This window comes from Salvelinus alpinus, chromosome 3 (genome assembly GCF_045679555.1).
Source record: "Salvelinus alpinus chromosome 3, SLU_Salpinus.1, whole genome shotgun sequence".
NCBI classification, from domain to species: domain Eukaryota; kingdom Metazoa; phylum Chordata; class Actinopteri; order Salmoniformes; family Salmonidae; genus Salvelinus; species Salvelinus alpinus.
The window spans coordinates 69,762,951-69,907,129 of NC_092088.1; the positions used below are offsets into that span (position 1 = coordinate 69,762,951).

The window sequence follows — 144,179 nt, forward strand, 5'->3', positions numbered from 1 at the left end:
ATTATCATTCTTTAGTGGGATCATAAGATCTGTGTTTTGTCTGTGTATAGGTCACATTCCAAAAGATGTTTGCTCGACACAAACAGATGGAACGATTGACCATTGATTGTCTCATTTATTGTCTCTCTAATTAATTAAACGTGATCTGGCCTGAAGCTTTAGATACATGATTGGCTTGGGTCGCTGTGTCACGCATAGGGATTGAGCTCGCTGGTAACACTGACACACAAACACATATACAATGAAATGTGCAGACTAACACTACCAAACCTAGTCAATACGTTCTATGGCCTCAATTGTCCCATTTGTATAGTAACCTGATGATGCCAGCATACTAGCTATGATTAAATAATTGAATGAGATATACTGTACATTATTTAGAAAATGTGGATATTTTGGTTGTCTCAGAGCAGGCCACACGCACACATGCACACACGCACGCACACATGCACTAACACACACGTACTAACAAACACGCACTATCAAACACGCACTAACACACTCAGGCACATAGATTTGTTTCGTACACCACAGCATGACATGTTACCATCAATTGATGCAGTAGTTTCTTTGCCAGTGAAGAATCTCTATCCTAGCACCTTCCTAATACTCTATCTCCTTCACATCGCAGCTATGACCGCCCAAGGCCTGCTATACAGATCCAGATCAATGACATGCACTGAGCAGCAATACACCCAAAGAAGAGAAAGTACTACAAAAATCAAAGCGGTCGTCATGACAATGGCCTACCCGGGCGGGCTGGAGACAGATTCAATCCACCAATCGATGGATGGTTCTATTGTATCTGTGCATGTGCAGAATCCTGCGGTCTGGAACTAGCGGATGTGTGCCAAAGTCTATAGACCTAGAAGAGCCAGTGTCCCACATACAGACCCCTCTTCCTCTTTCAGCATCAGGCCAGACCGACCGACGGAGCAGGACAGCTATAGGATACCACATGCCCAGCTAAGAAGGGGAGAAGAGAGAGACAGAGAAGGGGATATAGAGGAGAAAGAGAAGAAGAGGAGAATAGACAAAGAGAGGGAGGTAGAGAGAGATTGAGAGGAGAAAGGGAGACGAGTGAGACAGAAGAAAAGTACTTTCTGTTAGAGAAGAGGAAAAGAAGGAGAGATGCCTGCTGCCCTTCTCAGACCCAGAGTGCCCCTGGTCCAGACCAACCTGATCAGCACGCTGCTGTTGTCTCTCTGTCTCCACACCGGCTCCGTCACTGGAGGTAAGGCCACCCAACACCACCACTGTCTGTCTGACCCCAGTGACAACTCACCTTGCTGGGTAGGATGACAGCAACAGGGGGTTGAATTGAGATAACAAAACATTTCAGAGCAATGTATTGTAGATGGTCATTGTAGGTGCATATAAACCTTGGGGGCATAGTAAATGTAACCGTGGGAGTGTTTGATCCCTACCTAGCTAGCACATTTGGTTCCTTGGAAGTTTTGGGAACGTATTTTTAGGTTGCCGGTTCAAAGAAAGTTTTACTCTGATTTTGAGAACGTTTTCCAGTGCGGTATTAAACATTTTCTTAAAACTTTCACTGAATGTTTCAATAAGACTTTTAATACCACTGTTGGCTTATTTTGGATTAACTTTTTTGAACTCTTTCCTTGGGCATTAATTCCTTGGGCATTTTTTATTGTGACACAGCATCAGTGAGATGCAAACCTATAGGTTGTTATCAATAAAATGTCACTATAAGGTGCAGAGCGTTCGATTTGCCTGCTGGGGGGCAGGGAAACCCTAAACTCCGCTAAAACCATTGATAACTAGGTGCCGTTTTCAAGGGATTGTTAAATACATGTTAACTATTTACTGTAGTATCGTCACATCTTAAAGAGCGTAGTCAGAACTACAAATGTCTGACTATTCCATGTAAAACAATTGTGCACATTTAGCTCCATCGTCCGAGTTATACAGAAAGTAACTGCATGTGTTTAATGATCAGTAAACATCAATTGATCATGTAATTTCAGATACGTAAGGGTAGCCACACGATATCTCTCAATATTGGCCACCAGTAATTGGATATTTGAGTGATATAAAATAAAGTTTAACTATACCTGACAAGTATGAGTGGTTTAGGTAACTTTCCATCCTTTGTGGGCTCTGCCTGTCAAGCATCAGAAGGGCACATTTGCTAATAATGTTTACTTTGCAAGCTACCAGTAGAAACTTTGTACAGTTGGCTAATCATATATCAAGTAGACCTAATGTCATTTTTTCACTGACCAATTTAGGCCTACCTAGTGGCGTTAGCTAACATCCCTTTTTCAACATTGTTTTTAAGAGTTTTTCAAGATTGCTGCTGACAGACATGATTGGCTACATTGATTGATTGACCACGTCAAACTGGCTGGCTAACAAATATTGTTTGATTTGCTTGCCGTCTATAGTGATGATTACAGTAGCCCGACAGACAACTTTACCAGGACTTGCCAATGTCAAGCTCTTTCCAAAAGCCAAATTTCTGATGAAGCAAGCTAAATAACATGCCAAATGAATAGGCTACCCTCACGTATCTGACAATACATGATCAATTGATGATTACTGATCATTAAAAGCATGCAGTTACTTGCTGTATAACTCTGATGATAGAGATAAACAGTTACTTGCTGTATAACTCTGATGATGGAGCTAAATGTGGAATAATTGGTAATGTGTAGACTATGCTCTTCATGAGGTGATGATATTAAAACCAAATAGGTATAGCTAACATTTATTTAACAATCCCTTGAAAACTGTATGTAGCTAATGTTTTAGCGAAGCTGCCCCCCAGCAACCAAATCGAACACTCCGTACCGTATTGTGACGTTTTATTGATAAAGACCAATAATCTTCTGTTCCCTATCCATGGATTTAGTCCACTGTGCCACCAGAATAATATTCTTAAAACGTTCTTTGAACGTTACTAATGTTTTCTTGTGGTTTTTATGTAACGTCTTCTTGAAGTTCTGAGAACATGACTTTAAATAAAACCATGAGGATATCTGCAGAAAACGTTATGCCGAAGTACTGAAATACCCACGGAAGAACGTTGTTTCTTAATCGCTAGCTGGGTATCCTGCACAATTCCCAGAAAGTTATGGGAAAGTTGTATGCAAAATAACCATAGGACCACCACGCTCTCACCAAGCTCTAAGAAACATATGCTATGCTATGCACACTTGACCTACTCCAATTTGCCTACCGCTCCAACAGATCCACAGAAGATGCCATTTCCATCGCTATTCACACAGCCGTAACACATCTATGTGAGAATGCTGTTAATTGAATACAGTTCAGCATTCAACCCTATTGTTACCTCCAAGCTCAACACCAAGCTCAGAGCCCTGGTTCTGGAGACCACCCTCTGCAACCGGATTTTGGACTTCCTGATGGGCAGACCACAGGCTGTGAGGATTGGCAACAACCCGTCCTCCACACTGACTCTTAACACAGTGTGCAGTACAGCCCTCTGCTGTACTCCCTGTTCACCCACGACTGCGTTGTTTGCATGACACCAACTCCATCATCACGTTTGCTGCTGACACCATGCTTGTTGGCCTGATAACCTATAGTCAGCCTATAGGGAGGAGGTAAGTGAACTGGCATTGTGGTGCCAGTATTGTTTCCATCCCTCTCCTCGCCCCTACCTGGGCTTGAACCAGGAGCCCTCTGCACACATCAACAACTGACAACCACGAAGCATTGTTACCCATCGCTCCACAAAAGCTGCAGCCCTTGCAGAGCAAGGGAAACAACTACTTCAAGGTCTCAGAGCGAGTGACGTCACCGATTGAAACGCTATTAGCGCACACCCCGCTAACTAGCTAGCCATTTCACACCGGTTACACTCACCCCCCTTTTGACCTCCTCCTTTTCCGCAGCAACCAGTGATCCACGTCAACAGCATCAATGTAACAGTTTTGCTTCCATCCCTCTCTTCGCCCCTACCTGGGCTCGAACCAGGGACCCTCTGCACACATCAACAACTGCCTTCCACGAAGCATCGTTACCTATCGCTCCACAAAAGCCACGGCCCTTGCAGAGCAAGGGAAACAACTACTTCATGAGGTCTGATAGAAACTGTCTGAGCCTGTTGGTATCTACAAGCCATCAGCATTCTTAACACTTGAATTGGACTGACCACCTGCACTGACTCTCTGCACCTTAGCACACATGCACTAACTCACGCACACACAGATATACACTCATCCACACACACACATACATTCATGCTACACACACATCACAACTGCTGCTACAAGACTCTTATTATGATTGCTAAATAATGCACAATTTCAACACTTGCCCCCAATTCCCCCTTCCCCAAAACAAGTGTAAATATTGTACTATAAAATGTTTTATCTATTCTACTGAGCCATTTACTTTATGTTCGTATTCTTATCTTTTATTATTTCTTATTGTTGTTGCATTGTCAAGAAGGAACCTGCAAGTAAGCATTTCGGTGGGCGGTGTATACCATGTGTATCCTGTACATACGACTAATAAAACTTGAGACTTGAATGTCAGTGACTGAAATAACAAGACAAAAACTGTTGATGCACAACCAAATTTCAAAATTGCACCTTGTGGATTTGTACCATTCTAACTATCAACAATAAGTTGAGACCCCGACTGAGTTTTGGGAAATTGAACCGCGGGCCTACAAAAGGACGGCTGCCAATTGCCCATTCCTGTTTTCAACAATTAGTGCAGTCTTATAGTAATTTACACTGTCATCCTCATGCCTGTGTGAATCAGTACTGGTTGAGATTTCTGGAAACATTAAGTTAAAGTGTAAATTTACACAAAAGTAACTGATGTTTCTTATTCCCCTTTCTTCCGGAAAAGGAAGTTTGACCAACAGAAAAAGAGGAACTGCCTCTGACAAATTAATAAAAACTAAAATAGATCTTCAATTCAAATAATATAGTCTCTAAATCCCATTTGAATCTGGTCAGGGCATGTATCACAGCCTACATTAGCAGCACATTAATCAAAGTTGAATTAAAACTGACCTACGATCACCCAGACAGTGTGCACAGCTGTGATGATTGATCCCATGGATTGAGACTCTACCCCCTACTCCCAATAGTCATAGTGAAGGTTGAGGGGGCATAGATTGGGCTTTGTCCCGTTTCTTTATTTAACGACCATCCCTTCCCCCTCCTTCTCTTTTCCCTATCCATGGTGAGGGCGCCCAGGTCATCTCCTGCGTCTATGCCCTTGCTAAATATACCACTTTTCAACCTCATATTAATTATCTCCAGCATCATACCAGTGTCTGCATGTGAATACGGTAAATGTTTTGGTTTTGTAGCAACAAAAAGTTAAACCATAGTCATTGCCCTTTAAAACCTAAAACTTCCTATTCTAGGCATAATGAAGGCTGATGAGATCCAGAATGGTGGCGTGGACACCATCAGCCACTCCCTTGCCCTGGTGCAGCGTCTGGAGGCCCTGCTGGCTCAGGGGAACGGCAGCGATGTGGCCCTCAGGGTGCAGGTAGGAAACTAGCCTAGAGAGTTAAAGAGGCGGGCCAGAGACCGGAGGGTTACCGGTTTAAAACCTGGGTCTTACTGGGAAAAATCTGGTGGCTGACACTATCCTTGAACCTTTCTGTGTATTTATGTATGTGTCTTGGGAGGATAAAGGAAAGTGACAAATCGCAGTGTCTGTGACTTTAAAAAAAAGTAATCTTCTTCTCTTCCTCCTCCTCCTCTTCTTCCAGACAGTGGGAGCAGAGCAAGTAAAGGTGATCCAGGCCCACTCCCTGATGCTGTCCCTGCAGAGCCCTGTGTTCGAGGAACTGCTGCTCAGCCATAATGGCACCACCCTGGTCCTCCTGGAGACCGCTGAGTGTGCTGCCGTCTTTGACAAGTTCATCAGGTAATAATAATAACTAGATGGTAATTGTACATGAAGTACAATTGATGGGACTTGCTTTAACGCTTTAAACATATTTTTGTAGTAGTGGTAGAAGTTTAAAAAGTTATACTTTACTATTTAAAGCAAAGCAGTTCTAAAGTATGTATGGTTTTGAAAAACGTTATCGTAGGGATAGTGTCTGCAGTAGTAATTGTAGTGACTGGTTATAGTTAAAAAGGTAGGTAGATGAAAAGTTAGAATAGCTTGGACATATGAAAGTTGGTTTGCTGTACCTAGATTGAACGGTTTAAGAGTTACTGTTGGTGAGTTATATTGTGCTAATTTCTGCTAATTTCTATCGTTTCAGACGATAAACAATTTAAGAATTTGAAGTTAGGATAGCCTGAACATGTAAAAGTTGTTTTAGTGTCTCGAGTTTACTCTTGGTGGGTTATTTATGCAACTGTATATAGTTATAGTTGATAAATATCTTTAAAACACTTGAAGTTAGGATAGCCTGAATGTTTTAAAGTTGATCTTATAGCATAATCTAGCCCTGCAGACAAAGAACCATATACTGTATGTGCATCATTCCCCATTTTCAGATAATCAATCATTTCAAATTGTTTTTGTTTGTGTACCACATCTGGAGTTTTGCAGCTAAAATGTATATGAAGCACATTTAACTATTCCTACTAGTATTGGTATTTTTTAGTTACACAACACACACATTCTCCAGGTTTGCAACATTGTATCATTACTGCCTGACCAGGACCTCAGTCCCTGTGTCTGTTAATCAACACATTACACCAAGAGCTTTGACAGTTTTGATGATGGTCTCATTAGGGCGCATACCCGCTCTTGACAGTCACAAAGACATGCGTTCATGTACTAGTCAGGCACTAATATCTCATTAAGGCACAAAAATAAACTGATGCCTGTATAATTCTACATGTCTCTAACAAGCCTAGCATAAATAATATAATAATAATAAGAAAGGAAAATAAGCTAAAACAATGTAACGTCTATACAGGTCCATTAACCCATAACGAACAGTAACAATGATGATAGACAATCTGCTTGAATATCCTTGTCTAGCTTACACTACTTGAGATGGTCATACACTCTCTCTTTAGACCAGCAGCTGCAGGATTGCAAGTTCTGCTGGTGTATCATCTGCTTCAAGTTCATTGAGTGTACAATAATATGTCTATTCAGTCACACCAAGCCTGAGAGAATCAAAGCCTGCTGCTTCTCGTATGGGACTGTGTAGAATCCGCTGCAAAGCTGCCACCTGCGCTCCTCCGTCAACTTTACACAAAACATTCTGCACGTAACATTATAGGCACACACTCGCCCTTATGCAGGAATCAGTGTAATGTTACTGATAGCCATTAATCATCAGGTGGATAGATAGATAGATAGATAGATTAATCAAGCAACCACTTTCTTAATGTATAGCCTATTAGCTATTAGATATGTTTCACTGCAGCTAGTTAAACAGAACTAAATAACGTTGTTAGCCAGCTACCTACGTTAGCCAGCTACCTACGTTAGCCAGCTAGCAAGCTAGCTTGGTTGATATACGGTTCTTCCACGTACCTCTTTTGGACAAGTTTTCCCAGTTTTTCTTGCCCCTTACGATTAATATAGGGTTTCCCCGAAGGCCTCAATGTCTTTCATTGCCTGTCCTTCCAATCCTTTAGTTTGGTCTTTCTTTTCTTTCCTACATTTTGGCGATTTTCATCGGCAGCAGAAAATGAAAGTGCTTGTCCGTCCATTCTTAGTTGTGGACATAAAAGTTTTTTTCCCGAGTGAGCCTATTTTAAAACATAAAATACAGTCTCATTAGTGCATGAACGTCTTGCGAAACCACTTCATTTAATAGAGATGAAATCAATGTCAAATAATAAATGTCACATATACAGTTGTTCATCACAAGGGCAAGATTGTAGTCAGTAGATGGGGTCAGCTGTTGTGTGGTTGTGGTCAGAAGTGATGTAGTTCTGGTCAGTAGTAGACTGGTCAGAAGTTGTGTGGTTGTGGTCATTAGTTGTGTTCAGTAGTTGCATGGTTATGGTTAGTAGTTGTGGTCAGTAGTTGTGTGGTTGTGGTTAGTAGTTGTGTTGTGTTGTGGTCAGTAGTTGTGTGGTTGTGGTCAGTAGTTGTGGTCAGTATCTGTGTGGTTGTGTTCAGTAGTTGTGTAGTTGTGGTCAGTAATTGTGGTCAGTAGTTGTGGTCAATAGTTGTGTGCTTGTGGTCTGTACTTGTATGGTCCAGTTGCTAGGCAACAGGAGCCTTGTCAACACTGCTCCCTTATACTGTAGCTAAAGCAAGTGTGAGATACATGCTAACATACAGTTTGTTTGTGCTAATACTAAATAAATACTGCACATAGACCCACAAAACTTATTTGCTAGATTCGTGATAGTGTTTATAGACAAAGCAAGGAAAGTGAACTTCAACGCGATGTAGTTTATTGGAATTTGGAGCTGTTATTGGTAAATAATTAATCTGCTAGCTTCTGACATGACTTGCTGCATCTAGAAAGAGAGCAGTTGATGGGTAACTAAAAAAGCTACAGTGGGGAGAACAAGTATTTGATACACCGCCGATTTTGCAGGTTTTCCTACTTACAAAGCATGTAGAGGTCTGTCATTTTTATCATAGGTACACTTCAACTGTGAGAGAAGGAATCTAAAACAAAAATCCAGAAAATCACATTGTATGATTTTTAAGTAATTAATTGGCATTTTATTGCATGACATAAGTATTTGATACATCAGAAAAGCAGAACTTAATATTTGGTACAGAAACCTTAGTTTGCAATTACAGAGATCATACGTTTCCTGTAGTTCTTGACCAGGTTTGCACACACTGCAGCAGGGATTTTGGCCCACTCCTCCATACAGACCTTCTCCAGATCCTTCAGGTTTCGGGGCTGTCGCTGGGCAATACGGACTTTCGGCTCCCTCCAAAGATTTTCTATTGGGTTCAGGTCTGGAGACTGGCTAGGCCACTCCAGGACCTTGAGATGCTTCTTACGGAGCCACTCCTTAGTTGCCCTGGCTGTGTGTTTCGGGTCGTTGTCATGCTGGAAGACCCAGCCACGACCCATCTTCAATGCTCTTACTGAGGGAAGGAGGTTGTTGGTCAAGATCTCGCGATACATGGCCCCATCCATCCTCTCCTCAATACGGTGCAGTTGTCCTGTCCCCTTTGCAGAAAAGCATCCCCAAAGAATGATGTTTCCACTTCCATGCTTCACGGTTGGGATGGTGTTCTTGGGGTTGTACTCATCCTTCTTCTTCCTCCAAACACGGCGAGTGGAGTTTAGACCAAAAAGCTCTATTTTTGTCTCATCAGACCACATGACCTTCTCCCATTCCTCCTCTGGATCATCCAGATGGTCATTGGCAAACTTCAGACGGGCCTGGACATGCGCTGGCTTGAGCAGGGGGACCTTGCGTGCGCTGCAGGATTTTAATCCATGACGGCGTAGTGTGTTACTAATGGTTTTCTTTGAGACTGTGGTCCCAGCTCTCTTCAGGTCATTGACCAGGTCCTGCCGTCTAGTTCTGGGCTGATCCCTCACATTCCTCATGATCATTGATGCCCCACGAGGTGAGATCTTGCATGGAGCCCCAGACCGAGGGTGATTGACCGTCATCTTGAACTTCTTCCATTTTCTAATAATTGTGCCAACAGTTGTTGCCTTCTCACCAAGCTGCTTGCCTATTGTCCTGTAGCCCATCCCAGCCTTGTACAGGTCTACAATTTATCCCTGATGTCCTTACACAGCTCTCTGGTCTTGGCCATTGTGGAGAGGTTGGAGTCTGTTTGATTGAGTGTGTGGACAGGTGTCTTTTATACAGGTAACGAGTTCAAACAGGTGCAGTTAATACAGGTAATGAGTGGAGAACAGGAGGGCTTCTTAAAGAAAAACTAACAGGTCTGTGAGAGCCGGAATTCTTACTGGTTGGTAGGTGATCAAATACTTATGTCATGCAATAAAATGCAAATTAATTACTTAAAAATCATACAATGTGATTTTCTGGATTTTTGTTTTAGATTCCGTCTCTCACAGTTGAAGTGTACCTATGATAAAAATGACAGACCTCTACATGCTTTGTAAGTAGGAAAACCTGCAAAATCGGCAGTGTATCAAATACTTGTTCTCCCCACTGTATATCTACAGATTGATACAAGCTATTCCTAATATGTATTCTGTTTTGAAAAGCAGATAAGTAGATGAACATTTTATACTCATGTTTTTGTTTGACTTGTTGGGGTAGTGGTCAAAACGGCAGTTGTTTGGAAAAAGAGTGGTAATGCAGTTACTAAAACAGCTGTACCGTAGGTTCCGTAGTGAATAATGTTGTTCCGTAAACAGATATGAATAGCAGAGAAGTAGACAAAGATGTCCTACCCTCTAACTTTTTGTCTAACTTGTTGGGGCACTGGTCAAAGTGGCAGCTGTCTGCAAAAAAGTTACAGAAAATGTTGTTGATGTGGTTACTAAATCAGCTGTAACTTTTTATCAGAATCATTTTTGGGGTTCAAACCCCATATTTGAGTAACAGAGAAGTAGACCAAGATGTAAACACTTTAACTTCTTCCCTAAGTTGTTGCAACATGGTCAAAGTAGCTGATTTGTGTCAAAAGTTGCATTATTGCATTTACAGTGAATGGAAGATGGAAGTGATGATGTCACAATGGGGCTTTTTAGAATCTTGAGGAATTCCCAAACAAGGAAATGGACAAAATGGACAAAAAGAAGGACAAAAAGTGCAATATTTTAAAAAGCATAAAAGTGATCAAAAGTTGTAAAGAAGCAACTCAAGCGCGACCATTCTGCATGTTTTAACATTTGAATGGTGTTTCTTGCTTAAACGGTGTAAGAGGACTAGTGCGCTTAAAGAATAAGAAGCCTGTTGAAGATTGAAGCTGGGGCTTTTGCTTTGCTAGCCACACAATGATTCATTTGATTTATAAAGCACATTTCTCACATCAAAGGCGCTAAAGTGAGGGAGAGCATTGAGTGTGCTGCCTTCTAAGTTTGGGTGAAAAGGGAGACACACACTTGCATGCACGCACATACACACACACACACACAAAATATATATATATATATATATATATATATATATATATATATATATATATACACACACAGTGTGTTGCCATATCCGGTTCTTCAGTTGAGGAGGGAGACTAGAGGAAGTAGCCTGGTTAACCATGTGGACCGCTGCCCTCCCCACTAGAGGAAGTAGGTAATAAGTCAGAGGGAATTATATCATGAGGAATTCCCCTCCTGGCAAGCTTTACACACCAAGGTTTAGGGTTAATTGAAAAAAAATTGGAGGAGAGGGAATTTTACTGTATATGTCACAAATGCTTTATATACAGTATTTATGACAGTGTACAACAGTTCTGTATTTTCATATAGCTTGTGTGACATCTTGTGGGTGTACTAAGTAATTGACTAATTCAGCATGGTTGGTTGGTGTGAGAATACAGTATATAAATGAGTAGTAAAACCTAATGGTCTATGGAGGAGCCAGCACATCAATCATTGATCATAGTAGTGTTGTCACGATACCAGAATTGTTGGCTTCGATACCGATACTAGGTTTAGTATCTCAATACTTAATACCATCACAATACTCATTACCAAAACGATACCACAGCAAAAAAAGAATGCATATTAGCCAAAGAAACAGATTGACACTTGATCCAGGCAGATAAACTCAGCTACTGCTCTGTTTAATCGTTGGGCTTCTTTTTAGTTCAATATCATGAACATTTTTCAGAGAGACATGTATGCATTAATTCATCAATTATACAATCAAACAATACATATGACTTTGTTTTTACCAATCTATTTATTTGAATGGTAAATCTCTGTTGATAAAATTTGGTAAAACAAGATGTAGCCTAGAACTATCCACAATACAGGTGAATGCATATTCAATAGGAGTGTGTGCATGCACTGCGTTATTAAGCTTGTTTTGGCTGATTTCATGGGGTTACAGATGACAAACAATCTGTTTCCATTCCATTTGGGACTTATTTTATTTACTGTTTACGGTTTTCATACTATCACAAACCAGTGGAGGCTGCTGAAGGGAGGATGGCTCATAATAATGGCTGGAATGGAGTTAATGCAATGGTACCAAACACATGATACCACTCCATTGACTCCATTCCAGCCATTGTTGTGAGCCGTGCTCCCTTCAGCAGCCTCCACTGGTTTGTGATAGTACGAAAACCATAAACACAACATATGCTGATTTCAAAGCTGATTGCCACCAAAAACTTTATTAATTCACTTATTCGAGTGACAAAGTGTCCCCATGAGTGACAGAAGACAGCCAATCACGGCGAAACTAGAGAACATTACCAACCCCTAAGCTCCGTATTTTCCGCTGGCTGCCCCACCACCAGACCAAGCACTGGGCTAGGCTGAAACACCTGCATTTTGGAGCTGCCATACTCAAGAATGCAAAAAAGAGATCAAATGTGTACTTGGCATTATTAACTCAATGATTATTTATATTTTTACATTCTCAAACTGATATGTGACACGTATTAATACCAAAATAACATGCAAAACAAGCAAAAATATATATTTAAATAATAAACAGTACAAGTCAAAAGTTTGGACACACATAGTCATTCAAGGGTTTTTGTCTATTTTTACTATTTTCTACATTGTAGAATAATAGTGAAGACATCACAACTATGAAATAACACATATGGAATCATGTAGTAAACAAAAAAAGTGTTAAATGAATCAAAATACATTTTATATTTGGGATTCTTCAAAGTAAACACCCTTTGCCTTGATGACAGCTTTGCACACACTTGGTATTCTCTCAACCAGCTTCACCTGGAATGCTTTTCCAACAGTCTTGAAGGAGTTCCAACATATGCTGAGCACTTGTTAGATGTTTTTCATTCACTCTGCGGTCCAACTCATCCCAAACCATCCCAATTGGGTTGAGGTCGGGTGATTGTGAAGGCCAGGTCATCTGATGCAGCACTCCATCACTCTCCTTCTTGGTCAAATATCCCTTACACAGCCTGGAGATGTGTTGCGTCATTGTCCTGTTGAAAAACAAATGATAGTCCCACTAAGTGCAAACCAGATGGGATGGTGTATTGCTGCAGAATGCTGTGGTAGCCATTCTGGTTAAGTATGCCTTGAATTCTAAATAAATCACTGACAGTGTCACCATCACAGCACCCCCACACCATCACACCTCCTCCTCCATGCTTCATGGTGGGAACCACACATGCAGAGATAATCCGTTCACCTACTCTGCGTCTCACAAAGACACAGCGGTTGGAACCAAAAATCTCAAATTTGGACTCATCAGACCAAAGGACAGATTTCCACTGGTCTAATGTCCATTGCTCGTGTTTCTTGGCCCAAGTAAGTCTCTTCTTTTTATTGGTGTCCTTTAGTAGTGGTTTCTTTGCAGCAATTAGACCATGAAGGCCTGATTCACGCAATCTCCTCTGAACAGTTGATGTTGAGGTGTTTGTTACTTGAACCATGTGAAGCATTTATTTAGGCTGCCATTTCTGAGTCTGGTAACTCTTATGAACTTATCCTCTGCAGCAGAGGTTATATTGGGTCTTCCTTTCCTGTGGCAGTCCTCATGAGAGCCAGTCATCATAGCGCTTGATGGTTTTTGCGACTGCACTTGAAGAAACTTTCAAAGTTCTTCAAATCATCTGGATTGACTGATCTTCATGTCTTAAAGTAATGATGGACTGTCGTTTCTCTTTGCTTATTTGAGCTGTTCTTGCCATAATATGGACTTGGTCTTTTTACAAAATAGGGCTATCTTCTGTATACCACCCCTACCTTGTCACAACACAACTGATTGGCTCAAACGCATTAAAAGGAAAGAAATTCCACAAATTAACTTTTAAAAAGGCACACCTGTTAATTGAAGTTCTTTCCATGTGACTACTTCATGAAGTGGCAACTGAGTGGCACGGCAGTTTAAGGCACTGCATATCAGTGCTAGAGGCGTCACTACAGACCCTGGCTCGATTCCAGGCTGTATCACAACCGTCTGTGATTGGGAGTCCCATAGGGCTGAGCACAATTGGCACTGCATCGTACGGGTTAGGGTTTGGCCGGGGTAGGCTGTCATTGTAAATAAGAATTTGTTCTTAACTGACTATAATGAAGGTTAAATCAAATAAAAGCTGGTTGAGAGAATGCCAATAGTGTGCAAAGCTGTCATCAAGGCAAAGGGTGGCTACTTTGAAGAATGTCATATACAGTTGAAGTCAGAAGATTACATACACCTTAGCCAAATACATTTAAACTCAGTTTTTCACCATTCCTGACATTTAATCCTAGTAAAAATTCCCTGCCTTAGGTCAGTTAGGATCACCACTTTATTTTAAGAATGTGAAATGTCAGAATAATAGTAGAGAGAATTGTTTATTTCAGCTTTTATTTCTTTCATCACATTCCCCGTGGGTCAGAAGTTTACATACACTCAATTAGTCTTTGGTAGCATTGCCTTTAATTTCTTTAACTTGGGTCAAACGTTTCGGGAAACCTTCCACAAGCTTCCCACAATAAGTTGGGTGAATTTTGGCCCATTCCTCCTGACAGAGCTGTTGTAACTGAGTCAGGTTTGTGGGCCTCCTTGCTCGCACACGCTTTTTCAGTTCTGCCTACACATTTTCTGTAGGATTGAGGTCAGGGCATTATGATGGCCACTCCAATACCCTGACTTTGTTGTCCTTTTTGCCACAACTTTGGGAGTATGCTTGGGGTCATTGTCCATTTGGAAGACCTATTTGCGACCAAGATTTAACTTCCTGACTGATGTCTTGAGATGTTGCTTCAATATATCCACATCATTTTGCTTCCTCATGATGCCATCTATTTTGTGAAGTGCACCAGTCCCTCCTGCAGCAAAGCACCCCCACAACATGATGCCACCACCCCCGTGCTTCACGGTTGGGATGGTGTTCTTCGGGCTTGCAGTTCTATTTTTGTTTCATCAGACCAGAGGACATTTCTCCAAAAAGTATGATCTTTGTCCCCATGTGCAGTTGCAAACCGTAGTTTGGCTTTTTTATGGTGGTTTTGGAGCAGTGGCTTCTTCCTTGCTGAGCGGCCTTTCAGGTTATGTCGATATAGGACTCGTTTTACTGTGGATATCGATACCTTTGTACCTGTTTCCTATAGCATCTTCACAAGGTCCTTTGCTGTTGTTCTGGGATTGATTTGCACTTTTCGCACCAAAGTACGTTCATCTCTAGGAGACAGAACGCATCTCCTTCCTGAGCGGTATGATGGCTGCGTGGTCCCATGGTGTTTATACTTGCTGCTATTGTTTGTACAGATGAACGTGGTACTTTCAGGCATTTGGAAATTGCTCCCAAGGATGAACCAGACTTGTGGAGATCTACAATTTTTTTCTGAGGTCTTGGCTGATGTCTTTTGATTTTCCCATGATGTCAAGCAAAGAGGCACTGAGTTTGAAGGTAGGCCTTGAAATACATCCACAGGTACACCTCCAATTGACTCAAATTATGTCAATTAGCCTATCAGAAGCTTCTAAAGCCATGACATCATTTTCTGGAATTTTCCAAGCTGTTTAAAGGCACAGTCAACTTAGTGTATGTAAACATCTGACCCACTGGAATTGTGATACAGTGAATTATAAGGGAAATAATCTGTTGGAAAAATGACTTGTGTCATGCACAAAGTAGATGTCCTAACCGACTTGCCAAAACTATAGTTTGCTAACAAGACATTTGTGGAGTGGTTGAAAAAACTGTTTTAATGACTCCAACCTAAGTGTATGTAAACTTCCGACTTCAACTGTATGAAATATATTTTTATTTGTTTTACACTTTTTTGGTTAATACATGATTCCATATGTGTTATTTCATAGTTGTGATGTTTACATTATTATTCAACAATGTAGAACATTTTAAAAATAAAGATAAACCCATTAATTAGTAGTTGTGACCAAACTTTTGACAGGTAATGTATATTTTTTTAGCTAAACAGTTGGGGCTCAAAACCTTCCTTGAATGACGGGTCGCCTCTGCTGCCAGGCCATTGCAGGATATCTTGGTTGACTCATTTTCCCCGGCTTTGTAAAGACTACAGCCTGACAGGAGCCAAACTTCCTTGTTCCCACCCTCGAAGGCAGTCTTTTGAAAATTGGGGCGGTACTAGTTTACAGGTGCGATATTACTGTACACTGACTATCCTCAAAGATTGCTAAAGAATTATTATGAATCTGATGATGCCTCCTTCCAAGAAGAGCTGGACGCCAAAATGTTAAATGTTCTTTTTAAATAGGAACATACAGCCCTATTTATTTATAATCAAATCAAAGTGTATTTGTCACGTGTGCCGAATACAACAAGTGTAGACGACGTTACAGTGAAATGCTTACTTACAAGCCCTAACCAACTGTGCAATTTTTAAGTAAAAAATAGGCATTAGGTTAACAATAGATAAGTAATGAAATAAAGAAAACTGTAAAATTACAGTGTAAATAACAGTAGCGAGGCTATATACAGGTGGTACTGGTACAGAGTCAATGTGCTGGGGCACCGGTTACTCAGGCTCAATGCAAATAGTCCGGATAGCCATTTGATTACCTGGTCAGGAGTCTTATGGCTTGGGGGTAAAAGCTGTTGAGAAGCCTTTTGGTCCTAGAATTGGCTCTCCGGTACCGCTTGTGACTCATTAGTCTTGGAGTAATTACACCTGTGTGTTGTAGCTAGCTAGCTAAAATTGTCTGTGAGAAATCTCATATCCTACACCATGCTGGTACAGTAGGAATACAGACAAATGCCCATGAATGTGTAATAGCATTTTCATCTTTCTCTCACAGACAATACCGCTTGGATACAAAAAAGGTGATGACTCGAGGGGAAAGGTCCCATAACAACAATCTCCCTGTCACGTTCCTGACCTATTGTTCCTTTTTCTTTTATTTATTTAGTTGGTCAAGGCGTGAGTTGGGGTGGGTTGTCTTTGTGTGTTTTTGTATTGTCTAGGGTGTTGTATGGTTTAGGGGGTTAAGTAGAGTAGATGGGTTAGTGTTTAGTATAGATGTCTAGGAAAGTCTATGGTTGCCTGAATTGGTTCTCAATCAGAGACAGCTGGTTATTGTTGTCTCTGATTGGGAGCCATATTTAAGGCAGCCATGGGCTTTAGCTGTTTTGTGGGTAATTGTCTATGTGTAGTGTTTGTGTCAGCACTATCTGTATTATTAGCTTCACGGTCGTCAGTTTTGTTATTTTGTTAGTTCGTGATTAGTTGTTTGTTTCTTGTTTGTTTTTTCTCTCTTCTTAAAATAAAGAAGATGTATTTTGCACACGCTGCGCCTTGGTCCTCTCTCTCACAGCAAGACGATCGTGACAGAATTACCCACCAATCTAGGACCAAGCGGCAACAGGACCCACCTACACAGGATTCATGGACATGGGAGGAGATACTGGATGGTAAGGGACCTTGGGTACAACCGGGAGAATATCGCCTCCCTCGTGAAGAGCTGGAGGCAGCTAAAGCCGAGAGGAGGCGATATGAGGAGGCAGCACGGAAGCAAGGCTGGAAGCCCGTGAGTACAACCCAAAAATTTCTTGGGGGGGGGCCTTAAAGGGAGTGTGGCGAAGTCAGATAGGAGACCTGCGCCTACTCCCTGTACTTACCGTGGAGAGCGAAAGTACGGGCGGACACCGTGTTACGCAGTAGAGCGCATGGTGTCTCCTGTACGCGTGCATAGCCCGGTTCGGTACATTCCAGCTCCACGTATCGGCCGGGCTAAATTGAGCGTTGAGCCGGATGTCATGAAGCCGGCCCAACGTATCTGGCCACCAGTGCGTCTCCTCGGGCCGGCTTACATGGCACCAGCCTTACGTATGGTGTCCCCGGTTCGCCTACATAGCCCGGGGAGCATACAACCAGGTAAGGTTGGACAGGCTCAGTGCTCAAGGGAGCCAGTACGCCTGCACGGTCCGGTATTTCCGGCGCCACCTCCCCGCTCCAGCCCAGTACCACCAGTGCCTACACCACGCACCAGGCTTCCTGTGCGTCTTCAGAGCCCTGTGCCTCCTCCACGCACTAGCTCTATGGTGCGTGTCTCCAGTCCTTTACCACCAGTGCCAACACCACGCACCAAGCCTCCTGTGTGTCCCCAGAGTCCTGTGCGTCCTGTTGCTGCTCCCCGCACTAGCCCTGAGATGCGTGTCCTCAGCCCGGTACCACCAGTTCCGGCACCACGCACTAGGCCTAATGTGCGTCCCCAGGGTCCAGCATGCCCTGTTCCTTCTCCCCGCACTAGCCTGAAGGTGCGTGTCCTTAGCCCGGTACCTCCAGTTCCGGCACCACGCACCAGGCCTACAGTGCGTCTCAGCCGGCCAGAGTCTGCCGTCTGCCCAACGGCGCCTGAACTGCCCGTCTGCCCAACGGCGCCTGAACTGCCCGTCTGCCCAACGGCGCCTGAACTGCCAGTCTGCCCAACGGCGCCTGTACTGCCCGTCTGCCCAACGCCGTCTGAACTGTCCGTCTGCCATGAGTCTTCAAAGCCGCCCGTCTGCCATGAGTCTTCAAAGCCGCCCGTCTGCCATGAGCCTTCAGAGCCGTCTGCCAGACAGGAGCCGCTAGAGCCTACCGCCAGACAGGAGCAGCCAGAGCCTACCGCCAGACAGGATCAGCCAGAGCTTTCCGCCAGACAGGATCAACCAGAGCCTTCCGCCAGACAGGATCAGCCAGAGCCTTCCGCCAGACAGGATCAGCCAGAGCCTTCCGCCAGACAGGATCAGCCAGAGCCTTCCGCCAGACAGGATCAGCCAGAGCCTTCCGCCAGACAGGATCAGCCAGAGCCTTCCGCCAGACAGGCTCAGCCAGAGCCTTCCGCCAGACAGGATCAGCCAGAGCCTTCCGCCAGACAGGATCAGCCAGATCCGTCAGCCAGACAGGATCAGCCAGATCCGTCAGCCAGCCATGAGCAGCCAGATCCGTCAGCCAGCCATGAGCAGCCAGATCCGTCAGCCAGCCATGAGCAGCCAGATCCGTCAGCCAGCCATGAGCAGCCAGATCCGTCAGCCAGCCATGAGCAGCCAGATCCGTCAGCCAGCCATGAGCAGCCAGATCCGTCAGCCAACCATGAGCAGCCAGATCCGTCAGCCAGCCATGAGCAGCCAGATCCGTCAGCCAGCCATGAGCAGCCAGATACGTCAGCCAGCCATGAGCAGCCCAGCCAGGATCCGCCAGAGCCGTCCAGCCAGGATCCGCCGGAGCCATCCAGCCAGGATCCGCCAGCCAGTCCGGTGCTGTCCCTCAGTCCGGAGCTGCCGTCCCTCAGTCCGGAGCTGCCCCTTATCCTGGTGCTGCCCCTTATCCTGGTGCTGCCCCTTAGTCCGGTGCTGCCCCTTAGTCCGGTGCTGCCCCTGCGTCCGGTGCTGCCCCTGCGTCCGGTGCTGCCCCTCAGTCCGGTGCTGCCCCTCAGTCCGGTGCTGCCCCTTAGTCCGGTGCTGCCCCTTAATCCAGTGGGGTTAATGTGGAGGGTAGTCATTTGGAGGAGGCTACGAAAGCGGGTAGTGACTATGGTGGGGTGGGGACCACGACCAGTGCCAGAGCCGCCACCACGGACAGACGCCCACCCAGACCCTCCCCTAGACTTTATGCTGGTGCGCCCGGAGTTCACACCTTAAGGGGGGGGTTATGTCACGTTCCTGACCTATTGTTCCTTTTTCTTTTATTTATTTAGTTGGTCAGGGCGTGAGTTGGGGTGGGTTGTCTTTGTGTGTTTTTGTATTGTCTAGGGTGTTGTATGGTTTAGGGGGTTAAGTAGAGTAGATGGGTTAGTGTTTAGTATAGATGTCTAGGAAAGTCTATGGTTGCCTGAATTGGTTCTCAATCAGAGACAGCTGGTTATTGTTGTCTCTGATTGGGAGCCATATTTAAGGCAGCCATGGGCTTTAGCTGTTTTGTGGGTAATTGTCTATGTGTAGTGTTTGTGTCAGCACTATCTGTATTATTAGCTTCACGGTCGTCAGTTTTGTTATTTTGTTAGTTCGTGATTAGTTGTTTGTTTCTTGTTTGTTTTTTCTCTCTTCTTAAAATAAAGAAGATGTATTTTGCACACGCTGCGCCTTGGTCCTCTCTCTCACAGCAAGACGATCGTGACACTCCCCTTGTATTAAAGTGACTCCGACAACCTCACTGCACCACCACTTTGTAGAACTGTAGTATTTATTATACACTTTAGTAGTATATTTTCGTTCTACTGTATATATGTAATACATTGCCATAACTGTTCCTGCATACTGCTATGTAAACTCACTGTCACGCCCTGACCATAGAGATCCATTGTTTCTCTATGGTATAGTAGGTCAGGGCGTGACTGGGGTGTTCTAGTCTATTTCTATGTGGTGTTCTAGTTTATTATTTCTATGTGGCGTTCTAGTTTTCATATTTCTATGTTGGTGTGCTTGATATGGTTCCCAATTAGAGGCAGCTGGTAATCATTGTCTCTAATTGGGGATCATATTTAGGTAGCCTTTTTCCCACCTGTGTTTTGTGTGATATTGAATTTTGTATTTTGAGTTAGTGTATGTAGCACCTCTGTAGTCACGGTTCGTTGTTTGTTTCTTGTTTTGTTTTATAGTTTCACTTTAATAAATTATGTGGAACTGTAATCACGCTGCGCCTTGGTCCTTCTCTACAAACGAACATGACAGAATATCCCACCACAACAGGACCAAGCAGCGTGCCCAGGAGGAGAGTGTATCCTGGACTTGGGAGGAGATCCTGGATGGGAAGGGATCCTGGACTTGGGAAGAAATCCTGGCAGGACAGGATCGCATTCCTTGGCAGGAGACGCAAGGAGAGAAGGGAGAACAGTGTCGTGTCTTTGCTATCGTTAAATTGAAGACTTATAGTTTTTATCAAAGATTCCTGTAATTAGGGATTACGCGATCACTTGAGTAATAACGTACCTAATTAACTATGAATTCGAGGGCACCAGGGAAAGTTATTAGATTACAAAGTTATAATTTCCCAATATAACCTTTCAGATATTTTCATATCTGATCAATAGTCTTCTAATTAATGATGTATTTACTTTACCTCACGTTAGTCTCATTCCAAACGTCGTAAATTGTTGATTATCTGCACGAACCCAGTCTTCACTATGAGTCATCCATACATCAATTGTCTTAAATCATTTATTTATTACTAACTAATTAATTCACAGAAATGCATAAACAAACAAACAAACTTAAAATGGGTTACATGAAATGATGGGAGAAATAGGCCCTAGGGGGCTAAACCGGCATGGCAGCTTGTTAGACAAAGGAAAAATTGGCGTTCGACCAAGAAGTCACTACAGAGTTCATAATTATAACAATTGACATGCTAATCCTTTACACATGAACGCTCACTCATTCGGGAACAATTGCAATCAATATATATATATTTACGCTCATTGTGTGTCGTCTTGATCGTTGGAGAGAAGTTCGTTTTGTTGGAGTTCCCTCTGTCGTAGTTATTGTGGATTGTTCAGAGTGACATTCGTTGTAGAATGCTTGTTTCGGCGGTTGTCTTTCTTCGCGTTCAATGATACCGAATTCCTAGCTGCAGACTAGTAGTCAATATCAAAACTTGTTATTATTCGTATCAGAGTTTTAACCACGTGGTATGGTTAAAGATTCAGCAATGTTACATTAACCTTCGTTCTCCCCATTGAGGATAAACATGGTCTAATGGTAATTTCTTAGAGTTGGCTTTTATTCAGATAGCAGAGAGGGGCTGTCCCATGGTCTCTGACCCAACTGGCTCAGGGGCGGGTCCTCAAGTTCTGTGAGGTGGAAGAGAATTCCTTTGTCCTGAAAGTTTACCCTCTCTCTTAATAGTGTTTGGCCATGAGGAGATTCTCAGGAATTTACGACATCTCTCTGTGATCACCACATGGGTTGTGGTAGGAAAGGGAGAGGCAGGGAGAGGGGGATGGGGTTTGCAGTACCCAAGCAGGCAACATCATGACAACAGCGACGACGCCGGGGTTCGCGGCCACAAGGAAAGCCCAAAAGAGAGCCCACATTTTTTTGTGGGGGGCTACACGGGTTGGTCGGCGGAGCGAGGTGTGAACCAGTGACAACATGGAAGGAAGTAGAGAGTAGCCTTTTACCCACCTGTGTTTTGTGGGATATTACATTTTGTATTTTGAGTTAGTGTATGTAGCACCACTGTAGTCACGGTTCATGTTTGTTTCTTGTTTTGTTTTATAGTTTCACCAATAAATTATGTCGAACTGTAATCCCGCTGCGCCTTGGTCCTTCTCTACAAACGAACGTGACACTCACCTCGGTCTCTAGAGCAAATAAACTGTCTTGAATACAAGCAATGTTTATTTATTTCATATAGTGGCACAGTAATCGACTGTTTTATTAAAACATGTTGACTGTATTTAGTCACTTGTCAGTACACTTGTTAAAAAAAATGTTAGAAAACACCATTATATACAGTGCATTCGGAAAGTATTCAGACCCTTTGACTTTTTCCACATTTTATTACGTTACAGCCTTATTCTAAAATAAATTAAATTAAAACATTTTACTCATCAATCTACACACTCTACGCCATAATGACAAATCGAAAACAGGTTTCTAGAAATGTTTGCAAATTTATAAAACCTAAATACCTTGTTTACATAAGTATTCAGACCCTTTGCTATGAGACTCGAAATTGAGCTCAGGTGCTTCCTGTTTCCATTGATCATCCTTGAAAAGTTTCTACAACTTGATTGGAGTCCACCTTAAAACATTTCTGCAGCATTGAAGGTCCCCAAGAACACAGTACCCTCCATAATTCTTAAATGGAAGAAGTTTGGAACCACCAAGACTCTTCCTAGAGCTGGCTGCCTGGCCAAACTTAGACATCGGGGGAGAAGAGCCTTGGTCAGGGAGGTGACCAAGAACCCAATGGTCACTCTGAAAGAGCTCCAGAGTTCCTCTGTGGGGATGGGAGAACCTTCCAGAAGAACAACCTTCTCTGCAGCACTCAATCAGGCCTTTATGGTGGAGTGGCCAGACGGAAGCCACTCTTTAGTAAAAGGCACATGACAGCCCACTTGGAGTTTTCCAAAAGCCACCCAAAGGACTCTCAGACCCCGAGAAACAAGATTCTCTGGTCTGATGAAACTAAAATTGAACCCTTTGACCTGAATGCCAAGCGTCACGTCTGGAGGAAACCTGGCACCATCCCTACAGTCATGTCTTTGGCTATGCCGGATTAAGTGATATGACATGCTATTCTATAAAATCCTTTCTCTGTAATTAATATTACCTGATTGAGCTAATCATGTAAATGTAATTAACTAGAGAGTCGGGGCACCACGAAATAATATTTATAGAGCAGTTATCTTCCGAATAAACTCTTAAAGACCTAGTAATATTTTACATCAATAGCAGTCAATATTAATCGTCACCTTATTTCAGTCTAATCTGAAAGTTGTAAACTTTTGGTTATCTTTACGAACCCTGACTAACAAGTTGAATCAGCAATACAAAATTGGGTTTAATTATGTATTTACTAAATACCTAACTAATCACACAGAATTACATATACACAGAATGAATCATACCTTGATTACAAATTATGTCATAAAGGAAAACGTCCCTTGCGGATGGAACAGATATGACAGCTGGTTACACAAAGAAAAGGGGGTTGGGTTTGAGTGAAAGAGTGGGAAGACTGAAGAACAAAGGGAGAAGCGATGTCTCTATTGGGCCGTAGGCAGCTACTCTATTGTAAATACAGAATCTTATGCATTCTAAATTACCGCCCATTTGGAAAAGGAAAATGCAATAAATATTTTCTCTGAGCTGCGGTTCAATAGGTTGGTGGTAGATGGAAGGCCGTGTTGCCCAACAGAGTCCTTTGAAGAGTGTCTCTGGTGGTGAACGGGATACGTTGTAGTGTCGTCGTTGTGTGGTAGATGGGTTACTCTGTCCGTCCTTTCCTAGCCCACATTTACAGCGGCCGCTGCTAACTCAACGGCTAGGAGGTATCACTTCTGTAGTGAATAAGAGTTCAAAGTTCATACCATTCGCAACCAAAGCTCACGCTGAGGTTGGCTTCGTTCTGTAGTTATTATCTGAATCCTTCTGACATCGGACCGTCATCCTAATGTACCCGGAACAGGAGGTTACATTTTCGCCAAGGGCTTATATAGTGGAGGGAGAACGGTGTGTTTCATAGTTTATAACCCATGTCTCTTCACAGGGGCGAGCCACTGATTGAGCAGAGCCCTAACCTTATGAAAACCCAAATCTCTCATTTGGAAGCTAAAATTACATTTAATCATTTCACAAATAATTTTATATCTAAACATTTGAATTACATGTTGTGTTTAAATTTTTGTTCAGTATAGAGTATATTTGTTGATCCATTGTCCTACTAAAAGTTGCTGAATATCTATTAATCTGTCACGATCGTCATAATGATTGAACCAAGATGCAGCGTGGTATGTTTCCATCCCTTTTATTAGGAAGAGAAAACTCAAAGAACAAAAACAATAAAGCGAACAAAACGAAACGTGAAGCTCAAAATTGTGCTCACAGGCAACTATACATAGACGAGATCCCACAAAGCACAAAGGGGAAATGGCTACCTAAATATGATTCCCAATCAGAGACAACAATAAACAGCTGCCTCTGATTGGGAACCATACCAGGCCAACATAGAAATATAATTCACCTAGATAACCCACCCTTAATCACACCCCTACCTAACCAACATAGAGAATAAAAAGCTCTCTAAGGTCAGGGCGTGACAATCTCCCCCTTCCCACTCTCTCTATCCAGGTACCTGTATTGTGGAGAGATCTCCCTGTGTCTGGAGCAGGCCACCTCTCTACACAAGCTGGCCACTAAGTACCGCGTCCAGGGCCTTCAGCAGGGGGTCACCCAGTACATGACCCAGAACCTGGCCAGCAACTCCCCTTCTGGACACGTGGTGGAATGGTGCTGTGCCATTTATTTATTTCATGTTTATTTAACCAGGAAGTCCCGTTGAGGTCAGAAGACGTCTTTCACAAGGGAGACCTGTATTTTCATTATGACATCCATACATTAGTCTTTACAATAAAGATTGCATTCATTTACAACTAGTTCAACTTTTAAAACATATACTTGACTTAAATAATTGTTATCACTATTCCAGGTACAAGTACGTAAGGGCATCAGTTGGTAACATGAAAGCATGGACTGGACTATTTGTTGACACCATTGCAGGTACCAGTACGCCCTGCAGACAGGAGACGTGGCCCTGCGGGACAGCTGTCTGCAGTACCTGTCCTGGAACCTGTCCTCTGTGCTGCAGAGTGGGGAGTGGACGCATGTCAGCAACGACCTGCTCATGACCCTGCTGCAGCGCTCAGACCTCATCCTGCAGGTACGCCTACTCCTGGGTAGCCTGATCCCAGATCTGTTTGAGAGGCATTACTCACAAAACTCAGACAACAAAAAATACCATAATTTGGCCGATTTTCATGAAATGTAATCCATTGAATAGTCCTTTCTAACGCATATTTGAGAAATAATTAATGAAAGTCGGCATATTTATGACATTTTGGCCTTTCATCTGTAGATGACACAAAGCAAAAATTACTGTCATATGAAGCTTTACTGCTTGCTCTGTTATGAGCAGGGGCCGTAATAGCAAAACGGGGTCGCATTTTCAAAACGCAAGCCAACAAAAAAATCTGCGTTTTAACCATTGAGATTCAAGTGTTATTTTTCTTCAATAGAGTGATCAGGGGAGTGCAACTATAGTTTTCCTTCACACAAAATACATTAGTGCAACACATTCGGCAGAAAATAGCTTAATTTTCATCAGATGACAACATAAGTGCAACGCTAAATTAGCTTATGTAGTGGACAGTAAGTTTTTACATGTGCATATTGTAATGGCTGTCAAAGTCGTTCTCCTCCTCAGACGAGGAGGAGCATGGATCGGACCAAGATGCGGATTGATAATTGTACATGTTTAATGTAAATAACAAGAAAACACTACAAACTACAAAACAACAAACGTGACATACCTCAAAACAGTCCTGTGTGGTCCAAACACTGACACAGGAAACAAACACCCACAAAAGCCTACTGCCTATGGCTACCTTAAATATGGCTCCCAATCAGAGACAAATGAATGACAGCTGTCTCTGATTGAGACCCAATCTAGGCAGCCATAGACATAACTAGACAACCTAACAGACACTATCCCATACACATACAACACCCATAGACTAACCAAACACACACAACATACAATGCCCACCCCAACTCACGCCCTGACCAACTAAACATAATCAAAATAACATAAAAATAGGTCAGGAACGTGACATAACCCCCCCCTCAAGGTGCGTACTCCGAACGCACCACCAAAAGTCTAGGGGAGGGTCTGGGTGGGCATCTGTCCACGGTGGTGGCTCCGGCTCTGGACGCTGTCCCCACACCACCATAGTCATTCCCCGCTTCTGTATCCCCCACCCAATGACCACCCTCCAACTAAACCCACCTAACTGAAGGGGCAGCATCGGGATAAGGGGCAGCACCGGGATAAGGGGCAGCACCGGGATGAGGGACGGCAGCTCCGGGCTGAGGGACGGCAGCTCCGGGCTGAGGGACGGCAGCTCCGGGCTGAGGGACGGCAGCTCCGGACTGGCTGGCGGATCCTGGCTGGCTGGCGGATCCTGGCTGGCTGGCGGATCCTGGCTGGCTGACGGCTCTGGCTGGTCATGGCTGGCTGACGGCTCTGGCTGGTCAGATCTGGCGGAAGGCTCTGGCTGATCCGGTCTGGCGGAAGGCTCTGGCTGATCCGGTCTGGCGGAAGGCTCTGGCTGATCCGGTCTGGCGGAAGGCTCTGGCTGATCCGGTCTGGCGGAAGGCTCTGGCTGATCCGGTCTGGCGGAAGGCTCTGGCTGATCCGGTCTGGCGGAAGGCTCTGGCGGCTCCTGTCTGGCTGACGGCTCTAGCGGCTCCTGTCTGGCGGACGGCTCTAGCGGCTCCTGTCTGGCGGACGGCTCTGTAGGCTCATGGCAGACGGGCGGCTTTGCAGGCTCATGGCAGACGGGCGGCTTTGCAGGCTCATGGCAGACGGACAGTTCAGACGGCGTTGGGCAGACGGGCAGTTCAGGCGCCGCTGGGCAGACGGGCAGTTCAGGCGCCGCTGGGCAGACGGGCAGTTCAGGCGCCGCTGGGCAGACGGGCAGTTCAGGCGCCGCTGGGCAGACGGGAAGTTCAGGCGCCGCTGGGCAGACGGCAGACTCTGGCCGGCTGAGACGCACTGTAGGCCTGGTGCGTGGTACCGGAACTGGAGGTACCGGGCTAAGGACACGCACCTTCAGGCTAGTGCGGGGAACAACAACAGGGCACACTGGACTCTCGTGGCGCACTCTAGGCCTGGTGCGTGGTACCGGAACTGGAGGTACCGGGCTGAGGGCACGCACCTTAGGGCGAGTGCGGGGAGAAGGAACAGTGCGCACAGGGCTCTGGAGACGCACAGGAGGCTTGGTGCGTGGTGCCGGAACTGGAGGCACTGGGCTGGAGACACGCACCATAGGGAGAGTGCGTGGAGGAGGAACAGGGCTCTGGAGATGCACTGGAAGCCTGGTGCGTGGTGTAGGCACTGGTGGTACTGAGCTGGGGTGGGAAGGTGGCGCCGGATATACCGGACCTTGAAGGAGGACACGTGCTCTTGAGCACCGAGCCTCCCCAACCTTACCAGGTTGAATGGTCCCCGTAGCCCTGCCAGTGCGGCGAGGTGGAATAGCCCGCACTGGGCTATGCAGGCGAACCGGGGACACCACCTGTAAGGCTGGTGCCATGTACGCCGGCCCGAGGAGACGTACTGGAGACCAGATACGTTGGGCCGGCTTCATGGCACTCGGCTCGATGCCCAACCTAGCCCTCCCAGTGCGGCAAGGTGGAATAGCCCGCACTGGGCTAAGCACGCGTACTGGGGACACCGTGCGCTTTACCGCATAACACGGTGTCTGACCAGTACGACGCCCTCTCACTCCACGGCAAGCCCGGGGAGTTGGCTCAGGTATCCTACCCGGCTTCGCCACACTCCCCTTTAACCCCCCCCCAAGAAACTTTTGGGTGAGCCTCTCGGGCTTCCAGCCTCTCATACGTGCTGCCTCCTCATACCAGCGCTCCTGGGCTGTGGCTGCCTCCTTCTCCTCCCGAGAGCGGCGATTCTCTCCCACCTTAGCCCAGGGTCCTTCTCCATTGAAAATTTGCTCCCAACTCCATTCCTCTTCTCTCCATTGCTTTAGTTCTTGCCCTCCTTCCTCAATCCGCTTGGTCCTGTTGTGGTGGGTGTTTCTGTAATGGCTGTCAAAGTCGTTCTCCTCCTCAGACGAGGAGGAGCATGGATCGGACCAAGATGCGGATTGATAATTGTACATGTTTAATGTAAATAACAAGAAAACACTACAAACTACAAAACAACAAACGTGACATACCTCAAAACAGTCCTGTGTGGTCCAAACACTGACACAGGAAACAAACACCCACAAAAGCCTACTGCCTATGGCTACCTTAAATATGGCTCCCAATCAGAGACAAATGAATGACAGCTGTCTCTGATTGAGACCCAATCTAGGCAGCCATAGACATAACTAGACAACCTAACAGACACTATCCCATACACATACAACACCCATAGACTAACCAAACACACACAACATACAATGCCCACCCCAACTCACGCCCTGACCAACTAAACATAATCAAAATAACATAAAAATAGGTCAGGAACGTGACACATATAAAGTTTATATTATAAATATCTCACATGTGACTCGTAATAAGATGAAGCAATTAACCTATTCAAATGTTTATCTGACTCCATAAAAATAATGAAATTATATACGCAAGCTTTAGGCAATGAGTTGATGTAGACTAACAAGAATTGGTCTTGACAATGGTCTACAGTACATTCGGAATGTATTCAGACCCCTTGACTTTTTCCACATTTTGTTACGTTACAGCCTTATTCTAAAATGTATTAAATTGTTGTTTTCCTCATCAATCTACACACAATGCCCAATAATGACAAGAAAAAACAGATTTTTTGAAATGTTGGCAAATGTATATATAAAAAAAAAATGAAATATCATATTTAAATAAGTATTCAGTACTTTGTTGAAGCACCTTTGGCAGTGATTACAGCCTCAAGTCTTCTTGAGTATGATGCTATAAGCTTGGCACACCTGTATTTGGGCAGTTTCTACCATTCTTCTCTGCAGATCCTCTGAAGCACTCAGGTTGGATGGGGAGTGCAGCTATTTTCAAGTCTCTCCAGAGATGTTCAATTGGGTTCAAGTCCGGGCTCTGGCTGGGACACTCAAGGACATTCAGAGACTTGTCCCGAAGAAACTCCTGCGTTGTCTTGGCTATGTCCTTAGGGTTGTTGTCCTGTTGGAAGGTGAACCTTCGCCCCAGTCTTAGGTCCTGAGCACTCTGGAGCAGGTTTTCACCAATGATCTCTCTGTTCTTTGCTCCGTTCATCTTTCTCTTAATCATGACTAGACTCACAGTCCCCGCTGCTGAAAATCCCCACAGCATGATACTGCCACCATCATGCTTCACCGTAGGGATTGAGGAAGGTTTCCTCCAGATGTGACGCTTGGCATTCAGGCCAAAGAGTTCAATCTTGGTTTCATCAGACCAGAAAATCTTGTTTCTCATGGTCTGAGAGTCTTTAGGTCCAAGCAGGCTGTCATGTGCCTTTTACTGAGGAGTGGTTTTCGTCTGGCCACTCTACCATAAAGACCTGATTGGTGGAGTGCTGCAGAGATGGTGGTCCTTCTGGAAGATTCTCCCATCTCCACAGAGGAACTCTGGAGCTCTGTCAGAGTGACCATCGGGTTCTTGGTCACCTCCCTGACCAAGGCCCTTCTCCCCTGATTGCTCAGCTTGGCCGGGCGGCCAGCTCTAGGAGGAGTCTTGGTGGTTCCAAACTTCTTCCATTTAAGAATGATGGAGGCCACTGTGTTCTTGGGGACCTTCAATGCTGCAGACATTTTTTGGTACCCTTCCTCAGATCTGTTCCTCGAGACAATCCTGTCTCGGAGATCTACGGACAATTCCTTCGACATTATGGCTTGATTTTTGCTCTGACATGCACTGTCAACTGTGGGACCTTATATAGAGAGGTGTGTGCCTTTCCAAATCGTGTCCAATCAATTGAATTTACCACAGGTGGACTCCAATCTAGTTGTAGAAACATATCAAGGATGATCAATGGAAACAGGATGCACCTGAGCTCAATTTCGAGTCTCATAGCAAAGGGTCTGAATACTTTCCGAATATACTTGTGTCTAATGTAATATTGGCTGCAAAATGAATTTCCCCGGCCCGTGGGAACAATAATGTTTTAAAAATATGACTTTGAATTGCAGAGTGAAATGGAGCTCTTTGCGGCATTGGAGGCCTGGATCAACCAGAACGAACCGGATGCTCTAACGGCCGAGAACGCTCTGAGAGCCGTCCGTTATGCCATGATGCCCCCTCTGGAGCTCTTCCGCCTGCAGACCCAGTCTCCTGTTCTGGCCCGCTACCAGGAGTCGGTCCGGGACCTCCTCTACCAGTCCTACCAGTTCCACTCCGCCTCCCCCCTCCACATGGCCAAGTACTTTGACGTGAACTGCAGTCTATTCATGCCCAGGAACTACCTCTCCCCTGCCTGGGGGAGTCCTTGGGTCATCAACAACCCCATGAGGGACGACCGCAGCACCAGCTTCCAGACGCAGCTGGGCCCCAGCGGCCATGATGCCAACAAGAGGGTGACCTGGAACTCCCTGTTCTCGCCCCGTTGGTTGCCCCTCAGCATGAGGCCAATGTACTCCGAACAGGGTTCCACACAGCCGACACGTGTTGACGGAGGCCGCCTGCGCATCATTATTACTCCCGCTACGTCGAGTGCAGACTTTGCCGGGGTGAGCTTCCAGAAGACGGTGGTGGTGATGGCGAGGAAGCAGGGAAAGATGGTGGTGAGACATGTTTATAATTTCCACCAGAGCACCGAGGAGACTGGAGACTTCCTGGTGGAAGCCGATCTGCACCGTAAGACGTCTGAGTACCTAGTTGATGGTTCCCTCCATCTACACATTGTGGTCAAGCCGCTCTACCAGACCCTCATCGCTACCAAGAAATGACCACCTTCACTCTTTCTATGCGTCCCAATTCTCTATCCTTCTGCTCTAAGTGTGCACTTGTTCACTTCCTTTCAGGTCACTTGTTCACTTCCCTTCATGCATGTGGAGGAGTGCATGAGTGCACACTTCGGGAGAAATTACCCTCCTCCCTCTCCGTACATGCAGTGGTATGGTGGACACCATGTAAGCCAAGCACCGCCCTCTTAAAGCATCACACTCATATCGCATAATACGCAATGTCAAGGGAGAACCAACCCACCCCATCATGTCTGCAGTGTATGGGATACATGGATAGTAGACGATATCTGTTTGATAGCTTTTAGAAACATTTTGAACAGTATTTATTCAAGATCAATATGTCTTTCAAACTTTGTTTTAGCTATGTTTTAAATACTATTTATCTTGGTGCTATTATACGCCAGGCATTCACCTTAAAGGGGGCTTTGCCATTCATCACATCTGACACGGTCACCCTGTTCAGGTGCTTATAGCCATTCTGTTTCTCATGTAGCATACCAAGGCCTACAAACCAAAGTACTAGAAATTGATAGTTAAATGGATTGAATCCATTGAGCCAGTTTGTATAATAAATAACACTAAGGTTATCAAAAACGTTTTTAGATTAGATTAATTGTCACTTATTTTTATTAATAATAGTTAATATTAGTTATCTTAGAAAATGTAAAAAATCATACAAAGTTTGAGGAGCTTTTATTAATCTCAAGCTGTTCACCTAGGTTCAGAAACAGAGTGTTTCCTCTTCATTACTGTTGAAGATATATGTTGCTTGTGGTACCATCCAATAAAGCAAAGTTCTTCCAGGGCATTTTCTGTGTTTCCAATATTTTAGAGTGATGTATTACAAGTATAGCTTATGTCTTTGTTTATTGATTATGTCAGCATATGAGTGCATTCAAAGGGGGAACTTCCAAGTTTCATTTAATGTAAAACAAAATACACTTTAAATTAATATTGTGAAGTATCGCTACGACCTCCGCTGAGCCATCAAACAAGCAAAAGGACAATATTGGAACAAGGTGGAATCCTATTATACCTGCTCCGACGCTCGACACACGTGGCAGTGGCTACAGTGCATTACGGACTACAAATTAAGCCCTAGCCGTGACTTGCCCAACGATACCTCTCTACCAGACAAACTCAATGCCTTTTATGCACACTTTGACAAAAAACAATGAGGAGCCCTGCGTAAGGGCCCCCGCTAATGCGTAGGACTCGGTGATCTCTCTCTCCGAGGCTGACATGAGTAAGGTTTTTAAACAGGTCAACACTTGTAAGGCCACAGGGCAAGACAGTATTCCAGGGCGTGTCCTCAGGGAATGTGCAGACCAGCTGGTAGGCGTATTCACAGACATTTTAAACCTCTCAATGTCCCAGTCTGTAATCCCCACATTTCAAGCTAACTACCATCATTCCTATCCCCAAAAAACCCTAAGCCATCCTGCCACAATGACTCCCACCCTCAAGCACTCACATCTGTAATAATGAAGTGCATTGAAAGGCTGGTCATTGCACACATCAAGTCTATCATCCCAGACACCCTGGACCCACTCCAACTTGCATACTGCCCCAATAGATCCACAGATGCCGCAATCTCAATTGCACTCCACTCTGCCCTCTCCCACCTTGAAAAGAGCAGTGCCTATGTGAGAATGCTGTTCATCGACTACTGCTCAGCGTTCAACACCATAGTGCGCTCTAAACTCATCACCAGGCTCGGAGTCCTGGGACTGAACACCCACCTCTGCAAATTGATCCTGGACTTCCTGACGGGGCGACACCAGGTATTTGTATTTATTATGAATCTCCATTATCTGCTGCCAAAGCAGTAGCTACTCTTCCTGGGGTCCAGCAAAATTAAGGTAGTTATATACAATTTTAAATTGTATATTTTCCCACCGGGAACCAGTATCAAGAAGAAAAAAGTATGAAAATGTATGCACTGACTACTGTAAGTCGCTCTGGATAAGAGCATTAAAACACAAAAACATTACAATACATTTTACAACAGATTTCACAACACATTAAACGTGTGGCCTCAGGCCACTACTCTACTACCACATTTCTATAACACAAAACCCATGTGTACGTGTGTGTAGAGTGTGTGTTTTCATGTGTGTGGTGGTAAGAGTCGGCAACAACACCTCCGCTACACTGACCCACAACACGGTGGCACCAAGGGTATGTGCTTAGCCACCTCCTGTACTCCCTTTTCCCTGTTTCAAGCCATAAGAATTCTTAAATTGTTTGTTAAATAGTTAACCAAATAGCTACCCGGACTATATGCATTGACCCCTATCGTGGAGAAATTAAAAGATTATGTTAATTATACTGTTATTGAATCAAATGGTTGTTTTATTTAACAAAATAGGTTTCTTAGAACTCTATTGTGTCTGAGTGAACTGAGAGGAGCTTCTGAGATTTAACTCTAGCAACTGATTTAAAATGGTCTTGTCCTCTCTCAGAGCCCACATTCAATAGAAGGAGTTGGTGTTGGAGATGGCTCGGGTATGGATAATGATGAGAGGAACTTTGTTTTGGGGGCCAGACCCTGATTTCTACACAATGAGAACAGTCTTTACAGCATATACTGTCTAATGTGAATTATTGTCATCTTTCATACAAATCCTAACCTTGTGACTCATTCCATATATCTGTTGTTTGTCATGAACATTCAGGAGGATGTACTTTGCTATAATTTGCTGTGTCTCAAATCCGCTCGTTGGGCTCTCAACAAATCATCTAGGGGTGATTCATCGACCAGCTTCATTATTGCAATAATTAATCGATGTTATTAATACAGTGGCTTGCGAAAGTATTCACCCCCCCATTTTAGTCTCATCTGACCAGAGTACCTTCTTCCATATGTTTGGTGAGTCTCCCACATGCCTTTTGGCGAACACCAAACGTGTTTCCTTATTTTTTTCTTTAAGAAATTCATTTTTTTATGGCCACTCTTCCGTAAAGCCCAGCTCTGTGGAGTGTATGACTTAAAGTGGTCCTATGGACAGATACTCCAATCTCCGCTGTGGATCTTTGCAGGGTTATATTTGGTCTCTTTGTTGGCTCTGATAAATGCCCTCTTTGCCTGGTCCATGAGTTTTGGTGGGCGGCCCTCTCTTGGCAGGTTTGTTGTGGTGCCATATTCTTTCAATTTTCTAATAATGGATTTAATGGTGCTCCGTGGGATGTTCAAAGTTTCTGATTTTTTTTATAACTAAACCCTGATCTGTACTTCTCCATAACTTTGTCCCTGACCTGTTTGGAGAGCTCCTTGGTCTTCATAGTGCCGCTTGCTTGGTAGTGCCCCTTGCTTAGTGGTGTTGCAGACTCTGGGGCCTTTCAGAACAGGTGTATATATACTGAGATCATGTGACAGATCATGTGACACTTAGATTGCACACAGGTGGACTGTATTTATCTAATTATGAGACTTCTGAAGGAAATTGGCTGCACCAGATCTTATTTAGGGGCTTCATAGCACGCACCACTTTTCCCTTTTAAATTTTTTATAATTTTTTGAAACAAGTATTTTTTTTCATTTCACTTCATCAATTTGGACTATTTTGTGTATGTCCATTACACGAAATGCAAATAAAAATCCATTTAAATTACAGGTTGTAATGCAACAAAATAGGAAAAACGCCAAGGGGGTGAATACTTTTGCAAGGCACTGTATGTTTTGAATAAAGTAATATTCTGATTGGTGATTGACATTGTCTCTCCTCATTATTGATTAGAATTTCCACAACACCCCTTTTTGGACTAACATGTTTGACTCAACACGCTGCTGCTACTGTTTACTATCTGTCACTTTATTCCTAGTTATATCTACCTCAATTACCTCATACCACTGCACATCGGCTCAGTACTGGTACCCCTTGTCTATAGCCAGGTTATTATTACTCATTGTGTATCTAGTATACTTTTATTATTACGTGTTTTAATTGTTGTTCACGAAGCACATGACAAATACAATTGTATTATATTTTCACCCATGACACCAACTCCATCATCAAGTTTGCTGACGACACAACCGTGTTCAGCCTGATCACCAATGCCGATGAGACAGCATACAGGGAGGAAGTCAGAGACCTGGCAGTGTGGTGCCAGGACAACAACCTCTCTCACAACATCAGCAAGACCAAGGAGCTGATCGTGGACTTCAGGAAACAAGGGCGGGTGCACACCCTACATCCACATCGACGAGGCCGCAGTAAAGAGGGTCAAGATCTTCAAGTTCCTCTGTGTCCATATCGCTGAGGACTTATCATGGTCCTCTCACACCAGCACAGTCGTGAAGAATGCACGGCAGTGCATCTTCTCCCTGCTCTACAGCTGCTCCATCGAGACCATCCAGCCAGACTATTCTCCATGCTCCTGTCCGGCAGACAGTACCGGTACATCAAGGCTCAGACCAGCAGATTCCTTAACAACTTCTATCCCCTGGCCACTGTTAAATTATTGTTTGCCATTACCATTTGTATCTATCTATTTTATCCTGCTACTCGTCACTATTACTCCTGTTCACATGTATATATTACCACTAGTATATTACCATAAGTATTTATATATTCCCGTTTTTTCCATGACATAGACTGACCTGGTGAATCCAGGTAAAAGCTATGATCCCTTATTGATGTCACTTGTTAAATCCAGTGTGCCTTGCAAAAGTGATTACTGTCCTCGTTATAAAATTATCAACTTTACCCTGTATACCTAAAGATGTCACGAATCCCGCTTCCTGAGTCTGTTTTTGCCTGTGTTCTGTCCTGGAGTGTTTTTTCCGGTGTCCTGGAACGCACCCTGTCTGGTTGCCGGGCGACGTAGCTAGTTGGAGGATCTCTGAGTACCCGCACCTGTATCCCATCAGCTATCTGCACACCTGGTCCTGATCATCACCCCTCCACTTCATAAGCGCTGACCTGACATCCATTCCCTGCCGGATCGTTAGCCATGAACATCATTCACCCGGAACACTCATCCCATCCCTACCTGGTCGTCGGTGACTTCAGTTACTTCCTTGGATCTGCTTACTCTATTCCATCAACTCACCTCCGCTGCCCGCTCCGCTACTTGGATTTTCTATCACTACATTTAAACTTGTAAATAAATACTCACCTTCGTCTTACTCTCCTTGTCCTGGTCTGCTTCTGGGTTCTACTTTAGAGAACCGTGACAGAACGATCCGGCCAGGAATGAACCCAGCGGACCTGGACTCCGTTCGACATGCCATTACCCATCAGGGGAAGATATTGGGACAACACAGCACGGCGCTACAGGAGATAGCGATTTCAGTCCAGAACTTCTCTGCTAGCTTGGCGAGTATCCAGGATCAGCTCAGTTTGCCGGCGGATTCTCCACCACCTGTTTCACCCTTCTCACCTGCCGCTTCTGGAGCGGTTTCCTTCCGTGAGCCCAAGGTACCGACGCCTGATAAATACGAAGGGGATTTGGGAAGATGCCGTTCATTTCTTATGCAGTGTGGTTTAGTGTTTGATCTGCAGCCCCACTCTTACGCCACAGACAAGGCTAGGATAGCTTTTGTTATTGAATTGCTGCGTGGTAGAGCTTTGGAATGGGCTTCAGCTGTTTGGGAACAACAGGACACCTGCATAGCGTCATACCACGAGTTCACGGCAGAGATGAGAAAGCTTTTTGACCATCCAGTCCGAGGTAAGGACGCAGCTAAGCGGTTGTCCTCTCTTCGCCAAGGAGCTCGTTACGTGGCAGACTTTGTGATTGAGTTCTGGACATTGGCTGTGGAGAGTGGGTGGAATGAGGAGGCACTACAAGCGGCTTTTTACCAGGGGTTGTCGGAGCAACTCAAGGATGAGCTGATCTCCTATCCGGAGCCTTGTGACCTGGACAGTTTGGTCGCATTATCCATTAGGGTGGATAACAGAGTTCGAGAGAGAAGGAGGGAGAAGCAGTGGGTCCGGTCCAATCAATCAGCTACTCGGTTACCATTCGGGTCAGGAGGTGGACCAGAAGGTGTTAATCATGTTTCCTCACACGGGATTAGTGGAGGAGTCCTGCCGCCAGATCCTGAACCTATGCAAGTGGGGCGGCACGGGTTAACTAAGGACGAGCGCCAACGTAGACGTGAGACCAACAGCTGCCTCTACTGTGGTAGCTCGGGACATTACATCTCCGTTTGTCCTCAGCGCCCGTTAAACTGCTTGGCTCGTTAAGTTTGGGAGGTTTGTTAGCGAGCCAACCTCTCAAGAGCCCTGTCAGACCTCGTTTTCCTGCTACCCTCATAAATAAGAATCAGAGTTTAGCGATTAACGCTTTCATCGATTCAGGTGCCGATGACAGCTTCATTGATGCCGACTTAGTGGAACAGCTGGGGCTTTCCAAGGAGCAATTGCCGGAAGCCATTGAAGCAACCACTCTGAACGGCAGTAGTCTGGCACGGATCACTATGAGGACTGAACCGGTTAAGATGTTGTTGTCGGGGAATCATTCAGAGGTTATTTCTTTTTTCATTTTGCCTTCCCCCCATGTTCCTCTGGTTCTTGGATACCCCTGGCTAAGAGAACACAATCCCTCGTTCGATTGGGTGACTGGAAAGGTAACTAGTTGGAGCATTGAGTGCCATGCTAACTGCCTCAGGACCGCCTGTTCTCATGCTGTCCCCAGTCGGGTCAGTGAGTCTGCTCCTCCTGATTTGTCCCTGGTTCCTGAAACATATCACAAGTTGGGTGAGGTGTTCAGTAAGCAGAAGGCTCAGTCACTTCCTCCCCACCGACCTTATGATTGTACGATTAATCTGTTCCCTGGAGCTGCCTTTCCCAAGGGACGGTTATACAGTATCTCTCGACCTGAGCGGGAAGCCCTGGAGACCTACATAAAGGAGTCTCTTGCTGCAGGTCTCATTTGTCCCTCGTCATCACCCCTGGGAGCTGGATTTTTTTTTGTGAGTAAGAAGGATGGCTCTCTTCGACCGTGTATTGATTATCGGGGGTTGAATGATATTACGGTCAAGAACAAGTACCCCCTGCCCTTGATGAGCTCCGCTTTCGATTCTTTACAGGGTGCTACTGTGTTTACGAAGCTTGATCTACGCAATGCGTATCATCTGGTTCGGATCAAAGAGGGGGACGAGTGGTTGACTGGGATCAATACACCTATGGGACATTTCGAGTACCAGGTGATGCCGTTTGGACTTTCCAACGCTCCAGCAGTGTTCCAAAGTTTGGTGAATGACGTGCTGAGGGATATGATCGGTCTGTTTGTGTTCGTTTACCTGGATGACATCCTGATTTTCTCCAAGGAGCTTTCCAGCCACATCCAGCATGTTAAGCAGGTCCTGCAGCGGTTATTGGAGAACCGTCTGTTTGTGAAGGCAGAGAAGTGTGATTTTCACGCCCACACTACATCCTTCCTCGGGTACATCATCTCCAGGGGTGAGATCAAGATGGACCAAGAGAAGGTTCGGGCGGTTCGGGATTGGGCCCGGCCCGGTACGAGATTGCAGCTCCAGAGATTCCTGGGATTTGCGAACTTCTATCGGAGGTTTATCCGTGATTACAGCCGGGTGGCCGCCCCTTTAACTGCTCTGACGTCTTGCACCAGAATTTTCTGTTGGACTCCTGAGGCAGACCGAGCATTTCTGAACTTGAAGAGCCGATTCACCAACGCCCCGATTCTCTCTCAACCTGACACTTCCCGTCAGTTTGTTGTTGAGGTGGACGCATCTGATGTGGGGGTGGGCGCCATCCTGTCCCAGCGTAGCTCCACTGACGGTAAACTCCATCCCTGCGCCTTCTACTCTTGTCGTCTTTCACCAGCTGAGGGAAACTACGATGTGGGTAACCGGGAGCTTCTCGCTGTGAAGCTTGCCTTGGAGGAGTGGCGTCACTGGTTGGAGGGAACGGAACAACCGTTTGTGGTCTGGACCGACCACAAGAATCTGGCTTACGTGCTATCGACTAAACGTCTCAACTCCCGTCAGGCCAGGTGGGCTTTGTTTTTTGGACGCTTCAATTTTTCCCTGACGTTCCGACCTGGGTCGAAGAACGGCAAGGCGGACGCCTTGTCCCGGATGTTCTCCAAGACGGAGGAGAGTGGGGCCAAGACTGAGACGATTATTCCCCAGAACCTTGTCGTGGGAGCCGTTACATGGAGGATTGAGGAGGATGTGATGGCGGCCCTTCGGACGCAGCCCGGCCCCGGTAACGGTCCACCCGGTCGGTTGTTCGTGCCTGAGTCGGTCCGTTCTGATGTCCTTCAGTGGTCCCACGCCAGCAAGATAGCTTGTCACCCTGGCGTTGCCCGGACTATGGCGCTACTGTGCAGACGATTTTGGTGGCCTGCCATGGGAGAAGATACCCGGAGGTTTGTTGCCGCTTGTCCTGTTTGTGCGCAGAATAAAAGTACCAATCGGCCCAGCTCTGGGATTCTTCACCCCCTACCTATTCCCCGGCGACCTTGGTCGCATCTGTCCCTGGACTTTGTCACGGGGTTGCCCTCTTCTGTTGGGAACACGGTCATTCTGACCATTGTGGACAGATTCAGTAAGTTCGCTCACTTTGTCCCCATCTCCAAGCTTCCATCTGCCACTGAGACGTCCGAGATCCTTGTTAGGGAGGTTTTCAGGGTCCACGGATTGCCCAGTGACATTGTTTCTGACCGTGGTCCTCAGTTTACCTCTGCTGTCTGGAGATCTTTCTGTTTGGCCATTGGAGCTACAGTCAGTCTCACATCTGGTTTTCACCCCCAATCTAATGGTCAGGCGGAGAGAGCCAACCAGAAGATGGAGTCCACGCTGCGCTGTCTTGTCTCCTCTGATCCCACCTCTTGGTCCTCTCAGTTACCCTGGGTCGAGTATGCCCATAATACTCTCCCTTCATCTGCAACTGGGATGTCTCCCTTCCAGTGCCTGTATGGTTACCAACCTCCCTTGTTTCCTTCTCAGGAGAGGGATCTCTCGGTTCCCTCTGTCCAGGCCCACATTCGTCGTTGCCACCGGACCTGGCATCGGGCCAGGAAGGCCCTCCTTAGAGTTTCGGACCGGTATCAGATCCAGGCGAATCGTCGCCGTATTCCTGCTCCCGCTTATACCGTCGGAGATAAGGTTTGGTTGGCTACACGGGATCTTCCTCTACGGACTGAGTCGAAGAAACTGTCACAGAAGTTCATTGGTCCGTTTGTGGTAGAGAGAATCATTAATCCTGTTGTGGTTCGACTCAAGTTGCCTGCAACGCTTAGAGTACACCCCACCTTTCATGTCTCCTGCCTCAAGCCGGTTCTCCTCAGTCCTCTGTTGCCCCCTCCTCCTCGTCCTCCTCCCCCTCGGATGATCGGAGGTGGTCCTGCCTACACGGTGCGCCGCATCATGGACTCCAGACGGCGGGGTCGAGGGTTCCAGTATCTTGTGGATTGGGAAGGATATGGTCTAGAGGAGAGGAGTTGGATTCCTCGGCGTCAGATCCTTGATGCTGACCTGCTTCGTGACTTCTACCGCCTTCACCCTGGCGCTCCGGGTAGTACGCCCGGTGGCGTTCGTCCGAGGGGGGGTACTGTCACGAATCCCACTTCCTGAGTCTGTTTTTGCCTGTGTTCTGTCCTGGAGTGTTTTTTCCGGTGTCCTGGAACGCACCCTGTCTGGTTGCCGGGCGACGTAGCTAGTTGGAGGATCTCTGAGTACCCGCACCTGTATCCCATCAGCTATCTGCACACCTGGTCCTGATCATCACCCCTCCACTTCATAAGCGCTGACCTGACATCCATTCCCTGCCGGATCGTTAGCCATGAACATCATTCACCCGGAACACTCATCCCATCCCTACCTGGTCGTCGGTGACTTCAGTTACTTCCTTGGATCTGCTTACTCTATTCCATCAACTCACCTCCGCTGCCCGCTCCGCTACTTGGATTTTCTATCACTACATTTAAACTTGTAAATAAATACTCACCTTCGTCTTACTCTCCTTGTCCTGGTCTGCTTCTGGGTTCTACTTTAGAGAACCGTGACAAAAGATGACCATACAGTATACACCGAGTGTACAAAACATTAGAAACACCTGTTCTTTCCATGACATAGACTGACCAGGTGAATCCAGGTGAAAACTATTATCCTTTATTTACTGAAAGAATGTCATATGAGCAAAATAATTTTGTGAACCGGCGATTCTTAACGTTTAAAAATATTCTTACATTTTTTTATGCTATATTTGGATTGGTTTGGGGTTGGCGGACCGATCCACTCATATCTTAAAAATTTGAATCGGTGACAGATGCATACTGGTGAATCGTTACATCCTTATTAGATACACAAACTCATCACCACGCACGCACGCACACACACACCCACCTACCACACATGTTGCAGTTGTATTTTTGTGCATTCAAATTGCCATTGTCTGGGTTTGTTTACATCCCTGTTAGTGAGCATTTCTTATTTGCCAAGATAATCCATCCACCTGACAGGTGTGCATATCAAGAAGCTGATTAAACAGCATGATCATTACCCAGGTGCACCTTGTGCTGGGGACAATAAAAGGCCACTCTAAAATGTGCAGTTCTGTCACACAACACAATGCCACGGATGTCTCAAGTTTTGAGGGAGCGTGAAATTGGCATGCTGACTGCAGGAATGTCCGCCAGAGCTGTTACTAGCTCATTTAATGTTCATTTCTCTACCATAAGCCCCCTCCAACGTCGTTTTAGAAAGTTTGGCAGTACATCCAATCGGCCTCACAACCACAAACCATGTGTATCATGTCGTGTAGTCGAGCAACTTGCTGATGTCAACGTTGTGAACAGAGTGCCCCATGGTGGCGGTAGGGTTATGGTATGGGCAGGCATGTATTTTATCCATGGCAATTTGAATGCACAAAAAAACAAAAAAAATCTAAGGTATCTGTGACCAACAGATGCATATCTGTATTCCCAGTCATGTGAAATCCATAGATTAAGGCCAAATTTATTTATTTCAATTGACTGATTTCCTCATGTGAACTGTAACACAGTAATATCTTTGAAATTGTTGCGTTTATATTTTTGTTCATTATATATACAGTGGGGAGAACAAGTATTTGATACACTGCCGATTTTGCAGGTTTTCCTACTTACAAAGCATGTAGAGGTCTGTAATTTTTATCATAGGTACACTTCAACTGTGAGAGACGGAATCTAAAACAAAAATCCAGAAAATCACATTGTATGATTTTTAAATAATTAATTTGCATTTTATTGCATGACATAAGTATTTGATCACCTACCAACCAGTAAGAATTCCGGCTCTCACAGACCTGTTAGTTTATCTTTAAGAAGCCCTCCTGTTCTCCACTCATTACCTGTATTAACTGCACCTGTTTGAACTCGTTACCTGTATAAAAGACACCTGTCCACACACAATCAAACAGATTCCAACCTCTCCACAATGGCCAAGACCAGAGAGCTGTGTAAGGACATCAGGGATAAAATTGTAGACCTGCACAAGGCTGGGATGGGCTACAGGACAATAGGCAAGCAGCTTGGTGAGAAGGAAACAACTGTTGGCGCAATTATTAGAAAATGGAAGAAGTTCAAGATGACGGTCAATCACCCTCGGTCTGGGGCTCCATGCAAGATTTCACCTCGTGGGGCATCAATGATCATGAGGAAGGTGAGGGATCAGCCCAGAACTACACGGCAGGACCTGGTCAATGACCTGAAGAGAGCTGGGACCACAGTCTCAAAGAAAACCATTAGTAACACACTACGCCGTCATGGATTAAAATCCTGCAGCGCACGCAAGGTCCCCCTGCTTAAGCCAGTGCATGTCCAGGCCTGTCTGAAGTTTGCCAATGACCATCTGGATGATCCAGAGGAGGAATGGGAGAAGGTCATGTGGTCTGATGAGACAAAAATAGAGCTTTTTGGTCTAACTCCACTCGCCGTGTTTGGAGGAAGAAGAAGTATGAGTACAACCCCAAGAACACCATCCCAACCGTGAAGCATGGAGGTGGAAACATCATTCTTTGGGGATGCTTTTCTGCAAAGGGGACAGGACGACTGCACCGTATTGAGGGGAGGATGGATGGGGCCATGTATCGCGAGATCTTGGCCAACAACCTCCTTCCCTCAGTAAGAGCATTGAAGATGGGTCGTGGCTGGGTCTTCCAGCATGACAACGACACGAAGCACACAGCCATGGCAACTAAGGAGTGGCTCCGTAAGAAGCATCTCAAGGTCCTGGAGTGGCCTAGCCAGTCTCCAGACCTGAACCCAATAGAAAATCTTTGGATGGAGCTGAAAGTCCGTATTGCCCAGCGACAGCCCCGAAACCTGAAGGATCTGGAGAAGATCTGTAGGGAGGAGTGGGCCAAAATCCCTGCTGCAGTGTGTGCAAACCTAGTCAAGAACTACAGGAAACGTATGATCTCTGTAATTGCAAACAAAGGTTTCTGTACCAAATATTAAGTTCTGCTTTTCTGATGTATCAAATACTTATGTCATGCAATAAAATGCAAATTAATTACTTAAAAATCATACAATGTGATTTTCTGGATTTTTGTTTTAGATTCCGTCTCTCATAGTTGAAGTGTACCTATGATAATAATTACAGACCTCTACATGCTTTGTAAGTAGGAAAACCTGCAAAATCGGCAGTGTATCAAATACTTGTTCTCCCCACTGTATATAATAAAATACCGGAAATAAGAGAAGACGCTATATAGCCTTCAAACATGAAGCAGTTCTTCATGGAAGAGTGGGTCAAAATTCCTCCACAGCGACGTGAGAGACTGATCAACAACTATAGGAAGCGTTTGGTTGGAGTCATTGTTGCTAAAGTTGGCACAACCAGTTATTGAGTGTAAGGGAGCAATTAATGTTTCACACAGGGACATTAGGTATTGCATAACTTTGTTTAGAAAATAAATTAAATAAGTACGTAGCTGTTTCATTATTTGTTCACTCAGGTTCCCTTGATCTAATATTAGGTTTTGGTTGAGGATCTGATAAAATTCAATATCAAAAATATGCTAAAGTAGAGAAAATTAGAAAGGGGCAAATACTTTTTCACAGCACTATAGCTATATAAAGTTTAATATAGCAGCCAGAGAAAACATGCTGATCATTTATCACACATAGCCATACTCAGATACTGCAGTAAAGTAATACAATGCTGTAATACAATATGCATAACGACATAATTGACTACAGTTCCGACAATCCTTTTCGCCCAAGCAGTAAGAACGTTTGTAAAACAGGCCAATGGTTCTTGCTATCTGGAATCCCTGGGACGTCCCTACCCCCCATTGAGGTTTACATTTAAATGGTTAAGGTAAGGATTAAGGTAGGTTAAGCAATGGTTAGGGGTTAGGGTAGGGACGTCCCAATGATTCCACATAGCACAAACCATAGGCCAATGTCTCACCAAAGATGGTGGATAAATGAAGATAGTACACTCAGGCCTTATACCATTGAAAAAAAACTGTCAGTGCCGGTCTACATAACATGGTGCATCTTAGCTGGGTCTGGTCTACTTAGTTCATCGTCTTTCATTGAACCAAAAAAAAAAAACAGCGAGTGGGATGTCTCGCTTCCTTTTCCGTCGCTGGCTCACACTGTCTGATCGAAGTTAGTAGCTTTCAGCTGCCAGCCGTAGCCCATTGTTTAAGTGCCGCTGAGAATTCTTTGCATTACAATTGAAAAATTACCCATTTCCAGACCGTTTTGCAAAGTGTGCAATTGTAATATTGCTCTTTGCACGGACACACACGGTTCAAACGTAAAAAGGCTCCAAGTGCATAAAGATCGCTGCTTGTATTTTGCATCTTTATTGCAAAGCAAGCCGCTGAAGCAAGCTCCCGTGCGAGGGCGATGGAGGGAGGGAGTGAGAAAGAAGGCAAAGTCTTTTGTGCTTCCCCTCCCCCCGATCAAAGTAAAGGGGAAATGTCTCAGCCAAAGGGAGGTAAGAATATTACATGCGATCTGTGCAAAAATACTGATATGCAATCAGCTCTGCATTGTCTGCAGGTTGGATATAGTCAATGCATTTTAAAGTTTGATACGTTAAAAGGGTCAGCATTTCCTGTTTAGATCTTTTCTTTTGCAGAGTTCCTGGTAAGACGATGCTGTCTAACAATCATTGCTCATTTTTACGGTATTTGCAGTCCTCTTGTACCAGAGATGTTATAGCGTAGATATAGCTGTCATATAGTCAGCAACACACTGCAGACATAACATTGCAACGCCTTTAAAGCATGCACTATCCATGCACATTTCGACGAGATGTTGCCTGTGCAAGGTAATACATCAAATGCATGTATTGCACTGCATTTGTACTTTCACACAAGGTGCATCCATTAACTGCGAACTGTGCGTACAGTATTGTGCATGCGTTGTACCCAGGTCAAGTTCAGTTCAAACGGCTTTTGAAAATAACACAAGTTACTCTGACCATTTTCTTCTTGTTGCGGTTTTGTTTTCACTGTCAGTGGTGCGTAATGGAAAATTATTGGGACGCCTCGTCCTAGTGACTGAGCTTTGATCCTGCAGTAATAAATAATGTAGACATTTAAAAAAGTAAAAAGCTACATTTAGATTTGCTGTGTGAACGTCTACTGATGCAAACAGCCAAAGGAACAGGGAAATAGGCTATTCAAATACGAGTCTCCAAGCAAAAATGTCCTTGCCACAGTCAGTAAGTAGCTAGTAGAATATTTTATGTCAGCTCTAACAGCTTTCCCTTACGAAAACAGATTGCAGTATGCTGCAAATAGTGCTTACAAAATACGTTTTTTGTTATTGCAGTAATTGTACAGTGTTACGCCATAGCAACAATTACTGTGTCCAAAATATCAGTTGACTGCAGTTACTGCACTTTTACTGAAGTTTCAAAACGGCAATCTTTTTTTTGTAAGGGAATTCTCTCAAGACCACTGCACAAGACTATGCCGAGAGACAATAATCAGAACCAACTTCTATAACCCTCTGAAATGCATTTCTACTGACCTCATGAATCCACAGGTGTCAAATGTATTCTATGGCAGGATGAGTGTCTGCAGGTGTGCGCTGCTCCCTTGTGCTTGGTTAATTAATGATTACTGATTTAATGATTACTGGTCACTGATTAATTAGGAGCTCCCCTCACCTGGTTGTCTAGGTCTCCATTGGACACACATTAAAAGATAAACCAGCAGACTCTGGGCACTCCATGGAATTAGTTTTACACCCCTGATCTTTTCAGACAGGATTTGCATCATTGAAAGTCTTGGAGTGTTTTCACACCACATGCCTAATTTATTTATTACTCCTATAATAGGATTAGCATAGCCAGGAGTACAAATATCGGATGTGTCACAAAGGGCACCATATTCCCTCTAGTTACATGGAACACAAACCGGCTGCGCATGCTGTGGTGCATACATTTATTTTGCCCCCCCACACCAAACACGATCACGACACGCAGGTTAAAATATCAAAACAAACTGTGAACCAATGACATTAATTTGGGGACAGGTCGAAAATCATTAAACATGTATGGCAATTTAGCTAGTTAGCTTGAACTTGCTAGCTAACGTTAATTTGTCCTATTTAGCTAGCTTGCTGTTGCTAGCAATTTTTATTTATTTTTAATTTTACCTTTATTTATACAGGTTTTTTCTCATTGAGATAATATCTCTTTTCCAAGAGAGACCTAATCCAATAGCAGCAGGGGGAACAACGTTTCAGACAAAACAACTTACATACACTAACACAACATTAAACAAAACTATAAACACACATACTGTACAACAATTACATATTACATTAAAAACACAAACATCTTGACTAAAAACAGCTGGCCTAAAAACAATTACACTCTCTATGATATATACATCGATCAAGTGTTTAAACTCCACCAATGAAACTAGATCATCACATTTTTAAATGTTCAGGAGAGAATTCCAGGACCACGGTGCTAAGTAACTAAAACTATTTCTACCATGACCTGTTCTATTTTTTGGTACTGTTAGAAGCAAATCAGAATGGGACCGTAATTGATATTTATTTACTGACCTGACTAAAAAAGAACAGAGATAAAATGGCATTTTATCCAATATGGCCTTATAAATCAGTGTATACCAGTGTTTAAGCCTACGCAAGGTCAATGACGACCAGCCAACAAACAGCGCTGTAGAGATCACAATGATGTGTTAGACGTTTCTGATTTGTAATGAACCTGAGGGCTGCATGATGCACTGAATCAAGTGCTCTCAGGGTAGTGGCTGAGGCCTGCATATACAGTGGGGAGAACAAGTATTTGATACACTGCCGATTTTGCAGGTTTTCCTACTTACAAAGCATATAGAGGTCTGTAATTTTTATCATAGGTACACTTCAACTGTGAGAGACGGAATCTAAAACAAAAATCCAGAAAATCACATTGTATGATTTTTAAGTAATTAATTAGCATTTTATTGCATGACATAAGTATTTGATACATCAGAAAAGCAGAACTTAATATTTGGTACAGAAACCTTTGTTTGCAATTACAGAGATCATACGTTTCCTGTAGTTCTTGACCAGGTTTGTACACACTGCAGCAGGGATTTTGGCCCACTCCTCCATACAGACCTTCTCCAGATCCTTCAGGTTTCGGGGCTGTCGCTGGGCAATACGGACTTTCAGCTCCCTCCAAAGATTTTCTATTGGGTTCAGGTCTGGAGACTGGCTAGGCCACTCCGGGACCTTGAGATGCTTCTTACGGAGCCACTCCTTAGTTGCCCTGGCTGTGTGTTTCGGGTCGTTGTCATGCTGGAAGACCCAGCCATGACCCATCTTCAATGCTCTTACTTAGGGAAGGAGGTTGTTGGCCAAGATCTCGCGATACATGGCCCCATCCATCCTCCCCTCAATACGGTGCAGTCGTCCTGTCCCCTTTGCAGAAAAGCATCCCCAAAGAATGATGTTTCCACCTCCATGCTTCACGGTTGGGATGGTGTTCTTGGGGTTGTACTCATCCTTCTTCTTCCTCCAAACACGGCGAGTGGAGTTTAGACCAAAGAACTCAATTTTTGTCTCATCAGACCACATGACCTTCTCCCATTCCTCCTCTGGATAATCCAGATGGTCATTGGCAAACTTCAGACGGTCCTGGACATGCGCTGGCTTGAGCAGAGGGACCTTGCGTGCACTGCAGGATTTTAATCCATGACGGCGTAGTGTGTTACTATTGGTTTTCTTTGAGACTGTGGTCCCAGCTCTCTTCAGGTCATTGACCAGGTCCTGCCGTGTAGTTCTGGGCTGATCCCTCACCTTCCTCATGATCATTGATGCCCCACGAGGTGAGATCTTGCATGGAGCCCCAGACCGAGGGTGATTGACCGTCATCTTGAACTTCTTCCATTTTCTAATAATTGCGCCAACAGTTGTTGCCTTCTCACCAAGCTGCTTGCCTATTGTCCTGTAGCCCATCCCAGCCTTGTGCAGGTCTACAATTTGATCCCTGATGTCCTTACACAGCTCTCTGGTCTTGGCCATTGTGGAGAGGTTGGAGTCTGTTTGATTGAGTGTGTGGACAGGTGTCTTTTATACAGGTAACGAGTTCAAACAGGTGCAGTTAATACAGGTAATGAGTGGAGAACAGGAGGGCTTCTTAAAGAAAAACGAACAGGTCTGTGAGAGCCGGAATTCTTACTGGTTGGTAGGTGATCAAATACTTATGTCATGCAATAAAATGCAAATTAATTACTTAAAAATCATACAATGTGATTTTCTGGATTTTTGTTTTAGATTCCGTCTCTCACAGTTGAAGTGTACCTATGATACAAATTACAGACCTCTACATGCTTTGTAAGTAGGAAAACCTGCAAAATCGGCAGTGTATCAAATACTTGTTCTCCCCACTGTATATAACATCACTGAAATCTAAAACCGACAGTAATGTACATCGCACCAGCTCCTTCCTGGCCTCAAAAGAAAAACAAGCCTTATGCCAGTAATAAAATCCTATTTTCAGCTTGAGCTTCAGCTTGAGCTTCAAGTTCTCTACATGCACAGTGAAGCTCAGCTTATCATCCACCCACACACCCAAATATTTGTACACTTTAACTTGCTCTATAGTATGTCCAGCCAATGTAGCAATGACATGATTTGTAACATGACTGGCATTTGAAAATACCATGCATTTTGTTTTACCCGAATTTAGAATCAGCTTTAAATCATACAGATTCTGTTGTATGATGTTAAATGCTCTTTGGGAATTTTCAAAAGCTAAAGATAAACTACTACCACTTGAATAAAGAACAGTATCATCTGCATAAAAATAAGATTCAATAAGGATTCAATAAGATCCCCAATGTTGTTGATATACAAAATTAACAAAATTAACAGTGGGCCCAAAATAGAACCTTGCGGAACACCTGAGCACACCTTTATGGACTCAGATTTACATCCATCCGCCATTACACATTGTGTACGATTTGATAGGTAATTTATAAACCTATCTAGAGCTTGACCAGTAACCCCACAACATTTTAACCTTTGCACTAACACAGCATGGTCCACGGTGTCAAAAGCCTTCGACAAATCAATAAAAACAGGCACACAATGTAACTTCTTATCAAGAGCACAGTGGATGTCATTTAAAACCTTCAATGTTGCTGAAACAGTCCTGTGTCCAGACCTAAAACCTGATTGCATTCCATTTAAGATGTTGTTTTCTTGGAAGTAGGTCTTTAGCTGCCTACTAACTAAGGACTCCAGTACTACTTGTCAAGTAGCGAGGGATCTCCACCTTTCAGGAGAGGCAGTACATCCTGGGATATAAACATTGAGTTGTTATTTTACCTGAAATGCACAAGGACCTCTACTCCGACAATTAATCCACACATAAAACGGCCAACCGAATCGTTTCTAGTCATCTCTCCTCCTTCCAGGCTTTATCATCTTTGAACTTATATGGTGATCGCATCTAAACTTTCATTGTATTACCACAATAACCGTCAACAAAGTTCGTCTTTCACCCACGTGGGTATAACCAATGAGGAGATGGCACGTGGGTATCTGCTTCAAATCAAATGTATTTATATAGCCCTTCTTACATCAGCTGATATCTCAAAGTGCTGTACAGAAACCCAGCCTAAAACTCCAAACAGCAAGCAATGCAGGTGTAGAAGCACGGTGGCTAGGAAAAGCTCCCTAGAAAGGCCAAAACCTAGGAAGAAACCTAGAGAGGAACCAGGCTATGAAGGGTGGCCAGTCCTCTTCTGGCTGTGCCGGGTGGAGATTATAACAGAACATGGCCAAGAATTTCAAATGTTCATAAATGACCAGCATGGTCAAATAATAATAATCACAGTAGTTGTCGAGGGTGCAGCAAGTCAGCACCTCAGGAGTAAATGTCAGTTGGCTTTTCATAGCCGATCATTAAGAGTATCTCTACCGCTCCTGCGGTCTCTAGAGAGTTGAAAACAGCAGGTCAGGGACAGGTAGCACGTCCGGTGAACAGGTCAGGGTTCCATAGCCGCAGGCAGAACAGTTGAAACTGGAGCAGCAGCACAGCCAGGTGGACTGGGGACAGCAAGGAGTCATCATGCCAGGTAGTCCTGAGGCATGGTCCTAGGGCTCAGGTCCTCCGAGAGAGAGAGAGAATTAGAGAGAGCATACTTAAATTCACACAGGACACCGGATAAGACAGGAGAAGTACTCCAGATATAACAAACTGACCCTAGCCCCCCGACACATAAACTACTGCAGCATAAATACTGGAGACTGAGACAGGAGGGGTCAGGAGACACTGTGGCCCCATCCGATTAAACCCCCGGACAGGGCCAAACAGGAAGGATATAACCCCACCCAGTTTGCCAAAGCACAGCCCCCACACCACTAGAGGGATATCTTCAACCACCAACTTACCATCCTGAGACAAGGCCGAGTATAGCCCACAAAGATCTCCGCCACGGCACAACCCAAGGGGGGGCGCCAACCCAGACAAGAAGATCACGTCAGTGACTCAACCCACTCAAGTGACGCACCCCTCCTAGGGATGGCATGAAAGAGCACCTGTAAGCCAGTGACTCAGCCCCTGTAATAGGGTTAGAGGCAGAGAATCCCAGTGGAGAGAGGGGAACCGGCCAGGCAGAGACTGGCCGGTTCCCCTCATTTAACACAGTAAATTCATCAGGCTTAAGCCATGTTTCAGTCAGGCCAATCACATCAAGATTATGATCAGTGATTAGTTCATTGACTATAACTGCCTTTGAAGTGAGGGATCTAACATTAGGTAGCCCTATTTTGAGATGTGAGCTATCACGATCTCTTTCAATAATGGCAGGAATGGAGGAGGTCTTTATCCTAGTGAGATTGCTAAGGCTAACACCGCCATGTTTAGTTTTGCCCAACCTAGGTGGAGGCACAGACACGGTCTCAATGGGGATAGCTGAGCTGACTACACTGACTGTGCTAGTGGCAGACTCCACTAAAGCTGGCAGGCTGGCTAACAGCCTGCTGCCTGGCCTGCACCCTATTTCATTGTGGAGCTAGAGGAGTTAGAGCCCTGTCTATGTTGGTAGATAAGATGAGAGCACCCCTCCAGCTAGGATGGAGTCCGTCACTCCTCAGCAGGCCAGGCTTGGTCCTGTTTGTGGGTGAGTCCCAGAAAGAGGGCCAATTATCTACAAATTCTATCTTTTGGGAGGGGCAGAAAACAGTTTTCAACCAGCAATTGAGTTGTGAGACTCTGCTGTAGAGCTCATCACTCCCCCTAACTGGGAGTGGGCCAGAGACAATTACTCGATGCCGACACATCTTTCTAGCTGATTTACACGCTGAAGCTATGTTGCGCTTGGTGACCTCTGACTCGTTCATCCTAACATTGTTGGTGCCGACGTGGATAACAATATCTCTATACTCTCTACACTCGCCAGTTTTAGCTTTAGCCAGCACCATCTTCAGATTAGCCTTAACGTCGGTAGCCCTGCGACCTGGTAAACAGTGTATGAACGCTGGATGATTCGTTTTAAGTCTAATACTGCGGGTAATGGAGTCGCCAATGACTAGGGTTTTCAATTTGTCAGAGCTAATGGTGGGAAGCTTCGGCGTCTCAGACCCTGTAACGGGAGGAGTAGAGACAAGAGAAGGCTCAGACTCCGACTCGCTGCTTAATGGGGAAAACCGGTTGAAAGTTTCTGTCGGCTGAATGAGCGACACCGGTTGAGCATTCCTACAGCATTTCCCCCCAGAATTGTCCGGCTGCGGGGACTGTGCGAGGGGATTTATACTACTATCTGTACTTACTGGTGGCACAGACGCTGTTTCATCCTTTCCTACACTGAAATTACCCTTGCCTAACGATTGCGTCTGAAGCTGGGCTTGCAGCACAGCTATCCTCGCCATAAGGCGATCGTTCTCCTGTATATTATGAGTACAGCGACTGCAATTAGAAGGCATCATGTTAATGTTACTACTTAGCTTCGGCTGTTGGAGGTCCTGACGAACCATGTCCAGATAAAGCGTCCGGAGTGAAAAAGTTTAATTAAATAAAAGTTGTGAGGGAAAAACTAAAAATATAAACGGAAAGTAAAAACCGTAAAGTTGTCAGGTAGCAAAGTAAGGTTGGCAACAAAACGCACAGCAACACATCTGCTTCTATAAACCAATGAGGAGATGGGAGAGGCAGGACTTGCAGCGCGACCTGCGTCAGAAATAGGAATGACTTCTATTTTAGCCCTTGGCGTCGTATACGCTCGCGAGCAGTGTGGGTGCAATAATTGAATAACATGGATTTCTAAATCGTGACGTGTCCGGTCTGGTCAGCATGTTAGGGCCATTACATTTTTTTGGGGGGGACCAGTATTTCCAGCATTATCCACTAGGTTTGCTGCAGGTAGAAAATCCTGGGAGATGTTATTTAATTGACACAAGCTGTCTACAATCAATCAATATCTGGTTGTGCATGAGCGTTTGGTTGGGGGATCGCCTAAAAGCGACCGTGTACTAGGTTCGGTTTGCTACTAGCAGAACTCCAGGTGAAGTGAACGTCTGTGCTTCGCATACTCCCTTTAAAAGACCTTCGCTGGAAAAAATAGAAAAATGCGGCTATATTACTGTTTGTCCCTCTTGAGATGCCGTAGCAACAACATGGCCAGTATACACTTCCTCCAAATATTTGGAATTAATTTAAGATAAATCAAGATCTGTTATTAATTTATTTCAAAAAAATTGCAGAGGAGGACTTAGTCGTGCAATTTTACATCTAACAAGGATGTTTGATGCAGTATTTCTCAACATTTGCATTTAAACTAGACATCTCTCGTTGAATGACAACAAACACTTAATTGAAGAATCCCTCCCGTCCATAGTTCCCACTCCTACTAGGAGTAGTACTGTTGACTAGTGATGTAATGATTCACCGATATGCATCGTTCCTAACATATATATACAGTGGGGAGAACAAGTATTTGATACACTGACGATTTTGCAGGTTTTCCTACTTACAAAGCATGTAGAGGTCTGTAATTCTTATCATAGGTACACTTCAACTATGAGAGACGGAATCTAAAACAAAAATCCAGAAAATCTCATTGTATGATTTTTAAGTAATTAATTTGCATTTTATTGCATGACATAAGTATTTGATACATCAGAAAAGCAGAACTTAATATTTGGTACAGAAACCTTTGTTTGCAATTACAGAGATCATACGTTTCCTGTAGTTCTTGACTAGGTTTGCACACACTGCAGCAGGGATTTTGGCCCACTCCTCCCTACAGATCTTCTCCAGATCCTTCAGGTTTCGGGGCTGTCGCTGGGCAATACGGACTTTCAGCTCCCTCCAAAGATTCTCTATTGGGTTCAGGTCTGGAGACTGGCTAGGCCACTCCAGGACCTTGAGATGCTTCTTACGGAGCCACTCCTTAGTTGCCATGGCTGTGTGCTTCGTGTCGTTGTCATGCTGGAAGACCCAGCCACGACCCATCTTCAATGCTCTTACTGAGGGAAGGAGGTTGTTGGCCAAGATCTCGCGATACATGGCCCCATCCATCCTCCCCTCAATACGGTGCAGTCGTCCTGTCCCCTTTGCAGAAAAGCATCCCCAAAGAATGATGTTTCCACCTCCATGCTTCACGGTTGGGATGGTGTTCTTGGGGTTGTACTCATACTTCTTCTTCCTCCAAACACGGCGAGTGGAGTTAGACCAAAAAGCTCTATTTTTGTCTCATCAGACCACATGACCTTCTCCCATTCCTCCTCTGGATCATCCAGATGGTCATTGGCAAACTTCAGACAGGCCTGGACATGCACTGGCTTAAGCAGGGGGACCTTGCGTGCGCTGCAGGATTTTAATCCATGACGGCGTAGTGTGTTACTAATGGTTTTCTTTGAGACTGTGGTCCCAGCTCTCTTCAGGTCATTGACCAGGTCCTGCCGTGTAGTTCTGGGCTGATCCCTCACCTTCCTCATGATCATTGATGCCCCACGAGGTGAAATCTTGCATGGAGCCCCAGACCGAGGGTGATTGACCGTCATCTTGAACTTCTTCCATTTTCTAATAATTGCGCCAACAGTTGTTTCCTTCTCACCAAGCTGCTTGCCTATTGTCCTGTAGCCCATCCCAGCCTTGTGCAGGTCTACAATTTTATCCCTGATGTCCTTACACAGCTCTCTGGTGTTGGCCATTGTGGAGAGGTTGGAATCTGTTTGATTGTGTGTGGACAGGTGTCTTTTATACAGGTAACGAGTTCAAACAGGTGCAGTTAATACAGGTAATGAGTGGAGAACAGGAGGGCTTCTTAAAGAAAAACTAACAGGTCTGTGAGAGCCGGAATTCTTACTGGTTGGTAGGTGATCAAATACTTATGTCATGCAATAAAATGCAAATTAATTATTTAAAAATCATACAATGTGATTTTCTGGATTTTTGTTTTAGATTCCGTCTCTCACAGTTGAAGTGTACCTATGATAAAAATTACAGACCTCTACATGCTTTGTAAGTAGGAAAACCTGCAAAATCAGCAGTGTATCAAATACTTGTTCTCCCCACTGTATATATATTTTTTTACACATGGCTGCATCGATCTGCGGACCAAATGTAGCATGCTTCAGTCAGAAAATCTATTCAAACATTACGAATTGCAGATTCCCAATTTTTGTTGCTCATATTACTTTTTTCTACCTTCCGAAAACACTTAATATTTGGTGACAACTGATGCGTCCTCTCCTTCAGTGTCGAACTAAGCATGTAACTGTGTTGACATCCATTGATCTATATGTAATTTTGCATGCCGAACAACCATAGGATATATCAGTAGCCTAGATAAACCGTGCACTGTGCGACGCTTCGCGCGCTGACCGACAGGATGTAGGCGGCCTGTTCCTGATCTTACACATCTGCACGGCACCTACAGCATTCAAATGTTAAAATTGCGTGTTATTATGCTTTATGAGTTGAGTGACAACCTATGTAATTTGCCAGGTTATCTATGCACTGTTGAAAATTGTGTTTTACGGAATAAAAGTAAGCTACCGGAGACACATCTCTTATCTGGCTATACCTGCTGAACAGCACTTACAATAGATTTTATTTTGATTGTTCAGGTTCACCATAAGCAATAGTTTTGGTAGTTTTGCTTTAAACAATCAGTGTATATGGTCATTTTTAGATAACATCAAATGTAATTAGTCACATGCGCTGAATACAACCGGTGTAGACCTTACAGTGAAATGCTTACTTACGAGCCCCTAACCAAAAATGCAGTTAAAAAAAAATAAGGACAAGAATAAGAAATAAAAGTAACAAGTAATTAAAGAGCAGCAGTAAAATAACAATAGCGAGACGATTTACAGGGGGGTACCGGTACAAAATCAATGTCTGGGGGCACCGGTTAGTTGAGTTAATAACTCAACTTACATGTACATATTAAAGGGACTATGCATAGATGATAACAACAGAGAGTAGCAGCGATGTAAAAGAGGGGGGGGGGGGGGGGCAATGTTCAGGAGTCCTATGGCTTGAGGATAGAAGCTGTTTAGAAGCCTCTCGGACCTAGACTTGGCGCTCCGGTACTGCTTGCTGTGCGGTAGCAGAGAGAACAGTCTATGACTAGGGTGGCTAGAGTCTGAATTTTTAGGGCCTTCCTCTAACACCGCCTGGTATAGAGGTCCTGGATGGCAGGAAGCTTGGCCCCAGTGATGTACTGGGCCGTTCACACTACCCTCTGTAGTGCCTTGCGGTCGGAGGCCGAACAATTGCCATACCAGGCAACCAGTCAGGATTAGAGGTCGACCGATTACGATTTTTCAACGCAGATATCGATTATTGGAGGACCAAAAAAGGCAGATGCCAATTTTTAAAAACATTTTATATATCTGAGTGAGCGTTTTCTTGCTTGCTTATGACAGAATACAGCTCATTCAATGCTGTCTTAGTGCCAGCCTCTGACTGTGGTGGTATGTAAACAGCTACGAAAAATACAGATGAATACTCTCTAGGTAGATAGTGTGGTCTACAGCTTATCATGAGATACTCTACCTCAGGCGAGCATTAGCTCGAGACTTCCTTAGATATCGTGCACCAGTTGTTGTTTACAAAAATACATAGACCGCCGCCCCTTGTCTTACCAGATGTCACTGTTCTATCCTGCCGGTACATCGTATAACCAGCCAACTGTATGTCGATGTTGTCGTCGTTCAGTCATGACTCCGTGAAGCATAAGATGTTACAGTTTTTCATGTCCTGTTGGTAGTTTAATCTTCCGTAACTTGTCGATTTTATTGTCCAAAGATTGCAGGTTTGCTAGCAGAATGGAGGGAAGTGGGGGTTTATTCGATCGCCTACGAATTCTCAGAAGGCAGCCCGACCTGCGCCCTTCGATCTCTGCCTCCTCTTCACGCAGATCATGGGGATCGGGGCCTGTTCCCGAGGAAGCAGTGTATCCTTCATGTCGGGCTCGTCAGAGTCATGAAAGGAAAAAGAGGATTCTGCTAGTCCGTAGTGAGTAATCGCAGTCCTGATGTCTAGAAGTTATTTTCGGTCATAAGAGACGGTACCGGCAACATTATGTACAAAATAAGTTAACAAACAAAAAAACAACCGGTTGGGGACACGTAAAACGTCAGCCTTCATCTCCTGCGCCATTTTAATGATATACAGGATAATGTTGATAATTTAATAACGAGGAATCACTTTTGCGAGGCGCATGCATGGCCAAAGCTGGAGGAGAATATAAGCTCACTAAACTTCTAAACGTTAAAAACCATTTGATTTTGAGATGGGGTAGAATCCAAACTTGTGCTATATATTCATAGCAAAAAAAAAAAAACAGGCTACATTGCCCCCCCCACCCCTTAATCTGATAGTGGTAGTCGGGTCATAGATGCCTAGCCTACCTTATTCACACAAACACACACACATAGTACATACACCATAGACATGCATCATTTACACTCACACACGCACACATACAGAAGTCAGCTCAGACAGATCCAGTTCAGAGGCCCAGCTCATGAGCTCCATCAGCAGCAGATTTGATTTTAATTTAGAATGGAAAATGAATGTGTTTATGCATCTAATGTTAGTGCATCATATCGCATTGAACAGAATCGCATAGATTCATTCTCTAATCAAACGGAATAATTTCAAACTTAAACGAATCGTTCCTATATCGGAGCTAGGGTTGCACATTTTGGTGAAATTTCAGAAGTGGAAACTTTCTGTGGGAATTACCAGGAATATATGCAAATTAATATTGATAGTGTTTAAATGTAGATGTTTTTTGCAGTGGATATATTTACCATATATGGAGACAGAAACATTTTACCTTATCATAAATAAACATAACTGCAAATGATTAAATCCTTCCAATAAAAAAAAAAAAAAACATTTTAGTTACGAATTTAACTTTAATTAAATGAGTTGACTTTTCACATGGGATGATTTCACTGAACAACAAAAGGGAATATGATCCCCAATGATCCATCGCATCTCCCAAAAACGTTTTCAACATACATCTGTAAAATGATAGTCTAGAAACTAAAGCTTTGGTTGGCTTCCATGTCTTCTCACTGGACCTCCTCAATATCCACCTCTTGAACATCAGACTCAGAGGCCTCATCTTCAGTGTCACTTTCCAACCCTGTTGAGGATGGCTCGTGGTCAGGCTCAAAAAGCCTCAGATTTGCCCAGATGGCCACCAATATTTCAACCCTTGTATCGGTCAGCCTGTTTTGTGCTTTGGTGTGTGTGTTTTCCCAAACAAGGACCAGTTGGCTCTGAGGCGGCTGATGTTGGTGGGATTTGGAGGATGATGTTGGCAACAGGGGAAAGAGCCTCAGATCCACCTCACCTCGAATAGAAGTACTTTTGTCAGAGGTTGCTTGTTGTGAGCGCTGAGGGAATTTTATGCACTTGGCCAGATGATTCTGCATCTTTGTTGCATTCTTCACATATGATTTGGCACAGTATTTGCAAATGTACACCGCATTTCCTTCTACATTAGCTGCAGTAAAATGTCTCCACACAGCATTTTCCTGTAAAGATGAGAAAAAAAGAGTTAAAAAACATTCAATTCCATGTACATATAAATAGTTAAGCAGTTAGATTATACAACTCCTTTGTAAGATAAATGTTTTAAAATGAAACATGTATGGAACAGGTGAATTAACACTCCTCAGCTAGCAGGCTCAAGCAAGCTAAAACTAACTAGCAGAAATAGTTAGAAATGATTTAAACACACTTTGCTGTAGGCTACTATTTACTAGTTAACAAAAATCATGTATGTCATATAAAATATATTCACCCCACCCAGTATTGTAATCAAAACTTACCAGAAAGCATGTAGTCCTTGGCTCAGACAGTGTAGTAGTGTGGGCTCAATAGCATCTCATTAGTGTGCAAGATCTTGAGAATCAGCTGTTCATGTGATGGAAGAGTGCACTGCACATGTGATGGAAGAATGCACTGTGCATGCAGAGGGTTGCAATTTCATTGAATTGGGAATTGTTTAACCAAAATATGCCACAAGACCTAGAATTGCCTTATGTGTATCCCACAAAAAAAGGTTCACTGTTAGCTTAACTTTTTTGATGAATTTAAGCAAAATTCCCGGGCTTAACTTCCCATGGAAAATTTCTGGAAATTTACCGGAAAGTGTCAGACCCTTTGCAACCCTACCCCCAACATAATACATTTTTTTGTGGACCCCGGACAAGCACACCTGATTCTACTTGTCAACTAATCATCAAGCCCTTGACAAGTTGAATCGGGTGTTTTTGTCCGGGGATCCAACAAAAATGTGTGCTGTTGGGGATAGGGCTGTGACGGTAATGGTATTTCGGATGACGTAATTGACCATCTAAATGATTGCAGTGTCCGTAACCGTTCGAATATCGCACATTTTCTCCGCTCCTGTGAATGTACATCCATGGGTGGACTTTCAGCCATTGCGAGTGTACCCATAGGTGCAAAGCATGAAATAAAACCAGGTAGTAAAAGCAGGAAGTGTACCCATCAATATGTGCTGTGATTTGTTGATTCAATTGATCAATAACAACAAAAACATTCCACTGCATGAGCCACATCTGAGATGCGTTCAACAAGGGAAAACGTTTGCGAACCCTAGCTAACATTTAAAAAAGTTTGAAAAGGTAGTGTGTGGCAAATTAAAATGTAGAATATATTTTTATTTTATTTAACTAGGCAAGTCAGTTAAGAACAAATTCTTATTTTCAATGACGGCCTAGGAACAGTGAGTTAACTGCCTGTTCAGGGGCAGAACGACAGATTTGTACCTTGTCAGCTCGGGGATTTGAACTTGCAACCTTTCGGTTACTAGTCCAACGCTCTAACCACTACCCGGCTACCCTGCCACCCCAATGAAGAACAGCGGAAGCACTATGGGTGAGTAAAGGCACTATTTGTCAATTAACTTGCAATTGAACAAATGTTGAACTTTGTTAATTTACTTTTTTTGTTTTTAGCAGAGTAACGTAAACTCACCCCATTCCGTACAAATGTGCCTAACCGCGACATTCAAACGAGGCTACAAAGAAACTAATGGGACTGTAGCGACTGTGTTGACTTCAAAATCGGGGGTGTGAACTAGGTTTCTATTCAAGCATTGATCCAATTTGTAAGTCGCTCTGGATAAGAGCGTCTGCTAAATGACTTAAATGTAAATGTAAATGATCGACATGGTAATGGTTCTATAGTATTGGAGAAAAGTTGAAAAAAAACTGACCCTCCGTTACATCTTGACATGTCATGTCGTAACGTACAGCACGCATAAAGCAACTATTTCTGTCTTACAATCTCTCTCCACCAGGTGTAGCACTTCTCTCATCGTTTTAAAACAAGAAATGGACAGTGACGGGGGTAAGGGGAGATACCTAGTCTTTTTTTTCATCATCATTGCATGCGATCATCATTCTCAAAGCCGCTGTTTACTTCTAAGATCACTTTAGCACCGCCCTAAAAACCTGATTCAAATTCGACACAAACCTTCAAATAGGTATGTAATGACTCATTATATAAACTCTTAACAGTGTTTTATTTACATTTTAGAGGCGATAAGGTTATAAGTTTTGACAGATCGAGTGAAAAAAGCAATTTTCCCACACGACATCTGTCCTTCTCACTATCACACATTAGTTTCACTTCCCCACCCTCCATTTTTAAAAAGACCCGACGGGGCTCATTGCCTGCTTGAATTATGCAGAAACGGGCAGTGTTTAGGTCATGTAATTGATTTTGTTGGAAAGGGGAGAAATTGTGCTTTACAATGGTATTGACATTACAGTTGATCTGGAAGTATTACGTTTTTTGGGCGCTAAAATAAGGGCAATTGTACGGACCAAGGCGATGTACGAGTTTACGTGAGTTTACGTTAACTAGCTTGGTTACTTAGCTAACTAGAAACTCAAGCAGCCTCGTCTTAGCAAGCTTAGCTGGCTAACATTAGCTAGCTTACTCGCTAACCTTTAGCTAGACAAACTGTTGAAGTTTGTTTTGTTCTATTTCAGAATTTAACTGGACCTACTCATCTGTAATGGTTTTGATCAATACATGGAGAAATTCTGAAGACAAATTTGAGAGCCCCGTTACCAAGAAGAGTGAGGCCTGGGAAATTGTAGCTCTAATGCTTCAAGAGAAAAAGTTATGCTGTGACATGGGAGACATGCGATGCGAAGTGGAGTCTGCACAGGTGTGTGTTGCTATGTAGCTACCTCCTCTTTGTCTTTCTTCTCTTTCTTTCCTTTTGCTAGCTTGTTCTCTCACTTTCAGAGAGAGAGAGAGACTGTCTTAGTGTGGCTCAGTTGGTAGCGCTTGCAACACATTCCCACGGGGGACCAGTATAGAAATGTATGCTCCCTTTTGACTGAAATGGAAATGTTGTTAAAGTTCACTCATGATGCCAAATTGTCTGTCACACAGGTACAAGGCCATCATTGATGGACATCAGAAGACTGGTCAGGGGAGAAGAAAGTGAGAGTTCTACTTCATGGAGGATGCGGTGACCCCCGCAGTCATTATATCATCTTTTCCCACACGCAACACTCACACCAACCCCAACATCACTACACACACAACATACAGCACACAATACTAATTACACTGTCACTCAGCCCAGCACCTCCACAGATACCCCACACACAGCATGCTACAGTAGCACTGAAACCCGGTCACCCTCTCTCTCTAATACAACACCTTATAACCCTCATACCAACACCACTCCCTACAAATAATACGAAAATAATACCAGAAGAGATGCTCGAGGGCGAAACTGGACAGTATCATTGCACTTCAAGAACAGAGTGAGAGAAACTATTTTCTTAAAAGGTTTACCGCTGCTCTCCAGAATTTCAATGAACAGTAGCCTAAATGTATTTATTTATTGTTTAATTGTCAACTAATAACTCATTCTCCTGAGATTTTCCTTGATTGTATGTTTAACTGAAATTGTTAATACCCAATTGTTTTGGAACATGTTTTATTAAAATGGAAACATAAATAACTGGCTTTGTTAACTTGTGCTTGCACACAAACACACACAAAAAAAATCTCATGTAATACAATAATAATTTATTGATCAAATATGGTTATGTACTATACCTGGGGTTCCCAACTGGTGGTCCGTGGACCAAAATACTAAAATACTGTTACAACACCAGCAAATCAGCTCCAAGTAATTAACATTTTGGAAATCTGTTCCAAAGTATTCACATGCGTAATGGCAAGACACATTTGGTCATGTAGTATATGTGGACACCTGCTCGTCGAACATTTAATTCCAAAATCATGGGCATTAGTATGGAGTTGGTCCCCCTTTTGCTGCTAAAACAGCCTCCACTCTTCTGGGAAGGCTTTCCACTAGATGTTGGAAAATTGCTGCTGGGACTACAACAACAACCTTTCATTCAATCGAATAAAATAAGAAGAATATAGTATGTAGAGTGTAAATGTGTGTTGTAGCTTAGTTCTCCCTCTTCAGCTAGGCTAGTTCAGGTTCTCTCTCTTCAGCTAGGCTAGTTCAGGTTCTCCCTCTTCAGCTAGGCTAGTTCAGGTTCTCTCTCTTCAGCTAGGCTAGTTCGGGATCTCTCTTCAGCTAGGCTAGTTTGGGATCTCTCTCTTCAGCTAGGCTAGTTCGGCATCTCTCTCTTCAGCTAGGCTAGTTCGGGATCTCTTCAGCTAGGCTAGTTTGGGATCTCCCTCTTCAGTATCCTGCCTGTCAGGGATGGGGTCAGGGACGGGGTCAATGGTGGCCTCCTGGTATTTCCTTGGTGAATCCTTCATGGATCAGGACCAAGTTGTGGAGAACACATGCACTGGCAATCACATGGAGTACTTTGTTTAGAAGGAACCTTTCCAAGTGCAGCAGTCTCCGCCACTTGAGTAGCCCAAAACCCCCTCTCAATTGTTCGAAATGTGGACCTGATTTTGAAACACATTTGTTCATCTTGAAGGTGGCAGCTGTTTCTGAATGGAACAATTAAGTCCACACTCAGGGTATGCAAAATCCCTGAGCAGATGGTATTGCTCGGGTAGTGGGTTGGTCTCCAGGTGGGTCTTGAGGTCGCTGGTCATGTACATTCTGGCATCGTGCACAGAACCAGCATTCGCTGTGTAGATGTTTGTTAACATGAGCTGGCTGTCGCATACTTCCTGGAGTTGAAAGGTAGAATGGCCATTTCTGTTTATGTAGTCATCTCTATTGTTGGAAGGTCCCCTGATGGTAATATGGATGACATCTATACACCCAATCACCCCAGGGAACCTTGTCTTTTTCTCGAACGCGGCCTGTACTACTGATAGTTGCTCTACAGAAGGCCACTTCACATTGTCAAGCACCAGCTGTGTGAGGCCTGTGACCACTTGAACGAGGTGGTGATGCAATGTTCCTTTGTTGAGATTGAACTGGTCTGCCACTCCCCTGAAACTTTCCTGGTTGGCCATCAGCCACAGGGAGGCCAACACCCTATTTTTAATGAGTTCACCTCTGTGAGGCACCATAGGAGCCAGGTCCTCGCACAGTATCTGGAACAGAACAAAATAACAATCTGTTAGCTCTGTCTTTGAGCTAAAAACACTTAATCTGTTACTCCTTGGTGTTGTTGCATTACTGCAAAGTCTACCAGTAGCCTATTGATAGGCAGCTTACATAGGTTTACAGTGCAGAGTACTTTAATAGTATAACTTATGAGGATGGTGTTACTAAATTAATGAATTAGGCCTATTAAATTATAGGTAAATCATTAGCCTACTTTTTACATATGGACACTGAAACATCATGTAAAAGGCCTATATTTTGCTATATACCGTGCATTCGGGAAGTATTCAGACCCCTTGACAGCCTTACCCGTTACAGCCTTATTCTAAAATGTGTTGTTTTTCCCCCCTCATCAATCTATACACAATACCCCATAATAACAAAGCAAAAATAGGTTTTTAGAAATGTGTGTGTGTGATATATATATATTAAAACACACACACTACCTTTTCAAAAGTTTGGGGTCACTTAAAAATGTCCTTGTTTTTGAAAGAAAAACAGTTTTTTTGTCCATTTAAAATAACATCAAATTGATCAGAAATACAGTTTAGACATTGTTAATGTTGTAAATGACTATTGTAGCTGGAAATAGCAGATAAAAAAACAAAAAAACTAACAAAAAACAGACGTACAGAGGCCCTTTATCAGCAACCATCACTTCTGTGTTCCAATGGCACATTGTGTTAGCTAATCCAAGTTTATCATTTTAAAAGGCTAATTGATCATTAGAAAACCCCTTTGCAATTATATTAGCACATCTGAAAACTGTTGTTTTGATTAAAGAAGCAATACAACTGGCCTTATTTAGACTAGTTGAGTATCAGCATTTATGGGTTTGATTACAGGCTCAAAATGGCCAGAAACAAAGACCTTTCTTATGAAACTTGTCAGTCTATTCTTGTTCTGAGAAATGAAGGCTATTCCATGCATGAAATTGACAAGAAACTGAAGATGTCATACAATGCTGTGTACTACTCCCTTCACAGAACAGTGCAAACTGGCTCTAACCAGAATAGAAAGAGGAGTGGGAAGCCCCGGTGTACAACTCTGCAAGAGGACAAGTACATTAGAGTGTCTAGTTTGAGAAACAGACAAGTCACAAGTCCTCAACTGGCAGCTTCATTAAATAGTACCTGCAAAACACCAGTCTCAACATCAACAGTGAAGAGGTGACTCCGGGATGCTGGCCTTCTAGGCAGAGTTGCAAAGAGAAAGCCATATCTCAGACTGACCAATAAAAATACAAGATTAAGATGGGCAAAGACACTGGACAGAGGAACTTTGCCTAGAAGGCCAGCATCCCGGAGTCACCTCTTCACTGTTGATGTTGAGACTGGTGTTTTTGCTAACATAATTGCAAAAGGGCTTTCTAATGATCAATTTGCCTATTAAAATGATAAACTTGGATTAGCTAACAACGTGCCATTGGAACACAGGAGTGATGGTTGCTGATAATGGTCCTCGGTACCCCTATGTAGATATTCCATAAAAAATCTTCAGTTTCCAGCTACAATAGTCATTTACAACATTAACAATGTCTACACTGTATTTCTGATCAATTTGATGTTATTTTAATGGACAAAAAAAAGTGCTTTTCTTTGAAAAACAAGGACATTTCTAAGTGACCCCAAACTTTTGAACGGTAGTGTATAGTTTTTATATATGTATATATAATCACATTTTACATAAGTATTCAGGCCCTTTACACAGTACTTTGTTGAAGCACCTTGAGTCTTCTTCTTGGGTATGACCATACAAGCTTGGCACACCTGTATTTGGGGAGTTTCTCCCATTCTTCTCTGCAGATCCTCTCAAGCTCTGTCAGGTTGGATGGGGAGCGTCGCTGCACAGCTATGTTCAGGTCTCTCCATAGAAATCCGGGCTCTGGCTGGGCCACTCAAAACATTCAGATACTTGTCCCGAAGCCACTCCTGCGTTGTCTTGGCTGTGTGCTTATGGTCGTTGTCCTGTTGGAAGGTGAACCTTCACCCCAGTCTGAGGTCCTGAGCGCTCTGGAGCAGGTTTTCATCAAGGATCTCTCTGTACTTTGCTTCATTCATCTTTCCTTCAATCCTGACTAGTCTTCCAGTCCCTGCCGCTGAAAAACATCCCCACAGCATGATGCTGCCACCCATGTTTCACCATAGGGGTGGTCCAGGTTTCCTCAACGTTACGCTTGGCATTCAGGCCAAAGGGTTCAATCTTGGTTTTATCAGACCAGAGAATCTTGTTTCTCATGGTCTGAGATTCCTTTAGGTGCCTTTTGGCAAAGTCCCAAGTGGGCTGTCGTGCATTTTACTGAGGAGTGGCTTCCGTCTGGCCACTCTACCATATAAATGCCTGATTGGTGGAGTGCTGCGGAGATGGTTGTCCTTCTGGAAGGTTTTCCCACAGAGTTACTCTGGATTTCTGTCAGAGTGATCATCGGGTTCTTGGCCACCTCCCTGACCAAGGCCCTTCTCCTCCTTTTGCTCAGTTTGGAAGATTCTTGGTGGTTCCTAACTTCTTCCATTTAAGAATGATGGAGGCCGCTGTGTTCTTGGGGACCTTCAATGCTATAGACATTTTTTTTTGTACCATTTTCCCGGTCTTTGCCTCAACCCTTCTGCTCACCTGACTTAGAATTCCTCACAATCAAATGTCGACCGCATTATCTACCAAGGGAATTTTCTTCGATTATAATCACAGCCGTATATATTCCCCCCCAAGCAGACACATCGATGGCCCTGAACGAACTTCATTTGACTCTATGTAAACTGGAAACCACATATCCTGAGGCTGCATTCATTGTAGCTGGGGATTTTAACAAGGCTAATCTGAAAACAAGACTCCCTAAATTCTATCAGCATATCGATTGCGCAACCAGGGCTGGTAAAACCCTGGATCATTGTTATTCTAACTTCCGCGACGCATATAAGGCCCTCCCCCCGCTCTCCTTTCGGAAAAGCTGACCACGACTCCATTTTGTTGCTTCCAGCCTACAGGCAGAAACTAAAACAAGAAGCTCCCACGCTCAGGTCTGTTCAACGCTGGTCCGACCAATCTGATTCCACGCTTCAAGACTGCTTCGATCACGTGGATTGGGATATGTTCCGCATTGCGTCCAACAACAACATTGACGAATACGCTGATTCGGTGAGCGAGTTCATGAGAAAGTGCATTGGCGATGTCGTACCCACAACAACTATTAAAACATTCCCAAACCAGAAACTGTGGATTGATGGCAGCATTCGCGCGGAACTGAAGGCGCGAACCACTGCTTTTAACCAGGGCAAGGTGACCGGAAACATGACCGAATACAGACAGTGTAGCTATTCCCTTCGCAAGTCAATCAAACAAGCTAAGCGTCAGTATAGAGACAAAGTAGAGTTGCAATTCAACGGCTCAGACACAAGAGGTATGTGGCAGGGTCTACAGTCAATCACGGATTACAAAAAGAAAACCAGCCCCGTTGCAGACCAGGATGTCTTGCTCCCAGACAGACTAAATAACTTCTTTGCTCGCTTTGAGGACCATACAGTGCCACTGACACGGCCCGCTACCAAAACCTGCGGACTCTCCTTCACTGCAGCCGACGTGAGTAAAACATTTAAACGTGTTAAACCTCGCAAGGCTGCAGGTCCAGACGGCATTCCCAGCCGCGTCCTCAGAGCATGCGCAGACCAGCTGGCTGGTGTATTTACGGACATATTCAATCAATCCTTATCCCAGTCTGCTGTTCCCACATGCTTCAAGAGGGCCACCATTGTTCCTGTTCCCAAGAAAGCTAAGGTGACTGAGCTAAACGACTACCGCCCCGTAGCACTCACTTCCGTCATCATGAAGTGCTTTGAGAGACTAGTCAAGGACCATATCACCTCCACCCTACCTGACACCCTAGACCCATTCCAATTTGCTTACCGCCCCAATAGATCCTCAGACGACGCAATCGCAACCACACTGCACACTGCCCTAACCCATCTGGACAAGAGGAATACCTATGTGAGAATGCTGTTCATTGACTACAGCTCAGCATTTAACACCATAGTACCCTCCAAACTCGTCATCAAGCTCGAGACCCTGGATCTCGACCCCGCCCTGTGCAACTGGGTACTGGACTTCCTGACGGGCCGTCCCCAGGTGGTGAGGGTAGGAAACAACATCTCCACCCCGCTGATCCTCAACACTGGGGCCCCACAAGGGTGCATTCTGAGCCCTCTCCTGTACTCCCTGTTCACCCACGACTGCGTGGCCATGCACGCCTCCAACTCAATCATCAAGTTTGCGGACGACACTACAGTGGTAGGCTTGATTACCAACAACGACTAGACGGCCTACAGGGAGGAGGTGAGGGCCCTCAGAGTGTGGTGTCAGGAAAATAACCTCACACTCAACGTCAACAAAACAAAGGAGATGATTGTGGACTTCAGGAAACAGCAGAGGGAGCACCCCCCTATCCACATCGACCGGACAGTAGTGGAGAGGGTAGTAAGTTTTAAGTTCCTCGGCGTACACATCACGGACAAACTGAATTGGTCCACCCACACAGACAGCGTTGTGAAAAAGGCGCAGCAGCGCCTCTTCAACCTCAGGAGGCTGAAGAAATTCGGCTTGTCACCAAAAGCACTCACAAACTTCTACAGATGCACAATCGAGAGCATCCTGTCGGGCTGTGTCACCGCCTGGTACGGCAACTGCTCCGCCCACAACCGTAAGGCTCTCCAGAGGGTAGTGAGGTCTGCACAACGCATCACTGGGGGCAAACTACCTGCCCTCCAGGACACCTACACCACCCGATGTCACAGGAAGGCCATAAAGATCATCAAGGACAACAACCACCCGAGCCACTGCCTGTTCACCCCGCTGTCATTCAGAAGGCGAGGTCAGTACAGGTGCATCAAAGCAGGAACCGAGAGACTGAAAAACAGCTTCTATCTCAAGGCTATCAGACTGTTAAACAGCCACCACTAACATCGAGTGGCTGCTGCCAACATACTGACTCAACTCCAGCTCACTTAATGGAATTGATGGAAATTGATCAAAAATGTGACACTAGCCACTTTAAACAATGCCACTTAATATAATGTATATGTATATACTGTACTCTATATCATCTACAGCATCTTGCCATCTTTATGTAATACATGTATCACTAGCCACTTTAAACTATGCCGTTTTATGTTTACATACCCTACATTACTCATCTCATATGTATATACTGTACTCGATACCATCTACTGCATCTTGCCTATGCCGTTCTGTACCATAACTGTACATATTCTTTATCCCTTTACACTTGTGTGTATAAGGTAGTAGTTGTGGAATTGTTAGGTTAGATTACTCGTTGGTTATTACTGCATTGTCGGAACTAGAAGCACAAGCATTTCGCTACACTCACATTAACATCTGCTAACCATGTGTATGTGAGAAATGCAATTTGATTTGATTTTGATTTGATTTGTAAACCCCAAATTCCTTTCAACCTAATAACTTGGTTTTTGCTCTGACATGAACTGTCAACTGTGGGATGTTATATAGACAGGCGTATGCCTTTCCAAATCATGTCCAATGAATTTAATTTACCACAGGTGTACTCCAATCAAGGATGATCAATGGAAACAGGATGCACCTGAGCTCAATTTTGAGTCACACAGCAAAGTGTCTGAATACTTATGTAATTAAGGTATTTCTTATTTTTTCTTATGTTATTTCTTATGTTTTGCAAACAATTCTAAACAATTTTTACGCTTTGTCATTATGGGGTATTATGTGTAGATTGATGAGCAATTGTTTTTATTTAATCAATTTTAGAATAAGGCTGTAATGTCACAAAATGTGGAAAATGTGAAGGTCTGAATACTTTCCTAAAGCACTGTAGAAATATAAATTTTTTCTGCTTTTAATTCTGTTGCATGAGATGCAATTCTAGGTAACTAGATAATTGAGGCTGGGCTTGTTTTATTATTATTGATTTTATTAAGGAAATCAGACAGAGTTCAGACGTTATTGAAGAGGGGCACATATCATACGTAATACATCCGATACATTATGCAAATTACCTGGAAGGTCTCCCAATCCGAAAGTGAGCCCGAAAGGAGAGGTCACTGTATGTCGGGATCACCTCATCTTCAATCCCATCAATTGCAACTGCGAGTAGGGGAAGCAGTGCTTCAAAAGAATCGGGACCGAAATAAAAAATAATCATCCACAATTGCTTCAGCTGCAGCAAGCATATCTACTCTTCTTGTTGCATCCGTTTTTTGTTTTGCCAAAAACTAACAAATGGAATGTGTTTGTTACAAACGTTCAACAAACTGTTGAAAACAAACCTAGTTCGCCACAAGCGTTGTTTGCTGCTACTGCATTTCGGGTGATGTTGCTCAGGCAACCTAAGACTTGTTTGCTACAGCACCTTGCTTGTTTCAGCAAGGAGCAACAAAGTTTCATCACGTTGAGTCAATATTGCCGCAGAAACATACTCAAGCGCATGAATGCGGCCATCCCGTCTTCAGTCAGCTGTTCGCCGCTCCCCAATTTAAATAAACGGTTATGACTACATCCATAACTGTCGTTTATATGGTAATTGTGCCAGCCAGTGTTTCCGTAATGAAATTGTGGCACCGAACATTTGACCGGCAGCATTTGAATTTACTGGACCCATGTCCATTGGGTGTGCAACCTGATTAGGGCGTCCACCCACGGTGCTCAGAGTTACAGAAATCCCTTTTCGATTAGTGTAATTAATCCTAACATAACATGTAAGTCGAGGATACAATGACCTGTGTCCTTACCTCACACTTTGTAGATGTTAGCATAATATTTACCTTTCCTCAGACGACAAGACGATTTTCAAGTTTGGGGAAGAACATTTTCAGCATAAAAATTCACCTATATAATAAAGCATTCCATGCATCATCATTTGCAGACTTATGTAAGATAGTCTACTATTCATAATGTGATGAGTAGATTGGATAGTCATAAGTTAGGTTTGCAATATAACTCAATCACTGTTCGCAAAAAAGACTGTTCAATGCATATCTGAACACCTATAGTGTAGAGACCTGGGCTATAGGCTATATCACATACGTTTCTTTCTTTTCACCGGAAAAACACATTTCATGCAGTTTTACTAAACTTTATATGACTGGCGACATTAGCACAATCTTTTTTAATAAGACAAATTACAGGGTAGCCTACTCTGCTGACACTGACAAACAGATCAGTAAAAATTACGTTGTACGTATAATAAGCCTCTGAGAAGGGGAAACACATTGAATGTCACGTCCATCTAAACTGGAGGAGGAAATTATTATCCAGAAACAAACTTAAGTGGCACTGACCCAACAATGATAAAGAGTGAATATGCGCAGTGCGCACTCACTGTGGATATGGCCTGTGCTCTCCACTGGTGCCAATAAGATTGTCTATATGCCTACTGTTGTTCACAAAATTAAGTTGAGAATTTGTATAACTAAAAGACAGATTAAGAGTATTTTCAGTGTCTTCTCTTTACAGCAAAAGCCATTTGCTTTCCAGACTAGGTTTTCCTGCGATTATATTTAGAAATATTACGATATTCCTGGCTGGGCCTCTACTTTTCACTGACAGTCACAACTCAACAATCATGTATTTAGTATTTGCAGTGTGCGCTGCCCAAATTGCACATGTTGCCTTTCGTTCCGACTATAGGCAATGCAATTTAAAACAATCCACTTTTTTTTTTTTGAAGACTAGGGGAAAGTAATGATCCTCTGTGGTCAAATCATGCTTTAGTAGCCTATTTTGAATCATTTTATTTATTTCTGTAAAGACCGGAGTAGGCTAATTAGGCTATATCATTCAGTTTACCTAGCCTAATGAACACGCCCCCTATGCGCCCAAGTCAATCTACTACCCCCATGGTAGAAAAGTTAACTATTTCTATTGGTCAGCTTGTTGAGAAAGAAATAGCCCAAACAGAATCTAGGACAGTTGTGGGACGATAGATCCCAAATTCATACAACCAGTAGGCCTAGGCTACATAATATATTTTTTTTAAAGTATTAATCTGATGCAACAGATCAGAACGTTTTGCTTAAAATGTTGATAAACGATTATTTCTTAACATTATTAGTGCACAAGGCAGTAGGCTACGCACGAATGTTCATTTGGCTACCGGACAATGAAAGAAAGTTGAAAACCAATCAAACATGAGAGAAATAGGCTACTGGTTTCAATGGCATATGGTTGTCTTTATAAAATAATTGCCTCCATGGATATGGTCGGCTTTTTGCCTAGGCTACTTTGAAGCAATGTAAAACATGCCTCGTAATATGTAGTAAAATGTTCAAGTTACTAACAATTAAGTAGCTAAATGTTTTCAAAATGCATTCTGCCTTCAGCTCATTGCAAAGTGGTGTGTGACACGCTGATGTAGCCTTCCTTTCGTTGCCTATGCATTTGAATGGCGAATGGGAAGCGTGCTTCAATTACCAGTTGAGAAATAAAAATAAATAAATAAAAAGCTCTTTTTAAACGTTTTTTTTTTTTTACACACGATTGCATTTAAAATTGTTGCACAATGATTTGGTTTATAAAAGCGCTGTCTGACAGATTTTGCGCTCAAAGGCTCTGTATCTGTATGAAATTCCATGAAACTATGCAAATTAACCCATAGACCGATAAGCATGACTGGTCAAATATATTTACATCAACTGGTATTTCTATCAATGATTAGGCTGAAAAGCATTATTATGATATGGGATATTATTTATTCTCCTGGACAATTGGCTGGTGCCAATACATTTTTGGGGCTTTTCAACAAAAGAAAATGGCCAAAAGCCGGCTATTAGCGGCTAACGGAAACCCTGGTGCCAGCCCTAGTTGGGGGTCCTCGAGCACCGGAGTTGGGAAACACTGCTCTACAGTGCGTGTTTGCAGGAATAGTTCAGGTTAATATCCATACATTACAACACAATAAGACCACCACCCGAGCCATCTGTGTATTGAGTTTGATGCATCAGGACAATAGTTGGATGTGTATTGAGCTTGATGCATCAGGACAATAGTTGGATGTGTATTGAGCTTGATGCATCATTACAATAGTTGGATGTGTATTGAACTTGATGCATCAGGACAATAGTTGGATGTGTATTGAGCGTGATGCATCAGGACAATAGTTGGATGTGTATTGAGCTTGATGCATCATTACAATAGTTGGATGTGTATTGAACTTGATGCATCAGGACAATAGTTGGATGTGTATTGAGCTTGATGCATCATTACAATTGTTGGATGTGTATTGAGCTTGATGCATCATTACAATAGTTGGATGTGTATTGAACTTGATGCATCAGGACAATAGTTGGATGTGTATTGAGCTTGATGCATCATTACAATTGTTGGATGTGTATTGAGCTTGATGCATCAGGACAATAGTTGGATGTGTATTGAGCTTGATGCATCATTACAATAGTTGGATGTGTATTGATGTGTATTGAGCTTGATGCATCAGGACAATAGTTGGATGTGTATTACAATAGTTTGATATATTATGAGGACAATAGTCATCAGATAAATGAACACAGTCACAACGTACAACATAATCAGGTTAGAAAACAGACCACCACAGTAGGGCTGGGAATTGCCAGGGACCTCACGAAAACAATATTATCACGATACTTAGGTGCAGATACGATATGTATTGCAATTCGAAACTGTGATTTTATTGCTATTTGATGTTCAAAACATATTGCTCACTATGTCTTCTGTAGAGAGACGAGAGAGAGCAAGGGAGCATGAGAAAATGAATTCAGATCAGACATGCAAATAGAAGTGCTGAGAACATGTTGGCTCGCTATTTAAAAGAAGATGGAGAACAAGCTATAGGATGAATAATACCTGAGTTATTTTTAAATCTAAAAATCGATACTTGGAGTCAAAGTATCGATATGATATTGGCCAAAATAATATTGCGATTAGTAACTATTGATTCCCACCCATCATTAGTAACCTATCTGTGCATTGAGCTTGATACATCAGGACAGTAAGAGTCACGACAGTTAGGCCTAACATGACACATTCATCTGAACAAGCTTTGAGGTCTCTGTGTGCTGGAGCTCTGTGTGAACTGGAGTGTGTGCCGTGCAGCTGAAAATGAGAGGAGCATAAATCCAGGCTTGTCTTCGTTCACCCTCCGAGGAGTAACCGCCCCGCGATGCATGCCATCATAGCAGGTCTCGAACACCGTTTTCTCCTTCCCTGTTCTCAAAGGGCAATCGAAGGAGGGCATCTTAAATGCCACCCTATTCCCTATAATAGTGCACTACTTTTGACCAGGGCCCATAGAGAATAGGTTGCCATTTGGGACGCAGCCTGCCTCTGCTCAGTAGTGCAGTGCTCCTAGTGCATGTCAAGCACGCCAACATAATAAAATCAATGGCTCACAGCTGAATCTTAACGTTGATCTTGAAGTTTCATGAGCAATCAATGTTTTCAATACACATCATTGGTGGGGCTGACGCCTTTTGCATGCTTTTCTCTTTGTATAAGCTCCCTCCCTGCAACCATCCTATTTTTGTAAATTATTTTTTATTCAGTGTGTATTTGACTGGAGGACCGTTTTTAGTACATCCGTGTCATGTGTTTAATGAAATTACAGGCCGACCAATTCTGGTCTTTTGCCCAATTATTGGAAAAAGATCTAATCGAACAAAATAACATTTAGTGGAAAAAGATTGGCCTGCCTGTGTAAACGCAGCCTATCAGGATAGAGGGTGAACTTTGGCTCCCCGGCTCAGCTGGAGGCAAAACAGCACTTGTCATCATGGCTGGATTAAATGTGCAAATGTGCACTTAGCTGTCCCCTGCCTGATTACCAGTTACATAAAACCTCCAGCTAGCACACGGAAGAAAGGAAAACATGTCATGCCGCTCCTTTTGCAAAGTAGTGCATTATATAGGGAATATGGTGCCGTTTGGGACGCACACAGTGACAGTCCTCTGGATGTGCGACAGACAGACTGTCTGGAGGTAAATTCCAGATAGACATTCTGTTCCATATTTAAATACTGATTATTATGAATGTTAGTTTAGCTACTCTTGCAATTTTTTCCCCTCAATTTTGAATGAAAAGTGCTTGAATTATGTGAATCCCAGCTAAGAGGAATGGTGGATTTTATTTTAGCAACACACCTGTTAGGGTTTTGTAAACAGATCTCTCTCCAGCCGTGTGTGTGTGTGTGTGTGTGTGTGTGTGTGTGTGTGTGTGTGTGTGTGTGTGTGTGTGTGTGTGTGTGTGTGTGTGTGTGTGTGTGTGTGTGTGTGTGTGTGTGTGTGTTGAATAAAACATAGCAGGTCACCTGGTCCCAGCAGTCAATAATTTTTAATCTAATCTCGGGGACCAATTTTTTTTATTTTTTTTATGTTCTGTAACAGCCTCTCACCTCCAGCCAAATCTCCAGGCCGAAGCCTGGCCAAATCAAACAGCCCAGTAGGCCTAAATCCTGTGAAAATCTGCTATGAGAGAGTTAGCAGGCTGCCACGCTTGGACTCGTAAATAATGCTAGCTCATGTTAGGCTGCTACCAGACCAGCAACTGTTATGGCTGTTCAAGACAAGTGCTTCCCTTAATTTCTAAGTTATCGACTTGATCTTACTATGCCTTGGGCCATTCTTCACACTCTTGCAGATAAGGGCTAAAAACAGGTGTACAATACGACATGAAGATCACATGTATTGGTCGGTCCCCCCATAGTTGAGCAGTGATCTCATGTTGTTGTCATCGTGGTGAAGTTGGCTGCCCCCTAGTTAACCACTACTTAAGCAGGACTGTGCACTGCAGTGACCTGAAGCTGATACACTTACGCACACACAACACCGCCGAGAGTATCGTTAAGTAAACCTCAACCGTCTAAAAAGCGTATAGCCTTGTGGTTGCTGGTGGTGACGAAATGGTTCCCAGTGGAGCTTCACAACATGACAGCTGTAACCTAAAGGATATATACTGAACAAAAATATAAATGCAACAATTTGACTTAGTTCATTCATATCAGGAAATTGAAATAAATAAATTAGGCACTAATCTATGGATGTCACATGACTGGGCAGGGGCGCAGCCATGGGTGGGCCTGGGAGGACATAGGCCCATCCACTTGGGAACCAGGCCCAACCAATCAGAATTTGTTTTCCCCCACAAAAGGGCTTTATTACAGACAGAAATACTCCTCAGTTTCATCATCTGTCTGGGAGGCTGGTCTCAAACGATCCCTCAGGTGAAGAAGCCGGCTGTGGAGGTCCTGGGCATGGTTACATGTGGTCTGTGGTTGTGAGGCCGGTTGGACGCACTGCCAAATTCTATAAAACGATGTTGGAGGCGGCTTATATGGTTGAGAAATTAATATTCAATTCTCTGGCAACAGCTCTGGTGGACATTCCTGCAGTCGGCATGCCAATTGCACGCTCCCCCAAAACTTGAGACACCTGTGGCATTGTGTTGTGACAAAACTGCACATTTTACAGTGGCCATTTATTGTCCCCAGCACAAGGTGCACCTATGTAATGATCAAGCTGTTTAATCAGCTTCTTGATATGCCACACCTGTCAGGTGAATTGATTATCTTGGCAAAGGAGAAATACTCACTAACAGACGTTCTAAACAAAACATTTTTGAGAAATTTGCTTTTTGTGCATATGGAACATTTCTGGGATTTTGTATTTCAGCTCATGAAACATGGGACCAACACTTTGGAAGTGTAGGGTATCTCACAGACTGCCTGGGTGGCCAGTAGGGGCATAACAGCCGCAGGCTCAAGATATGTTATTTTCATCCCTCTCTCTCTCTGTCGGTCTCTGCTCTGGCCTGCCCCCCTCCCATTTCTATTTCCCTCTCTCCCTCAGTCCATCCCTCACGCCGATGTCTTATTCATATCTTCCTCTGGGTCTCTGGAATTTAATTGAGGACCTCTTGAGATTGTTGGGATTCCGGGCAGTGTGGGTTTGGAAGAGGGAGAATAAGCAAGCTGGTTGGTTCCGCCTGCTATGAAAGCCACTCTGGGTTTATTATCTGCAGTGTGAGGCATGAGCCTGTCTGTCTGCACAAAGCTTTTGCTCTATATTCACAGTGCTCAAAGCACTGTCTCCGGCAGCCTTGGTTTCAGCAAAGATCGCTCTGGCAGAGGTCACTGGCTGTTTTCTTCGCCATTTCTTTGGCTTCAGTACTACTGCTTTTAATTACATGCTGACTACACCGGGCATGCACGTGCGTGCGCTATTGCGCACATGTTGATTTTGTCCATCCACACCAGATGCGATCAGAACATGCAAGTTGAAATAAAAAAGAACTCTGAACCAACTATATTCATTTGGGGACAGGTCGAAACACATGAAACATTCATGGACATTTAGCTAGCTTGCTGTTACTAGCTAATTTGTCATTGGATATAAACATTGGGTTGTTATTTTACCTGAAATGTACAAGGTATTTTTTGTTGTTGCTGTATCTTTGTAGAATATCGACCCATTTTGAGTCACACAAAATCGTGTGTTCTCTACTCAGAAAATTAATCCACAGATAAAAGGGGAAACCTTGTTAGTTTCTAGTAATCTCTCCTAGTTCAGTCTTCTTCTTCTGTGGATTTTATATGGCGTTGGCAATCAACTTTAAGGTGCATTACTGCAACCAACTGGAGTGGGGTGTGGTCTTCATTCGTCTCTATCACCCGAGTGGGTACATGCTCCTAAAACCAATGAGGAGATGGGAGAGGCTGGACTTACAGTAACTCAAGCATCTAAAATAGAACCAAGTTCTATTTTAGCGCCTGGCTACTCAGACGCTTGTTGATGCATGCAAGCAATTTGGATTAAATTATTGAATAACAGAGTACCAGTCAAAAGTTTGGACACACCTACTCATTCAAGGGTTTTTCTTTATTTGTACTATTTTCTACATTGTAGGATAATAGTGAAGACATCAAAACTATGAAATAACACAAATGGAATCATGTAGTAATCAAAAAAGTGTTAAACAAAAAAATATATATTTTAGATTCTTCAAAGTAGCCACCCTTTGCCTTGATGACAGCTTTGCACGATCTTGGCATTCTCTCAACCAGCTTCATGAGGTAGTCGCCTGGAATGCTTTTCCAACAGACTTGAAGGAGTTCCCACATATGCTGAGCACTTGTTGGCTGCTTTTCCTTCACTTTGCGGTCCAAGTCATCCCAAACCATCTCAATTGGGTGGAGGTCGGGTGATTGTGGAGGCCAGGTCATCTGATACAGCACTCCATCAATTTCCTTCTTGGTCAAATAGCCCTTACACAGCCTGGAGCTGTGTTTTGGATCATTGTCCTGTTGAAAAACAAATGATAGTCCCAGTGAGCGCAGACCAGATGGGATGCCGTATCGCTGCAGAATGCTGTGGTAGCCATGCTGGTTAAGTGTGCCTTGAATTCTAAATAAATCACTGAAAAGCACCATCACACCTCCTCCATGCTTCACAGTGGGAACCACCCATGCGGAGATCATCCGTTCACCTACTCTGCGTCTCACAAAGACACAGCGGTTGGAACCAAAAATCTCAAATTTGGACTCATCAGACCAAAGGACAGATTTCCACCGGTCTAATGTCCACTGCTTCTTATTATTGGTGTCCTTTAGTAGTGGTTTCTTTGCAATTCGACCATGAGGGCCTGATTCACGCAGTCTCCTCTGAACAGCTGATGTTGATGTGTCTGTTACTCTGAAGCATTTATTTGGGCTGCAATCTGAGGTGCAGTTTATTGCCTATTTCTGAGGCTGGTAACTATGATGAACATATCCTCTGCAGCAGAGGTAACTCTGGGTCTTCCTTTCCTATGGCGGTCCTCATGAGAGGCAGTTTCATCGTAGCGCTTGAGAGTTTTTGCAACTGCACTTGAAGAAACGTTCAAATTTCTTGAAATTTTTCGGATTGACTGACCTTCATGTTAATGTTTTAAGTAATGATGGACTGTCATTTCTCTTTTCTTATTTGAGCTGTTCTTGCCATAATATGGACTTGGTATTTTACCAAATAAGGCTATCTTCTGTATACTATTATTTCATAGTTTTGATGTCTTCACTATTATTCTACAATGTAGAAAATAGTAAAAATAAAGAAAACCCTGTACTGAGTAGGTGTGTCCAAACTTTTGACTGGTACTGTATGTGTACATTTATTTTGCTACGCTCACGCATGCAACGCGTCTGGTTTTGTCAGCTTGTTAGTCTACAATGTAAAATTAAACTTGCGTTGAATGTTGAGATCAGCGAGAAAAGGCCTAAAAGGGAGACTTTATATATGATTTTACATTTTGCAAGATAATATGGAATAACTAAAAACCACATCTGTATTTGCATACTGTAACTTGCCAAAATTCTCTCACAGATGTGAAAATATATGAGCAGAATTGTAACCTTAGGAAGAGCTTTTTTTAAAGGCCTGTTTTTGAAACTAACCATATTTTATTGGCTCAGGACAGACAATGCAGCATATTAGCTTATTCTTTCCCTGTACACTGTAAATTATATAATCTATTGATCCTATACCTTTCTCTCTTTCGTTCTCTGAGTAACGATCACTGGACATATTTGTTCTAGGTCAACTGCAGGTTCCATTTGTTGTGATTTTCCTCTCTGGAGAGATCTGATAGAATCCTAATGTTTAAACAGGCCTGCAATAGGTCTGTGTCCCAAATGGCACCTGTAGTGGACTACTTTTGACCAGGGTCCATAGTGCACTATATAGGGAATAGGGTGCCATTTGGGAAGTACACTAGGTCTGCTCCAATCACTTAGTGACATCTTGACTATGCGTGCGTGATTGAGCTATATTCAAATGTTTCTCTCTACTCATGTAATTCTTTGACATGTATGTCAGTGCATGCACTGTCTTTTTGCATCGTTACGAGTTACTTCCCTTTGCGCACATGTATGTCTATCTCCCATGCATGCAAATCTGTGTGAATGAATGTAAAGCAAGCCTATATGCTACATATTAAATCAGCGTGCATTCAGCAGGGAGCGGTATCTGGCTGCATTGTGATGATTTGCATGTTTGGCCTCTGTGGACTGGAGATGAAAGCTTTGAAAGCTGTTGTCTTCTCGATGGAGCAGAGCGTGCTGTGTCTTGTCCTATCCCATTGAGCCAGAGACTGGGAGGCTGAGGCTTAGTTCCGTGGAGTTTTGCTGAATCACCTAGCAGCATGGCATGCCATGCACAATCATTGTGAAAGCCTGGTAAAGTTGGTGGTGGTGCTCAACCAAAACCACTAACCAGATATTATTTTTGGCCGAAGTTTGGGTTATGAAAATGCATTATTTGAGGTAGTGAGGAAGCAGAGGACCAAAGAGAGAGCATGCCTGAAGTATACCCTGCCAGAAGTATACCCTGCCAGCCTGGCATGCATAGTCATTGAGAAAGCTTGGGGAAGCTGGTGCCTGGTACTTAGCCATAATAACCACTCACCAATTCATTGTTTTGGCAAAGATAGCAGTGAGAGTTGCCAGCAGCTTGTCCAAAGGATGTAACGTTGCATAACATACTGTTAGAAATGTATCGTGTAGAACAGATATGATTCTCAGATAGAAAAGGGAGTTGTGTCAGCTCTATTCATTCTATTTCTATCTGCAGCGTTCAGAACATTTCAGGCTGGCAGGGTATGTTATAGGAAGGCTCTCTGTTCGGACCTCAGCCGCCCAAGTTTCACTGAACACACATGCCAGGTTTTGAATAGAGCAGGGAATATTTTGACAGTCTGAAACCTGCAGATAGTTTCATTTGTTCTGTGTTGGTCCAAATGTAGTCAAATGTAGACTTATTAGAAGACTATAGTGTCAGTTTTCATTTAGGCTACTATTGTTGTCTGTGTAAATGCGTGTGGGAGGGACCCGAAGTGACATTTTGGTGCAACAAAGCTGCTTTGGAAAGTGGAAGCCATAAGGCATGCAGTGAGGCAGCACAGAGAGAGAGGTGGTGGGGGTGGCACACCCTGGGCTGTGGTTTTAACAAACCAGGACACCCTGTGTGTGGGTGTTTTATTTATATTTGTGAGGTTTCAGTTAGTATGGTTTCCAGCTGTTATGGAATGGATGGTATCGTGGATTGTATGATCGCTTTCCTCACAATACTTGAGTGAAACTTTTTCACCAAAAAATATTCTAGTCCCGTGAGTTCATTGACTGAGTAGACATCATGGCCTACCAGATGTGCACCTGTAGTGGCACTGTTAACAGTGAGCATTAGCCTACAACATCATAGCACAGACTTTGCATTGTCAGGTGGGTTTACCTGACAATGCAAAATACCGCTGTGTGCTGTGGGATTCTCCCAAGTACTTATCTTCAGTTACTTTTAAATGTTCTCACGTTCCAAAACTTGCCGATCAAAGCATAAACAGTATGCCTCCTGGTGCAAGTCAAATCACTGCGCTCAAAGCCAGGTGGTGTCATCACCTGTTTACAGTGTGTGACATGGATGTGTGGCCCAGCCCTGCTGTGTGAGCAGACCTGGATTTAGTGAGCAGACCTGGATTTAAATATTATTTGAAATTGTTCAAATATTTTCAGCGTTTGCTTTAGTCTGCCTGGATTGCCAGGCGGGGTTTCCAATGTTGGGACTTTTTATATTGGTTCTGTTGCAACAGGCAAGCTCAATCAAGCACAGCTAAATTACATGCAATTATTTCAAATGGTAGTTAAACCCAGGTCTGTGTGTGGAAGCACTAACTTCCTCATCCAGTCAGGGGAGGTGTGAACCAGATGCTCGCGTGCACGCTCACACATACACACACTTTGTCGGCGACGGCAACCTGTCACTCATGCCCCAGTCACACCATCAGCAGTGTCTGTAATGCCCTGTTACTGTGGCATTGTGCCATTTAAACCCTCTGCATGCTCAGTGCAGTACCTCCAGATGAAGAGAGCTCTAACCCACCTGGCTCCACCACTGCAGACATATCTCCTCTCCTCTCGCTGCTCGCAGTCTAACCCACCTGGCTCCACCACTGCAGACATATCTCCTCTCGCTGCTCGCAGTCTAACCCACCTGGCTCCACCACTGCAGACATATCTCCTCTCCTCTCGCTGCTCGCAGTCTAACCTACCTGGCTCCACCACTGCAGACATATCTCCTCTCCTCTCGCTGCTCGCAGTCTAACCCACCTGGCTCCACCACTGCAGACATATCTCCTCTCCTCTCGCTGCTTGCAGTCTAACCCATCTGGCTCCACCACTGCAGACATATCTCCTCTCCTCTCGCTGCGCGCTGTCACAGGGCTTGTTGTGTTCAATTAGGATCTGGAGTCACTCATTGCATCCAACCGTAAGTGTCTGACTGGCTGTCGGGTGTTGGGCTCGGGCTCTGGAAGGGAAAATACACTACAAGATGGGACATCTGAGATGACTTAAAGGAACATTTTTAGAAACTCCAGTTTACAATTGATTGTGGTCATCCAAACTGCTGTTCTAACTTTGTTGAATGTGATTTGCTGTCTTCAGATGTGTGTGTCTGTGTGTATAATTGTATTGTTCTACACGTTGTTTATTGCTGTCCTTTCTGTCTCCCTCCAGGTAAGAGGAAGCCGGTGCTCTCGCTCTCCAAGGACGTGTTTGAGCAGCCTCCTGCTGCTGCCGCGTAAGACTTTCAGTCTTATTTATCTGCTTTATATGACAACTCTTTGTGTATTCCAACAACACTGTGTTATTCCCCTTGTGTAATTACAAAAAACGCTCACTATGCAATTAAAACGTGGTTACTAAAGTAGCCTAATAGTACCAAAATTGTATTACCATGTCGTTACTAGTGTAATTACAGTGTTACTTGAGTACAAAGGTACAAGAGCAACTTAATATATTAATATAACGTGTTCCTCTGTTTTTTATGATACATGATAATATGAATGTCTTGTTTTGCACACTTTGTACAAAATAATAAAATGCAGGACGACAGAATCTTTATAAAACATAGCTATACTTTATTAACTAAACTCTGGCGTAACAGATGTGATTGTATTCTCTTTTGCGTTGTGTAAAACGTAAAAGAAGGTCACGTATTGGTCCCAGTGTCTCTGACATAGAATGAGCACATAAGATGTGCGACATGCACCAAGATGACTGCTGTAGCATGGATCGCCTGCACAGAATTATCAGACTGGGGAAAAATCAATAATATACTCTGCCGGTCAAAAGTTTTAGAACACCTTCTCATTGAAGGGTTTTTCTTTATTTTTACTATTTTCTACATTGTAGAATAATAGTGAAGACATAAAAACTATGAAATAACACATATGGAATCATGTAGTAAATATGTTTTATATTTGAGATTCTTCAAATAGCCACCCTTTGCCTTAATGACAGCTTTGCACACTCTTGGCATTCTCTCAACCAGCTTCATGAGGTAGTCACCTGGAATGCATTTCAATTAACAGGTGTGCCTTTTTAAAAGTTAATTTATGGAATTTATTTTCTTGCTAATCAGTTGTGTTGTGACATGGTAGGGGGGTATACAGGAGATAGCCCTATTTGGTAAAAGACCAAGTCCATATTATGGCAAGAACAGCTCAAATAAGCAAACTGAAACAACAGTCCATCATTACTTTAAGACATGAAGGTCAGTCAATCCGGAACATTTCAAGAACTTTGAAAGTTTCTTCAAGTGCAGTCGCGAAAACCATCAAGCGCTATGATGAAACTGGCTCTCATGAGGACCACCACAGGAATGGAAGACTCAGAGTTACCTCTGCTGCATAGGATAACTTCATAAGAGTTAACAGTGTCAGAAATTGCAGCCTAAATAAACGATTCACAGAGTTCAAGTAACAAACACATCTCAACATCAACTGTTCAGAGGAGACTGTGTGAATCAGGCCTTCAGGGTCGAAATGCTGCAAAGAAACCACTACTATAGGACACCAATAATAAGAAGAGACTTGCTTGGGCCAAGAAACACGAGCAATGGACATTAAACTGCTGGGAATTTGTCCTTTGGTCTAGAGTTCAAATTGGAGATTTTTGGTTCCAACCGCCGTGTCTGTGAACGAATGACCTCCGCATGTGTGTTTCCCACCGTAAAGCATGGAGGAGGAGGTAATATGGTGTGGGGGTGCTTTGCTGGTGACACTGTCTGATTTTATTCACAATTCAAGGCACACTTAACCAGCATGGCTACCACAGCGTTCTGCAGCGATACACCATCCCATCTGGTTTGGGCTTAGTGGGACTATAATTTTTTTTTTTTTGAAGGGAACTTCTTCAAGACTGTTGGAAAAGCATTCCAGTTGAAGCTGGTTGAGAGAATGCCAAGAGTGTGCAAAGCTGTCATCAAGGCAAAGGGTGGCTATTTGAAGATTCTCAAATGTAAAATATATTTTGATTTTCTTGGTTACTACATGATTCCATTTGTGTTATTTCATAGTTTTGATGTGTTCACTATTATTCTACAATATAGAAAATAGTAAAATATTAATAAAAAGGTGTTCTAAAACTTTTGACCGGTAGTGTAAGTATAAAAAAAATACAAAACACAATATGTATAAATACCCGAAAGAGACAAAGATTGAGCACATAAGATGTGTGACATGCACCAAGATGGTTGCTGTAGTATGGATCTGACTTGCACCAAGATGGCTGCTGTAGCATGAATCTGACTTGCACCAAGATGGCTGCTGTAGCATGAATCTGACTTGCACCAAGATGGCTGCTGTAGCATGGATCTGACGTGCACCAAGATGGCTGCTGTAGCATGGATCTGACTTGCACCAAGATGGCTGTTGTAACATGGATCTGACATGCACCAAGACGGCTGCTGTAGCATGGATCTGACATGCACCAAGATGGCTGCAGTAACATGGATCTGATATGCACCAAGATGGCTGCTGTAGCATGGATCTGATATGCACCAAGATGGCTGCTGTAGCATGGATCTGCAGCAAGGAGAAACCACCATGTATGAATCATGAGCTAAATACTACCACCATGACTTCAACAGAGCATGCTAGCTAATCGCTCATACAGCAATCATATCAAAATGCATGGCTAGAATGACGTCAAACTATATTATGCACCAATTAATGTACGTGTTGAACTCGTAAACATCGTAAATATGAAAACAGAACACAGCACTTCAGAACATGATCTACTGCCTGCACAGAATTATTGGGCTGGAAAGAATTTGTTTGAGATCTCCCCCTATCTGTAAGCGCAGCCAATGACATTACACCTTATTGACGTCTGACTTGAACCTACCAAGTAAAATACATAAACATTAAATACACATTTTTGCAGTGGCAAGTGGAACCATAAATAACCACGTTACGCTGGTATGTTCGTGTCTCCGGGCATGATGAACTGCAATAACCTCACGACCTGGTTGGTCTTAACCAATCATAGCACAGTATGATATGACAGCAGAATGCAACCGATTTTCGATTTAAGTATGTTTCACATGAATATTACAGGATACAATGCTGCTAAATCAACTTAATGATCCTAAAGATGTCACTGACGACTCTGTCTCTTCCCATGACTAATGAGGATAGAGGAGGCTAGTTAGAGATGACCTTTTGGATGCGTTCACATACTGTTATATTTGGCGCAATGCCCCAGTGATTATTGTTGATGGAGCACATATTCACTGTCAAAAAGAAGATAACTGTGGACTAATGCTCAGTTTCTTACATTAACATTTAGGCTACATGCAGTTATTCACATGAAATGTGTAAATCATAATGAATTAATGCATACCAGTGTTGGGGTCCATTCTGAATTGAGTTGCAAATTGCTCTGTAATTCCAATTAAATTATTGAATTTGAATATCATTGGAATTTAATTTGTTTTAAAGAAAGTAGAATTTATTTCAATTAAATTTATTCTACACGTCACCAAATGAATGTTTAATTTGACATCATATATGGTCAGCAATGCCTTGCAGCATAAGGTTGAAATATTTCATTTTTAAAACTCAATTTAAACTATTTAAAATAATTACAGAGGTCTGGAAATATTCTAAGATCATGTTGTGGGTTGTCTATAATAATGAATAATTCCCTTAACGTTTTTAAATATCAGAAGATGAAAAAATCCCAGAATGCATTAGATCGAACACTGTAGTATGCAAGGGAACAATCTAACATCTCTTGACAAAGAAGAAAAATACAGTTTGACATCTGAATTATAATCAAATTAATATTTGAAATGGTATGTGTATTTTTTTGCATTAATAAGTGGCATATCCTTTCGATAAACTATTTGTCAAGTGAATGAGACTTTCATGGTTCACGTCTCAGTTGAATTGGTTTAAATTATTTACATTTTACTTCAATTCCAATTTTCTGCATCTTGTGGGGTGTGGCCAATTAAAATTCATTGTCTGAATTAAATTAATATATATATATTAATTTAATTCAGAAATTCCAAATGTACCCCAACCCTGATGAATACAGAAAATGTTGTACATGAACTGTTTTTTATCCTAACAACTGTCTACCTTACAGACCCCCAAGAGATTTGGATTCGAAAGCTTGTGTGACCATCGGAGAGAAGGTACCTCATCTAGTTAATGTTCAGTATGCTATCTCTTACTGTCTCTCACATTCTTACCTTTCGTCTACCACTATGTTTTTTCCCACACATGTTCCTTTGACAAAACCTTTATATAAAACTGACGAACTTACATAAACATATGTTTTACATCTGTGTATAGTTGTTCTAACCTCTGTATACTTTAGGTTGAGTTAGGTCCTCTGTCTGTGGTCTGGATGCAGAAAGCTGAAAGCTTGGCTCAATTAAGGGTCTGTGAGCCATAAAGAACGGCCTAGCAAACATTATGACCCAGATTGAACACTTCTGATTGTAGGCAGACTGGAATGTGCTTTACTGCCTGACGGGCAGTAAAAATATTTATTTTAAACTCATCAAATATGTGGAATTTTCCATTGGCAAAGATGCAAGGTTTTTTTGTCTTACAATATAGCCTGAAGTCAGTCAGGGCAGCAATTTATTTTTTGGTTCTTGTATGAAGTGTAAGAAAACAAAAATGGTCCCATGATATACGTAAACTATTCTTTCAGATGAAAATGGGCATTTATGGTGTCTTTGGACTCAACCCATCAACCCCTTAGAAGAGACTATATACAGTATTTAGTGTTTCAATGTTCAAAGCCTTCCATGTTGATAAAAAACTTTGGTTGGAGTAGATGTTTAAACAAAGACGTAGCTCAGAGCCAAAGCAGAACTCTCAAACAAAGAGAATAAGAGACCCCGTAAAATGACCCCGTATGTTGGTAGATTAGGATTTAGTGTTTCTTTTCGTGTTTGTCGCTCTCTGTTTCTGTTTGTTTGCACAAGATGAGGATTGGGTACCAAAAACCCCAATGACCTCTTGTGACTCAATATTTCTATCCCTCTTTTTGTATTCAATGATTACTTCAAGTATGGGAGAAGTAAGGGAAGGAAGGGAGATTTTTACCCAGTCTTGCTCTCTCTCATTACATCACTGTGTTTGAATCCAGCCTGACATGGCACTCTCCCCTGTCTGTCCTGTGCAGAACTTTGTGGTGAAGGCCGATGACTTGGAGCAGATCGACGAGCTGGGAAGAGGGGCGTATGGTGTGGTGGACAAGATGAGGCACATGCCCAGTGGCTTGATCATGGCAGTGAAGGTATGTGAGATTTGATGATGTAATTGATGTTCACTTTCAGGAGATCTAGGTCAGGTTACTATAGCAAAAGCGCTTATACAGGCATCCTAATTCTGATCTTTTTCCCCAATATTTGGTATTTTGACCAATCAGGTCAGTTATTTTGCCAATAATTGGGCAAAAGATCAGAATTGGGCTGCCTGTGTTAACGCAGCCATAGTGACAGCTGTTGATGTAATACATTTGTTGGATGGCTGGATGGATGGATAGACTTAGATTTATTGATTGATTTGATGTCCTTTCGCTCCCACCCTAGAGGATCCGTGCCACAGTGAACACCCAGGAACAGAAGAGACTGCTGATGGACCTAGACATCTCAATGAGGACAGTAGACTGCTTCTACACAGTCACCTTCTACGGCGCACTCTTCAGAGAGGTAACTAGCTACTTTATAATAACAATAATACTTAGACATTATAGGGTGTTTTTCTTAAACCCAAATACGCTTTACAATAAACAGCCTATTTGTTTATTCAGTCCCCATACGTTTTTGCAATTGCAAAAGCTACTCTTTATGGGGTTCTCCTACTGACTTAGTTTATTCCTATAAGGAACATATCCTACAATATCATTACAAAGATGTCAGAGGACAGAGCCTTGTAGATATGCTTTTAAGTATATTGGCACCCTTGCAATTTCAAACGGAGTGCAATGAATCAGAATGTTCTGTTATCTCTTTTTAAAACAGGCTATTTTTACCCTGTAAACAAATAAAAGAGGATTCCTCAAGGGTTCTATGGTAAGGGGGATTGTTCTATGTGGAGAAATAATTACTAAAATAACCCTTTGAGCTCTTTAATGGTTCTTTGCAATTCAGAAAAGTGTTCTTTCATCTTTGAGTTATAATTCAAATGTAGGGGCGGTGGCTCATTTAGAATATTTTGAGGCTTGCTTTGCTCTCAGTTCTTTTTGTGCAACCATGAGTGAGAGTGTCATTCCAGTTGATCTAATATCTGGTGTTATGTCATTACATGTTAAATTATGGTCAGTTGTCTTGTGAATGTTTATTAAGTCAGTGGTTCTCAATTCTTTCATCAGGGATCACCAGCTGTGTTTATTTATTTTATCTTTATTTAACTAGGCAAGTCAGTTAAGAACACATTCTTATTTACAATGATGGCCTACCCCGGCCAAACTCTAACCCGGTCGACACTGAGCCTATTGTGCGCCGCCCTATGGGACTCCCAATTACGGCCGGTTGTGATACAACCTGTAATCGAACCAGGGTCGGTAGTGACACCTCTAGCTCTGAGATGCAGTGCCTTAGAACGCTGCGCTACTCGGGAGCCCGAGTGCTCTGCCGTACCAGATAGAGGTCGACCGATTAATCGGAATGGCCGATTAATTAGGGCCGATTTCAAGTTTTCATAACAATCGGAAATTGGTAATTTTGGACGCCGATTATTATTATTTTATTTTTTTACACCTTTATTTATCTAGGCAAGTCAGTTAAGAACATATTCTTAATTTCAATGACGGCCTAGGAACGGTGGGTTAACTACCTTGTTCAGGGGCAGAACGACAGATTTTTACCTTGTCAGCTCGGGGATTCAATCTTGCAACCTTATGGTTAACTAGTCCAACGCTCTAATCACCTGCCTCACGAGGAGCCCGCCTGTTACGCGAATGCAGTAAGAAGCCAAGGTAAGTTGCTAGCTAGCATTAAACTTATCTTATAAAAAACAATTAATCAATCAATCATTATCACTAGTTAACTACACATGGTTGATGATATTACTAGTTTATCTAGCGTGTCCTGCGTTGCATATAATCGATGCAGTGCGCATTCGCGAAAAAGGACTGTCGTTGCTCCAACGTGTACCTAACCATAAACATCAATGCCTTTCTTAAAATCAATACACAGAAGTATATATTTTTAGTATAATATTTAGCTAAAAGAAATCCAGGTTAGCAGGCAATATTAACCAGGTGAAATTGTGTCACTTCTCTTGTGTTCATTGCACGCAGAGTCAGAGTATATGCAACAGTTTGGGCCACCTGACTCATTGCGAACTAATTTGCCAGAATTTTACGTAATTATGACATAACATTGAAGGTTGTGCAATGTAACAGGAATATTTAGACTGATGGATGCCACCCGTTAGATATAATACGGAACGGTTCCGTATTTCACTGAAAGAATAAATGTTTTGTTTTCGAGATGATAGTTTCCGGATTCGACCATATTAATGACCTAAGGCTCGTATTTCTGTGTGTTATTATGTTATAATTAAGTCTATGATTTGATAGAGCAGTCTGACTGAGCGATGGTGGGCACCAGCAGGCTCGTAAGCATTCATTCAAACAGCACTTTCGTGCGTTTTATGAATTCAAGCCTATCAACTCCCGAGGTTAGGCTGGTGTAACCGATGTGAAATGGCTAGCTAGTTAGCGGGGTGCACGCTAATAGCGTTTCAAACGTCACTCGCTCTGAGACTTGGAGTAGTTGTTCCCCTTGCTCTGCATGGGTAACGCTGCTTCGAGGGTGGCTGTTGTCGATGTGTTCCTGGTTCGAGTAGGAGCGAGGAGAGGGACGGAAGCTATACTGTTACACTGGCAATACTAAAGTGCCTATAAGAACATCCAATAGTCAAAGGTATAGGAAATACAAATGGTATAGAGAGAAATAGTCCTATAATTCCTATAATAACTACAACCTAAAACTTCTTACCTGGGAATATTGAAGACTCATGTTAAAAGGAACCACCAGCTTTCATATGTTCTCATGTTCGGAGCAAGGAACTTAAATGTTAGCTTTCTTACATTTTTTTTTTTATTTATTTTATTTATTTAACCTTTATTTAACCAGGTAGGCAAATTGAGAACACGTTCTCATTTACAATTGCGACCTGGCCAAGATAAAGCAAAGCAGTTCGACACATACAACAACACATAGTTACACATGGAGTAAAACAAACATATAGTCAATAATACAGTGAAAAAAAATAAGTCTATATACAATGTGAGCAAGTGAGGTGAGATAAGGGAGGTGAAGGCAAACAAATATATGTATAAATAAATAAAAATATAAAAAGGCCATGGAGGCGAAGTGAGTACAACACAGCAAGTAAAATAAAAACTAAAAAAAAACACTGGAATGGTTGGTTTGCAGTGGAAGAAAGTGCAAAGTAGAGACAGAAATAATGGGGTGCAAAGGAGCAAAATAAATTAATAAATAAATACAGTAGGTAAAGAGGTAGTTGTTTGGGCTAAATTGTAGATGGGTTATGTACAGGTGCAGTAATCTATGAGCTGCTCTGACAGCTGGTGCTTAAAGCTAGTGAGGGAGATAGGTGTTTCCAGTTTCAGAGATTTTTGTAGTTCGTTCCAGTCATTGGCAGCAGAGAACTGGAAGGAGAGGCGTCCAAAGGAAGAATTGGTTTTGGGGGTGACTAGAGAGATATACCTGCTGGAGCGCGTGCTACAGGTAGGTGCTGCTATGGTGACCAGCGAGCTGAGATAAGGGGGGACTTTACCTAGCAGGGTCTTGTAGATGACCTGGAACCAGTGGGTTTGGCGACGAGTATGAAGCGAGGGCCAGCCAACGAGAGTGTACAGGTCGCAGTGGTGGGTAGTATATGGGGCTTTGGTGACAAAACGGATGGCACTGTGATAGACTGCATCCAATTTATTGAGTAGGGTTTTGGAGGCTATTTTGTAAATGACATCACCGAAGTCGAGGATTGGTAGGATGGTCAGTTTTACAAGGGTATGTTTGGCAGCATGAGTAAAGGATGCTTTGTTGCGGAATAGGAAGCCAATTCTAGATTTGACTTTGGATTGGAGATGTTTGATGTGGGTCTGGAAGGAGAGTTTACAGTCTAACCAGACACCTAGGTATTTGTAGTGGTCCACATATTCTAAGTCAGAGCCGTCCAAAGTAGTGATATTGGACAGGCGGGCAGGAGCAGGCAGCGATCGGTTGAAGAGCATGCATTTGGTTTTACTTGTATTTAAGAGCAGTTGGAGGCCACGGAAGGAGAGTTGTATGGCATTGAAGCTCGCCTGGAGGGTTGTTAACACAGTGTCAAAAGAAGGGCCAGAAGTATACAGAATAGTGTCGTCTGCGTAGAGGTGGATCAGAGAATCACCAGCAGCAAGAGCGACATCATTGATGTAAACAGAGAAGAGAGTCGGTCCAAGAATTGAACCCTGTGGCACCCCCATAGAGACTGCCAGAGGCCCGGACAACAGACCCTCCGATTTGACACACTGAACTCGATCAGAGAAGTAGTTGGTGAACCAGGCGAGGCAATCATTAGAGAAGCCAAGGCTGTCGAGTCTGCCAATGAGGATGTGGTGATTGACAGAGTCAAAAGCCTTGGCCAGGTCAATGAATACGGCTGCACAGTATTGTTTCCTATCGATGGCGGTTACGATATCGTTTATGACCTTGAGCGTGGCTGAGGTGCACCCATGACCAGCTCTGAAACCAGATTGCATAGCGGAGAAGGTGTGGTGTGATTCGAAATGGTCGGTAATCTGTTTGTTGACTTGGCTTTCGAAGACCTTAGAAAGGCAGGGTAGGATAGATATAGGTCTGTAGCAGTTAGGGTCAAGGGTGTCCCCCCCTTTGAAGAGGGGGATAACCGCAGCTGCTTTCCAATCTTTGGGGATCTCAGACGACACGAAAGAGAGGTTGAAGAGGCTAGTAATAGGGGTGGCAACAATTTCAGCAGATAGTTTTAGAAAGAAAGGGTCCAGATTATCTAGCCCGGCTGATTTGTAAGGGTCCAGATTTTGCAGCTCATTAAGAACATCAGCTGACTGTATTTGGGAGAAAGAGAAATGGGGAAGGCTTGGGCGAGTAGCAGAGGGGAGGGCAGTGCTGTTGTCCGGGGTAGGGGTAGCCAGGTGGAAAGCATGGCCAGCCGTAGAAAAATGCTTATTGAAATTCTCAATTATAGTGGATTTGTCGGTGGTGACAGTGTTTCCTATCTTCAGAGCGGTTGGAAGCTGGGAGGAGGTGTTCTTATTCTCCATGGACTTTACGGTGTCCCAGAACTTTTTTGAATTTGTGTTGCAGGAAGCAAATTTCTGCTTGAAAAAGCTAGCCTTGGCTGTTCTAACTGCCTGTGTATATTGGTTTCTGGCTTCCCTGAAAAGTTGCATATCACGGGGGCTGTTCGATGCTAATGCAGAACGCCATAGGATGTTTTTCTGTTGGTTAAGGGCAGTCAGGTCAGGAGAGAACCAAGGGCTATATCTGTTCCTGGTTCTAAATGTCTTGAATGGGGCATGCTTATTCAAGATGGTGAGGAAGGCATTTTAAAAAAATGACCAGGCATCCTCTACTGACGGGATGAGATCAATATCCTTCCAGGATACCCCGGCCAGGTCGATTAGAAAGGCCTGCTCGCTGAAGTGTTTCAGGGAGCGTTTGACAGTGATGAGTGGAGGTCGTTTGACCGCTGACCCATTACGGATGCAGGCAATGAGGCAGTGATCGCTGAGATCTTGGTTGAAAACAGCAGAGGTGTATTTGGAGGGCAAGTTTGTTAGGATGATATCTATGAGGGTACCCGTGTTTACGGAATTGGGGTGGTACCTGGTAGGTTCATTGATAATTTGTGTGAGATTGAGGGCATCAAGCTTAGATTGTAGGGTGGCTGGGGTGTTGAGCATGTTCAAATTTAGGTCGCCTAGCAGCACGAGCTCTGAAGATAGATGGGGGGCAATCAGTTCACATATAGTGTCCAGAGCACAGCTGGGGGCAGAGGGTGGTCTATAGCAGGCGGCAACGGTGAGAGACTTGTTTTTAGAGAGGTGGATTTTTAAAAGTAGAAGTTCAAATTGTTTGGGAACAGACCTGGATAGTATAACAGAACTCTGCAGGCAGTCTTTGCAGTAGATTGCAACACCGCCCCCTTTGGCCGTTCTATCTTGTCTGAAAATCTTGTAATTGGGGATGAAAATGTCTGAATTTTTGGTGGTCTTTCTAAGCCAGGATTCAGACACGGCTAAGACATCCGGGTTGGCAGAGTGTGCTAAAGCAGTGAACAAAACAAACTTAGGGAGGAGGCTTCTAATGTTAACATGCATGAAGCCAAGGCTATTACGGTTACAGAAGTCATCAAAAGAGAGCGCCTGGGGAATAGGAGTGGAGCCAGGTACTGCAGGGCCTGGATTCACCTCTACATCACCAGAGGAACAGAGGAGGAGTAGGATAAGGGTACGGCTAAAAGCTATGAGAATTGGTCGCCTAGAGCTACTAGAGTAGAGAGTAAAAGGAAGTTTCTGGGGGCGATAAAATAGTTTAAAGGAATAATGTACAGACAAAGGTATGGTAGGATGTGAATACAGTGGAGGTAAACCTAGGTATTGAGTGATGATGAGAGAGATCTTGTCTCTAGAAACATCATTGAAACCAGGTGATGTCATCGCATATGTGGGTGGTGGAACTGAGAGGTTGGATATGGTATAGAGAGCAGGGCTAGAATCTCTACAGTGAAATAAGCCAATAAACACTAACCAGAACAGCAATGGACAAGGCATATTTACATTAAGGAGAGGCATGCTTAATCGAGTGATCAATAAGGGTCCAGTGAGTAGAGGTTGGTTGGGGTCGTGGCGATCCAGACAGCTGGCCAGGTATATGGCTATCGGTAGCAGCATAGGATGGAGGTCTGTTTGTAGATACCTCGTGCGTTTCCGTCGGTAGGTTCCGTGTAGTGGGGTTTTGTTCAGATAGCAGCCGATAAGACAGCTAACGATTAGCGGGCCTCAGATGAGCGTTCAGGTAACGTCGGGACGGAGGTGCCGGTTGGATAAATCCCTCGGGCAGATAACGTCGGCAGTCAGTCGCGGCAGTCAGTCGTGAAGGCCCGGTGGGGTTCCGTATCTGCAGCAGCAACAAAAGAAACGGGTCCGGATGGTGATGGAACTCCTTAGCTGGCTAGCTCCAGCATGATTTGAGTTTGCTCCGGGGTCGACGTAAGCCAATAGTCACACGGTATGCAGCTAGCTAGCTGCGAAATCAAGGTGCAGGTGTCCAGAGCCTGCGGCTGGAATCCGGGGAAACTGAGAGAAAAAGAAAAAAAAGTCCCGGAATGCTCCGGTCCGAGTCGCGTTGCACAAAAGTGCCGGTAGATTATCGAGCTAAAGGAATAGCTGATGACCACAAAACGAGGGCAGCTGAAACACCAACGCTAGCCAGCAAACCGGCTAATTTCGGGGCAGCTACAGATTAGCTTCTGGCTAGCTATCGGAGTAGCTTCTGGTTAGCTTTCAGGCTAGCTTCTGAATTAGCCCCTGGCTAGCTTCCACGATGGATTTTCAGATTGAGGTAAGTAATACTTTTTGTAATTGGTGAAGCGGGTTGCAGGAAAGCTTTTGCAGGAAAGCTTTTGTAGTTGAGTTCTTGGATAATAAAATAAATAAAAGATATGCGAAGAAAAGGTGTAAATATATATATATACAGGACACGACACGACAATACGGAAAAAGACGTCTGAACTGCTAAGCCACCTTGGACCACCAAGGCACATGGCACATATTGCACTTTTACTTTCTTCTCCAACACTTTGTTTTTGCATTATTTAAACCAAAATGAACATGTTTCATTATTTATTTGAGGCTAAATTGATTTTATTGATGTATTATATCAAGTTATCAAAAACCTATCAAAAAAATAATAATAATAATTATCAAAAACAATTATCAAAAATAAAAGTGTTGAAAAATGATGCAGCCACCACCATGCTTGAAAATATGAATAGTGGTACTCTGTAAAGTGTTTGCCAATTTGTTTTTTCAGTATTACTTAAGTGACTTGTTGTTAACAGAATGCATGTTTTGGATAAAAAAAATGTAATCTGTAATTTAGGTTTATATTGTGGAATCATTACAATGTTGTTGATCCGTCCTCAGTTTTTTCATATCACAACCATTCAACTCTGTAATGTTTTAATTGGCCTCATGGTGAAATCCCTGAGCAGTTTCCTTCCTCTCCGGCAACTGAGTTATGAAGGGCACCTGTATCTTTGTAGTGACTGGGTGTATTGATACACCATCCAAAGCCTAATTAATAACTTCAACATGCTCAAAGGGATATTCAACATCTGATTTTGATATCTTTACACATCTACCAATCCATGCTCTTTGTGTGATGCATTGAAAAACCTCGCCGGTCTTTGAAGTTGAATCTGCTTGAAATTCACTGCTCGATTGAGGGACCTTACTGCATGTGTGGGGTACAGAGATGGGGTAATCATAAAAAAATCATGTTAACCACTATTATTGAACACGGATTGAGTCCATGCAATTTATTATGCGATTTGTTAAGCACATTTTTACTCCTGGACTTATTTGGGCTTGCCATAACAAAGGGGTTGCATACTTATTGACTCAAGACATTTCAGCTTTTCATTTTTTATCAATTTCTAATATTTTATATGAACAAAATTCCATTTCACATTGTTATATTGTGTGTAGATCAGTGACACAAACTCTCAATTTAATACATTTTAAATTCAGGCTGTAACACAGCAAAATATAGAAAAAGTAAAGGCGTGTAAATGCTTTCTGAAGGCACTGTATATAGCACCAAAAAGGGATCTGCTATGGTTATTTGGCACTATATAGAACCATTTTTTGTTAGTGTGTAGGCACCTGCAACTTAGCACAAGTAGGATAAATTACACTTGCCAAGAATCACTTGCCTCCGCGGGGATTGGAGGGACGCCATGTGCGACTGACGTGTTTTCCGTTTGCTCCCGTGGTATTTTTAAAGTTGATGTGAATTTTGCAGCAGAACCGTATTTATTTTCATATATTATTTTGGTGATCCCTTCCCGTAAAAACCAAGACTACTTTACTTCCAAATGTCAGCATGTCGACGAAACATAAGGCCAAAAGCATGACTTTGAGAAAACCCGGCCTACAAGACACACTCTCATCACCGCCCTCTCCTGAGCCTGACGGCCCGGGGACTGACACTTTACCCGGGGGGGCGGCTTGGCCTGGCGGCGCTGAAATGAACATTCTCGAGGCCATCAAACTACTACGCTCTGAGATAGTTGAAATGAAAACAGAGGTGGTTGCTAAGATTGAGGCCCGAATAAAGGAGGTTTCTGATACTTTAAAAGCAGATCTAACCATCCTGCGGAACGAGACGGTGCCAGCAATCACATCACTCAAAACAACAATGGCGTCGCACACTACAACGATTGCAGCACTGAAGACCTCCGCTACAAATGTCTCCGACTTAACTACATCCCTGGAGGCTGACGTGAAACGCCTAGCTGCGGATTTGAAAAAGGTGAAGGAGAGCTGTGTAAGTTTAGAGGGATTCTCTCGCCGCAATAACCTGAGACTTGTATCAGTCCCAGAGTCAGCGGAAATGCCTCGCGCCACGGATTTCGTTTCTGGGCTGCTGAAGGATGTTCTTGCCTTAGATGAAAAGCCCCTGATTGATCGTGCCCACCGGTCGCTGCGCCCAAAGCCCCGGGATGGGGAGAGGCCCCGTGACATAATTCTTCGAGTGCACTTTTTCCATGAGAAGATGGAGATTCTCCGACGAGCCCGCAATACCACTCTGAGCTTTCAAGGACAGAGCTTCTCCATCTACCAGGACTACTCCCCCACTGTTTCCAGGCAGCGCGCAGCTTTCGGACAGGCCAAACGACTACTTCGGGACCATCCAGGTGTGAAGTACGGACTGCGATTCCCGGCCCGTTTATGGCTATCTCATGATGGTAAAGACTACACATTTGAATCTCCGGATGAGGCTCTCTCTCACATTCAACGTCACATCAATAAGTCTTGAACTTGCTCATAGTTCAGCAACTGTTGCTTGCGAACTGTGGATAGTAAGTAACCCACCTGTGGTACAATTATGTTTAGCTACAACATGCTAATTTTGTATAGTTGGGGAGTTGGCGAATTATTTGTTTACTGCATCCGTTTGCATTGACCCAGTAAACAGTAAATGCTTCCCGAGGCGACACGTTTTTTTGGGGTCTTCACTTAAATTTGAAAAGTTCTGAGCGTCATTTATGCCCAGCAAGCGTTCAACGTTAAGAAAACGTAGTTTTTTGGTCTTGGTTGTAAGCTGTCTCAGCATTCAACTAGACAACTATTATAATAATAATAATTGAATTAATTGAATTGATTGAATTGTTCAGTTCTAATGTTGTCATTCTGTCTTTTTTGTTTTTTTCTCTGTACTTTTTCCAAACATCTACCACCGTACATTATTACTCTAAGACAAGTTATTCTGGGGTTTTTGGGCGCTCATTGCTTTTCCATTCTATGCTCTAATGACAGGGTTGTATAACGGGAATGCCCAGAGGGGCCGAAACAATGCGATCAAGTACATTTCGTGGAACATCAAAGGGGTTAATAACCCAGTGAAGCGTAAGAGGGTGTTGACACACTTAAAGGGTTTGAATGCAAATGTTGCATTTCTACAAGAGACTCACTTGAGGACTGGTGAGCACTTTAGGATGCGTAGGGACTGGGTTGGTCAAGTGTTCCACTCTAACTTTCATAGTAAATCAAGAGGCACTGCCATTTTGGTTGATAAAGCTACTCCCTTTGTAGCTTCTGAGGTTATCGCTGATCCTAAGGGACGATACGTCATAGTAACCGGTAAACTGTTTTCTACCCCTCTTGTTTTGGCTAGTGTTTATGCTCCCAATTGGGATGACACAAGTTTCATTTCTTCCTTTTTGTCTGCTATACCCAATTTAGATTCTCATTTGTTGATTTTAGGGGGCGATTTCAACTGCAAAATGTCCCCAGTTCTTGACAAGTCCTCACGAACAACTACAGGCCCATCTAAATGTGCCCTACTTATTCAAGCCTTTCTTCAGAAATATGCCATGTTTGAGGCCTGGCGTTTCCTACATCCTACAGATAGACAGTATTCCTTTTATTCTCATGTTCATCAAACATACTCCCGGATTGATTACTTCTTTTTGGACAAAAAACTTCTGCCTAACCTTCGGCAGTGTACTTACAAGAGTATTGTTATTTCTGACCATTCACCATTAGTGCTTGAACTAGAGTTTCCCCAGCGACCTCCTATGTGTTATCAATGGTATCTTAACCCCATTTTACTCTCAGATAAGGAGTTTGTCAATTTCATTTCTTCTGAAATCACCTTATTCCTAGAAACTAATTCAACACCAGGTATGTCCTGCTCTACCATATGGGAGTCTCTCAAAGCATACCTACGTGGCCAAATTATTTCTTATACAGCCAACCAAAACAGAGTTCGCGCTCAGCGACTTCGGGACCTGAGCGAATCCATAGCCACATTGGATGAGAAGTATGCTACGGTTCCTTCCTCTGATCTGCATAAAGAGCGCCAACTACTCCAATCTGAATTTGATGAGCTTTCTACCAGGCAAGCTGAACAGTTACTCTTGCGAGCTCGGTACAGAGTGTATGAACAAGGCGACAAGGCCAGTAAACTCCGTGCACATCAGATCCGTAAATCTGAGGCCTCACGTTTAATCCCACAAATAAGGACCCCGTCTGGTGCCACCACAGTTATACATAAAGAGATCAATGATCAATTCAAACAATTTTACTCTGCGCTATACACCTCTGAATCCCCTCAAGACCCTTTGCTGATTGATTCCTTCTTTAATGGCCTGAATATGCCTTCAATTGATACAGACACCCATGACTGTCTAGAAGAAGAATTTACACCTGAGGAGATTGCAACAGCAGTGTCCGCAATGAAAAGTGGTAAATCACCGGGTCCGGATTGTTGTCCAACCGAATTTTACAGGACGTTTTCTGGTCTGCTTTGCCCATTCTTGTCTCGACTATTTGCAGAGTGCCTTAATACCTCAAAGCTACCACCTAGTCTTTATCAGGCTTCAATTTCATTACTATTAAAGAAAAACAAAGACCCCCTGGAATGTGGATCCTATCGCCCAATCTCGCTTTTAAACTGTGATTACAAAATCCTAGCCAAGCTTTTAGCCATCCGTATGGAAGGCTCGCTGCACCAAGTAATACACTCTGACCAGACTTGCTTTGTGAGAAATAGGCATTTGTTTTTCAATATTAGGCGCCTTATGAATATACTGTACTCCCCAGCGTCGGAGGACCCAGAGGTGGTGGTCTCACTTGATGCAGAAAAAGCGTTTGACCGCGTTGAGTGGGATTACCTAACAGCTACCCTTTATAGATTTGGCTTTGGCCCCAAATTCATTGCGTGGATAAAGATTCTTTATTTTTCCCCCATGGCTTCGGTACGGACTAACAACTTGTCCTCTGACTATTTTCCCTTGCACCGCGGATCCAGACAGGGCTGTCCACTCTCCCCCTTGTTGTTTGCTTTGGCAATCGAACCTCTCGCCATTGCACTACGCTCTAATGATGCCATTCAAGGAATAATCAGGATGGGCTCAGAGCAGAAAGTCTCGCTATATGCGGATGACCTCCTTTTGTTTATCTCTAACCCTGATACCTCATTGCCACGCGCCTTATCTGTTCTTAAAAGGTTTGGATCAATCTCAGGGTACAAGCTGAATCTAGGCAAGAGTGAGCGTTTTCCTGTAAACAAGGCTGCTTTAAAGTGCTCTTTTACAAGTTCTCAGTTTAGGATTGTCCGGGATCAATTCACCTACTTGGGAGTTAAAGTGACAAGGAAATATTCAAATCTGTTTCAGGAAAACTTGGTTGCTCTAGCAGACAGTTTGAAACAATCTTTTACTTTTTGGAATTCGCTACCTCTTTCTCTTATCGGAAGGATTAATGTCATTAAAATGAGTGTGTTGCCCAAATTTCTATATTTATTTCAATGTTTACCCATTTTTATTCCAAAATCTTTTTTTATTTCACTGGATCAAACATTCATGCATTTTATTTGGGATGGCAAGGTACCACGGATTGGTAGAAAACATTTACAGAAGCCTAAGTCATTGGGGGGTTTAGCTCTACCAAATTTTCAGACATACTATTGGGCTGCAAATTTCAGAGCCCTTCTGTACTGGCTGCAGACTGATCCTACTGGCCCTAGACCACTCTGGGTCCAGATGGAGTCTGAATCGTGTAAACCTGCTGCACTTTCTTCTGTGTTGTGCTCGTCTCTCCCAGTGTCCCTAGGCAAAAGGTGTGTCAACCCAATTGTAAAGCAGTCTCTTAAAATTTGGAATCAGTTCCGTTTAGCCTTTGGCCTCCGAGGCTTTTCTCTATCAGGCCCAATCAATCAGAACATTTTATTTCCTCCATCTTTGAATGATGGGGCTTTTGGCATCTGGCACTCACTAGGCCTCTCCTCACTAGCCCAATTATTCTTTGATGATACATTTGCCTCTTTTGCTCAGCTACAGGAAAGGTTCAACCTCCCCCAATCCCACTTTTTCCGCTATCTCCAGACTAGGAACTTTGTCAGAGCTAACACACCTGAATTTCCCCATAGGCCTGCGAATACAGCTATAGAGAGCATCCTGGAGCTGAACAAGCTTCCTAGGGGCGCAATTTCAGATGTATATGCAATCATTCATGACTTACAGAACCCTTCTTTGGTGCCTTTAAAGACTCGATGGGGAAAAGGATTTGGGGGAGGAACTTGGGGAAGACACCTGGGAATCTGTGCTGCGCAGGGTGCATTCGTCCTCTTTTAGCACTAGACACAGCCTCATTCAATTCAAGGTGGTTCACCGTATCCACTGGTCTGGGGCCAGACTTGGAAGAATATTCTCTGATTTTGATCCTACCTGTGTCAGATGTAAAATTGAACCAGCCACACTGTTGCATATGTTCTGGGGCTGTCATAAACTGTCAGGTTTCTGGGAATTAATATTTAAATGTTTCTCTGATATATATAACACTGTTATAGATCCCTCTCCCCTTACTGCCCTTTTTGGAGTATTGCCCATAGGTACCCCCCTGTCAAGAATCCAGTCGGACACTGTTGCTTATACAACTCTTTTAGCTAGACGGCTAATACTACAGAACTGGAAGATGGCAGCTCCCCCATCTTATAAATATTGGGTGAGAGATGTGTTGTGCTCTCTGAAACTAGAAAAAATTATATTCAATTCACGTGGGAACCCCAAACTGTTTAATGAGGCTTGGGCTCCATTCCGGTCTTACTTTAAACAGTCCACCCTCTGATGGCATTCCTATTAAAACCAAAATAAGTCTGTATTTGACCCCCCTGTGACTTAGGGGTTGGATGAGCATTTCTCTGTGTTTTTTCTGGGGTGGGGGTGGGGGGCATTAAGGTTGATGTGCTTATTGATTGTGACCTGCGGATGCCTTGTTCATCTTGCCCGGGCAGAGACTAAGGTGTGAGCTTGTTTTTCCCAGTTATTTTTATTTAAAAATTTTGTTCACGCCTACATAAAATTATTATTATTCATTTTTTATTTTAAAGCATTGTAAACTTTTTATTTTTGGTCCAGTGGATGGTTGGTCTGTGGCCTTGACTGTCTGTGAGTGGTTGCATTTCTCCACCCCATCCCTTGACTGTTTACAGGAACAATGGTGAGGTGTTTGCTCTGTCCCTATACTATAGATTGCCCTTTAACCTTTGTAGCCTTCTGCCTGGTGTGTTTAACTTGTCTAAAGTATGGTATCTTTAAAGCTATTTTTTTTTTTTTTTCATGTATTATTTGTATTTTTTCTAGTTGAGTATATTATTTATATTGCTTTGTCTTGTCTGTCTGTGTAAAACTTAATAAACAGAGTTTTCAAAAAAAAAGAATCACTTGCCTCCAACCAAATTAATTAGAATGTTGAAAAAATGTAGTCCAGAACATTTTTGACTTTGTGGCCAGTTGTAAATTAAACAAATACAAGTGTAAACAACAAATGTTTTTTAATGTAAACTTATTTTAGGAGAAACAGTGAATCGTGCATCAGTGCCAATATATTTGGCCGCATCTGTATGTTCATAGAGGCAGGTACCTGTCACGCCCTGACCTTAGAGATCCTTTTTATGTCTCTATTTTGGTTGGTCAGGGCGTGAGTTGGGGTGGGCATTCTATGTTTTTGTTCTATGTTGTTTTTTTCTATGTGTTTGGCCGGGTGTGGTTCTCAATCAGAGGCAGCTGTCTATCGTTGTCTCTGATCGAGAACCATACTTAGGTAGCCTTTTCCCACCTGTGTTTTGTGGGTGGTTGTTTCTGTCTTTGTGTCTGCACCAGACAGAACTGTTTCGTGTTGGTCTATTTTTGTTATTTTGTCTTAGTGTTCTGAGTTAAATAAATATCATGAACATGTACCACGCTGCACCTTGGTCCACTCCTTCTTCCTCAGACGAACGTCGTTACAGAACTACCCACCACCAAAGGACCAAGCAGCGTGGTGTAATGGACTCCTGGACATGGGAGGAAATCCTGGACGGCAAGGGACCCTGGGCACAGACGGGAGAGTATCGCCGTCCAAAAGAGGAGCTGGAGGCAGCTAAGGCGGAGCGGCGATGCTACGAGGAGTTGGCTCGAGGAGGCGTGCACGAGAGGCAGCCCCAGATATTTTTTTGGGGGGGGCACACGGGGAGATAGACCTGAGCCAACTCCTCGTGTTTGCCATGGGGAGAGATTGACCGGGCAGGCACCGTGTTATGCGGTGATGCGCAAGGTGTCCCCAGTGCGCACTCATAGCCCGGTGCGCTACATCGCAGCTCCTCGCATCGGCCGGGCTAGAGTGCGCATCGAGCCAGGAGGGATGGTGCCGGCTCAGCGCATCTGGCCTCCAGTGCGTCTCCTCGGCCCGGGTTATCCTGCACCAGCCCTACGCACGGTGTCCCCGGTTCGCCAGCACAGCCCAGTGCGGCCTGTTCCAGCTCCCCGCACTTGCCAGGCTACAGGGGGTATCCAGCTAGGACGAGTTGTGCTACCTCTGCGCTCGAGACCGCCAGTGCGCCTCCACGGCCCAGTGTATCCGGTGCCTCGGCCAAGGAAGAGGCCTTCTGCATGTCTCCCCAGCCTGGCGAGTCCTGTGCCTGTGCTAAGCCCTAACCCTCCTGCATGTCTCCCCAGCCTGGTGAGTCCTGTGCCTTCTCTCAGAGCCAGGCCTCCTGTGTGTCTCTCCACTCAAGTGGGTGATCCATGGCAAGAACCCTCCAGTGGTGATCCATGGCACGAAGCCTCCAGTGATGATCCATGGCAAGAAGCCTCCAGTGATGATCCATGGCAAGAAGCCTCCAGTGATGATCCATGACACGCAGCCTCCAGTGATGATCCATGGCAAGAAGCCTCCAGTGATGATCCATGGCAAGAAGCCTCCAGTGATGATCCATGGCAAGAAGCCTCCAGTGATGATCCATGGCACGAAGCCTCCAGTGATGATCCATGGCATGAAGCCTCCAGTGATGATCCATGGCACGAAGCCTCCTGTGTGTCTCTCCACTCCAGTGACGCCCTTCAGTCTGTATCCTCCAGCGACGATCCCCAGTCCGGAGCCTCCAGCGACGATCCCCAGTCCGGAGCCGCCAGAGTCTCCCTCCTGTCCGGAGCCGCCAGAGTCTCCCTCCTGTCCGGAGCCGCCAGAGTCTCCCTCCTGTCCGGAGCCGCCAGAGTCTCCCTCCTGTCCGGAGCCGCCAGAGTCTTCCTCCTGTCCGGAGCCGCCGCGAGTCTCCCTCCTGTCCGGGGCCCGCTGCGAGGGTCCCTGCTCCAGAGGCGCCACATGAGTGGGCCAAGCTTAAGGTGGAGCGGGGTCCACGCCCCGCACCAGAGCCGCCACCGCGGATAGATGCCCACCCAGACCCTCCCCTATAGATTTAGGTTTTGCGGCCGGAGTACGCACCTTTGGGGGGGGGGGGGGGGGGTACTGTCACACCCTGACCTTAGAGATCCTTTTTATGTCTCTATTTTGGTTGGTCAGGGCGCGAGTTGGGGTGGGCATTCTATGTTTTTGTTCTATGTTGTCTATTTCTATGTGTTTGGCCGGGTGTGGTTCTCAATCAGAGGCAGCTGTCTATCGATGTCGCTGATTGAGAACCATACTTAGGTAGCCTTTTCCCACCTGTCTTTTGAGGGTAGTTGTTTTCTGTCTTTGTGTCTGCACCAGACAGAACTGTTTCGTGTTGGTCTATTTTAATTTTTTTGTCTTAGTGTTCTGAGTTAAATAAATATCATGAACACGTACCACGCTGCACCTTGGTCCACTCCTTCTTCCTCAGACGAACGTCGTTACAGTACCTAGTTACTATCTTAGTCCTCTTCCTAACTATATGGAACATAAGGCTTCCTACACTGCCATTACAGCCTTGATTTATACAATGATGTGCTGCCATTCAGACCGGTACCATAGAGATGTGGGAGGGCATAGCTTTTTATGTTGTAGTCAACATAAACAAATAAAGAATTCCAGATTTTTCTGGATGTAGTTGCCTTCCTCCTGAAGAGAAAAGAGCGTTCCACAGGATATCCCTCCACAGCAGAGCACATTGGGAAAAGCTCTTTCCTGTTAGTCGAACCGTGTGTCAGGAATGTGGTTCGACTCTGTTGTGTTTTTCCAATCCCTCCCTCAACCCCTCTCTCCATCTTTGTCTTCCCCTCTTTCCATTTATTTTTCTCTCTATCTCCAATCTCTCTACCCCTCTCCCCATCTATCCATCTCCCCCTTTCGACTCCCTCCACCATCTCTCCATCTGTACATCATACTGTATCCTCCACTATATGAAAGATTGCCCCTTGTTATGTAATCAGGGTGATGTGTGGATCTGTATGGAGCTGATGGACACTTCTCTGGATAAATTCTACAAGCAGGTGATAGATAAAGGCATGACCATCCCCGAGGACATACTGGGAAAGATGGCCGTCTCGGTGAGTAGGACTAGGGCCCAATCCAAATCGTCCCCTGCGCCCTATGTACAATCATACTAGTAGAAGTTTCACCATATTGCTTATACCAATCAAATCCTCTCAGATCTCCACAAATGCATAGGGCATAGAGTTTAGGTGATGATTTGGGATTATTTGGTAAAAGCATGCGTTTTCTTTTTGTTCCATCTTTGAAATGCAAGAGAAAGGCCATACATTGAGATAGGATGCTAGGTGTAATTTAGATGTTGTCCACAAGATGGCATCAGTGTGTGCAAATTTTCAGACTGAGCCAGTGAAGAATTACATCACTACACAATATTTTGTATCAATATAAATTCGTTGAATTTATGAATGTTCAAGTACATAACTATAGAGAACATACAAAATGATATGGTAATAAACAATTAAAGATTACAGGAATGTCATACATGATGGATCATTAGTATCCCTACAGAATATACACTAACCTTCATACATCTAGATGGCTGGTCGGGGTGGGTGTGGAGCCAGAGACAACAGTGGGGTCAAACTGTAGAACCCGGTTCCTACATTTGAATATACAAAATTATGCTACATTTTATCTGTGGGACCCTCAGGATGACAAATCAGAGCAATATTACTGAATTTAAGTACATTATTTACCTTCAGAGTTGAATGTATCAAACCAGTTTCCGTGATAAGTGTTTTGTTGTGGTCTATCCTCAAACAATATGTGTTTGCTGTAATAGCTACTGTAAATTGGATACTGCAGTTAGATTAACAAGAATTTAAGCTTTCTGCCCATATAAGACATGTCTATGTCCCTGAAAGTTGGCAGTTGTTTACAATGTCACATTATTGCATATTGAGCAACAACTGTCCCGGTTTAGGGACACCGGTCCCGTAGAGGTTTTAATTCATATGAGTAGGACTAAAGTTATCAGTCAGCCTAGAGACCAAGATGAATAATACATGGGTTGGTTATGTGTAGGAATATACAGTATATTATGAACATATTGTTGTCAGATCAGTCAGTCTCTAGACCAAGAGAAATAGCCTATTACTGTACGTGGGTATACATGTAGTTGACTAAATGTGTTAATTCATGCTAGATGCTTAATATACTAAGAATTCATAAATAATAGATGCAACCATATGGATTCCCCAATCTCCTTCTCTTTCTGCTGATGTGTCGGTGTTCTGTTCTAATGTTCTTATGTTCTAATCTCCCTGGTTACAGGTAGTGAAGGCTCTGGAACATCTGCACAGTAACCTGTCAGTGATCCACCGAGGTAACATCACAGAGTTAAATAAAACGTTTTATATTAAAATATGTATATGTTACTGCCAAAACTAAAGGAAACACTTGAGTAAATGATGGATACAAAGTATGCTGTGGTTCCTGAGTTAATTAAGCAATTAACATCCCATCATGCTTCGGGTCACGTTTAAAGGATATGTGTCTCAGTCCCCAGATCTCAACCCAATTGAACACATATGGGAGATTCTGGAGCGGCGCTTGAGACAACGTTTTCAACCACCATATAAACACTAAATGATGGAACTTCTGGAAAAATGGTGTCGCATCCCTCCAATAGAGTTTCAGACACTTGTAGAATCTATGCCATGGTGCATTGAAGCTGTTCTGGCAGCTTGTGGTGACCCAATGCCCTAATAAGACACGATGTTGGTGTTTTTATTTTATTTTTGGCAGTTACCTGTATTATGCATCTCTATGGGGTACACCTTAAAACAGTTGGACTAGTGTCCATCCTTTAAAACCATGTCTCACCGAAGGTCAAAGACTCTATTTCTTGTGTCTAAAACCTCAGTGTTCCATGCGTCTGTTTCTGTATTAACATTGCATGTAGTCATTTAAGATGATTGCAGGTTACTAAAATAAAGTGAAAACTGTGCCTAGCCAGCGATCACAGTCCTTCTGCAAAAGTGTTTTGAGGGCTGTTGTCACGCCCTGACCTTAGAGATCCTTTTTATGTCTCTATTTTGGTTTGGTCAGGACGTGAGTTGGGGTGGGCATTCTATGTTTTGTTCTATGTTGTCCTTTTCTATGTGTTTGGCCTGGTATGGTTCCCAATCAGAGGCAGCTGTCAATCGTTGTCTCTGATTCAGAACCATACTTAGGTAGCCTGTTCCCACCTGTGTTTGTGGGTAGTTGTTTCCTGTTTTGTATTTTTTCACCTTACAGGACTGTTTCGTGTCGTTCACTCTCTTTGTTGTGTTTTTGTCATTCAGTGTTCAGTTTATTTGATTAAATTTACTATGAACACTTACCACGCTGCGTGTTGGTCCGATGATTCCTATTCCTCATCATCAGACGAAGAGGAGAGTCGTTACAGCTGTGTGTTTGAGACTGTTAACTGCTTCCCAGTTCTGTCACTGTGGCTAACTGACTCAGCAGATTAAATCAGTGATGACCCTGTATCTCTTTCACTTCCGTCACACTCCTCTCTGTCTCTTCCATATCTCTTTCCTCCATCTCTCTCTCTCTCCTCTATATCCTTCCATCTCCTCTTTTTCTCCCCTCTCTCTCCCTCAGATGTGAAGCCATCAAACGTATTGATCAACACACAGGGCCAGGTGAAGATGTGTGACTTTGGGATCAGTGGTTACCTGGTGGACTCCGTGGCCAAGACCATAGACGCTGGCTGCAAGCCCTACATGGCGGTGAGTGGGTGTGTGGTAAGAGAGGTATAAGGGTTTTAAAAGATATAGAAAATAGATCTACTAGTCTACTCAGTAAAATCAAACTATAAAGGATTTAGGCTTAACGATGCTCATGAGCCAAAGCGGGTCCCCAAAACTGTTGGACAGCTGTGTACGTCATCCAATTCCTATGATATGTTATGTCCTGCAAAAATGGTATGAAAATAAATACATTTCCTACAATTCACATGACCTATTACGAATTCCAATTCATACAATATGTTACTTTTTATTTTTTTATTTTTACATTGAACCTTTATTTAACTAGGCAAGTCAGCTAAGAACAAATACTTATTTACAATGATGGCCTACACCGGCCAAACCCGGACGACGCTGGGCCAATTGTGCACCACCCTATGGGACTCCCAATCACGGCCGGTTGTGATACAGCCTGGAATCGATCCAGGGTGTCTAGTGACGCCTCAAGCACTGAGATGCAGTGCCTTAGACCGCTGCGCCACTCGGGAGCCCAAATGCTGGCTCAGTGAATAACTGTTTACAGAACAGAGATATGATACATGATGTTCATGTTAATGAATTATTGTACAAGTTTGACTGAGCTGAGCTGACTGCTTGCTGCCTATATGTTTAAGTGCTACATGTCTCTATGTTATGTCATTAGCCATGCCCTTTAATAACCGCAGTTAGCTTTTAACTGCTGTGTGCCCAAACAGTGTGTCCACAGAGCCTTTGATTGGCTGAGCAGTTTTTAGGGCCTGGTAGCACTCAGAGAACAGAATGGGTTGTGTGTGTTTGAGGTACAGATGATGGGGGGAGTTTGGGTCGTCTAGGACAACTAATGTTAGTTTGCGATACTAAAGTGATATTATCCGGGTCTCGTGTATGTGTGTGTGTGTGTGTGTGTGTGTGCACGGTTCTGTTCTGTCCCCCAGCCAGAGAGGATCAACCCAGAGATTAATCAGAAAGGCTACAACGTCAAGTCTGACATTTGGAGTTTAGGAATCACTATGGTGAGTCTCTATAAAAAATGTTACTTATGCAGATTATTCATTTATAATTAAAAAAAGTATGATTATTACACTAGTAGGCCTATATTATATTATTTATGAATGCTACAGTAACCACAGATTAAATGTTTTATTTTAGTTTTCCTGGGTGACATTTTGTACATTGCTAGTAATAGTCATAAGTGGAGAAAAAAAAGTAATATTGAATTGAAATTAATTATTGTGCAAATAGAACATGTTTTTCATGTTCAAGAAAGGCCCTGCCTTCTTTCAGTGAGACATGATGACCCTCTACTGCTCTGCTCCAGGAGAGCTGTTACATATTCCTCTCTCTCATTTGCACATCCTAAATTCTGTCACACCCAATAACAGTTTGGTGTCAAAAGAACATGTGATGATCCTCCAGCTGCCAATGGTAGTTTTCAGAAATGTAGCTGTCTAGGGCAGGGGTATTCAACTCTTAACCTCCGGAGACTGCTGGTTTTCTCTTCTACCTGATAATTAATTGCACCCGCCTGGTGTCCAAGGTCTAAATCGGTGCCGATTAGAGGAGAACAATGAAAAAACACAGTGGAACTGGATTCAAGGTCCAGAGTTGAGTTTGAGGGGTCTAATGTCACAAATCACCCAATTTCTGGCGTTTAACGACAGATTCTTTAGCTTAGTGCATTTTATGTACAACAATACAATGCTGCATTCCTATTCATAGGTTGCACCTCCATTACTAGGTCGCGTCATGCCATTGTTTTGAATGTTCTAAAGCCACCCTCTACCGGTGACGCAATACTGGTGCCCTAAAGTCGTGATAATCCCAGTCATTCTGGCCGGAGGCTAACGACTGTTTAGTGTAAATTACACTACAGTGCCTGGCAATACGATTACATTGCTAAAGTAGTCAAATGTTTAGTAGGAAACAACTTTGCCAGCATTATCATGTCAAATTTACTTTCGACATACGGCAATGTTGTCATTAGCCAGCAAAGTTCCTCAAAAATAGCTAGCAATGCTAACTTTAGCTATCTTAAATCAGGTGAACTCTCGATTTTAGCTAACTAGCTACCGTTATACTGCATCGAAAGTCAATCTGGCGACATCAAAATGATGACAAAGGGTTTTACTACAAATGATTTGCCTCTCTTTGAAAAGCATTGTATTTCCAAGCCACTGTAATGCACTTTTGATTAACTGTTCATCAGCGCTCATTGACGATGCATTGAGTAGAATGCTCAGTTGCTCATCAGTATAAAACAAACGTTCAAAATAATATTGTGACGAAACATGCAACCCATGAATAGCCTGCCCTCTAGCAGTGCCCTGTGATATCCTGTGCCCTGTCATATCTCATGCCCTGTCATATCCTGTGCCCCCCTCTTCAGATTGAGCTGGCCATCTTGCGTTTTCCCTATGACTCGTGGGGCACCCCCTTCCAGCAGCTGAAGCAGGTGGTGGAGGAACCATCCCCCCAGCTTCCTGCTGACCAGTTCTCCCCTGAGTTTGTTGACTTCACCTCTCTGTGGTATGTTCTCCTCTCCTGTAAAGCTAGCCTGGTCCCAGATCTGTTTGGGCTGTCTTTCCAAGTCTATGGTCGTTGTTATGTTTGTCATGACAGTGACAATTGGATTTGGCAAGATATCAGAAGCAGATCTGGGACCAGGCTTACCTGTACATAATTTAGGCCCTACAAAAGTGTTGTCAATGTCAGTTATGTCAGTATTTTCTTTCTGTACCTTGCCTCGTCTAATTCCACTCAAGGTCTTTGGCTATTGTATGAGTCCTACTTGAGCGCTTGCTGGATTGAGACTCACAAGTGAATTTCTCTTGACAATTTTTCCAGTTGTTGTAATAGCCACAAGCACTTTATGACCAGGACAGAATGTGATGCATGTGCCTGGGTTCCAGAGACTAGGCTACCCTCTGTGGAATGTGTCTAAATAGGCATTCTCACCAGCCTGTTATGTCTACCGCGCACTGTTAGGTCTCCACACCAAATATTTAATATCTACTCATGCCGTTTTTCCCTTCACACAACCCTAAAAGGTTTTACATTTGTTTTACATGTAGGCCTACAGTGCAGAAGATAAATTACATTTTCCCACCATAAAACCTTGCTAATGGGTCATCTTGGTCTGTTGTGTTGTACAATGTAGGCCCTAGTTTTTCGGTTTTATGGCGGTCCGAAATGGAAACCTATTACCTACAGCAGAGATGAGCAACTTTGATCTGGGTGGGGGCCACAAAAAATCTGAACTCATGAGGGGCCGGCACTAGCCTTTTGGGAGCCCCCACCTTGCGAGCAAAACATTTTAGCAGCCTCCCTCTCGACAGCGGAGAGAAAAAAATGTAAGCTTTAAAGTTAATTTCCTGCATTTTGACATGAGTTGTAGAGAAAATGTTGCCATTTTATAGCAAGTTTGCTGCAATTCTACACTTTTGCCATGGGGCAGAGAGAAGATTTAGCAATTTTATAACTCATTTCATATTTCTACTCATTGTGCCATGGAGCAATGATAATTTGTTTCAGTTTTACAGCTAATTTCTGGCAATTCTACTCATTTTCCATACTGCTATAATTTTTTTTTGCAGTTTTGAATATGATATCTGAGTGAGAATGATTAACAAAATCAATGGGGGCCCCCCCGATCAGTAATTTGACCATGATTACTAGACGTTTAGTTAGCTGGCTAGATGAATTTACCAATCTTTGGGTTTTTACTCCGTTGACATGTCCGCTTGCAGCTGATTCAATCTGGAGTAGAGTGGAGTGGGAGACACATTACCAGATATGAGTCATCTAACAGTATCTCTATATGAATCATAGACATTGCAGTTGTAATCCTTTCTCTCATTGCCCTTTTCATTCCCAGCTTAAAGAAAAATTCCAAAGAGCGGCCAAACTACCCAGAACTCATGGTGAGGGTTTTTTTTTACTTTGGAGATGTCTTATTATTTAGTTACACACTTTATTTTCAACTCTAAGAAATGTTCAATACAAAGTGAATGTGACCATGCCCTCTTCCATTACTAACAGTTGGCCACTAGATGGCAGACTTAGTCCAGTAATAATTTATGTTTTGTAATAATCTCCCCACTTAATTTATATCCAATCAATGCTATTGATTATATATCAAACTTTTGTTGAGTATATTATTTATACTGTATTTGATTTTACATGAATCACTTAAATTGTCTCTTCTCATTTATTTTCTTATCTTTTCTTCTCTTCATCCCAGCAACATCCCTTTTTCATCTCCCACGAATCCAAAGAGACTGACGTGGCTTGCTTTGTCAAGGTCATCCTCGGGGACTGATAAGCAGCCCCGCTCCCTGATCTAAGACAACGCTCTGACCAATTGCCACAGGGGGAGGCGGGCCTTACAAAAAAAGCACCAATCCCAAACCCTGTTACCTGCGGGACTCCAACGCCTCCCGAGTTCCCGACCCCTCCCTCTGGCACAGATGCAAATGGACAGTAGAGGAACTCCGAGGAGATGAATGAGGAGAATGATGCCCAACCATGTTGGAGGAATGAGGAGTTAGCCTTAAGGCCTCAAGGCCTTCACATACAGTGGGGAGAACAAGTATTTGATACACTGCCGATTTTGCAGGTTTTCCTACTTACAAAGCATGTCGAGGTCTGTAATTTTTACCATAGGTACACTTCAACTGTGAGAGACGGAATCTAAAACAAAAATCCAGAAAATCACATTGTATGATTTTTAAGTAATTAATTTGCATTTTATTGCATGACATAAGTATTTGATACATCAGAAAAGCAGAACTTAATAATTGGTACAGAAACCTTTGTTTGCAATTACAGAGATCATACGTTTCCTGTAGTTCTTGACCAGGTTTGCACACACTGCAGCAGGGATTTTGGCCCACTCCTCCATACAGACCTTCTCCAGGTCCTTCAGGTTTCGGGGCTGTCGCTGGGCAATACGGACTTTCAGCTCCCTCCAAAGATTTTCTATTGGGTTCAGGTCTGGAGACTGGCTAGGCCACTCCAGGACCTTGAGATGCTTCTTACGGAGCCACTCCTTAGTTGCCCTGGCTGTGTGTTTCGGGTCGTTGTCATGCTGGAAGACCCAGCCACGACCCATCTTCAATGCTCTTACTGAGGGAAGGAGGTTGTTGGCCAAGATCTCGCGATACATGGCCCCATCCATCCTCCCCTCAATACGGTGCAGTCGTCCTGTCCCCTTTGCAGAAAAGCATCCCCAAAGAATGATGTTTCCACCGCCATGCTTCACGGTTGGGATGATGTTCTTGGGGTTGTACTCATCCTTCTTCTTCCTCCAAACACGGCGAGTGGAGTTTAGACCAAAAAGCTCTATTTTTGTCTCATCAGACCACGTGACCTTCTCCCATTCCTCCTCTGGATCATCCAGATGGTCATTGGCAAACTTCAGACGGGCCTGGACATGCGCTGGCTTGATCAGGGGGACATTGCGTGCGCTGCAGGATTTTAATCCATGACGGCGTAGTGTGTTACTAATGGTTTTCTTTGAGACTGTGGTCCCAGCTCTCTTCAGGTCATTGACCAGGTCCTGCCGTGTAGTTCTGGGCTGATCCCTCACCTTCCTCATGATCATTGATGTCCCACGAGGTGAGATCTTGCATGGAGCCCCAGACCGAGGGTGATTGACCGTCATCTTGAACTTCTTCCATTTTCTAATAATTGCGCCAACAGTTGTTGCCTTCTCACCAAGCTGCTTGCCTATTGTCCTGTAGCCCATCCCAGCCTTGTGCAGGTCTACAATTTTATCCCTGATGTCCTTACACAGCTCTCTGGTCTTGGCCATTGTGGAGAGGTTGGAGTCTGTTTGATTGAGTGTGTGGACAGGTGTCTTTTTATACAGGTAACGAGTTCAAACAGGTACAGTTAATACAGGTAATGAGTGGAGAACAGGAGGGCTTCTTAAAGAAAAACGAACAGGTCTCTGAGAGCTGGAATTCTTACTGGTTGGTAGGTGATCAAATACTTATGTCATGCAATAAAATGCAAATTAATTACTTAAAAATCATACAATGTGATTTTCTGAATTTTTGTTTTAGATTCCGTCTCTCACAGTTGAAGTGTACCTATGATAAAAATTACAGACCTCTACATGCTTTATAAGTAGGAAAACCTGCAAAATCGGCAGTGTATCAAATACTTGTTCTCCCCACTGTATTAGATATAGGCAATGGGGCAACGTGTAATTTACTGTTGTTTTGAGGATTGGAGGGCCGGGCCATGTGTAATCTGGATGATTTTAACTATGTGAAATGCGACTCCCGCCGACTCTCTAATTTTGTCCCACCCTTGTTACTGTACGAGACCCACTGCTCAAACAGTGATTTGGATGTTAGTGAATTTAGGAACGTGTGGATTATGCCCTGTGCTATTGGTCAATCTCTAATATATATTTAAACCTGGTGTGAAAACATAAAACAACTAAAAGTGATAAATATACATATGTATAATCTAAATGTTTGTATTTTACTCAAAGAAAGTTGTATTGGTTTACTAATAGACTGCACATGTACAGAACATATCTACTATATAATGGGTGGGTTTCAGTCCCCTTAGATAAACAGATAGTTACAGAGAGATTCAGATTCTATGACTGTCCAATGGTTGAGCTGTAGACCGGTAGACAGGCTGGAGGCCTCAGTCAGAACTGCAATGGGTTCTTCAAAGGAAGTTACTGCAGTTTGCTCTTAACTGCTCTCTAATGTTGTGGGCTGTGTGTTTGGGAGGGTGGGTGGAAGCCTTCCATGCATGTGTTGTGAGATATATGTGGGCGATGTCATTGTTGTGGGAGGGGTACATCTATTCCTTCCTAGTCACTTCCTGAATATTCTTCTGTTCAACTCGAATAGAACTGGAGATAAGTTATACAGTTATTATTATTTTAAAGATATATAGCTTATTTATTTATACTGATGAGATACAGTATACTCCAGTGTGCTTATTTTATTAACTGCTGTTTTCCCTTTGAAAACTTTACATTAACAATTGAAAACTTTACATTAACAATAGAGAAATGTCTTATTTTACTTTTTGTGTGTATTTGTTGTGTGTCGCACTTGACAGGTAATGCTTTACTGAAACAGTTACTCATAACGCAAGCCTTATACACTGACTATACATTAAGGACACCTGCTCTTTCCATGACAGACTGACCAGGTGAAAGATATGATCCCTTATTGATGCCACTTGTTAAAATCATTTCAATCAGTATAGATGAGACAATTGAGACATGGATTGGGCAAGACAAAAGGTTTAAGTGCCTTTGAACGGGTTATGGTAGTAGGTTCCCGGGGGCGCACCGGTTTGTGTCAAGAACTACAATGCTGCTGGGTTTTTCACGCTCAACCGTTTCCCATGTGTATCAAGAATGGTCCACCCCCCCACCACCACCCCCTTACCACTGTGAGAGGCATTGGAGTCAACATCGCCAGCATCCCTGTGGAACGCTTTTGACACCTTGTACGGTCCATGACCCGACGAATTGAGGCAGTTCTGAGGGCAAATGGGAGGGGGGGTGCAACTCAATATTAGGAAAATGTTCCTAATGTTTGGTATACACAGTGTATGTGCTGCTCTAAAAAGTCAGAAAACAAAAACTGTATTGGTATTGGTGGTCTCATCTTTATTTACTCAGCATGTGTCCATTTCTGTCCAATTGAGTAATTTCTGAACAATATTTAGGGGACCCCTTTTGGCTCAAGCGCACCACAAGAAGCAAACATAATGTATAGTCTCTTTTGTGCAGTGTCAGCCCCTCCACATTTCTCTACATTATCAAATGTACTATACCGGCTTAAACGCTGCAGGATTATATAGATTCAACATTAGCTTGCATAGGTTACATAATTAAAGTTTTCTGCGCTTAACCTCTCCCCCACACTTACCAAAACTAACAGGGTCAGCCCCTCCACATTTTTATATATCATCAAATTTACAGTACCTTCAGAATGTATTCATTCACACCCCTTGACTTTTTCCGCATTTTGATGTGTTACAGCTTGAATTTAAAATGGCTTGAATTAAGATTTATTTTTGTAACTGGTCTACACACAATACCCCGTAATGTCAAAGTGGAATTGTGTTTTCCCAAATTTGTACAAATTAATACAAATTAAAAACTGAAATGTCTTGAGTCAATAAGTATTCAACCCCTTTGTTATGGCAAGCCTGCATAAGTTCATGTAACGGTCCGGGTGGGGTCCGGGTGGGCCTCATTCATGGTGGCGGCTCGGGTGCGGGACGTAGACCCCACTCTACCATAGTCATTGCCCTCTTCAAGGGCCTCTTCAGAGGGACGACCCTCGCCTCCGACCTAGGGTCTAAGATCCTAATTAAAGGCCCCACTGGACTGAGGGGCAGCTCCGGACAGAGGGGCAGCTCCGAACAGAGGGGCAGCTCCGGACAGAGGGGCAGCTCCGAACAGAAGGGCGGCTCCGAACAGAGGGGCGGCTCCGGACTGGCGGGCGGCTCCCGACTGGCGGGAGGCTCTGGCGGCTCCTGACTGGCAGGCGGCTCTGGCGGCCCCTGACTGGCGGGCGGCTCTGGCGGCCCCTGACTGGCGGCTCTGGCGGCTCCTGACTGGCAGGCGGCTCCTGACTGGCGGGCGGCTCCTGACTGGCGGGCGGCTCCTGACTGGCGGGCGGGCAGCTCCTGACTGGCGGGCGGCTCCTGACTGGCGGGCGGCTCTGGCGGCTCCTGACTGGCGGCTCCTGACTGGCGGGCGGCTCTGGCGGCTCCTGACTGGCGGGCGGCTCTGGCAGCTCCTGACTGGCGGGCGGCTCCTGACTGGCGGGCGGCTCCTGACAGGACAGACGACTGGCTCTGGCGGGTCCTGACTGGCGGGCGGCTCCTGACAGGACAGACGACTGGCTCTGGCGGCTCCTGACTGGCGGGCGGCTCCTGACTGGCGGGCGGCTCCTGACTGGCGGGCGGCTCCTGACTGGCGGGCGGCTCTGGCGGCTCAGGACAGACGGGCGGCTCCGACGTCTCAGGACAGACGGGCGGCTCCGACGGCTCAGGACAGGCGGGCGGCTCCGACGGCTCAGGACAGAAACGGCGTACCGGAGACCAGACACGCTGAGCAGGCACAATACGCCCTGGCTGGATGCCCACACTCGCATGACACTTTCGGGGGGCTGCCCTATAGCGCACCGGGCTATGGGCACGTACTGGTGACACATTTACATTTACATTTAAGTCATTTAGCAGACGCTCTTATCCAGAGCGACTTACAAATTGCGCTTAACCGCATAACACGGTGCCTGACCAGTAACGCGCTGCTTATAATAAGCACGAGGAGTGAGCTCAGGTCTGCTACCTGGCTTAGCCACACTCCCCGTGTTTCCCCCCCAAAAAATATTTGGGGGGCTGCCTCTCGTACCTGTCGCGCTGCCGTGCTGCCTCCTCATATAGCCGCCGCTCAGCTTTCGCTGCCTCCAGCTCTGCTTTGGGACGGCGATATTCCCCAGCCTGTGACCAGGGTCCTTTCCCATTCAGAATCTCCTCCCAGGTCCAGGAGTCCTGCGATCGCTGCTGCCCGATACCACGCTGCTTGGTCCTTGGTTGGTGGGTGATTCTGTAACGGCTGTCGTCCTCTTCTTCCGCTGAAGAGGTGTAGCAAGGATCGGACCAATACGCAGCGTGGTAGGTGTCCATGTTTTAATAGGGAAACTGAACATGAACACAAATACAAAAACAATAAACGTGAACAAACCGAAACAGTCCCGTGTGGCACAAACACTGACACAGGAAACAATCACCCACAAAATACCCAAAGAACATGGCTGCCTAAATATGGTTCCCAATTAGAGACAACGATAAACACCTGCCTCTAACTGAGAACCAATCTAGGCAACCATAGACTTACATAAACACCTAGAATGAACACAACCCCATAAATCTACAAAAAAAAACCTAGACAGTACAAACACCCTAGACGAGACAAAAACACACAAACCACCCTCGTCACGCCGTGACCTAACCAAAATATTTAAAGAAAACAAAGAATACTCAGGTCAGGGCGTGACAGTTCAGGAGTAAAAAATGTGCTTAATTTATTTTTTCTCATTCTGTGTGCAATAGTAGCTTTTAACATAATTTTTTTATGACTCTCATCTCTGTACCCCACACATGCAATTATCTGTAAGGTCAGTCAGCAACCTCCACTGCTTTCAGCACGACAATGACCTAAAACACAAAGCCAAATCTACATGAGTTGCTTACTAAGAAGACAGTAAATCTACTTGAACATTTTATGGCAAGACCTGAAAATGGTTGTCTAACAATGATCAACAACAAATTTGACAGAACATTTTAATTTTGAATAGAATAATGGGCAAATGTTGCATAATCCAGGTGTTGAAAACTCTTAAAGACTTACCCAGAAAGACTTCCAGCTAACATGTATTGACTCAGGTGTGTGAATACTTATGGAAATTAGATATTTATTTATTTTATTTTCAATACATTTGCTAATATGTATACATATGTTTTCACTTTATCATTATGGGGTACTGTGTATAGATATGTGAACAAAATGCAATAATCCATTTTGAATTCAGGCTGTAACACATCAATAGCCTACATCAATGCAAATGCAATCGAAAATCACATGAAATAGTATCATGCTTTAAAATCTTGCCTCACTGTGATAGATCAATTTGAAGAAAGAAGTTCAACAAATTGTGGATTAAGTCAAGGGGTATGAATAGTTTCTGAAGGCACTGTACCTACTTGGACTGCAGTATCATATTAACTCGCCACGTGCTTGCATAAATTGCAAATGTAGCTGTTAATGCACTTACCCTCTCAAGCCCAGTCTACTAGATTGGGAAAGGGGGATACCTAGTCAATTGAATGCATGCGACTGAAATGTGTCTGCCATAATCAACATCCACAGCACCCAGGGAACAGTGGGTTAACTGCCTTGCTCAGAACAGATTTTTAAGTCTTGCGTTCACTAGTGGCTTGATGCTGTGGCAAAAACTATACAACTAATTTACATGAGATTTCAAAAACATTTCTGAAACTAGTCTAGTTTGATGGAATCCTTGGTTGTTGCATTTTGTTCTTGTGGTGGCTGAAATTGTATAGTAGGTCAATGTCCATTACTATTGTGCTGCTTTCGTAGAGTGACTGGCAGGATGGATGATGATTTTGAGTCTCTTTGCTATTATGCAAGCACTCTCATGTCATCAATATGAAAACTTGAATTGTTATGATCCAGCAGAATGGGAAGGCAGGGTATTACTATGGCTGTTGTGGTAACCGTATTACTGCCACACCGGCAGTCATGAGTCATGACCGCAGTGAAATTCTATGTCACCATTGAGTCACAGTAATCTCTTATGCACTCTGGACATGCGTTGGTAGTACCCAATTCACTAACCACGCTAATGGCCTGGTACTCAGCGCTCTGTTGTCCCTCTAACACAGTGGTGTCAAACTCATTCCATGGAGGGCCTAGTGTTTGCTGGTTTTTGGCCTTTCAATTAAGACCTAGACAACCACGTGAGGAGAATTCCTTACTAATTAGTGACCTTAATTCAACAATCAAATACAAGGGAGGAGTGAAAACCCACAGTCACTCGGCCCTCCATGGAATGAGTTTGACACGTGCTCTAACCACTCTGACATCAATGCAAATGCAATCAAATCACATCAAATCAAATATTCTAATCATCTTATTTGTCATGTGCCGAATTCAACAGTGAAATGCTTACTTACAAGCCAACAATGCAGTTTTAAGAAAATACTTTTTTTTCTTCTTTTTTTTAAAAGTATGAGATAAGAATAACAAATATTTAAAGAGCAGCAGTAAATAACAATAGTGGGGCTATATAAAGGGGATACTGGTACAGGGTCAATGTGTCAATGTGCGGTGGCACTGGTGTCGAGGTAATTGAGGTAATTATGTACATGTAGGTAGATCAAACACATCATCAAAATAGTATCATGCTTTTACAACTCACCTCACTGTGATTGATCAATTTGAAGAAAGAAGTTCAACAACAGGTTGAAACTGAGTGGAAAACATGGTCGTGGTGGATGTTGTTTCAAAACCTAACACAACGAAAGGGAGAACGCTTTCTAAGGTGATGATTAATTCAAAACACCCCTACTATTGGAGCTTATGCATACGCATAGGCCTATATATGAACCCAAGTCCGGGAGAAAAAAACTGGTTCATTGGATTGATTAATTGTGCAGGGCGGCTAACATTTAGCCTACAATTATAGTGAATTTGATTTTGAGTGGCCTTTTCATAATTAATAGGCTGATACATTGCTTTAGCTGCAGAATATCTCACTACTGTATGTTTCCATCTCCTTTCTCGTCTTCATTACTTTCTCGAACGCACAGAGTGGCTGTCAACAATTTAATGAAATATGTTACTATCAATGTTCCCGAACAGATTTCACTTGGTTTCCCAAATTAAGCACTGAGTAGCTGCAGGAACAGGGTTGGAGAGCCCATGGCACAGTGCTCAAACAGTGCTTGATGCGTGGAATGAAATATGTGTTCTTATAAGCCCAGACATTTCTGTATTAAAAACTCAAAACAACGTTTTAAATGAGAATAGGCTACTGGTCTGAAGCCCGAAATAGAAAGGAAATTCACATGAGCACCACAATGCCTATTCCACCCATGCTCTACCAAGGTTTTCCAGCACAAAGCTTTGACATAATACAGTAGCTATGTTGGTATTGTACTTTAAACTATGTGTAGGCAGGTGGCCTAAGATTCAAACCTCCCACTCCGTTATAAAACCAGAGTAGCTTACGAAGTGCATATGGGTGATGTCTATTTCCCCTGCCCCTGTTCCTGCCCGTTTGATAATGGGCCATTCTAAACTAATATGACATTTTAGTAAAGACAAGATTAAATTGAGTATAGTCTGATAAGTGAACATTTGTTTCTCTTGTTGGATTTTCTTGAGGTACTCTGGTTTTGTTCTTGTTTATTTTTGATTATTCTTTTGAGGTTTGTTTTTTCCCTGCTGTTGTTACCACTTTGTGGATTTTCCTTGTGTCTTAGAGGATATACATTTTTTCTTGTGGATCTGTCGTCTGTAGTCTGAGGCAAGGCCGTTCAGACTTCCACGTCACTTCCTCTTGAATTTGCAGACGTGTTGCTGTGCGTTTTGTTGCTGTGCGTTTTGTTGCCAACTTTACTTTGCTAGCTTTGCTTTGCTAGCTGACAACTTTACGTTTTTTTTTTCTTTTTAATTACCGTTTATATTTTTAGTTTTTCCATCACAACTTTTTTCCCTCATTCAACTTTTTCACTCCGGACGCTTTATCTGGACATGGTTCGTCAGCACCTTCAACAGCCGAAGCTAAGTAGTAACATTAGCATGATGTCTTCTAATTGCATTCGCTGTACTCATAATATACAGGAGAATGATCGCCTTACGGCGAGGATAGCTGTGCTGCAAGCCCAGCTTCAGACGCAATCGTTAGGCAAGGGTGATTTCAGTGTAGGAAAGGGTGAAACAGCGTCTGTGCCACCAGTAAGTACAGATAGAAACGTTAGTATAAATCCCCCCGCACTGTCCCCGCAGCCGGACAATTTTCTCATGGCTTCTGGAGGGAAATGCTGTTGGAATGCTCAACCGGTGTCGCTCATTCAGCCGACAGAAACTTTCAACCGGTTTTCCCCATTGAGTAGCGAGTCGGAGTCTGAGGCCGAGTCTTCTCTTGTCTCTACTCCTCCCGTTACGGGGTCTGAGACGCCGAAGGCTCCCACCATTAGCTCTGACAAATTGAAAACCCTAGTCATTGGCGACTCCATTACCCGCAGTATTAGACTTAAAACGAATCACCCAGCGATCATACACTGTTTACCAGGGGGCAGGGCTACCGACGTTAAGGCTAATCTGAAGATGGTGCTGGCTAAAGCTAAAACTGGTGAGTGTAGAGAGTATAGAGATATTGTTATCCACGTCGGCACCAACGATGTTAGGATGAAACAGTCAGAGGTCACCAAGCACAACATAGCTTCAGCCTGTAAATCAGCTAGAAAGATGTGTCGGCATCGAGTAATTGTCTCTGGCCCCCTTCCAGTTAGGGGGAGTGATGAGCTCTACAGCAGAGTCTCACAACTCAATCGCTGGTTGAAAACTGTTTTCTGCCCCTCCCAAAAGATAGAATTTGTAGATAATTGGCCCTCTTTCTGGGACTCACCCACAAACAGGACCAAGCCTGACCTGCTGAGGAGTGACGGACTCCATCCTAGCTGGAGGGGTGCTCTCATCTTATCTACTAACATAGATAGGGCTCTAACTCCTCTAGCTCCACAATGGAATAGGGTGCAGGCCAGGCAGCAGGCTGTTAGCCAACCTGCCAGCTTAGTGGAGTCTGCCAATAGCACAGTCGGTGTAGTCAGCTCAGCCATCCCCATTGAGACTGTGTCTGTGCCTCGACCTAGGTTGGGCAAAACTAAACATGGCGGTGTTCGCCTTAGCAATCTCACTAGGATAAAGACCTCCTCCATTCCTGCCATTATTGAAAGAGATCGTGATACCTCACATCTCAAAATAGGGTTACTTAATGTTAGATCCCTCACTTCAAAGGCAGTTATAGTCAATGAACTAATCACTGATCATAATCTTGATGTGATTGGCCTGACTGAAACATGGCTTAATCCTGATGAATTTACTGTGTTAAATGAGGCCTCACCTCCTGGTTACACTAGTGACCATATCGCCCGTGCATCCCGCAAAGGCGGAGGTGCTGCTAACATTTACGATTGCAAATTTCAATTTACAAAAAAAAATATGACGTTTTCGTCTTTTGAGCTTCTAGTCATGAAATCTATGCAGCCTACTCAATCACTTTTTATAGTTACTGTTTATAGGCCTCCTGGGCCATATACAGCGTTCCTCTCTGAGTTCCCTGAATTCCTATCAGACCTTGTAGTCATAGCAGATCATATTTTAATATTCATATGGAGAAGTCCACAGACCCACTCCAAAAGTCTTTCGGAGCCATCATCGACTCAGTGGGTTTTGTCCAACATGTCTCTGGACCTACTCACTGCCACAGTCATACTCTGGACCTAGTTTTGTCCCATGGAATAAATGTTGTAGATCTTAATGTTTTTCCTCATAATCCTGGACTGTCGGACCACCATTTTATTACGTTTGCAATCGCAACAAATAATCTGCTCAGACCCCAACCAAGGAGCATCAAAAGTCGTGCTATAAATTCTCAGACAACACAAAAATTCCTTGACGCCCTTTCAGACTCCTTCTGCCTACCCAAGGACGTCAGAGGACAAAAATCAGTTAACCACCTAACTGAGGAACTCAATTTAACCTTGCGCAATACCCTAGATGCAGTTGCACCCCTAAAAACGAAAAACATTTGTCATAAGAAACTAGCTCCCTGGTATACAGAAAATACCCGAGCTTTGAAGCAAGCTTCCAGAAAATTGGAACGGAAATGGCGCCACACCAAACTGGAAGTCTTCCGACTAGCTTGGAAAGACAGTACCGTGCAGTACCGAAGAGCCCTCACTGCTGCTCGATCATCCTACTTTTCCAACTTAATTGAGGAAAATAAGAACAATCCAACATTTATTTTTGATACTGTTGCAAAGCTAACTAAAAAGCAGCATTCCCCAAGAGAGGATGGCTTTCACTTCAGCAGTAATAAATTCATGAACTTCTTTGAGGAAAAAATCATGATCATTAGAAAGCAAATTACGGACTCCTCTTTAAATCTGCATATTCCTCCAGGGCTTAGCTGTCCTGGATCTGCACAGCTCTGCAAGGGCCTGGGATCGGGAGAGACACTTAAGTGTTTTAGTACTATATCTCTTGACACAATGATGAAAATAATCATGGCCTCTAAACCTTCAAGCTGCATACTGGATCCTATTCCTACTAAACTACTGAAAGAGCTGCTTCCTGTGCTTGGCCTTCCTATGTTGAACATAATAAACGGCTCTCTATCCACCGGATGTGTACCAAACTCACTAAAAGTGGCAGTAATAAAGCCTCTCTTGAAAAAGCCAAACCTTGACCCGGAAAATATAAAAAACTATCGGCCTATATCGAATCTTCCATTCCTCTCAAAAAAAATTGAAAAAGCTGTTGCGCAGCAACTCACTGCCTTCCTGAAGACAAACAATGTATACGAAATGCTTCAGTCTGGTTTTAGACCCCATAATAGCACTGAGACTGCACTTGTGAAGGTGGTAAATGACCTTTTAATGGCGTCAGACCGAGGCTCTGCATCTGTCCTCGTGCTACTAGACCTTAGTGCTGCCTTTGACACCATCGATCACCACATTCTTTGGAGAGACTGGAAACCCAAATTGGTCTACACGGACAAGTTCTGGCCTGGTTTAGATCTTATCTGTCGGAAAGATATCAGTTTGTCTCTGTGAATGGTTTGTCCTCTGACAAATCAACTGTACATTTCGGTGTTCCACAAGGTTCCGTTTTAGGACCACTATTGTTTTCACTATATATTTTACCTCTTGGGGATGTCATTCGAAAACATAATGTTAACTTTCACTGCTATGCGGATGACACACAGCTGTACATTTCAATGAAACATGGTGAAGCCCCAAAATTGCCCTCGCTAGAAGCCTGTGTTTCAGACATAAGGAAGTGGATGGCTGCAAACTTTCTACTTTTAAACTCGGACAAAACAGAGATGCTTGTTCTAGGTCCCAAGAAACAAAGAGATCTTCTGTTAAATCTGACAATTAATCTTGATGGTTGTAAAGTCGTCTCAAATAAAACTGTGAAGGACCTCGGCGTTACTCTTGACCCTGATCTCTCTTTTGACGAACATATCAAGACTGTTTCAAGGACAGCTTTTTTCCATCTACGTAACATTGCAAAAATCAGAAATTGTCTGTCCAAAAATGATGCAGAAAAATGTATCCATGCATTTGTTACTTCTAGGTTAGACTACTGCAATGCTCTACTTTCCGGCTACCCGGATAAAGCACTAAATAAACTTCAGTTAGTGCTAAATACGGCTGCTAGAATCCTGACTAGAACCAAGAAATTTGATCATATTACTCCAGTGCTAGCTTCCCTACACTGGCTTCCTGTTAAGGCAAGGGCTGATTTCAAGGTTTTACTGTTAACCTATAAAGCGTTACATGGGCTTGCTCCTACCTATCTTTCCGAGTTGGTCCTGCCGTACATACCTATACGTACGCTACGGTCACAAGACGCAGGCCTCCTAATTGTCCCTAGAATTTCTAAGCAAACAGCGGGAGGCAGGGCTTTCTCCTATAGATCTCCATTTTTATGGAACGGTCTGCCTACCCATGTGAGAGACGCAGACTCGGTCTCAACCTTTAAGTCTTTACTGAAGACTTATCTCTTCAGTAGGTCATATGATTGAGTGTAGTCTGGCCCAGGAGTGTGAAGGTGAACGGAAAGGCTCTGGAGCAACGAACCGCCCTTGCTGTCTCTGCCTGGCCGGTTCCCCTCTCTCCACTGGGATTCTCTGCCTCTAACCCTATTACAGGGGCTGAGTCACTGGCTTACTGGTGCTCTTTCATGCCGTCCCTGGGAGGGGTGCGTCACTTGAGTGGGTTGAGTTACTGACGTGATCTTCCTGTCTGGGTTGGCGCTGTGGGCTGGGTTGGCGATCTTCCTGTCTTGGTTTGTGCTGTGGTGGAGATCTTTGTGGGCTATACTCGGCCTTGTCTCAGGATTGTAAGTTGGTGGTTGAAGTATCCCTCTAGTGGTGTGGGGGCTGTGCTTTGGCAAAGTGGGTGGGGTTATATCCTTCCTGTTTGGCCCTGTCCGGGGGTTTCTTCTGATGGGGCCACAGTGTCTCCTGACCCCTCCTGTCTCAGCCTCCAGTATTTATGCTGCAGTAGTTTATGTGTCGGGGGGCTAGGGTCAGTTGGTTATACCTGGAGTACTTCTCCTATCTTATCCAGTGTCCTGTGTGAATTTAAGTATTCTCTCTCTAATTCTCTCGTTCTTTCTTTCTTTCTCTCTCTCGGAGAACCTGAGCCCTAGGACCATACGTCACGGCAAACCGGGCATGATGACTCCTTGCTGTCCCCAGTCCGCCTGGCCTTGCTGCTATTCCAGTTTCAGCTGTTCTGCCTGCGGTTATGGAACCCCTACCTGTCCCAGACCTGCTGTTTTCAACTCTTAATGATCGGCTATGAAAAGCCAACTGATATTTATTCCTGATTATTATTTGACCATGCTTGTCATTTATGAACATTTTGAAAATCTTGGCTCTCTCTAATTCTCTCCTTCTCTCTTTCTCTCTCTCTCGGAGGACCTGAGCCCTAGGACCATACGTCACGGCAAACCGGGCATGATGACTCCTTGCTGTCCCCAGTCCGCCTGGCCTTGCTGCTATTCCAGTTTCAGCTGTTCTGCCTGCGGTTATGGAACCCCTACCTGTCCCAGACCTGCTGTTTTCAACTCTTAATGATCGGCTATGAAAAGCCAACTGATATTTATTCCTGATTATTATTTGACCATGCTTGTCATTTATGAACATTTTGAAAATCTTGGCTCTCTCTAATTCTCTCCTTCTCTCTTTCTTTCTCTCTCTCGGAGGACCTGAGCCCTAGGACCATACGTCAGGACTACCGGGCATGATGACTCCTTGCTGTCCCCAGTCCACCTGGCCTTGCTGCTATTCCAGTTTCAACTGTTCTGCCTGTGGATATGGAACCGCCACCTGTCCCAGACCTGCTATTTTCAACTCTTAATGATCGGCTATGAAAAGCCAACTGAAAATTATTCATGATTATTATTTGACCATGTTTGTCACTTATGAACATTTTGAACATCTTGGCATAGTTCTGTTATCCTTTCATGAGCCTCTACCCCGGGTCCGGGATCACCCCCCACCCCCCCACACACTGATTAGCATAGCTAGCATAGCTTCACAAGTAGATAGTAGCATCTAAATATCATTAAATCACAAGTCCAAGACACCAGATGAAAGATACAGATCTTGTGAATAAACCCATCATTTCTGTTTTTTAAAATGTTTTACAGGGAAGACACAATATGTAAATCTATTAGCTAAACACGTTAGCAAAATACACAATTTCTTTGTCCACCATTTTTTCTCTCCACCAGTAGCTATCACCAATTCGGCTAAACTAAGATATTGATAGCCACTAACCAAGAAAAAAACTCATCAGATGACAGTCTGATAACATATTTATGGTATAGGATAGGTTTTGTTAGAGAAATGTGCATATACCAGGTAGAAATCACAGTTTACAATTGCACCCACCATCACAACTCGACTAGAATTACTAAAGAGAGCAACGTGTATGACCAATTTACTCATCATAAAACATTTCATAAAAATAGACAAAGCATAGCAATGGAAAGACACAGTTCTTGTGAATTCAGACAATATTTCAGATTTTCTAAGCGTTTTACAGCGAAAACACAATAAATCGATAAGTTAGCATACCACATGTGCAAACGTTACCAGAGCATCGATTCAAGCCAAAGAGAGCTATAACGTAATCATCGCCAAAATATATAAATTTTTTCACTAACCTTCTCAGAATTCTTCCGATGACACTCCTGTAACATCATTTTACAACATACATATACAGTTTGTTCGAAAATGTGCATATTTAGCCATACAAAACCGTGGTTACACAATGAAAATAGTAGGAAATCAAGCCTCAAAATGTCGGACGTCATCTTTCAGAGTGATCTAGTTTAATCGAAAGCTAATCATATACTTGACTAAAAAATACAGGGTTGACAGGAATCGAAAGACAAATTAGTTCTTAATGCAATCGCTGATTTACATTTCTAAAATTATCCTTACTTTCTTATACAGCGTTCGCCAAGAGAAGCTATAACAAACAAAATGGCGTAATATGCGTTTAAAATATTTCGACAGAACAACGATTTATCATATTAAATATTTCTTACTATGAGGTGATTTTCCATCAGATTCTTGGGCAATGTATCCTTTCTTGGGTCTAATCTTCTTTTGGTCGATAGATGTCCTCTGTCCTTCGAAATGTCCACTAACGATCGAACGGGACCCTGAAACGTGCCCAAAGTTTCAGAGTGCACGACAAAGTAAATCCTCAAAATCGCACTAAACGGATATAAATTGCTATAAAACGGTTCAAATTAACTACATTATGATGTTTTTAACAACTATAACGACTAAAAACATGACCGGAGAAATATCACTGGCTAAACAACCATTTGGAAGGAGGCAGGTCTGATGTCCATCTTGCGCAAGACGCATGCAGGAAGAGAACGGTACTTCCACGTTTTCGTGTTTTATAGTGGCTCTGATTGCGCAATCGAATCCATTCAAAGCGTGATGACGTACTGACACCCAGAGGAAGACGTAGGCAGTGTCGGTTTCTCCATAGCATCTACAGGCACCTTAAAACCGACCCCAGATCAGGGGTCAAAATTTCTGAAATCTGACTCCCTGTCAGGAAAAGTGCTGTAGAAGTAGTTCTGTACCACTCAGAGACAAAATTCCAACGGCTATAGAAACTAGAAAGTGTTTTCTATCCAATAATAACAATAATATGCATATTGTACGATCAAGAATTGAGCACGAGGCAGTTTAATTAATGCGGAACAGCACCCCCTATAGTTGCAAGAAGTTATAATCTCCACCCGGCACAGCCAGAAGAGGACTGGCCACCCCTCATAGCCTGGTTCCTCTCTAGGTTTCTTCCTAGGTTTTGGCCTTTCTAGGGAGTTTTTCCTAGCCACCGTGCTTCTACACCTGCATTGCTTGCTGTTTGGGGTTTTAGGCTGGGTTTCTGTACAGCACTTCGAGATATTAGCTGATGTACGAAGGGCTATATAAAATAAACTTGATTTGATAAGTGAAAATATGATCACTTGATGATTAAACAGGGTGTGCAGCCTGAGGCAAGGAACAGAGCACAAGCTTTTTTTTGCGACTTTCTCAAATCATCAATAGCCTATAGTTGCATCATGCAGCCCACATATACTTTGATTTCTAAAGTTTCCAAAATAACTCAAAATCTAGCATATATGACCTGTTTAAAATTATCACTATTACGCTGAGCATAGCCACTTCATATGCGCACTCGCATATAAAATCATATAATATAAAAAAAGGCACAAGATTTATAAGCATATCTTGTCTGCTAAATTAACCATCCTATAGTCTATGGCATGGCGCACAGCCAGATAACATACAGTAGGCCAATTTATAATCTACTCTTCTGAAATACATTTTCTTCATAACATAATGCATCTTTAGACCTGCCTAAAATAAATAATGGATGTATTGTGATGGTGTAAATTAAATAGATTTATTTGACTTGTTTAAATGTAGATGTTCCAAGGGTGCGCATCAGCAACTTGTATGTGTGGAGGCCTGGAGATACTAAACGTGTTTATGTTAATTAACGATCAATTACAGTGAGACTGGCAGTAATTTGCATGACAGTAATCGGCTGACAAAATTTCATGACAGCAACAGCCTTAGGTATTATTGCATTTCAAAAATGAAATACACAGTTCTCTGTCAAGACATTGTTACCAGGTTGTCAGTCTGTGCTTTTTTTAAATACATTTTTTATTTCACCTTTATTTAACCAGGTAGCCTAGTTGAGAACAAGTTCTCATTTACAACTGCGACCTGGCCAAGATAAAGCAAAGCAGTGCGACACAAACAACACAGAGTTACACATGGAATTAACAAACATACAGTCAATAATATAATAGAGAAAGTCTATATACAGTGTGTGCAAATGAGGTAGGATAAAGGGGGTGAGGCAATAAATAGGCCATAGTGGCGAAATTATTACAGTATGGCAAATTAAACACTGGGGTGATAGATGTGCAGAAGATGAGTGTGCAAGTAGCGGTACTGGGGTGCAAAGGAGCAAAATAAATAACAATATGGTGATGAGGTAGTTGGATGGGCTATTTACAGATGGGCTATGTACAGGTGCAGTGATCTGTGAGCTGCTCAGACAGCTAGCTGGTGCTTAAAGCTAGTGAGGGAGATATGAGCCTTCAGTGATTTTTGCAGTTCGTCCCAGTCATTGGCAGCAGAGAACTGGAAGGAAAGGCGGCCGCAGGAGGAATTGGCTTTGGGGTGACCAGTGAAATATACCTGCTGGAGCGCGTGCTGCGGGTGGGTGCTGCTATGGTGACCAGTGAGCTGAGATAAGGCGGAGCTTTACCTAGCAACGACTTATAGATAACCTGGAGCCAGTGGGTTTGGCGATGGATATGAAGCTAGGGCCAGCCAATGAGTGTCACGGCTGTTGAATGAACTGGACATTTTCTTATTATTTAAAAAAACGCAGAACAAAACAAACACTACAAAACAAACCGTGAAGCTAAAGGCTATGTGCCATAAACAAAGTCAACTTCCCACAAAGACAGGTGGGAAAAAGGGCTACCTAAATATGGTTCTCAATCAGAGACAACGATAGACAGCTGTCCCTGATTGAGAACCCTACCCGGCCAAAACATGGAAATACAAATAATAGAACATAGAATACCCACCCCAACTCACACCCTGACCAAACCAAAATAGAGACATAAAAAGGATCTCTAAGGTCAGGGCGTGACAACGAGAGCATACAGGTCGCAGTGGTGGGTAGTATATGGGGCTTTGGTAACAAAACGGATGGCACTGTGATAGAGTGCATCCAATTTGATGAGTAGAGTGTTGGAGGCTATTTTATAAATGACATCGCCGAAGTCAAGGATCGGTAGGATAGTCAGTTTTACTAGGGTATGTTTGGCAGCATGAGTGAAGGATGCTTTGTTGCGAAATAGGAAGCTGATTCTAGATTTAATTTTGGATTGGAGATGTTTAATGTGAGTCTGGATGGAGAGTTTACAGTCTAACCAGACACCTAGGTATTTGCAGCTGTCCACATATTCTAGTCAGAACCCTCCAGAGTAGTGATGATGGACGGGTGGGTAGTTGTGGGCAGTGATCGGTTGAAGAGCATGCATTTAGTTTTGCTTGCATTTAAGAGCAGTTGGAGGCCACGGAAGGAGAGTTGTATGGCATTGAAGCTCGTCTGGAGGTTAGTTAACACAGTGTCCAAAGAAGGGCCAGAAGTATACAGAATGGTGTCGTCTGCGTAGAGGTGGATCAGAGAATCACCAGCAGCAAGAGCAACATCATTGGTGTATACAGAGAAAAGAGTCGGCCTGAGGATTGAACTCTGTGGCACCCCCATAGAGACTGCCAGAGGTCCGGACAACAGGCCCTCCGATTTGACACACTGAACTCTGTCAGAGAAGTAGTTGGTGAACCAGGCGAGGCAGTCATTTGAGAAACCAAGGTTGTTGAGTCTGCCGATAAGAATATGGTGATTGACAGAGTCGAAAGCCTTGGACAGGTCGATGAATACAGCTGCAGAGTATTGTCTCTTATCGATGGCGGTTATGATATCGTTTAGGACCTTGAGCGTGGCTGAGGTGCACCCATGACCAGCTCGGAAACCAGGTTGCATAATGGAGAAGGTACAGTGGGATTCGAAATGGTCGGTGATCTGTTTGTTAACTTGGCTTTCGAAGACCTTAGAAAGGCAGTGTAGGATAGATATAGGTCTGAAGCGGTTTGGGTCTTGAGTGTCCCCCCCTTTGAAGAGGGAGATGACTGCGGCAGCTTTCCAATCTTTGGGGATCTCAGACGATACGAAAGAGAGGTTGAACAAGCTAGTAATAGGGGTTGCAACAATTTCGGCGGATCATTTTAGGAAGAGAGGGTCCAGATTGTCTAGCCCTGCTGATTTGTAGTGGTCCAAATTTTGCAGCTCTTTCAGAACATCAGCTATCTGGATTTGGGTGAAGGAGAAATGGGGAGGCTTGGGCGAGTTGCAGTGAGGGGTGCAAGGCTGTTGACCGGGGTCGGGGTAGCCAGGTGGAAAGCATGGCCAGCCGTAGAAAAATGCTTATTGAAATGCTCAATTATCGCAGATTTATCGGTGGTGATAGTGCTTCCTAGCCTCTGTACAGTGGGCAGCTGGGAGGAGGTGCTCTTATTCTCCATTGACTTTAGTGTCCCAGAACTTTTTGGAGTTAGTGCTACAGGATGCATATTTCTGTTTGAAAAAGCTAGCCTTTGCTTTCTTAACTGCCTGTGTATATTGAGTCCTAACTTCCCTGAAAAGTTGCATATCGCTGGGGCTATTTGATGCTAATGCAGTACGCCAAAGGATGTTTTTGTGCTGGTCAAGGGCAGTCAGGTCCGGAGTGAACCAAGGGCTATATCTGTTCCTGGTTCTAAATTTTTTGGAAGGGGCATGCTTATTTAAGATGGTGAGGAAAGCACTTTTAAAGAACAACCAGGCGTCCTCTACTGACGGAATGAGGTCAATATCCTTCCAGGATACCCGGGCCAGGTCGATTAGAAAGGCTTGCTCGCTGAAGTGTTTTAGGGAGCGTTTGACAGTGATGAGGGCTGGTCGCTTGACCGCAGACCCATTACGGATGCAGGCAATGAGGCAGTGATCGCTGAGATCCTGGTTGAAGACAGCAGAGATGTATTTGGAGGGCAGGTTGGTTAGGATGATATCATATGGTGTCCAGGGCACAGCTGGGGGCGGAAGCTGGTCTATAGCAAGCAGCAACGGTAAGAGACTTGTTCCTGGAGAGTAGAAGCTCAAATTGTTTGGGCACAGACCTGGATAGTATGACAGAACTCTGCAGGCTATCCCTGCAGTGGATTGCAACTCCGCCACCTTTGGCAGTTCTATCTTGTCGGGAAATGTTATAGTTAGGGATGGAAATTTCAGGATTTTTGGTGGTTTTCCTAAGCCAGGATTCAGACACGGCTAGGACATCCGGGTTGGCAGAGTGTGCTAGGGCAGTGAATAAAACAAACTTAGGGAGGAGGCTTCTAATGTTAACATGCATGAAACCAAGGCTTTTAAGGTTACAGAAGTCAACAAAATGAGAGTGCCTAGGGAATGGGAGTGGAGCTAGGCACTGCAGGGCCTGGATTAACCTCCACATCACCAAAGGAACAGAGTAGGATAAGGGTACGGCCAAAGGCTAAAAGAACTGGTCGTCTAGTACGTTCAGAACAGAGAGTAAAAGGAGCAGGTTTCTGGGCACGGTAGAATAGATTCAAGGCATAATATACAGACAAGGGTATGGTAGGATATGAATACAGTGGGGGTAAACCTGTGCATAGTGTGACGAAGAAAAAAATATTGTCTCTAGAAATATAATTTAAACCAGGTGATGTCACCACGTGTGTGGGAGGTGGAACTAAAGTGTTAACTAAGGCGTATTGAGCAGGGCTAGAGGCTCTAGAGTGAAATAAGGCAATAATTACTAACCAAAACAGCAATGGACAAGGCATATTGACGTTAGGGAGAGGCATGCATAGCCGAGTGATCATAGGAGTCCAGTGAGTGGCTTCAGGCAGCTAGCGTGCCGGGGATAACAAGCTAGCAGAAGGGCCTTTGAGGGACATCGCGACGGAAGAAAGTCTGTTTTGGCCCCCTCGTGCTGTTATGTCAGCAGACGGATCAGCAGGGCTCCGTGTGGTAAACCAGGCCAATTGGCAAAATAGGTATAGTGGCCAAAGAATTTGTCCGATGGGCCTCTTAAGCTAACAGTCCAATGTGCTCTAGACATCTAGCGGGCCGCGGCTAGCAGGCTAGCGGATGGGCATTCAGGGGACGTCGCGACGGAGGAGCCAGTTGAGAGACCCCCTCGGGCGAATCACGTCGGTAGTACAGTCGTGATGGGTCGGTGGGGGTCCAGGCCAGTCGACAAAATAGGTATCGAAGCAGCTAGCTAGCTGCGATGATCTAGGTGAAAAAAAGCAGTGTGTCCTGCTTTTGAAACTTCCAACAGTGCTTTAAGTAAAATAGTTATATTATTTAAATGTTGCTTAACGAGATTACAAAGATACAGAATTACAAACTGCATACATTCATACCTGTATTCCTGTCTCAAAGACCCAGATTTGAACATGTTGTAAATTAGTGTTAGGGCAGCTGTGTTCTCTGTGCCACCTTGGTGTTTAGTCCCACTTTTCTCTTATCTGTTGCTGCACCTTTCTTTCAGCTCTCTAACTTTGCCGATAACTTCTTCATTGAGGAAAATGTACTTACTATGATTGTGATATGTGGTTGTCTCGCCTAGCTATTTTAAGATGATTGCACTGTATGTCGCTCTGGATAAGAGCATCCGCTAAATGACTAAAATGTAAATGTCTCACTACAATCACAGACTCCATACCTTTCATTACCAGACCCCCTGCATCCCACAGTAGTGGACCTATTGTCCTTCGCCTCTTGGCATGACAGGTGCTGTGCCATCAACAAACATGATTGCTAGGGTCTGCTCACCCACAATGTGGCACTGATTTTATCCCAGCACTGTTCAAAAGAATGTCTCTTTTGAATGGTGTTCCACTGTTAGCAACTTAAAGCCCATCCTCTTCCATAACTGTTACTGTAAGACGGACAATGTTTTATTATATTAGATTAGACTAAAGATGGATTATAGGACCACAAGATATAAGTCATAGGTCGTACTTTTTATTTAGCACAGACATAAATACTTATTTTGTAATGGACAGGCAGTCCAAATCTGATATTCTTTTCACTAATTGGTATTTTGACCAATCAGATCGGCTCTGAAAAAGATCTGATGTGATTGGTCAAATACGAATTAGTGGAAAAAATATCAGAATTGGGCTGCCGATCTAAACGCAACCTAGGTGTGTCCAGTAATCTCCACCCATCTTCTCCAATTCTGAAACAGTCCCATCATTCCAGCTTGCTATTTTTTTAAAGTATAGCTTTTAACTCTACATGCACGCATGCACACACACACTCCCTATCTCTCTCATACACACACACTGACCACTGTGAGTCTTGTGACCACCCACTGATGTCCTGGCCGGGTCCCTTTAGTTGCATTTAGACAGGCAACCCAATTCTGATCTTATTTCCACTAATTGGTCTTTTGATCAATCACATCAGATCTTTTCACTTCAGATCTTTTTTAGAGCTGATCTGATTGGTCAAAATACCAATTAGTGGAAAAAAAGATCAAAATTGGGCTGCCGGTTTAAACGCAGCTTAATAGGCCCAGTCTCCTCTCTATTCATCACACACACCCTCATTATCACTCTGATTAAATTAACCAGTGGGTCATAGAGCTGGTTTGTAAAGCCAGGGAACACGTGAGTTCAGGCTGAGGACAGGAAATCTAAGTCGGGGACATTTTGTCTGTGGCCACCTATTATTTCGGGATAGACTCTTAACATCAAATCAAACAGCTGGCCAGCGCCCACGCAGGATGGGGAATATTTGGTTCTGTGCCAAGATTAGTGCCCTGATTCGGTGATTAAGGGCTTGTAGTAGAACACAGGCAGTTAGTAATTACGTCCCCATCTGCTAGTCTCTTTTACAGTGGCGATTTTAGCATGTAAATCTTGGTGGGTCAAACAAAGCCAGCAAAGCCACAACACAACACTAAAGAATACATTAATTGCACTATAACGGTGACAAACGGTGCCCACAAACTGTTAGGGCCTACATAAAGCTGTCCCAACAGCAGAGCTTTCTTAAACCGCAGATGGACAATGGAATGAATCCTTACCACTGCTACACCTGGCTATCAACGTAGCCTTGTCTGGTGGCGAAACAGTTCATTCAGCCTCATTTATTCCCTTTGAAAAAAAACTGTAACTGATATGGCTGACTTGCTTGAACAAATGTGGTTTATACTGACAATTAAGATGTACAAACTATTGCATAAGTGAACAACAAGCGGATAAGTAATTTCAATTTTCAATCAGTAATTTCAATTAACACATTCATGAGCAAGCTTGGATGGACGTAGTCAATTTTAAAAAATTCAGCACTTTTGAAATGTACAGCAACATAATTCAGAACATGGGCTGTTTTTACAGTATTCTCCCTGTACACCAAGTCAAAACCATAAGATAAATTAAAGGTGACATATAAGCAGACAATGAAAGCTCTTAAAATATTTTAGGATTACATTTCTCTAAAACAGGCTATAGGCTACATGTGCACCACCTAGTAAGAACAGTAGGCTAAGTTATGAGGGGGAAAGGGACCAAATAATTAGGGTGAGGCACATGGGCTACTAACAGCTTACTAAACAACATAAACTTAGTATTACTTTCTTAGCTTCAGTATACATATCTCCCTGGCATGTTACATCATTTATGCAGCAGCATACAATACATGTTTGGACCTGGCGTGACAGTCCTTCTTGTGGACAGATTTTGTCATCAAACTTTGTCATCAAAGTCTGGCATTCTCTGGATTTATAGTGCTTTCAAAACAACTGGGAACTTGGGTCAACTGGAAAATAAGGTCGAATCATGATGTTAGTGATCTTCAGGTCGGAGCTCTAGAAAGAGTCCAGAGTTCCCGACTTGGTTTTCCGAGTTGGATGAACATTCAAAACATATTTTGACAGTCGGAGCTAGTTTTTTTCAGAGTTCTCAGTTGTTTTGAACTCACTGAAGTCTGAGATTACCCAGTTCCAAGTTTCCAATTGTTTTGAACGGGGCAGAAGTCATGCTGGATTGACAGCGTGGGCAATGTTTTCAAATTTTTCTGACCCATGGTGTGTTGTAAGTAAATGTTTATCCTTTTAAGCTTGGAAAAAAACAACTTAAACCCAGACTTGGAGCACACACCCACTCCACTGAATAGCAGGCTAGTGATTGCTTGGCAAAGCTTGCAGTAAGCCACTGATTCCTTCTAACTTCTCATTGTTGAATTTGCAATTTCCAACGTGTTGTGTAAAGTTTATGTCCAATGGCCGATGAGGATGACTGCTTTCAAGCTTGCTAGCTAAGATTTTGAAAGTATGATGTTGACATGATCAGTCCAATCAAAGCTATGGTAGATATAACGTGATTTGATGTCATTTTTTCTGTGGAGAATGACATTGAGACATCTTGGATGGGTACTTCTCATGTAAATCTATGGCAGCACCTATGGCTTACATTTTTGAGCTCTCACCATAGATTTTTTAGTGACGTAGTGTCCTCATGAGTGACAGAACACTCAGGCAATCACGGCGCAACTACCAACCCCTACGCTCCATATTTTCCGCTGGCCACCCCACCACCACAGAAAGCACTGAGCTAGGCTGAAACACCTGCATTTTTTGAGCTGCCTTACTCAAGAAAGCAAAAATGAGACCATGTTTGTATGAGGCTTTATTAACTCAATGATTTTCTTCTTTTTTTTACCTTGTTTGCAAATGGATATGTGACACGTATTAGTGCCAAAATAACATTTGAAAAAGGCAACAACAACAAAATATCAGAAGTTTGCATATACCTTCGCCAAATACATTTAAACTCAGTTTTTCACAAGTCCTGACATTTAATCCATTTAAACACTCCCTGTCTTAGGTCAGTTAGGATCACCACTTTATTTTAAGAATGTTAAATGTCAGAATAATAGTAGAGAGAATGATTTATTTCAGCTTTTATTTCTTTCCTCACATTCCCAGTGGGTCAGAAGTGTACATACACCCAATTAGTATTTGGTAGCATTGCCTTTAAATTGTTTAACTTGGGTCAAATGTTTCGGGTAGCCTTCCACAAGCTTCCCACAATAAGTTGGGTGAATTTTGACCCATTCCTCCTGACAGAGCTGGTGTAACTGAGTCAGGTTTGTAGGCCTCTGTTTGCACATGCTTTTTCAGTTCTGCCTACACATTTTCTATAGGATTGAGGTCAGGGCTTTGTGATGGCCACTCCAATACCTTGACTGTGTTGTCCTTAAGCCATTTTGCCACAACTTTGGAAGTATGCTTGGGGTCATTGTCCATTTGGAAGACCCATTTGCGACCAAGCTTTAAATTCCTGACTGATGTCTTGAGATGTTGCTTCAATATATACACATAATTTTCCTGCCTCATGATGCCATCTATTTTGTGAAGTGCACCAGTCCCTCCTGCAGCAAAGCACCCACACAACATGATGCTGCCACCCCCGTGCTTCACGGTTGGGATGGTATTCTTCGGCCTTCAAGCCTCCCCTTTTTTCCTCCAAACATAACAATGGTCATTTTGGCCAAACAGTTCTATTTTTGTTTCATCAGACCAGAGGACATTTCTCCAAAAAGTACGTTCTTTGTCTTCATGTGCAGTGCAAACCGTAGTTTGGCTTTTTTATGGCGGTTTTGGAGCAGTGGCTTCTTCCTTGCTGAGCGGCCTTTCAGGTTATGTCGATATAGGACTCGTTTTTACTGTGGATATAGATACTTTTGTACCTGTTTCCTTCAGCATCTTCAAGGTCCTTTGCTGTTGTTCTGGGATTGATTTGCACTTTTCGCACCAAAGTACGTTCATCTCTAGGAGACAGAACGCGTCTCCTTCCTGAGCGGTATGACTGCTGCGTGGTCCCATGGTGTTTATACTTGCGTTCTATTGCCTGTACAGATGAACGTGGTACCTTCAGGCGTTTGGAAATTGCTCCCAAGGATGAAGCAGACTTGTGGAGGTCTACAATTGTTTGGGGCTGATATCTTTCGATTTTCCCATGATGTCTTGCAAAGAGGCACTGAGTCAAGGTAGGCCTTGAAATACATTTACAGGTACATCTCCAATTGACTCAAATTATGTCAATTAGCCTATCAGAAGCTTCTAAAGCCATGACATCAGCACAAAGTAGACGTCCTAACCGACTTGCCAAAACTATAGTTTGTTAACAATTAATTTGTGGAGTGGTTGAAAAACAAGTTTTAATGACTCCAACCTAAGTGTATGTAAACTTTGATTTCAACTGTGTGTGTGTGTGTGTGTGTGTTTGTGTGTATATACATTGGGGAGAACAAGTATTTGATACACTGCCGATTTTGCATGTTTTCCTACTTACAAAGCATGTAGAGGTCTGTAATTTTTATCATAGGTACACTTCAACTGTGAGAGACGGAATCTAAAACAAAAATCCAGAAAATCACATTGTATGATTTTTAAGTAATTAATTTGCATTTTATTGCATGACATAAGTATTTGATCACCTACCAACCAATAAGAATTCCGGCTCTCACAGACCTGTTAGTTTTTCTTTAAGAAGCCCTCCTGTTCTCCACTCATTACCTGTATTAACTGCACCTGTTTGAACTCGTTACCTGTATAAAAGACACCTGTCCACACACTCAATCAAACAGACTCCAACCTCTCCACAATGGCCAAGACCAGAGAGCTGTGTAAGGACATCAGGGATAAAATTGTAGACCTGCACAAGGCTGGGATGGGCTACAGGACAATAGGCAAGCAGCTTGGTGCGAAGGCAACAACTGTTGGCGCAATTATTAGAAAATGGAAGAAGTTCAAGATGACGGTCAATCACCCTCGGTCTGGGGCTCCATGCAAGATCTCACCTCGTGGGGCATCAATGATCATGAGGAAGGTGAGGGATCAGCCCAGAACTACACAGCAGGACCTGGTCAATGACCTGAAGAGAGCTGGGACCACAGTCTCAAAGAAAACCATTAGTAACACACTACGCCGTCATGGATTAAAATCCTGCAAGGTCCCCCTGCTCAAGCCAGCGCATGTCCAGGCCCGTCTGAAGTTTGCCAATGACCATCTGGATGATCCAGAGGAGGAATGGGAGAAGGTCATGTGGTCTGATGAGACAAAAATATAGCTTTTTGGTCTAAACTCCACTCGCCGTGTTTGGAGGAAGAAGAAGAATGAGTACAACCCCAAGAACACCATCCCAACCGTGAAGCATGGAGGTGGAAACATCATTCTTTGGGGATGCTTTTCTGCAAATGGGACAGGACGACTGCACCGTATTGAGGGGAGGATGGATAGGGCCATGTATCGCGAGATCTTGGCCAACAACCTCCTTCCCTCAGTAAGAGCATTGAAGATGGGTCGTGGCTGGGTCTTCCAGCATGACAATGACCCGAAACACACAGCCAGGGCAACTAAGGAGTGGCTCCGTAAGAAGCATCTAAAGGTCCTGGAGTGGCCTAGCCAGTCTCCAGACCTGAACCCAATAGAAAATCTTTGAAGGGAGCTGAAAGTCCGTATTGCCCAGCGATAGCCCCGAAACCTGAAGGATCTGGAGAAGGTCTGTATGGAGGAGTGGGCCAAAATCCCTGCTGCAGTGTGTGCAAACCTGGTCAAGAACTACAGGAAACGTATGATCTCTGTAATTGAAAACAAAGGTTTCTGTACCAAATATTAAGTTCTGCTTTTCTGATGTATCAAATACTTATGTCATGCAATAAAATGCAAATTAATTACATAAAAATCATACAATGTGATTTTCTGGATTTTTGTTTTAGATTCCGTCTTTCACAGTTATAAAAAATTACAGACCTCTACATGCTTTGTAAGTAGGAAAACCTGCAAAATTGGCAGTGTATCAAATACTTGTTCTCCCCACTGTGTATATATATATATATATATATATATATACACTACCGTTCAAAAGTTTGCGGTCACTTAGAAATGTCCTTGTTTTTCAAAGAAAAGAAAAAAAAATGTCCATTTAAATGACATCAAACTGGTCAGAAATACAGTGTTGATATTGTTAATGTTGTAAATGACTATTGTAGCTGGAAATGGCAGATTTTTAAATGGAATATCTACATAGGCGTACAGAGGCCCATTATCAGCAACCATCACTCCTGTGTTCCAATGGCACATTGTGTTAGCTAATCCAAGTTTATCATTTCAGAAGACTAATTGAACATTAGAAAACCATTCTGCAATTATGTTAGCACATCTGAAAACTGTTGTTCTGATTAAAGAAGCAATAAAACTGGTCTTCTTTAGACTAGTTGATTATCTGGAGCATCAGCATTTGTGGTTTCGATTACAGGCTCAAAATGGCTAGAAACGAAGACCTTTCTTCTGAAACTCATCAGTCTATTCTTGTTCTGAGAAATGAAGGCTATTCCAATGTGAGAAATTGCCAAGAAACTGAAGATGTCGTACAATGCTGTGTACTACTCCCTACAAAGAACAGAGCAAACTGGCTCTGACCAGAATGGAAAGAGGAGTGGGAGGCCCCGGTGCACAACTGAGCAAGAGGACAAGTACATTAGAGTGTCTAGTTTGAGAAACAGACGCCCCACAAGTCCTCAACTGGCAGCTTCATTAAATAGTACCCGCAAAACATCAGTCTCAACGTCAACAGTGAAGAGGTGAACTCTCCAGAATGAGTTCCTCGGTCCAGTCTCTGTGTTTTTTTGCCCATCTTAATCTTTTCTTTTTATTGGCCAGTCTGAGATATTCACTGTATATAGATTTTTCTATTGTGTTATTGACTGTACGTTTGTTTATCCCATGTGTAAATCTTTGTTGTTTTATCTTGGCCAGGTCTCAGTTGCAAATGAGAATTTGTTCTCAACTGGCTTACCTGGTTAAATAAAGGTGAAATAAAAAAATAAAATATCACTTTTTCTTTGCAACTTTTCAACTCTGCCTAGAAGGCCAGCATCCCAGAGTCACCTCTTCACTGTTGACATTGAGACTGGTGTTTTGCAGGTATATATATTTATATTTGATGTTTTAATTATTATTTTTTATTTTGTTTGCTAAACAGGTGGGGTCCAAACAAGTGGGGCTATGCCTGAATGACTGGTCATCACTGCTCTTTTAGCTGGCCAGTGCACTTGAGATTTGGTTCTGGTTTCCGAGATTGGTTGACAACCACGTGAAAACAAATGGGACTCTTCACTCAAATCAAATCAAGTTTATTTTATATAGCCCTTCGTACATCAGCTAATATCTCGAAGTGCTGTACAGAAACCCAGCCTAAAACCCCAAACAGCAAGCAATGCAGGTGTAGAAGCACGGTGGCTGGGAAAAACTCCCTAGAAAGACCAAAACCTAGGAAGAAACCTAGAGAGGAACCAGGCTATGAGGGGTGGCCAGTCCTCTTCTGGCTGTGCCGGGTGGAGATTATAACAGAACATGGCCAAGATGTTCAAAATGTTCATAAATGACCAGCATGGTCAAATAATAATCAGGAATAAATGTCAGTTGGCTTTTCATAGCCGATCATTAAGAGTTGAAAACAGCAGGTCTGGGACAGGTAGCACGTCCGGTGGACACTCATGTTGCATGTGTTTCTTATATCTCGTCAAATACCATTCTATGTCAAGAAATCTATGCTTGATGCTGTTTATCTTTTAAATTAATCTTCGAACACTGAAAAGCTTTAATATCTTTAGCATCATATAGCTTGCATATGGTGAAAGGAAGTTTCAGCTCAGCCAATGTTAGGGGCAGTTTGTTTGGTTACTGTTTGAATTTACTATTGGTATAGTTTCAAGTGGTGCTGTTGAAGTTGATTGAAAGTACATATGTTATTTATGTGCATAAGAGGTTGCGGACAGTTTTTTTGTCATATTTAAATGTCTAGTGGATTGTCAGATGAGAAGAGAGGGCTCCGTTTTGTTCTGACCGTATAGATTCTATAATATAAATTCTGGCTTATGTCGGACAGTTGCGTTGTCGGACAATTGCGTTGTACTCTACTTATGCTGTGATTGAATATGTGTGGGGGGGAGGGGCAGTGCTATCTTTATCACCACTGTTCCTGCACTGAGCTGTATTTTACGGGAAGATATCACCAGTCACATGTCTTACACACACACACACACACACACACACACACACACACACACACACACACACACACATACAGGGAGCCTGATGTGCAATGAAAGGATGATTACCTTTCTCTCTCTCTCTCGTGTGTATAGGAGTGTCCGTGCGTGTGTGTTCACATCTGTGTGAGTGTGTCTCAGTTCACGTCTGTGATTCTATTTGTGTGCTGGTTAGTAGTACCCACATGCTGTTGAAATTGCCACCCTGTGTTTGTCCTTGTGGCAGGATGTCACAGTGGAAAATATGTCCATTCGATTATATGTCCTCGTTATCATTTCCCACTGTCTGATGATTCTTCCTGGTTTCTGACTTTGGGAGTTTTTTCCAGCTGTGTCTTTTGGGACTTTGTGGTTGGTAAAGTGTGAATTCTCCTTTCGGGAATTGGAGGGTTGGTTATTAATGAAAAAGGTCAGAGGTCACCGGTCAGATAGGTAGAGATGAGTCGTTCTGAATGGTCAGAAACTAAGAATCATAGGAAGTAGTACTTGTCATCATCTTCCTCAGCCTCTTCCTCCTCATAAAACCGGTGACATGATGACATCCCATTCAAAAACTGGAAATGAAATGCTTTTCGTCAGTCTGTAGTTTCCCCCATTGTTTATGTTTGTCTCTATGGAATAAATAATGTATCTGTCAAGGAGAAGAAGCTGTTGTCTTCTCTATACACTTAAAGCCCTTTCTTCAGAAGCTGTAAATCAGTCATGAGCAACATCATGGTGTAATGTTCTGTTATTTATTTGCTGGACTATATCAAGTGTAAATCTGTCGTGTGTGTCTGAGAAGTGTGGGATTTCATGGAAATGGATGCTTGAATACTATGCTTTTGTTTTCACACATTATTGCACAAAACTTTTGCTTGAATGTCCCGCGTTAAGGTGAGCTGTGTAGCCATCAGATTCACTGTGTTGTAATATGGAAACTTGTGTAACTTTAGAGCTTAGCGTCTCTCTGAGGCTGATGGATACCTGTATGCAGGTACATGCAGCTGTGCTTGACTTAGAACGTCGCTGTGTTGAGCTCTTTTGTGGGGAATTCAATTCAAGCCATGATATAAGGGCACGAGGTGAGACCCAAATGCAGACACAGGAGGCAGATGGTAGAGCTCCAATATTTATTATATCAAAGGGAGTAGGCAAAGGCAGGTCGGGGACAGGCGAGAGTTCATAAACCAGGTCAGAGTCCAAACAGTACCAGAAGATAGGCAGTCTCGAGTTCAGGCCAGGCAGGGGTCAGAAACCAGATCCGAGTCCAAAACAGTACAAGGGGATAGGCAGACTGGTAGTCAGAACAGGCAGAGTGGTCAGGCAGGTGGGTTCAGAGTCAGGACAGGCAAGTGTCAAAACCAGGAAGGCTATAAATAATCAGAGACTGGGAAAAATAGGTGCAAGGAAAAACGCTGGTTGACTTGGCAAACAAGACAAACTGGCACAGAGGGACAGGAAACACAGGGATATATACAACAGGGATAATAAGCGACACCTGGAGGGGGTGGAGACAATCACAAGGACAGGTGAACCAGATCAGGGTGTGACACAGGATTGTGTTGGTGGGAGTGAGACTAAGGGTGGGTGGACGGGTCCTTATTGTCAATGCTGACTGGTCTCAGAAAATATATTTTGCAGAGAAGGTTGCAAATGCAACTGTAAGTAAGGAAGTGGGGGGGAGGCATGTATTTGATTGTTTTGTTGCATGATGGGTGGGTGGGCAGGAGTTAACGTGGCAACAGATGCCTCCGGTAAGACAAGGCGTGGTGGCATGTGTCTATTTGTAAATAACAGCTGGTGCATGAAATCTAATACTAAGGAAGTCACGAGGTAGAGTATCTCATGATAAGCTGTAGACCACACTATTTACCAAGAGAGTTTTCATCTACGACAACAAGCTGT

At 43.5% G+C, this 144,179-nt stretch overlaps 2 protein-coding genes across 3 annotated transcripts; both read left to right on the forward strand.

Moving 5' to 3' along the window:
• Positions 1–902: 902 nt before the first annotated feature.
• On the forward strand, positions 903–31,929 carry btbd17a (BTB (POZ) domain containing 17a). Its single transcript, XM_071393874.1, has 6 exons — positions 903–1,234; positions 5,378–5,505; positions 5,732–5,889; positions 24,742–24,900; positions 25,171–25,330; positions 30,348–31,929. The coding sequence occupies exons 1-6, from the start codon at positions 1,132–1,134 to the stop codon at positions 31,101–31,103; spliced, it is 1,464 nt and encodes a 487-aa protein (XP_071249975.1). The 5' UTR covers positions 903–1,131; the 3' UTR covers positions 31,104–31,929.
• Positions 31,930–44,650: 12,721 nt separating this feature from the next.
• map2k6 (mitogen-activated protein kinase kinase 6) lies at positions 44,651–112,232 on the forward strand. Of its 2 annotated transcripts, none has more exons than XM_071393875.1 (12): positions 44,651–45,030; positions 82,132–82,195; positions 86,053–86,101; positions 87,106–87,219; positions 87,515–87,634; positions 104,877–104,993; positions 106,213–106,264; positions 107,530–107,657; positions 108,590–108,667; positions 110,041–110,180; positions 111,529–111,574; positions 111,895–112,232. In XM_071393875.1, the coding sequence occupies exons 1-12, from the start codon at positions 44,940–44,942 to the stop codon at positions 111,970–111,972; spliced, it is 1,077 nt and encodes a 358-aa protein (XP_071249976.1). In that variant the 5' UTR covers positions 44,651–44,939; the 3' UTR covers positions 111,973–112,232. The 2 variants fall into 2 exon arrangements, with proteins under 2 accessions (XP_071249976.1, XP_071249977.1); XM_071393876.1 differs by lacking the exon at positions 44,651–45,030 and adding an exon at positions 81,392–81,883.
• The last annotated feature ends 31,947 nt before the right edge of the window (positions 112,233–144,179 follow it).

Excerpts from the sequence above, each read along its gene's own strand:
- btbd17a (XM_071393874.1), top strand. The coding sequence starts at position 1,132 with ATGCCTGCTGCCCTTCTCAGACCCAGAGTGCCCCTGGTCCAGACCAAC. Across the intron at positions 1,235-5,377 it reads CACCGGCTCCGTCACTGGAG|GCATAATGAAGGCTGATGAG; the intron begins GTAAGGCCACCC and ends TTCCTATTCTAG. Across the intron at positions 24,901-25,170 it reads TCTGGACACGTGGTGGAATG|GTACCAGTACGCCCTGCAGA; the intron begins GTGCTGTGCCAT and ends ACACCATTGCAG.
- map2k6 (XM_071393875.1), top strand. The coding sequence starts at position 44,940 with ATGGAGGGAGGGAGTGAGAAAGAAGGCAAAGTCTTTTGTGCTTCCCCT. Across the intron at positions 87,635-104,876 it reads ACGGCGCACTCTTCAGAGAG|GGTGATGTGTGGATCTGTAT; the intron begins GTAACTAGCTAC and ends TTATGTAATCAG. Across the intron at positions 106,265-107,529 it reads CCTGTCAGTGATCCACCGAG|ATGTGAAGCCATCAAACGTA; the intron begins GTAACATCACAG and ends TCTCTCCCTCAG.